The sequence below is a fragment of the Chaetodon trifascialis genome, chromosome 22 (assembly GCF_039877785.1).
Source record: "Chaetodon trifascialis isolate fChaTrf1 chromosome 22, fChaTrf1.hap1, whole genome shotgun sequence".
Taxonomy (NCBI): Eukaryota; Metazoa; Chordata; class Actinopteri; order Chaetodontiformes; family Chaetodontidae; genus Chaetodon; species Chaetodon trifascialis.
In genome coordinates, this window is record NC_092077.1 from 1326659 (window position 1) to 1436561 (window position 109903).

The window sequence follows — 109903 nt, forward strand, 5'->3', positions numbered from 1 at the left end:
TCTCCAAAATGTTCGTGCAAGCATCAAAGTTGGCGTACCGGTGCGCACATTCTCACGCTAAGTTTCTTTTTATAAATCGCAACCTTTGCGTAGGAAGTTGCGTACGCAACTTTCAAGCCCCATTTTGTGCGTAAGCAAGTTTTATAAATGAGGCCCCAGGACAACAACAGACAACAGAACTCAAAACTAGAGAAGCAGTCAAGAATGATAAGGAGAGAGCAATTGACTGTGGCTACCATATGCAAAAGCATTCCCTTTTTGGAGATTGTATTGCTTTTTCCTCTCCATTGCACCTGTTGTCACTTTCACTGTTACGATCTTAAAGATCGAATGAGTTTTTAATTGGATCCCCTGGGCAGATCACAAAAGCACAAACACAAAGAGCCGTTTACAAAATACAACGGTTTATTAACCACAATGCCAGGTACAAAACTACGGAAAAGAAAGCCAGGAAAAACAAACGGAAAATCAGCCAAGAACAAAAATTCAACTACTCCGCAGAGCTGCCACGCTGCTTAAATGCAGGGGGGAAATCAAGCGGATGAGCAGCAGGTGCGCCGTCAGCCCTCTGCTCAGTCCGATCACCCCTCCCCTGCGGAAACACAGACACAATGAAAAACAAACAAACGACAACAGAAAAAGGTACAACAGAACGTAACACCAACCAAAGTATAACATTCATTTGCACCAAAGCAGGTGTAATTGAGCTGCAATCAGTTGTGCTTCCTAAATGGACAGATTGATATCCCTGAAGTTTAACTGACTTGGTGTTATACTGGGATAATTAAGTGTTCCCTTAATTATTAATTCCCTTAATTCTTGTAGATTTTTCTGGAGTTTTAAACCCAAACTTTGGTCTTCCTGTGGATAGATTTGGTTCAGTTGTCATTTTGGAATGGAATGAGGTGAAAAGCAGGGGGAAATTGGACTCATGACCTCAGTATTTCTCCAAATCCTGGCTGTCTTCTTGCCTCAGTGATCAGTAGCCACCCTGCAATTAATGAGATTAATGTAACTCCATTCATTATTGTAAGCGTGGCCTTTTAATTCATAAAATCCAACTCCCATCTCTACTGTTCTGCTGTAGTGAGCAAGGTGTAAACATATTAATATTCCCACCAAGGGAAATATTGCAAATATTGCTGCTCATATTGACAGTGAACCTACAGCCAATCTACATTTTACAATAACAGCCTGCAGCTGCAACATAAGTAATTTGGAAAAACTGAAAGTGCTTATGGTAGCTGTTTTCATTCAGCAATATTTACAGTATGGTACGACTATCAATAAAAGGAGCAGAATTGATCGGCGACTCCATTTATTCGCTCTCCAAACCGCCTCCGTTTCATCAAATTGGCGTGACCTATCGCTGCTGGCGTCATGAAAGAGCGCGGAGTACAGACGCTACCCTGTCACAGAGTACATAAATACAACGAGAAGGATCATTGCCAGAAATTAACCCGGACGCTTCAACTCGCTGATCCTCTTGACTGGACAACAGGCTGACGGAATCTCTGACACCATGAAAGTAAGTACAATGCAGGAAAAGTTTTACGGCTTAGTTTCACATTTTCTAGAGACTGTATCCTGGGGGAGACGGGGAAACAGTGATTGTAGCCACGTTTTTCCACATAGAGCGCTCGAGATGTTATTGCGTGCACACGAGATAGAATTCGTTCCCACGTTTTATTTCATTCCTGCGCACGTTCATTCCGTTCAACGCATAGGTTGGCTATCAACACGCACAAGCGGTTCGCCTTATTCCAAGTATTCGCCATGCGTTAAGACGCACACAACTCATTCAGCAACACCGTTAACTATCCCCTAAATAAAAAGGAACCATATACCAACCGTTTTTAAAATCAGACATAACATAATAATCTTCAACAAAATGAAGACACCTTGAACACACAGGTTATCAATACAGCCTGCCCACCGTGCGCAAGGAGGCATACCTAACAGTGCACCGACTCAAGTTCGATGTTTCGAGCAACCTGGCAGACAAACATATATTTTATCACCCTTCTGCCCCGAGGGCATATTAGTGCCAGTTAAAGAACAATACGAATGTTACAGTAAAGATCCAAGGTTACATGATTAACTTAGAACGTAACAGAGCAAACCCAGAAACAAAGGCTAAGAGCCATTGAATGTCTTAGAGAAGTTTTGATAAAATATTTAGCTGTTAATATATAAATCTTCTTTCTTTCTTTCTTTCTTTCTTTCTTTCTTTCTTTCTTTCTTTCTTTCTTTCTTTCTTTCTTTCTAACAAGGGATTAGCTAACGGTGTTGTTGAATGGGTTTTGTGCGTCTTTACGCACGGCGAGTATACTTGAATCAAGTTCCTAGTAGCCTATGCGAACAACGTTGTATTGGCACTTTTCTCTTGCGCACGAATTATCCAATCTTTGGAAACTCTCTTGCGCGCACAAATAGCATTTCGAGTGCGTGATGTAGTGAAACGTGGTCGTGATTTATTTTTTTCTCTCTATGCAGACTCCGGGGCTAGATAAAATTGCAACGAAAAATTGTTTCACTAAACTTAACTTTTGTATAAAAAGAAATACGATATCGAAAAAACAAAACAAAGCTAAACAGTTCTATCCATAATATGCTACTTTCCACTTAACTTGCAAAGTTACTCCACGAATCTAAGGCTTAGTGAAATGATTTCTAATGAGCATACCCCAAAAAGGTCAATTAAGACGTTTGGTACCATTCACCATTATCTCCACAGGCTGTGAGGACCATCACATTAACTTACGTACTCACCCTTTCACTACTGGTATCGTTTATCTCACAGACCTGGAGTGCACCGAAGGTAAAGCTGTTTTATATTCCTATCTCAAACGATTGACTGAACTATTTTCATTGCATAACTGAGGAAAAAGAGCTATAATTCTGAAACGACTGATTGTTAGCAAAGAAAGTGCAGGATTGCTAAGCAGAACCATATAATATAAGCAGTTTCTTTGTTTCTTCATTGAAGGGCTCTTTCCAACGGAGAAACTGGACCCCGCAGGCTATGCTGTACCTCAAGGGAACTCGTATGTAGGCTTATTTACCCTCTGATCCCATGCCTGTATTTAGTCACAAAATGTCCCTATGGAAAAAACAGGCATAGCCATCCTGGAATAACTCTTTTATTATGAAAAGAATGAAGTCGGTTTGAAAAATATATTGGGTGGTTTCACAGTGTCATGGATAAATTACATATTGTGTGTATAATTACTCATATTATTTACTTCGTAATGTAATATCCATTTATTAAAGAATTGAGCAGTTTTGGTCTTCATGTGGCTCTTACTTCAAAGAGACAATCTGTTATACAAATTGTATTGATATAAAAACATAAATCCTTTCATATCTGTTTATTGACATGCATTCTAAATAAACATACAAACAAACAAACAAACAAAAAACCCTGAGCAGTGATGCAAGTTTTTCTTTTTTTTTTTCCTAGAGGGGCGCAGGTTCATCTCAGAAGACCGAAAAGAAGGCGATGTCTATGACACATTACACTTAGGTACAACTCATTTTACAAATAAAATTGTTTGTGTAGTTCAAAACACACTTAGTTAAGTTTCTTTATTTTATGGGAATATTTAATAAAAAAAAGTTTCCCTCAAAGCTCCCCAAAACAGTCATGGAGGTGGAATCACCTTTGCCTTATGAGGCAAACAGATAATTTGTGTTTGGTGTGTTTTCCCTCTCAGAGACCCGTAGTCAAAACACAGAGAAGCTGAGTGTGGATCAGGCAGCCACCGTCCTCCTCAACTTCCTGCAGCAAGCTAGAGAGGGAGGTGAGAACAGCATCTGTATCAGCTGGCATGTGACAGCTAGATCAGATATGCAGGTCAGGGCTGAAGTTTGGTTGGAGTGGGGGCAAGGCAGTGAAGTGAATACAGTACTAGCAAATAAAACACAATGATCAGAGGAGGCAGCAGTGCTTGTTTCATTCCTCAGTAGTTCAGTCTCAACAACTTCCACCAATCAGAAGGTTAAGGCAGCTTGTATGTAGCATGTGAGGTGAAACCTGCATGCTCATGGCAACGTAATGTCTTTGCCAGTTTAATGGTTATAGATACAAAAAAAGAAAGCTTTTAAGTGGAGTGGAAATTGCACAGGATTCCATACCCCACTTAGACATCACATTTAAGGATCTTTTCATAGTCTTTTATTGATGAAATTCAAGCCAACCTGCATGTTGTGGTAAAAATAATAATATGATGAAGTTGAAAGTTCAAGTCAAAAAGGGACTCAAGTGCTACACTATATCAACACAAATTCCTGTACTTATTCTTATTTCTACAGGCCAAAGAGATTGAGAGATAGCTGCTGAAAAATCTCTGAAAACCATCTCTTAATTTCACTTTCAAAGCAACACATTTCTCTTGTAATCCACAAACTTGTTAGGACTCAAGGCATTCTTACAAAAAGATTGTGTCTTTTACTCTGTCTGTGACTCAAGACTTATATTTTAATTCCATAATTTAATATTCTTTTTCTCTCATGTAGCTGATGAAAACCCAGATGAGGTGTATTTACAGGAGCTGCCGATGTGGAAGAGAGAATATTTCTGGTAGTCTTTCATGCATTTGTAAATCTGCCAGACAACGTCATCTTTGTTTTTGAATGTAAATTGTTCAGTCCTGTGTGAGGGAGAAGAGTAGCTGTTTTGTAAATATGAACTCTCTGTTGATGTTTAAAATGTGATGTTTTAATAAAAGAAGATAGAAATCATAGCACATCTTGTCTGAGAATGTCTGAGTTTTTTTTAACTTCCATAAGGCAGACAAGATCAGTTAGGCTGCTAGCATTGTTGGATTGCATCACAACATATACCTGTGTGTCATATGGAGCCTTGGGAAACACCATAATTAAACTGAGTTTCAGAACAAGAGTCTGGATTGTGTGTTGGGCCACTGGTACCAATCTACCCAGTAAGTGATGTCTGTCAGGTGAGGTTCCAATACCCACATCAGCAACAGCCTGCCCTGCTGTCGCTGTGCGTTAAGTGATACAGAAGTATCTGCTACTGTACCACTTTACTGTACAGAAGCTTCTTTACTGAGGCTGTGAGGCTCCTTAATTCATCCTCCACTCTCCACCATAAATACAATCTTGTTGGTTTTGTGAATAGCATTTTGTTGGGAAACCCTGTATTGTAGAATGATAAATAAATGAACGTTGAACCTTGATCTCCCTCATTAGTTTTTTTCTGGTAATCAGATGGTGGTTATTGTGTCCACACCCATCCGAAGCACTGGGGGACTGGATAAACGTGTACAGTCTGCAAGTACTCATGGCAAATTCCAGTTTCCTGACTCTCCTTGTTGCTTCTTAATCCTCATCATGGTCCTTCACAAATGTGTTGTCGGGGGTGGAAAGGAAAAGGGCAGTTGGAGATGGAGTATTGAGAATTGCCAGGAATAGTGGAAACCCTATGTGTTTTGGAGACAAAGGAGCCCCATTTTTCTGACCGCTTAACATTTTATAGGACCAATGCTCTTGTGGCTGAATGGGAGCAAATACCTGCAGCCAGGTACCAACATCTGATGGAAAGGCTGCAACCAGAAGAATGGAGTCTGTTGTAACTGCACATTAATGAACGTGTTTTTTTTTTTTTTAATCGTGGAATATTCAGTGGTCCATAAACTTTTAGCCATGCAATGTATTTTGTCCAGCATTTCTCTAACATAATATCCTTCTGGCAACAGAAATTGAATCTCAAAAATTAATTTTTGATAGGACTTCTGTGTCTTATGAAAACCTATAAATTTGATTTTGGGGAACTGACATGTTTTAATTTTGGCTGAAAAATAGCGTCATTATGGTTAACAGCCTTACTATAAGCATAAAGTTTACAGGTTTAGCTAAACACTCCAATTTGTAAGGCATTTCATCTAACTGTAGCCATATGTTAAAAATGCACCACACAGAGTAATAGCAAATACAGAGGTTGTTGCATGTCAAATTAATTCTTTTGACCTTTGATGAAAATCAATAGGAAGAACCTCTAGAGACTTCAAGCCATTATTGTCTCGTCTTCAGCAAAACCTCAAAATTCATCTGAGAGTGTTTTTTCTCACAAGATTCACAAGTTTCCATACTCACGTGAACATAAAATTCGCTGACTTCTCAAACTAAATATAAACAGTAGCTCTAATCCAGGAACCCAGACTTGGGGTGACTATGACACAGCACAAAGGGTTTGAACTTGTAAAATTATTTTTTTATTTCACTGGCATTAAGGCAGAGCAGATTAGTAATCCTGCTAGAAATACTGAATTGCATTAGAACATACTATATAACTGACAAAATTCTGTTGCCCAAAGAAGCATGTACATTGAAAACAATAAGAATGGACATCGAAGACCCCACAATTAAACTGAGCTTCTGACCAGGAGCCTGGGATTTGTGGTGGACCGGGATCAGGAGTAGGATATAACATTCAGAACTTTTGGAAATTTTGTCTCAAAGCATGGTGACATTATTTTAGCAGGAATGTGATCTCCTTCACCAGTGTATTTCTGGGAAAATGATTACTCGTTACAGATTGAACAGAAACACTGCATGCCTATAACTGTAAATCTGTGTACAGTCTGCAGGTACTTATGGTAAAATTCAGATTCCTGACTCTCCTGGTTGCTTCTTTTTGCCCTCTGGCACAGCACCCAGCACAAAGGGAGACTTGATGTTCAGCCGGTCCCTCTCAGCCTCCTCGTCTTCATCATAGGGCTCGTCATCATCATCGTCCTCCACATCACTGTGGTGGGGGGTGGAGTGGAGGGAGGCAGAAGGAGATGGGGGCACCGAGTAGGGCCGGGGGTAACGGAAACCCTCTGTCTGTGGAGACAAAAGATTTCAGTTTCAGTTCTCTGAAAACCTCCTGGCAAAGACTTCAGATTTGCCGCAAATAGATTGTCCATCACAATCAGCAACATCAGTGATCTCAGACTTACCCTCCCCTTGTAACAGGGTTTGTCTTTCTTCTCATCTTCCATTTTTACCTCCTTTTCTCTTTTATTTACTCCTCCCTGTGTTCCTCCTTTCTTTCCCACAACTTTCCCTTTCCCTCTTTCTTTCCTCTTTAAATTTCCCCTTTTCCTTCTTCCCTTCCTTCCCTTTCTTTCCATTTTCCTCTTTCTTGTTCCTTTTTTGCTTAACCTGCTTTCTCTCCCTCCTTCACTTTTTCTTTTTTCATTTCCCCATTTATTTTCAACTAGATTAGTTTAACTCTCCCATACATTAACAATGAACTAAAAATTAATTTGTATCAATCCATACAATTATATATGGAATATAGTCAGTCACAGCCCTTGAATCAAATAAGGAAGAACAAAAGGAGAAAGGTGGAGTCTTATTTTATGTAAAATGGCAGGGATCGGCATCAGCACACTCCGCAATTACGTCGTGTCATTCATCCAAATGCTAGGCTGTCAATTACAGTTTGACAAATGGGTAACATCCAACAGTATCCACTGTATGTCAGTCAGTACATGAGGGGTATTCTCATGTACACGCATGTGCAGTTACAGGAAGACTTTGTTCAAGGTTCTCAGTCAGCATTTCACTGGGAGCAAACTAAAGATGATTTTCAGTTTGCAGCACAATTGAATAATTGTACTTAACGCAATGGCATGTAAAGTTGTTGCTTTCTATTTCCAGTAAAAACTCTGTTGTACACAAGAAGAATTAGCCTGGGAGATATTATAGTAGAGGGCAGCACGGTGGCACAGCAGGTAGTGTGCGTGCCTCACAGCAAGAAGGTTGCCGGTTCGATCACCAGGCGGGGCCTTTCTGTGTGAAGTTTGCATGTTCTTCCTGTGCCTGCGTGGGTTCTCTCCAGGCACTCCGGCTTCCTCCCACATACCAAAAACATGCTCATTAGATTAATTGGTGACTCTAAAATTGCCCCTAGGTGTGAGTGTGAATGGTTGTCTGTGTATATGTTGCCCTGCGATCGGCTGGCGGTCCAGGGTGTACCCCGCCTCTCGCCCGTTGAGAGCTGGGATAGGCTCCAGCCCCCACGCAACCCTGAAAGGGATAGGCGGTATAGAAAATGGATGGATGGATGGATGGATGGATGGATGGATGGATGGATGGATGGATGGATGGATGGTGTTGTGATGTTTGCACGCAGTTTTACAACGTTTTCGGTGGCCTTTCTGTTACTTTTTACACTCTTTGTAATGGAGGGCCATACAGTTGAGAGTGGGGGCATTGTCTACACATGCGAGCAGCTGATTGCATTGTGCAAACCCACACTGCAGAACAGAGAGAGGATTGTAGTCCCAGATGCAGGGGCGGGGCTTGCCAGGCAGTTGCTTGGAGCCACCGGCCACTAGGGGGCCCCCTAGGGCTCCCAAAATATACTCCACAGCAACGACAACAATGGGCAATTTGCAATGACATGACACTGCAGTAGCAAACCCCCCTTGTGGGGCTCCGCCCCATCTGCCTTCAGTCTGCACCTGACCCTGTACTGCATGACAAGTGAAATTTAAGTGAAATTTAAATGTGATTTGTCCAGTGCTGTGCCGAAACATGATTTTGTCCCACTGCCCCCCGGGTCAAGGTCCCCCACATTTCACCCTGAATGTAGAAGGAATGAAGAGGAGTTATCCCTCTTGAGCCGAAAAAAAGAAGCAGAGAAAAGAAAAGGAGGAAAAAAGAAAGAGAGACTGTGGTAAGTGCATTATTGCCTACTGACTTAATTGTCTACTGACTTAATTGTCACAGACTCCATAGGGGCTAACACAGTTAGCTAAGCTAATAATTAAGCCATGATGAATGCAATGAAAACAGGGTAGCACGGTGGCACAAGTGGTAACACTGTCGCCTCACAGCTAGAAGGTCCCCGGTTCGAATCCCGCTGTGGGCGCTGGTGGCGTGTGCTCGAGGACAGTGCCTGCTGCTCGAGGAAAAAGGGGGCTTGGAGTTTGCATGTTCACCTTAAATAACCCCCACTAAAAACATGGCAAGAAGATGACAGCCTGACCACCAAGGTGGGTCCCTGGGCGCGGGCACCGGCATTGGTTGGCCCACTGCTCCTGATCTGCCGCGTAGCATGTGTGCGTGTGATCTGCCCCTGTAGCATGTGTGTGTGCAGTGATCAATAAAGTAAATCTTAATCTTAAACAGGACACAACAACATTAGCAGGCTAGCTAGCAGCAGCCGCTAGCCTGATGCTAGTAAATCCTGCTAGATTTGCTCCACTCACCACCAGCAAACAACAACAAAACTTCTATTGAGTGTCGAGATAGACCAGCAGACTAAGAGTCAAAAAATAATTATAATAATAATAGCCTAATAATAATAATAAATTGCACCTTGATTGCACCTTGACCTTGCTATGCATGATGATGGATATGTTTGTACTCCGAGGAGAACATTTAAACTTAAAACATGTTGAATTTCAATGTGAAATCATTTTGAACTGACTGAATAAATGTTATCCGCCGCGAGAAAACCAGCAACAAGTCCGCCGGCGCAAGTTGAGTAAACAAGGAAAAATCTTTTTTTTTTTTTTTTCTTAATTAGTGATTTTCGTTTATTTGCAGAATATGTAAGTTGAAATCATGAAGAAGCCACTCCATGTTTCAAATAACAGTATTGGGGGCCTTAAAACTGTAAACTTTGTATTTGAATTTGGGTTGTTTTAGCGGAAACTCACGGTCCTAGTTGGGGGTGTGGCAATTCAACAGTAAATTAGCATACTAGCTTTCTTTGGCTATTCACTCGCTTCTGTTCTTTTTTCGGCCAATCATCTGCACATTAAAAGGGAAACACATGACTACTTATGCAGCTTCTGGTTATGCCCATGCTGGTAATGTGGTGTCTACATGTTTGTCTTCATTGGTGTGTTCGAGCGGTTTTATGTTTTCATCGCACTTGTCTGTCCCAATGCGCACATACAGCCGTGGGACTCTTTTTGACATGGGCAACACAGCAATCTGCAAATTAAACCCAGCACACGCCAGCAGCCCGTTTCGACACTGACCCTCTGTTAATGTCCTGTACATATAGCAGCATTGACAATAAAGTTGACTTGACTTTAGAATCCCTCGACCTCACAGTGGAGGAACTGGAGTGTACGATATCAATGTGCTGATCAGCCACAGGAGCTCATTCAGTAGCAGACTGATCCATCCCACTGCACCACAGAGTGACAGAATTTATTTAATTTTATTTAATATTAGAAATAAGTATCTACATTTGCTCCTTCTAACTCTTAAGTGTATTACCTTTCATGTTTTTCATTCTTATTCAGGGGCTTTTTGTAACAAAAGAATTTCCATTTCCAATAGTTAGGGGGTTGGACTCATGTAAATGAGATGCAATGAGCAGCACTGTTACCTGGCTCCACTGTTAGGTGAGAATCTTTCAGGCTGGATTTCTCAAGTCACTAGTTTGAGAAGTGCCTACATTCAGATGGTCACATCTTCCTCAAATATTTTCAGATTTCCATGTGTTATACATCATTGGAAAGCTTAGATACTACACTTTCAGAATCTATGAACAACTCAAAATGCCCCCCGGGAGACTTCCTGCTGGTTTTCTCGTGGCTGGTCACGTACGTCATAAAATATTTCTTTCCTATCTCTCGTCAGGATCATTACTAACATTTTTAAAACCAGCAAAGCTGGGGAAGGATAACATGCCCACTCCCAACACTGGTGATGAACTGTAAGTTCAGTATTCCACTTCAATTGATAATATGTGCTATGCCCTCTAAATATTCTTTATGACAGTAGCATAAAGTAGTAGTTGTAGAGAGTGCTGTGTACATTACTTATATACTCAGGTTTGTATTATTTATATCTTAAGTTCTACTAATTTGCAGTGCACTTTTGGAATAAAGGAAAGTTCATATTTTCTATATTTTTGTTGGTGTCAGATTATTTACAACAAGAATTATTGGCCTGGGCTTTCAGGGACCTCTGTTGGTTCCTGGACCTCACTTTGAGAACCACCAATCTATTTTTTCAGTATTCATGTCAAATGTCCCGGAAATTGTGCATTTATGTGTGCAAAAACCAAATTTTTGTGGCGTGCACGGGTGGGGTGGGGGGCCCAGGGATTTCTGTTTCATGTTACCTTTAAGGAATGTTTCTGTAGCCCGGACATTGAGCTGCTAGCTGTGGGGATGCAGCCTTATTATTTGCTTAGGGACTGCGTCTGCCATCGTGATTACTGTTGACATCCCTCCGAAGGCAGACAGGGAAGCAGCACGTGACGTTATCCACTCCACCGTAGCAGAGCTACAGACGCAGCAACCAAATGCGTTTCCAGTTAATTACTGGAGACTTTAACCAGACAAAACTCTGCCAACTTTCAGCCAGTTTATCAACTGTCCCACCAGAGACAACGCCACACTAGACTTACTGTATGCCAATGCAAAGGATGCATACAGTGCCACTGCCCTTCCCCCCAGGCAGAGCTGATCACAGCCTGGTGTTGTTAACACCTGAGTACGTCCCCATTGTCCAGAGGCAGCCAGTGAGGAGGTGGACTCAGGAGGCTAATGAGTCACTGCAGAGCTGCTTTGAGACAGCAGACTGGAATGTGTTGTGTGAGCCACATGGGGAGGACATCAAACTCAAACTCAACTTGATTCATATAGCACTTTAAAAACAACCACAGCTGGGACAAAGTGCTGTACATAAATAGACAAAACAATATAAAAAGAATAAAATAGATAAAACAGGGATAACCACTAAAATAATTGTTTCATTGTTTTTTAAAACAATTAAAAACAACACAACAATAAATAAAACCATTTAGAGATTTAAAAACAAACAAAAGAATCTTAAAATGGACCCTAAAGTGCACAGGCAGCCAGTGGAGGGAGGCCAGGGTGGGAGTTATGTGCTCCCTCTTACACACTCTAGTTAACAGGCAAGCGGCTGCGTTTTGCACCAGCTGGAGGCGTGCGAAGGAGGACTGGCTGACTCCAAAATAAAGTGCATTACAGTAATCCAGCCAACATTTGATAAAGGCATGGATTACTGTTTCAAACTGCTGTTGTGCAAGAAAAGGCCTCACCTTTGCCAGCTGCCTAATCTGGAACAAGCTGGACTTCACTAGAGCACTACTTTGCTGATGCAATTTAAAATCACTTTCCATCTTAACACCCAAGTTTGAGACTGTTGGCTTTACATAGCCTGCCAAAGGGCCCAAGTCAACAGGAGGGGGGTCACAAGGGCCACTGGGGCCAAACACCATCATTTCTGTTTTGTTCTCATTGAAATTAAAAAAGTTCAAGGCCATTCAGGCTTTAATGTCTTCAAGACATGACAGAAGTGGTGTGAGGGAGAAGGCATTTTTCTTTTTCATTTTTTCTTTTTCAGCGGCACATATATATATGACTGACTGTCATCAGCATAACAATGGAAAGAGATGCCATGCTTTCTCAGGATGGAGCCCAGAGGCAGTAAATACAGAGAGAAAAGCAGAGGCCCTAAAATCGACCCCTTAGGAACCCCATACAGTAGTAGTAGAGCTGGACTCCGACTTTCCAAGGCTAACACTCATACTCCTGTCGGCCAGATAAGATTTGAACCACTCTAGTGTAGTACCACAGATGCCCACTAGGTGACATAACCAAGCCACTAGTGTGTTGTGGTCTACAGTATCAAAAGCTGCAATTAAGTCCAACAGAACCAGAAATACATGGTCCGCACAGTCATTAGCCAGGAGGATATCGTTAAAAACTCTTAATAAAGCTGACTCGGTGCTATGCAGAGTTTTAAAGCCAGACTGAAAGACTTCCAGGACACCATGCTCATCCAGGAAAGACTTCAACTGAGCATGAACAACTTTCTCCAAGATTTTAGAAATAAAAGGCAACTTGGACATGGGCCTTAAGTTGGCCAACACGCTACAACCAAGGCCAGGTTTCTTAAGTAGGGGCTGCATCACTGCATGTCTAAAACTTAGGGGAACAACACCAGAAGACAGACTGCTGTTAATGATAGCTAAAACTGACTGCCCTATACTAGGGAAAACCTCTTTAAAAAGATGAGGAGAGACAGCATCACAGGGAGAACCTGATGGCTTAATATGGCCAAACAGATGTTCTAAAAACGACAGAGACACGGGCTCAAACTTATCAAGAGCTATAGAAAATGGGACAGGGTCAGTGGGATCCGATGCAGGAGCTGAGATGAGAGCCCTAACAGTAGCAACCTTATGAATAAAAAAGTGCAGGAAACTATTGCACATTTCAGAAGATGCCTCCAAGCTGACAGGCTATGGGGCATTAAGAACAGTGTCAATGGTTTTAAATAACACACGCGGGTTGTGATGATTGGACTCAACGATGATCAATAGCCTGACAGAGTGTATCACAGAGTACATCAGATTCTGTGAACAGACCATAATGCCAACTTGGACTGTACGCCGCTTTCCCAACAACAAGCCCTGGATCACCAGTGAACTGAAAAGTCTGCTGAACAAGAAGAAACAAGATTTCAGGTAAGGGGACAAAAAAGAAGAGTGTTCGACATGAGCTGAGGAAGAAGCTGAGGCAGAGCAGAGAAAAGGATGTGTGGACAGAAACGATGGAGAACACAGGCTCAAGGCAAGAGACAGACCAGCAGCTAGCAGCCTTGAGGAGCTAAACCACTTTTTCAACAGGTTTAGCTCAAAGCCAGGAGTGGCCCTTCAGTCCCCCGTCCCTTCACACCGCCCCACTTTCCACAATGGCCTCCACAACCCCCCTCTGCCCAAGCTCTCTCCCTCCAGCCCTCAACCCTCCCTGGTGATCTCTCCCTTGGACTTAACTCCCACATCCCCCGCCATCCCCCACAGCACCCCCTGCACGAGCACCATCCCCTGCCTGACAGTGGGCCAGGTAAGACGACAGGTGGATATGCTCCACTGGGCAAGGCTGCTGGCCCTGATGGCATTAGAGTCCTGAGGACCTGTGCCAGCCAGCTGTCTGTGATCCCGGGTCACCCCTTTAACCTAAGCCTGAGCCTGCAGAGAGTCCCAGTACTGTGGAAGACATCCTGCGTGGTTCCTGCTCCAAAGAAGAAATCTCCATCTGGCCCCAACGACTACAGACCCATTACATCACTCATGATGAAGGTGCTGGAGAGGCTGGTCCTGGCCCACCTCCGATCACAGGTGAAATCATCACTGGACCCTCTACAGTTCACCTACCAACCCCATCTGGGTATGGACGACGCCATCATACACCTGCTGCATTGTGCTCACTTCCACCTGGATTGTAAAGGCAGCACTGTGAGGATCACTTTCTTTGATTTCTCCAGTGCATTTAATACCATCCAGCCGCTGCTCCTGGGTGAGAAGCTGCAAGTGATGGAAGTCGATGTGCCCACAATCTCCTTGGATTACTGACTACCTGACAGACAGACCAGCAGCTTGTCCGACTGGGCAACGTTCTGTCTGAGACTGTGGAAAGTAATACAGGAGCACAGGAGACTGTTCTGTCTCCTTTTCTCTTCGCCTTGTACACCTCAGACTTTCAGTACAACTCTTCATTGTGCCACCTACAAAAGTTTTTGGATGACTCAGCGGTGGTGGGGTGTATGACGGATGGACGAGAGGAGGAATACAGAGCAGTGGTGGAAGATTTGTGGATTGGTCTGGTAGAAATCACCTGCTGCTTAACATGGCCAAGACCAAGGAGATGGTTATTGATTTTAGAAGGAACAGGACGACCACACAACCACTGTGTATTCTGGGGGAGAATGTCGAAGTGGATGAGGATCACAAATACCTTGGAGTACACCTTGACAACAGACTGAACTGGAAAACTAACATCAACGCTGTGTATAACAAGGGGATGAGCAGACTCTATTTCCTGAGGAGGCTCAGATCATTCAACGTGCGCAGCAAGATGTTGGAGATCTTCTACCAGTCTGTTGTTGCCAGTGCACTCTTTGCTGCAGTGTGACACCAACAGACTGAACAAACTGATCAGGAAGGCCGGCTCCATTATTGGCTGCAAACTAGACACTTTTGAGGAGGTGGTGGAGAGGAGGACACTGGACAGACTGTTATCCATCATGGATAACCCTGAACATCCTCTTCACCACCTTGTGAACAGACAGTGGAGCTCATTCTCCAATAGACTTTCAGCTCCACTGTCACAAGGACCGCTTCAGGAAATCATTCCTGCCACGAGCCATCACACTGTACAACAGTAACTTAAACAGTTAATCCACCAACCTCACAGACTCTTGTGTTTTACATATTACTTTTACATATTATCTGTACTACTGCTATATTGCACATATGGGCCATGGTTTACACTTATATCTCATCTGAAACCGCACGTTTGCTGTTTTTTGCTGTAAATACTGTTTATATACTTAGTTATATTGTATTTTTATTACATCATTATAATATTATATAATATGTATTATACATTATAATACATATAACTATATATTTCGTTTTACTTAGTTATATATATATTTTTAATTTCTATTCCTGTGTATATTTTTTGTTACTTTTTCTAAATAATTGCATATACATCCTGTGTTTGCTTGTATGTTTAATTGCTACTGCAACAAAATAATTTCCCAAATCGGGATCAATAAGGAAGCAGTCTAAGTCTGAGTCTAAGTCATAAAATCACACTACCCAGGATTTACAAAAGCAAATTGTTCTGGCTACAGTTCATTTAATACCAACAAACAAAACCTTGTTTCTGAGAAATTCTGTTTTAGTGACTACAGAGTTATTCAAGTTTTTAAGGCCGTATTTGATCTATTTTAACACAGAGAAAGTCAGCAGCAATCATGATTTTTCTAACCTTTACCAAAGTGCTTTTGTTGCCTAATCTGTTATGATTTGGCTCTGATGTTTTCTCTAGGTGGTGTTTTTCTTTCCTCCCTCTCTGTCAGCAGGCTGAGCGCGCGAGAGAGGTGGGTCTGATCCCCTCAGGTGCAAGCTTCATTAGACACACCTGCGCCTCATTGGCTAATCAACCGGCTTCTTAAGCCAGCTCCAATTTGACTCCTGTGCCAGACTATTCTCTATGCTCTTGCCATACTAGTCTTGCTCCTGTCGTGATCACCTGTCTCTCTCTCCGCATGTCTCCAGTGTTCTTTGTTTGCTGTGTGGTTCCCTAGTGAGTTTTCTCCGAGACATTTTGAGTTGTTATAGTTTTGTATCGATCTCCAGTGAGTTTGCTCCTGGACACTTTGAGTTATTTTTGCCTCCTGAGTGAGTTATCGCCCTTGTGGTGTTTTTGTGTTTTTGCCTTTGTTTTGCTACTTTTCCCGCAGTTGTGTTTTTGGTTTCTTTTACTTTGAAGGAGTTCTCCCCATGAAGGTGATTTTGGGTTCATCAATAAACGTTTATTGTTTAATGACTCTGCAGCTGGGCCCAGGCTCTTCCTGTCCACACATAACATAAACCTAATCACAGTCTGGAGACAAACCCTGGATTCTGGTGTCAGAGTCCTGCACTCCCTGCGACTACAGTACGGTACATTAAATGTAATGTTTCATTCACTCAAATGTTGGATTTGTCAGCAAAATGTAATTATGAATGTAAATTAGTTGTATATAATCATAATTTCCAGGAGACAGGGTTGTACTGCCAGACAAAAGCCAAACTTTATAAAGAATTCAAGACTGATCCTCATCATATTTATGTCAATGAGTAATAGTTTTTCTCCAAACAGAATGGTACCTCAATCAAGGAATGTTCACATATTAGTAAAATAGCAAAGACTGATTAAACTGGTTTAGATCCTGTCAGACCTCATTTAGACTCCTAAGCCTCCTGGACCACAGTTACAAGATTGTTTTTAGCAAAAAGACTTAATCCATTCTGCCTAAATGAATTAATCTGGGCCAGTCAGGCTTCATGAAAAGGGAGATATTTTGGTGACACTATAAGGAGACCTTTGAATGTAATAAATTATTTGGATAACTGTTGGAAATCTTCTCTGCTTCTATATTCAGATGAGGAGAATGGTTGGAATTTTTTTTCTCCATTCTCCATAGACTTAATGTGGCCTCTAGTTTAACTGAATGGATCAAATCAATTTCTGAAAGTCTTAAAGCAGCAGTTATTACTAATGGTGCTTCCTCTGACTTCTTTAACCAGAGTTACTATTTAGTACAATAAAGCAGTTTGGAGGTTATTGAGGATATTTGATGACTTTTAATAAATACAATGCTTCCCTCTTACATATGACACAAACAGAAAAACCTCATTTCGATAATCTGTTAAAGAAAACTATACCCCTCTCATAGATAAGGTCAAACTGGATATGTATAAATGGGCAACCATTATCTCTGTTAGGGAGAATAACTGTTCTATGCATGAATATTCTGCTAGGATTTAATTTTCTTTTCAAATGTTACCATGTTTTATCTGCATTATTTTTTTTAAAACATCTGAACAAGCATATCTCAAAATGTATTTAGTGTGATTAAAAGAACAAAAATTTGTTTTTTGACTCTCATGAAACCAGATTAATTGATTATGAGATTGATTAATACAATGAGGATCTACTCAGTCCCTCCTTCCCACCCCGCTCCTCATGCCTGACTCATTGATAATTATTTGGGATGGGAAGGATATGGCCCAGAGGAGCAGTCTCTGGTACTATGTCATATCGCTCTGTGTATCATAGTGATACTACATTCAGCCAACTCTCCTACTGTAGTATAATTTTTCTATTAGATATGTGAAGAATCAAGTATAACACTGTAGCTAATGGTAAATAGTAGTAGTAGCTCTGTGGAGCCTGATATGATAGTAGAAATTAATTGCTGTTTGCTTGAGAGAAGGAGGAGCGCATAAAAGGTCAGGATGACAGTGCAAAGATAAGAAGAGAGGTTGCTGTGCAGATATGGTGATGTGCAACAGTGATACTGTGCAGCTAAAAATATGAGGGCAGGGCACCTGTACCATGAATCTTCGGGGTTTTCCATGGCCTTGCAGGTGTCCCGACAGCTGTCTTTCGCCGGTTCTGACCAGTCTCAGACCAGGATGATTGTGACCTAATATAACCCTGCGTGTCCTTACATAACCTTACTGTATTTAATCCATGTTTAATATTTGTTATAATCATGAAAGAACTAAAGGATCTTATAATCATAACTATGATTTACTGTGCTTTAATGAATAATGGTTTGGGATGATTTCATATACTTTGCTATATTTTAAATGCATTCTCTATGTGACATGTCCTTATGCTTACATGCAATCATGATAATAAGCTGTAATTTGATGTTATTTTTAAAAAACAGAGCCCATGAATAGTTAAAACTAATGGTGTAAAATTAGAGGAATAGAGAGGAGAAAAGAGGAGGTAGCAGCCAAAAAGTACCTAATGGTGTAAAAATAGAAGAGCCTAGAAAAAAGAAAAAGATGCCCCAAGGGCGGGGAATACCTTCAGCAGAACTGTATAAAAGGTAGAGCACTGACCATTGTAGGTCAGAGACTTCTTCAGATTTACACCCTGTGTGTTTCTGGATATCTCTCCCTTTGTTGTCGCGGCAATAAAGTGTTTGCATCTCGGACCCTGACTCCTGCAGATCCTTTCTGAACACTTCTCTCAGACAGCTGAATTTGACTATTTCTGGCCTGTTGTGGACCGTCCATTTGACCTTCGAATTCCACGACACTACTTATCTGCATTTTCCTGTTGCTGTCTTTGAACCTTCCCAATCCGATTTTTGCCTGTGCTTCAGGTCCATTGTTTCTTGCCTTCCTGATTGCCTGCCACACCCTGATCCACATTAGTCACCAGTGTTCTTTCTGAACATTCCAGTCACTGCCTGCACTGCTCTGCTTTTTGCCTCTGATTCACAATACACAATCCAGTCAGCCCTGCTCCATCACTCCTGGTTTCCACCACTAACTAATCGTACAATAAACTGTTCTTGGTTGAACTTTTATATGGTCTCCGAGTCTGAGATGTAATTTTTTTCTTAGTAATTACCTAAAACTTTATAGAATGACCTGGCCAAATAGACCCCGTAGGCAACAAACATGCAACACACCATTTCCAAACAAGGAATCCTCCTTGGACACAATGAGCAATTCCCCCACACACACTCTGACACTACTCAAGTCATGTGAACTCCATCCATCCATCCATTTTCTATACCGCTTATCCCTTTCGGGGTTGCGGGGGGGCTGGAGCCTATCCCAGCTGTCAACAGGTGAGAGGCATGGTACACCCTGGACCGGTCGCCAGTCAATCGCAGGGCAACACACACGACAAACAACCATTCACACTCACACTCACATGTAGGGGCAATTTTAGAGTCACCAATTAACCTAATGAGCATGTTTTTGGTCTATGGGAGGAAGCCGGAGAGCCCGGAGAGAACCCACGCAGGTACGGGAAGAACATGCAAACTTCACACAGAAAGGCCCCGTCCGGGTATCAAACCAGCAACCTTCTTGCTGTGAGGCACGCGCACTACCTGCTGTGCCACCCTGCTGCCGTCATGTGAACTCAAATATTACAATTAATGGACCAACTCTCTTAACATCTCTTGTCTCTCCCTCAGCCACTTCAGTGCTGAGGTTTGGATTATCTGAAATAATTTGTCATTTGTAGTTAGTTTATGTCTGTTTTGTAGTAGCTTTGCGTCTCTTTGCAGTTGTCATCTGTCACTTTGTAGCCATTTTGCATCTCTCTGTGGTTGTTTTGTGCCTCTTTATAGCCATTTTGAATGTCTTTGTGGGGGTTTTGTGGTCATCTTGTGTCACTTTTCACAAATGAAAATCTGCTCAAAGATTGGAGGCCAACCCCTCGAGAAACACTATGAATCAGCCTACCACAATGACATATTAAGCCTGGCCAACAACGTTGTCTGTGACCCCAACCATATCCTGAACAGTGAGTACAACTTCCATCCATCCATCCATTTTCTATACCGCCTATCCCTTTCGGGGTTGTGGGGGAGCTGGAGCCTATCCCAGCTTCAACGGGCGAGAGGCGGGGTACACCCTGAACCGGTTGCCTGCCGATTGCAGGGCATGAGTACAACTTGTTACCATTTTGTACACCAGTCACTCATTCAACTCTCTTATTTCCTTGTACATTATTCCAGTGTTCCTCACCTTCAGAGGGGCCATGAGGTCCAACTTGAACTTGTCTGGGAAAGCTCTGCTAAGTGCAAGATGGCGTGCATGTATGTAGAACTGCAAATCAGAAGTCAGGAATGTACATCAAAAACCAAACAACATTTAATTGAACACCTTGGTTTTTCTCCTTGGTTTTGCTATTTTCAGTTTCAGAAATTGCCTTGCTATCTAGATACAGCTGAGTTTCAAACCTAACGTGTATCTCAGTTATGGTTTTAAATGAGAATTTCCTTCCAACTGTATTCATGCATGCATGCAAAAAAATGTTTTGACTATTATGATTCCTGTCATGTGAACTGTCTGTGCAGGCATGAATACTGTATTCTGTCTGACAAAGATCATGCTGCATTCTCTCTCATGTCAAACAGCTTTTTGGTGATGGTGCAACAGACCCGTCCAAGGTATCTCCAGTCCAGCAGATCAGACAGCCTCTCAGTCCTGTTCCGTTGGATGATGCGCTGGCGCCGAGACTGCTGGCAGAAACTAAACATGAACTGGGTCAGCTGGGTACAGGACTCCTCAGCTGACTTAAACCGCCGGTCCACGATGTAAATACCTGATGGTGACAGTGAGGGACAAAAGGTGGCGTGGAGGAGAGTAGAGACGGAGAAACATAGACAGTACCCGACGATCAATGTCAGCATGTGGACGTTCATATAATTCCTCAAAATGAAAGGACTGTTGTAGCTTTGACATGAGACAGCAATAGCATTGATGATATGACTGTTCCTCTTTGTGTGTGTGTGTGTGTGTGTGTGTGTGTGTGTGTGTGTGTGTGTGTGTGTGTGTATGTGTGTGTGTGTGTGTGTGTGTGTGTGTGTGTGTGTGTCCACACCATAGGCAGCAGGGTCTGAGACATGCTCCTCCATGAAGCAGCCGAAACCTGACAAGTTGGTGGTCACACTGGGAATGCCCATTACAGTACATTCACCTGAGGAAGTAGAGCACAGCTCAGAAAAGGTACAGTATGTTTTTTTATCATGTCTATTGTCATGTCGGGGTACAAAATTCACCATCTGAGAGCCATTTTGAAGGTCCTCAGCTCTTCTGGCCACTAATGGCTGGTAAGAACTGATTGCATTTTTACATAACTTTATTGCACTGATCTGTGGAGAGAGCTACTCAGTTGTTAGAATACCAGCAGAAGCTGACATAAACTAAGGTATAAGGTATAAGGAATAATGAAGTATCAGTTTACTTAATTTGCCTTAGTGTAAAGGGTGCTTTTAATAAAAAGAACAGTTAAGTCTGGGTGAGATTTCACATGCTGCCTTAGTGCAGAGGGTTTCCTGTTGAAGCCAGTTTCATCTTAGACAGATTGCCTTATTACAAAGGGTGCTTGAAATGTTGAAGTCTAAGTCCACTTACACTGGCTGCTTTTTTTGCAAGGGTGCACTGAGTAAACAGGTCTCTGCAGAAAGTACAAGTCTCACATAAGTAATGCGGCACAGTTTGCATTGTAAGCCTGGACTGGCTTGCAGACTTGATTGTTTCACAGAGGTTGTGTCACAAAGTGTACTTTGGGTATACAGGATGTTGCAGTCTATTTCAGCTTACATAGGCTACCATCTTGCAAAGGTGCGAGGGATATCCCAGGTTTCTCTTCAGCACTGTAGCCAGGCTGACAGAGAGCCATAATTCTGTTGAACCATGTATTCCTTTAGCTCTGAACAGTAATGACTTCATGAGCTTCTTTAATGATAAAATTCTAACCATTAGACAGAATTCATTGGCTCCTGCCGTCAACAGGTACTGTTTTGTCTTCAAACACAGAAACCGTAGTAACTGTTACTCAGCCTGTGGCAGTTTTAGACTGTTTTACACCTGTCAACCTTCACCAACTAATTTCAATAATTTCATCATCAAAATCATCAACCTGTATTTTAGACCCCATCCCAACTAAGCTATTAAAGAAGTATTACCTTTAGTTGACTCTTCAGTATTAGACATGGTCTTTATCAACAAGCTACGTACCACAGTCCTTTCAAGTAGCTGTGATAAAACCTCTACTTAAAAAGCCTACTCTTGATCCAGGGGTTTTAGCCAACTATAGACGAATATCCAACCTTCCCTTTCCTCAAAAACTCTTGAGAAAGCAGTTGCTAATCAGCTGTACAACTTTCTACACAAAACTAGTTTATTTGAGGATTTCCAGTCAGGATTTAGAGTGCATCATAGCACAGAGACAGCACTGGTTAAAGTTACAAATGACCTTCTGATTGCATCTGATAAAGGATTTGTCTCTGTACTAGTCTTATTGGATCTTAGTGCTGCATTTGACACCATTGACCATGGCATCCTATTGCAGACACTGGAACACTTCATTGGCATTAAGGGAAGTGCACTAAGCTGGTTTAAATCCTACTTGTCAGCTCGCTCTCAGTTTGTACACGTTAATGACGACTCCTCTGTGCTCGCTAAAGTCAGCTATGGAGTTCTGCAGGGTTCTGTGCTTGGACCAATTCTAGTCACCTTATATATGCCTCCTTTAGGTAAGATTATCAGGAAGCACTCAATAAATTTTCATTGTTATGCAGATGATACCCAGCTGTATTTATCAATGAAGCCAGAAGAAACCAGTCAGTTAACTTGACTACAAGCATGTCTTCAGGACATAAAGACCTGGATGACCTGCAATTTTCTGATGCTAAACTCGGACAAAACTGAAGTTATAGTAGTAGTAGTAGTAAAGAATCTGGGAGTTATCTGATCAGGACATATCCTTTCACTCCCATGTAAAACAAATTTCAAGGACTGCCTTTTTTCACCTATGTAATATTGCAAAAATCAGGCATATTTTGTCTCAAAATGATGCAGAAAAACTAGTCCATGCATTCGTAACTTCTAGGCTGGATTATTGCAATTCCTTACTATCAGGCTGCCCAAATTCATTGCTGAATATTCTCCAGTTGCTCCAGAACGCTGCAGCACGTGTTCTGACAAAAACCAGGAAGAGAGATCATATTTCGCCAATATTAGCCACTTTGCACTGGCTCCCTGTAAAGTTTAGAATAGAATTTACAGTTCTCCTCCTTACTTACAAAGCCATAAATGGTCAGGCACCTTCTTATCTTAAAGAGCTCATAGTACCTTATTACACCATTCGAACACTGCGTTCCCAGAATGCAGGTCTATTTATGGTTCCTAAAGTCTCCAAAAGCAGAACAGGAGCCAGAGCATTTAGCTATCAAGCTCTTCTCCTGTGGAACCATCTTCCAGTCTTTGTCTGGGAGGCAGACACTGTCTCTACATTTAAGAGTAGGCTTAAAACTTTCCTTTTTGATGACACTTATAATTAGGGCTGGCTCAGGCTGGTCCTGGACCAGCCCCTAGTTATGCTGCTATAGGATTAGACTGTCGGGGGACCTCCAAAGATACACCAAGCTCCTCTGTCCTTCTCTCCCTCTCCATCTGCATGGTTTCATGTACTAACACAGCGTGTTACTAACTTAGCTCCTTCCCCGGAGTCTCTGTGCTTTGTCATCTTGCAAGTTCCGATGGACAGTGGCTGAATCTGGATTGTGGATTACAGCTACGTCTCCTGCCATGGCCCTGACTGACATCCACTGCAACTGCCACTACTGTTATTACATCCACTGTCACTGTTACTGCAACTGCATGTCTGTCTGTCTCTCTCTCTCTCTGACTGCATTTCTGTCTGTCTGTCTCTCTGTGTCTGTCTGTCTGTCTGTCTGTCTGTCTGTCTGTCTGTCTGTCTGTCTGTCTGTCTGTCTGTGTCTGTCTCACTCTCTCTCTCTTGCTCTCCCTCTTTGACCCAACCGGTCGAGGCAGATGGCCGCCCACTCAGAGCCTGGTTCTGCCTGACGTTTCTGCCCATTAAAAGGAAGTTTTTCCTTGCCGCTGTCGCCAAGTGCTTGCTCATGAGGGAATTGTTGGGTCTCTGTAGATATGAGAGCTCTGCCTGTACCAGCTCTATATGGAAAATGTCCTGAGACAACTTTTGTTGTGATTTGGCGCTATACAAATACAATTGAATTGAATTGCATATACAGAATGTACAATGTAAGCCTATGTCAGCATAGAATTTCTTATGGCAGTGTTGAAGAACTAATCCATCACTTCATGTATTTAATGGGGAAGCAGTTGTGTGCATAGATGCACGCACACTTGCATATTTTGGGTTACAATATCATGGTAAAAAGTTACCAGGTGTGTATCCCCATGGTTCATAGTAGGAGGGGAACACTCCAAGGTTACAGCCACGAACAAAATCCTCATAGTCCATTGGCAGCAGAGGACTGGTGGATGACAGGAACTCAGGATGAAAGATAACCTTAGAGGGCAGACAGAGAGACATGTTCAGAGTGAAACTGAGTAGAAAAATTAGGTTGTAGATATATATCAAAATATTATTAACTATTAATGCGTCTCCCCTGGGAATTGTTTGCTATTTATTATTTGTACAGATTAGACTCATCATTAGCTGCAGTATACAATCAATAAATAATCTTATGATTTTAAATTTTCTGTTGTTATTCAGGGTTCCCAGAGGATGAATCTTAATGTTTTGGTGGTCCCTTTACCTTTCAGCTATTACCGTTCTATCAGTCCTATGCCTCTTGTCCACATGAAATAACAAATGATAAAAATAGACATATTCCCCCAAAATTTACCAAAAACATCCATGCTCCCAAGAGAACGCTTTTTCTGGATTTCTATAAAATGTGTTGTAGATATTTGTTGTCAGCAGAGCATGAACCCTCAACTGTTGTGACATTCTGACCTTTCCATTATCACCTCTCTTAAGCATTTTTATTTTGAGATACATTTCAACTGTATCTCAAAATGTAGTTGGCAGATTGCATTACTACCTGCTGAATGGTAAACAAATCCATAACCCATTATATAGGCTTTCTTATTTTCCATACTTTGAAGTAATGAATACCTGTCCTCTGACATGAAAGAATTCCCGGAATTAAGTGTGGCTGCAGTGCCTGCAGCAACATTTAGTTTGTTTAAATGTAGTAATCTTACTGTACAAACAATTAAAAACACTTTCATTACTTTGATACATGTTGAGTTTAATATTTAATTTTGCACTCAGTGACAATCTAATTAATTCTGCCAAGAGACCTATCAACAACAACAACAACAAAATATTACTCGTAATAAAGTTATAGTAAATAACAGTAAAATGTGTTTGCTAAAGATTTGATTCCCTGCTACACATTCTAGCCATGCTGGAGGCAGCACTGGTTCCTCAGTCAGTTGGTCAGTCCAACACTTTGGTCTAGACTAAAATATCTCAACAGCTCTTGGATGGATAACCATGAAATTTTGAACAGACATTCAGTCTTACTGACTTTGGAGAGCTCTTGATTCTTCCACACGAGAGGTTGACATTAATTCTCTCTGCAAAGTAATCTTTTTCACATGAAGTCCTTCTGGTTTGACCAAAATATTGTCAAACATTGTGCATCATCATCACCAAGCAACTCATTACAAAGAAATGTCAACAAACTGACTCCAGAGGAGAACACAATGATCATAAACACTAAGGGAAGCATAAAGCATATGTTGTCTACCTTGACACGATCATTCCTGGAGTTGAAGAGGCCAATGCGTCTGATGTTGGAAAGGATGGGATCTGTTGAGTCATCCAGCATGTTGTGAGTGGTCACTGGAGGGAGGCTGTGTCTCTGCATATCATTTTTGGTTAAAAGAGGACAAAGGTCAGTTGGGTCTCCGTTTTGTGTGTTTGTGAGGTGGAATTTTCAAACCTTCTCCACACTGTTAGCTAGATTAGACTTATATCATTATAATGTCACTTTGAAAGGATGAGCGCAAGTGGTAACATGGTCACCCCAGAGCTAGAAGGTCCCGGTTCGAATCCCGCTGTGGGCACCTGTGTCCTCTACCATGCTTTTGGTGCCTGCTGCTCAAGGAAAAAGGGGACCTTTCTGTGTGGAGTTTGCATGTTCTCCCCGTGTTCACCCAGGGTATTCTCCTTAAAAAAAAAAAACCACTAAAAACATGTAAGAAGATCACCACCTGACCACTGGTGACAAGAAGGAACTCAGTCCCCGGGCGCCGCCGTTGGCTGACAGCCTCGTCTGTCGCGGAGGAAGGACTGACCAGGATGGGTTAAATGTGGAGGAAGCAATTTCACCGAAGCATGGCATGTGCATGTAATGTTGTTGTGTGCACCGAATAGCATATGCATGTTGTGTTGTGTGGGTGATTAATAAAGGAATCTTAATCTTAATCTTAAATTAATATCCTGTTTTTTTAGTCACTGGCTACGATTCTAAGTGCTTCCAAAGGCATCACAGGATCATACCTCCACCCAGCATCATGCGAGTGGTTAGCATCACATGAGTTAGGGTGTAGCTGGTGAAATGCCTTCTAGAAACACAAAGAAGTCCAGTTGCCTTTAGAATTACCATGACCTGGATGAATGAGAATCTGATAGAATTTGATATTGCTTTGCAGTAAATCAATTTCTCCTCAGGGATAACAATGTTAACCAGTTTATCAGTCAATAAAGTAGGTTAGGCTCATTGCAGCAAGTAAGACTGAAACATGCTTAAGTTTAGCGTGAACACCACTGGACAGAGAATTGGTGTATGTATTAATACAGTCTGGCTTGTCCTCAATGCTGATATGTGGGTCTCTGTGGAGTGTCAGCTGAATTTCCATAAATGTAAATGTTTACAAGACTACATACACATACTGTAACTCACACACATACAAACACACATACCGAAAGCAGTAGAGTGACGACGAGATTCCGTGGTCCACAACTTGTAACCTTTCAGACTGTGATTATGAGAAGTATTGATCATTGCAGGCATTATGAGTTAATGATATGTGGTTTCTGTCTCCCACCAGATCATGACACAAAACAGAAGCAGTCATGCTTTATTTTATAGTTTCCTGTTCTTCTTTTCTTGAAGGGAACTGTGTTAGGAATGTTCCTGAGAGGGACTAAACTTGCAAATAATAATAACATCAATCAGTAAGTAAATTACAAATTAGTACCTATCATTACCCAGGCACCCTTCTGGTCAATTTACCACAGGTTTAATAAATTTGCAAAAAGAAAAAGACAATTCAGATGGTTGGCTCAGACATGTCCCAGTAAGAGCAATACATCTGATGGCAGAGGGTGTGCAAGAAATCACCCTAATTTTACAATGAACTGTCCAAGAACAACGTTATAGTTTCTCAAACCACTAAAGTAACATGCCACAGACGGCATGCCATGTATATTCACACACACACACACACACACACACACACACACACACACACACACACACACACACACACACACACACACACACACACAGAGTGTACACAACAACAGCTACTGTAAGTAAATAGTGAAAGATATGCTGAAAAACTTTAGACTTGAGACATTGACCACACAATCTAATATGTAAAAATGATATAAGAAAAATAATTTATGTTTTGACAAAATCAAACTTCACGTATGGGAAAATAAGGAAAACCAGATATATTTCTAGGATGTAATTTCATGAGAACATCTGCAACGCAGCTGTACGGGTATTTCGAAACAACCCTGAAACAGTAAAGACAATGAAAACAGATTGTGGTACACTGGAATGGAAATATCATATTTTTTAGTAGAAAGTAGCCGCCATGTAAGCTGTTCAGTGAGGTCTTTGGATTATCCAGAATATCCAGGACACTGTTTAAGGAAATTAAAACATAAGGAAATTATGCTATAGATTTTTTCAGTATCTATCAATGCTGTTAACACCACAACTTAATTGAAATGCAGTTTGGGTGAACTGACCCTTTAACAGCAGAAATTTGAATGACTACAACCTGAAGTGTGACAATCTTAGCAGTTGTTTAAGGTATTAAGTCTTGATATGTGTTCCTTTTTCAAAAAGAAAACGGCAAGAGTGATTACTAGACTGGGCATCCAACTCTTTGAAATTAACAAGCCTGCAACTAAAAAGTGGGGGCAGATGGAAAATGTGAAGGGCTGAACATGAAAACTGACAAAGAGAGAAATAATCACAAGGGCACTTCAACCAATCACCATTCAGGATGGGTTTCCAGTCCATCACTCTCCACACACTTGCAGTCAATACCACTCTCATTCCATTTCCAATCACTGAAATACTGACACTGGCATAAATTCATTTAATTGAGAAAAAGCTTTTTGTGAGCGCTTGTAACACTGTGCTGTAACATACATCAGCTCAATACAGCAATACAGCAATATTGACCGATGGTCTGGGGTAGAGAAAAGTAATTAACCCACACTCAGCTTTTTTACAGCTCTGATGGTCATTCACGCTTTTCACTCAAGGGAAACCCCCTCATGCCATAATGTAATTCATATCCAGTAGGGACCATTGCCCACATTGATCATTCCAGGGGAAATGCCTTATCCATTCATAAAAACAGAGCTAAGGATGAGAGTGTGCTGGTGGAGATTTGTCTTTTACAGCGTTTGCTTTTTATCTCACTGTTGGCTATTTTGGCTACTGTATAATGATGGAGCAGGTTAAAACCTTACAGCCACAGGAAACCTGATGTAGAATTGTTTATTATTTTATATTGTGCAAAGCCATCTAAAGTCTCACAAAACATCGATTTAATCAGGTTCTGCTTAATTGTTAGAACGTAGTTCAAATGAAAACTGCTTATACCCCAGTGAAAAAAAATACACTAATATATAATGGATATTAGTATACTGAGCATACTAAATTGTCCTTGCATCTAGACTATTAAATAATGTACTTTAATTGTGCTAAAACAACAAATTGTGCTAAAACAACATTAGTTGTGAACAACTACTTTTGTTAGGTTTTAAAGTTGTACAAAAGTCCAACTTAAGTTGTATTAAGTATACGTGACAGTGCTAACAATTAATATACTGGAAATATAGTATTATATATACTAATTTATATTATTCATTTCGAAATACAACTGAAATACATTTGTTAAGGCCATATTTTCTATTGTGTTATTTTCTGTGTGTGTTATCGGTGATAGGTGATGCACTAATCACGCTTAGGTGTGTTCATAGCTGGCAAAGGCATATATAAGATATAAGAGCACGATCACCGTCTGCGTATGGGTCTGTCAATAAATATACTTTAAGTATGGCTGTATACACATTTGGACAGTGAATTATTCACTTTACAGGTGACAAATTGAGAAGCGTCAATCAAGGCAAGTACTGGTATATCAGCCCCTCAGTAGCATGTAGGTTTCTTGTTTTGTCAGTCAAGTCACTGCATTAAGTCAAAAAAACTTCACTTCGAGTTAAGATGTTGGAAGCAGGAATCGAGGCTATCTACCGATTGCAGATTTGGCCTGGGATTTCTGTGCTTATGACTCCCTGACGACCAACTTGCCCAACAATGGCATCAGATTTGGCAATGTTGACGTTTGAGGACAGGTCCAACTACAGCATCTGATTCAGCAACAGTGGAGCCTGACCAGATCGGTCCGACTACGGCACCCTACAGTTTTCTGATGAGGTATGGGTAGCGCTACTAGCTTTAACAGCCATTGGTAATTGCGTGCACGCAACGTTGCAAGTGTAATAAGATAAGATAAGATAAGATAAGATAAGATAAGATAAGATAAGATAAGATAAGATAAGATATACCTTTATTAGTCCCACAGTGGGGACATTTCAGTATTACAGCAGCAAAAGTGGATAGCAAACATAGAGGGCATCAGTAAAAGGACATTAAATATTAAATATCAACCAAACAATATAAACAGTATAAACAAGGAGTAATGAACAAACAATACTGATATTGCACATTGATATGGTTGATATGATTGCACATTGATATGAATATGAACCATCAGTACTGACATTTCACATTGAATGATAGTACTCCTGACTGGAGTATTGATAGTGAATAGTTTCCTATATTACACATAGGAATTGATATATTGCACCTTAAGTTAATGTGTATTATAGTGCAGTCATATTGAAAGTCTTGTGAGTGTGTGGTCTACTGGGAGCACTGCTGGTTGTAGAGTCTGACTGCTGCAGGAAGGAAGGACCTGCGATAGCGTTCCTTCACACACTTTGGGTGAAGCAGTCTCTTGCTGAAGGAGCTCTCCTGTGCTGTTAAAGTGTCCTGCAGGGGGTGGGAGTCATTTTCAATCATGAATGACAGCTTAGCCATCATCCTCCTCTCTCCTACCACCTCCACTGAGTCAATGGGGCATCCCAGGACAGAGCTGGCCTTCTTGATCAATTTGTCAAGTCTCTTCCTGTCAGCTGTCGCAATGCTGCTCCCCCAGCAGACCACTCCATAAAAGATGGCTGATGCCACCACAGTGTCATAAAAGGTCTTCAGGAGTGCCCCCTGCACTCCAAATGACCTCAGTCTCCTGAGCAGATAAAGTCTGCTCTGGCCTTTCTTGTAAAGTGCAGTTGTGTTGTGAGTCCAGTCCAGTTTATTGTTCAGGTGAACACCCAGGTACTTATAAGATGTCACCATCTCAACGTCTGTTCCCTGGATGTTCACCGGTGTCAGGGGGAAGAGTGGTCGTCTGCGGAAATCCACCACCAGTTTTCCCTGCGTTGATCTGGAGGCAGTTCCACTGGCACCAGTCCACGAAGTCCTGCATCAGTTCTCTGTACTCTCTGTCATCCCCATCTGTGATGAGGCCAACGATTGCAGAGTCGTCAAAGAACTTCCCTGTGCCCCTGTGCTGCAGACGACCATGTCGGACACACAGTCCCGGGTCCTCACGTACTGTGGACAGTTGGTGAGATAGTCCAGAATCCAGTGTGTGAGGTGATGGTTCACCCCGGTGTGCTTCAGCTTGTCCCTCAGAAGTGCAGGCTGAATGGTATTGAAAGCACTGGAGAAATCAAAAAACATGATTCTCACATTACTCCCAGGTTTCTCCAGGTGAGAGAGAGCTCGGTGTTGGAGGAAGATGACGGCGTCATCCACCCCAATTCCAGGCTGGTAGGCAAACTGAAGTGGATCTAGTGATGGGCTCACCAAGGGGCGGAGATGAACAAGGACCAGCCGCTCTAGGGTCTTCATTAGGTGGGATGTTAGTGCCACCGGCCTGTAGCTGCTGAGGTCCTTGGGGTGCGGAGTCTTAGGCACCGGTACCACGCAGGATGTTTTCCATAGCTGTGGCACTCTCCCCAGCTTCAGGCTCAGATTGAACATGCGTTCAACAATCCCACACAGCTGATCTGCGCAGGACTTGAGGAGCCTGGAGCTGATGCCATCTGGGCCTGCAGCCTTCCTTGCCTTGATCCTCTGGAGTTGGTTTCTCACCTGGGTTGCTCTGAGGGGCAGGTTGGTGCAGGGGGGCTGTGTGCTGGAGGGTGTGGGTAGGGGGTTGAGTTGATGGTATGAGCAGTGGGGGGTGGCTGTGAGCTGAATGTTGCAGAGGGGGAAAGGGGGGGCTGCAGCATGGAGGACTGGACTGGGGGAGGGGCAGATGACTGATCAAATCTGTTGAAGAAAAGTTCAAGTCATTCTCCCACTTTTGATCCCCTGCAGCTTGGGAGTCAGGTTCCTTGTGGCCAGAGATGGTTTTTAGGCCTCTTCAGACTCCACTGACATTTTTCTCCTGCAGCTGAACCTCCATCTTCTTTCTGTAGGTGTTTTTCCCCTCACAGATCTTCCTTCTCAGCTTCTTCTGCACAGCCTTCAGCTCATCCTTATTTCCTGACTTAAAGGCCCTCTTCTTCTCCTTAAGGAGAGCCTTTATGTCAGGGTTAATCCACGGTTTGTTGTTGGAAAATCACCGTACAGTCCTGGTGGGCACGGTGTTTTCCACACAGAAGTTAATATAATCCGTAATGCAGTGTGTGAGACCCTCAATGTCCTCCCCATGAGAATCACAGAATTCCTCCCACACAGTTGTCTCGAAACAGTCCCTCAGAGCCTCGTCAGCCTCATCGGACCATCTCTTCATTGTGCAGGACACAGCTGGTTGCCTGTGCACAAGAGGTTTGTACACAGGCAGGAGATGAACCAGGTTGTGGTCGGATCTTCCCAGGGGAGGGAGGGATGATGAAGTGTATGCCTCCTTGGTGTTGGCATAACACAAGACCAGTATCTTATTGTCTCTAGTGCAACATGTAACATACTGGGTGAAGGTGGGCAGAGTGGAGGATGGAGAGGCATGATTAAAGTCCCCAGAGATAAGAAAGAGGGCCTGGGGGTGCTCTGTCTGCAGCCTGCTTGTGACAGAGTGGAAAACATCACAGGCTGCCTCAGCATTAGCAGAGGGGGGAATATACGCAGCTATCGCAATAACATGCAAGAATTCTCGCGGCAGGTAATATGGCCTCATGCTAACGGCTAACAGTTCAATGTCCTTGCAGCAGAGTTGTATTTAATAGTAATGTGTCCAGAGTTACACCATCCGTCATTCACAAACACTGCCAGCCCTCCTCCTTTCCTCTTACTGCTCTCTCTCGTCCTGTCCGCCCGCAGCAGCTTAAAGCCGTCCAGCTTCGCGTCCGTGTCTGGAATCAGCAGAGTCAGCCACGTTTCAGAGAACATCATGAGGCTGCACTCCCTATGTCCCTCTGGTGCCAGGTCAGCGCCGCTAATTCGTCCAACTTATTGGGAAGAGATCTCACATTCCCCATGATAATGGACGGGAGTACGGGTCTGTATCTCCTTCTTCTGGCGCGACGATCGGCTCCAGCATGGCTCCCCTGTCTCCTCCTCTTCAGCTCGCGGAGAACGTCGGGTCTCTCGTGGGGCAGCACTGCGGTGTTACAGAGCATCAACAGCTGATCCCTACTGTAAACAACAGGACCCTGGCTGCGTACGGGGTCCCCAGACACACTCATAAACAATGAAAAAAGCAAGAGAAAGACCAGAGCATAGTGCTCCAATCAATTGCGAACACGCACGTGATAATATATTAAAAAATAATAAAAGAAGACAAAACTAAAACGGAAAAAAGCTCACAGTGAGCGGGAGCTGCTGTAACAGGCTGCCATTTGTGTGGCGCCGGAAGTTTCAGTCCCAGTGCATTGGTCGCTCAGGGCTTCATTATTGATGTGAAACTATGGTTGACAAATGTGAATGACAATGACGGTAATGGTGACACTATATCAAATGTTGCCAGTAAATTCACTACCAGAAAGAGTACATATGGTGCTGAAAATGGTAAAACAATATCCTCTGCACATATTAGAGCAGAAACAGAGAAAGCCGCACTTCTGGCTCATGCTGCAACTTTACACGAAAGGCATGCTCTGGAAGCACAGGAGGAACAGCTGGGAAGAAAAAGGGAGCAGCTTGAGTTGGATGCCAAACTAGCTGCATCCACTGCTAAATTAGCTGTTCTACAAGCTGCTTCAGATTGTGGAAGGGATTCACAGGCAGCATCTAAAAGGATGAATTCTTGTCTGGAAAAGAACATTGGGCAAAAAACAACTTCAAACATGCTCAATCTAACAGCAAAGTCATATGGTCCCATAAGGAGGAGCGTGATGCCACAAAGCAGTAGCTTTGGGGACCCATTGACAAAAGGAGATACATTCTAAAGGAGAAAGGCAATAATTCACCATTGGACCAAGGCATGACACACAGGTCAACACAAAGGACTATTGGCACAAAACTGAAATGCATGAAGCTACACAACAGCAAGCTCCCTCTACTGTATACCAGCCAACAATGTGCAGCCACTAGAGGGTGAATAACTGCACATGTACCTTCTACCAATGCAGGGAGACATATGCACCATAATGCACCAACAGAACTAAAATAACAGCCGCCCTTGTTTAACAACAATGCTTGATGTCTTCAACAAACACAGATTTTGAGTATTTGACAGAGATCCTCTTCAGTGTAGAAACTGCACTAAAGCATTTGAGCATGGTATGGAATCAAAGGCCAACAAGGCAGACTGCTTATACAGTGAGGTCAATAAGTATTTGATCACCCTGTGATTTTGTTCTCCCACTTAGGAATCATGAAGGGGTCTAAAATTTTCATCATACAGTAGGTGCATTTCCACTGTGAGAGAAAAATCCAGAAATCACATTGTATGATTTTTTTTTTAAACAATTTATTTGTATATTACTGTGTCAAATAAGTATTTGATCACTTGAGTCAAACAATTATAATATTTGGTACAGAAACCTTTGTTAACAATTACAGAGGTCAAACGGTTCCTGTAGTTCTTGACCAGGTTTGCACACACTGCAGCAGGGATTTTGGCCCACTCCTCCATACAGATCTTCTCTAGATCTGTCAGGTTTAGGGGCTGTTGCTGAGCAACACAGAGTTTCAGCTCCCTCCAAAGATTTTCTATTGGATTTAGGTCTGGAGACTGGCTAGGCCACTCCAGAACCTTGATATGCTTCTTACGGAGCCAAACTTCAGACTGGCCTCGACACGGGCTGACTTCAGCAAGGGAACCTTCCATGCGCTGCATGATTTTAAACCATGACATCTTAGTGTATTACTGATAGTAGCCTTGGAAACGGTGGTCCCAGCTCTCTTCAGGTCACTGACCAGCTCCTCCCGTGTAGTCCTGGGCTGATTCTTTACTTTCCTTAGCATCATTGATACCCCACGAGGTGAGATCTTGTGTGGGGCCCCAGTCCGAGGGACACTGACAGTCATCATTAGCTTCTTCCATTTTCTGACAATTGCTCCAACAGTTGTTCTTTTCTCACCAAGCTGCTTGGCAGTTGCCCCGTAGCCCTTTCCAGTTTTGTGAAGGTCTACAATTTTGTCTCTTGTGTCTTTTGACAGCTCTTTGGTTTTGCCCATGTTGGTAGTTAGACTTTTGACTGACTGTGGGGTGCACAGGTGCCTTATGAAAGCTAAAAACCTCAAACAGCTGCTACTAAATTAGAATCATGAGCAGAGTGGAGTTGGACTATTTAAAAGCAGCATAGTAGGTCTTTGCGGGTCAGAAGAGCGTCTACATGAACATTTTGGAAATGCATACAGGATTGCTGCATTTTATATAAAGAAGGCACTGGTTTGGCCTGCAGTAAAGTCAGAGGATGTGAAGGCACTACAAGCATATTCTCTATTTCTGCGCAGCTGTTGCAAGAGATAGACACGCCTACAGTACAAACATGAGAATGATCATGACAAAGTTACCATTCAAGCTCAGAGAGAAAATGGAGAACAAAATCACATAAGGTACTGGAGAGATATAATCGCAGAGCTCTGTTCAAAGATCTGGTTACTGTATATTCATCTAGTGTCAAGTAAGATCATTTCTGACTTTCCACTTTTTGGGCATATCCAGGACATGCCAGTTGGTCTAGCTGGACTAAAATGTCATGATTCGTTTTGGTGTTTGTTCCCAGTCTAACTCTATTTTCCTTCCCTCCTGTCTGTCAGCAGGTGGTGCGTGAGAGAGTGAGAGAGGGGGGGGGGTCGATCTCCTCAGGAGCGAGTCACACCTGGTACACCTGCACCTCATCAGTTAATCAACCGGCTTCTTAAGCCAGCTATTCTACTTGCTCTTGCCATGCTAGTCTAGCTCCTGACGGTTTTTGATTTCTTGTCTCTCGCTCTCTCCACGTGTCTCCAGTGTTTTCTCAGTGTTTTTGCCCTTGTGGTATTTTTTGTGTTGTGATTTATTTTGCTACTTATCCCGCTGTGGTGTTTTTTGGTTCATTTTTCTTTGTGAAGAAGTTTTTCCCTGCAAAGGTGATTTTCTGTTTTTTCAATAAACTTTTGTGTTTTGACTCTGCAACTGGGCGCTGGTTCTTCCAGCTGTTCGTAACATAAAGACTGTTAATAAGTATAAGTCTCAGCCCAAGTTTAGCAGAGTTAAAGGTAACTGCTTTGTTACAACTGACACATTCGTCGAGTCTTACAAGGAATCCTGAAGTTCATGTTCTATTTCAAAAGGACATGATTCCATTTTGGAGAAACAAAGACGTGTGTGTGCTGCATTGGAATCACTCTTTCGAAGAGTGTCCACAGCTGAAAGGAAAGAAGCATAGGGATAAAATTCCTTTTCCAAAGGAGAAGGGGGTTTGTTGGTGTGGTGCTCGACTGTGGTGCTGAATTTAAAGGAACCTCACTGAATAGCCAACTATTACAAGGCCCTAACCTGACTAGTTCACTGCTCAGAGTCCTTACAGGATTCAGACAGGAAACAGTAGCATTCATGAGAGACATCAAAGCTATGTTCTATGTGTGTTTGGGGTTGTTTCTTCCCCAAGTTGTGCTAGCTATGCACTCAGGAAAAACTGTGGAAGACCATTGTACACACTTCCCAGCAGTTGAGAGACAGTTACAGTGGTGTGTGGAGACAGACTCATTTAAATTCAATATGGTGTTAAAAGAGCAACCTCATATCAGGCGAGGGATGTTGTCCATAATCACTTCAGTTTATGATCCCTTGGTTTTTCTTGCACCAGTCACACTGCCTGCCAAAGTCATGTTGCAAGAGCTTTGTAGAAGAAGGTGTGACTAGGATGACAATATACCCGAAGACATTAGGCACCTATGGGCAAGACAGTTGGAGGAATTGGAAAGGATGGCGTCATTTAAGATCAAGAAATGCATTATATCCAAGGACTTTGGACAGTCCACACGTGCACAACTGCATCACTTTTCTGATGCTAGTGAAAATGAATTTGGCAGAGTTTCCTACATCAGAATGCAAAACAACAGGAACGGTATCCACGTCTTGTTCATGTTAGGTAAAGCAAGAGTCACCCCTCTGAAGCAGATAACCATACCACATCTGGAACTGACAGCTGCTGTTCTTGCAGTCCATGTGGATCAGATGTTGAGATCAGAGTTGCAGCTGCCGCTGGGTCAGTCGACATTCTGGACAGCTAGAACGTCTGTGCTTAAGTACATAAAAAATTAGGATAAGCTCTTTCATACATTTGTAGTGAATAGGGTATCAAACATTAGAGTGACAACTTATGTTCCTCAATGGTGCTATATCAACACCAAGGACAACCCTGCTCACGATGCATCCAGGGGTATGAAAGTTGAAGTTCTGGCTGGTGGTAGAAGGATTAAGGGTCCAAAGTTTCTCTCTGAGCCGGAGGAGGACTGGCCTGTATATACAATGGACGTCACCATTTTGTGTGATGATCTAGAAGTCAAGAAAGATTTCACTGTGAATACAATCATCAAAGACTCTCACAGTTGCTTGGTTCCTTAGGTTGAGGAGGACTCTTTTAGAGTTGAAGCAAAAGAGGAAGGAGTTGCCGGCTTTTGATGTCCATAGAAAGGAGGTTCATCCAGCCGAATACAGTTGGAGATGGAAAAGGTCAAAGGGGCATTAGGAGGTCAAACCTTGTCACAAGATGATTTCTTGGAAGTTTAAGTTTCCATCATTTGCTACAGCCAGCAACAAAGATTCAAGGCAGAAATGACTGCACTGTCAGCTGGAAAATCTGTAGCAAGAGACAGTGTCATCTGGAAGAACAGTGACATCTCCATGCTCATATTAAAAGTCAATCACCAACAGCTGGGTCACAGCGGAAGAAATAACACACTGTCCAAGCTGCTCAAGAAGTTTTGGATCTCAAACGCAAATTCAGCTGTGAGAAGGATTATATCACAGTGCTGCTTCTGCAGGAGCTACAGTGGAAGGGTAGGTGAACAACAGATGGCGGACCTGCCAAAGGAACGGCTTCTTCAAAAATGGCAAGGTGACGCTGTGTTAGATGGCAGCCTGTTGCAGTAGCTCCATCGTTTTTGTTTGTTTTTGTTCATTTAGTGTGTTTTTCTCAGTTTCTTTAAATTTCCATTTCTTAACTGCTATTATGGTAACTGTGTTGCGATGTTTGCATGCAGTTTTACAACTTTTTGATGGCCTTTTTGTTATTTTTTACACTCTTTGTAAAAAGATTTTTTGACTTTTCAATCAACTTTATTTTAAAACATTGTAGATTAATTTAATTACATATTAATTGTAGTAATTAATCCACATACACACAAGACTAAAATCCACCATCTCTCTAAAAATGCAGCACCAAAGACCCATCCTCCCCAAGACAGCCCACCCCTGCACAAATAAATCCAAACAACCTGTCAGTCAGTAAAAAGCATGTTCTATCCTGAGGCGTGCCACTACCAAACCCCTCAGACACAGCACTGGGTTGGTCCACCCCTCTCCCAACAGTTTATTCTTCCTACTTTTCCAAATTGCTAATTTAGCACTTGCAAATAAAAAATTCATTAAAACCATTACCCTTTTCTTTCTAGGAGTATACCGGGGTCCAAAAACAAAGAGAGGAAAAGAAAATCCCTCTCCCAACCCAGTCCTGCAGCAATCTAAAAAGGCCACTTAATCTGGGACAAGATAACACTAGATGCTCTAAAGACTCAGTGCACGAGCAGAAAGGACACCCCTCCCCCTCCACTGGATGTCAGCCATCCATTTCTCAACAGGGGGTTTATACAGGACCCGTCAGCTGCCATTAGGAGAAAAGTCCGCACCAAAAACCTCCGTCCACCTCGACTCGCCGACTCCTGTGAGCGAACAGAGATTTAGCACCTTCACACAGCTGCAGTACAGCTGTTTCCCTCTGCAGCAGGTAAAAGCTCCCAGCACCAGAGTCTTTAGGGATAAAAGCATGCCGCTCTCCTGTCTCCACTCCCAACCGCTGGACTCACTGTCAGGACAGGGAACTCGTACTCACACCCCTCAGTCCACTGGTCAGCAAGATGTCTGTCTTAAGTGAAGGCCCGCAGAGGTGCTGACAGGGACTGCCACACGTCATTCACCAGGTTCTGCAGGACTCTGATGGAGCGAACAGCCATCACTTCAGCCAGCCTCTCTATTGGCTCCTGGTAAGATGTCCCAGCTTCACCACTCCTGCCTCAATAAAAGCATTTCTCAAAGTGACAGAGGAAAAACTAGTCTCAGGCAAGAAAGCGTTGTTGAACAGTGGCTCCTCAAACAGCCACATCCCAGGCCCGGGGTCAGATGGTCGGGTGAAGGTCAGAGTCTTCCAGGTATCCAAAACTGTGCTGTAAAATGGTGTGAGACCAGTCCAGTTGGTAACCTTGGACTTCATCATGAACAGTTGTAAATCATAGCCGAGCTGCCCTGCTCTCCAGAGCAACAGCCGGGCCACAGTCAACCAGCGAGGAGAGCCGTAGAGCAGCCGCTGAGCTGCCTGAAGTCTAAACGCAGCAGTCCTGGAGGTGATGTCTATTAGGCCCTGGCCCCCCTCTGTCACCGGGAGGTATAGGACCGATGCTTGCACCCAATGGTGACCCGACCAAAAAAAGTCCACAAGGAGCCGCTGCAGCTGCTTCAGAAGGTGGTGGAGGTGTTAGTACTTGTAGCCTGTGCCATAGAGACGAGGCAACCAGGTTATTGATGACCAGTACTTTTCCCCTATAGGACAGCTGGGGCAGCAACCACTTCCACTTATTAAGCCTGGCTTGCACCTTTCCCAGCACACCCTCCCAGTTTTTGGCCTCCATTTCCTCATTCCCCAAATAAACTCCCAAGACTTTTAAGCCTTTCTTTGCCCACCTAAGATTAGGAAGACTGGGTATGCACCCCCCACTCCACTGGCCTACCAAACATGCCTCACTCTTTTCCCAGTTAATTTTTGCTGAGGCAGTCTTTCTATACATTACCAGACTGCCCTCCAGCTCCTGTATATCATCCTGACCCTGGACAAAGACATTCAGGTCATCAGCATAAGCTGATACAATTATGGGGGTACTTTTAACCCTCTCTGGCAGACTCAGACCCCTCAACCAGTTCCTAAGTCTAGCAAGAAGAGGCTCAATAGCCACACTGTAGAGCAGACCTGAAATAGGGCAACCCTGCCTGATCCCTCTTCTAACTGGCACCAAACTGCTCAGCCCCCCTCCCACCTTTACAACAAAGCATGCATCATTGTATAACAACTTCACCCAGGACAAAAATTGCTCCCCAACACCAAAAGCCTGCAGTGTTTTAAATAAGAGGTCATGATCCACACGATCAAATGCTTTCTCCTGATCTATGGAGAGAACACCAACATTCAAGTTGTACAGTTTACACACATCAAAAATGTCTCTCATTAAAAACAAATTGTCCAACATGGATCTATCTGGGACACAGCAAGACTGATCTGTACCAATAAGTAGGTGAATAAAAACCTTCAGTCTATTAGCCAACACCTTTGAGAGGATTTTGTAGTCTGTACATAGAAGAGCTACCGGTCTCCAGTTCTTTAACAAGGTTAAATCTCCCTTCTTAGGTAACAGTGAAATCACAGCACGCCTACAGGAAGCTGGAAGAGTCCCTCTCTCAAAAGACTCTTTAAGCACATCCAGAAGGTCATGTCCCAGAAAGCTCCAAAAGTGTTTAGAAAAGTCGGCTGGTAGCCCATCCTTGCCTGGCGTCTTGCCTGAGGCCATCTGCGTCACCGCAGAGGTCAACTCCTCCAGAGAGACATCCGAGCTCATTATGTCTTGATCTGCTGGACTCAGCTGAGGAAGATCCTGCAGAAGCTCAGCAGTAGCATCCATATCACAACCTTCCGCCCTGAACAGGTCTGTGTAGAAGGACATTGCATGCCTCCTCATCCCTACAGGGTCAGAGGTCAAACTCCCATCAGGCAGATGGAGACACGCCATCTGTTTTTTCTGGCCCACAGACTTGTCCAGATTGAAAAAGAAGGAGGTCGGAGCATCTATGTCTCTCATTGCAGTGAAACGGGCTCGGACCAGAGCCCCTTTCGCCTTCTCGTTAAGGAAACTGTTCAGCTGCTGCCTTTTCTGCAGACACACTTTCTAACTCCTTTATTTCTGCCTCCAACTGCTCCATAGCTCTCCTAACGCTTTCAGTGGAGTAGGACGTATATTGTTGACAGAAAACTCTAATTTGTCCCTTTCCAACCTCCCACCACTGACTAAGGGTGGGAAAAGACCCTTTCTTAGATCTCCAGTTAGTCCAGAATAGTTTAAAATTTTCACAAAACACATGATCTTGTAAAAGTTTAACATTAAAATGCCAATAAGATTTATTCTTTCTAGTAGGAGACAGAAACAAATCTAAAACGACCAAATGATGGTCTGTAAAACCTACTGGATGAATCTGACAGTTAGTCGCCCCGGTGGTGAAGGGGGCAGACATGTACAATCTGTCCAACCTGGCTGCACTAACCTTACCATCAAACACCCCCCCCCCCCCCCCCACCCCCCACCCCCACCCCCCAGTATGACCCACTCCCCCTGATCACTGCTTTCTAACTTGCCTTTTAATTTTTTAAAACATGCTAACCGCTCAGGGCCTATTTCTGCCTTCACCATCAGAACTCTACCTGCCACAATTTCTGTGCTGGATATTATATTTACATTTAAAGACAGAGAGAACAGAACAGCAACTCCAGCACTAAGGCTAGTACCGTGGCTGAGAGCAAAAACACCCCCCCCACACCACACCCTCCAATCTGTCTCATTCAAGCTATCAGTGTGAGTTTCCTGCAAAAAGATAACATCTAGTTTTTTTGTCTAATAACCTCTGACACTAGGGCTCTTTTTTGCTGACTTCTACCCCCATTTATGTTTAAAGAAGCAACTCTCAAATCCTGCATATATGAAAGAGAGAGGCAGAGGAACAGAGCAGACACACAGTAGTGAGGAAACACCCAGTGTTGTAGAGACATGTTAGATTTATTTAAATTTCATTTTCTTCGCCCTTTTAGTGCCTCTCAGACCGTTCCTCAATGCAGTGACATGTTTTCTTAGACGATAATGTCTCTTCTCATCCAGTAGGTCTGTACCTACAACCTTCTGCAGAGTGCTCACCGTGTGAATAAACTTATTGTAAGGTAGGCTTATCAATGTTTTTGTCTACTGCCTTACATGTTACTGAATTAAGCTATCGGAGGGCTGTGGGTGAAGCAAGAGCACGGGGACAACTCCTTCGGTGTAACTCGATCCACTTTAATGTCCGCCCAAGCATAGGACAATTAAACACTGACAACCCAAAAGTGGCATCTGACATTTTAACTATCACTCCGCCAATCTCAAAGTGCACGTATTATATAGTTCCAGATAAAACTTAAACATTGGAATACAATATTCATAAATGGAGTTACAATTAATTAAATTTATGGGAACTCAAAATAATGAACAATTCGAAACAAGGCACTCTGCTGAACATGTCCTCACAAAAATAAATCTCATCTTACATTATTAACATCAGGGAAATAATCACTAATCTCCACTGACCTTCCAAAAGAGTCATCCAGATAATCGTTAACCTCCTTCAAAGAATATAAATCTGCATTCTGAGACACACTGTCTGCTATAGAAACACAGTCAGATTCATCACCACCGTCTGTTTCCATCCCTATGAGCTGGATGTTATCCAGAGCGGCCTGATGCCCAGCTATATCAGCCTCCACCTGCCCTACCATCTCCACCTGCCCAGCTACACCTCCCTATTCAACTACACCTCCCTCCACCTGCCCAGCTACACCTCCCTGTTCAACTACACCTCCCTCCACCTGCCCAGCTACACCTAGGTGTACTGTAGGTAAATCAGGTAACCAGGTAAATCCAGAAACATGAACACTTGTCTCCGCAGAGACTGGACATGTCAGTCTCTGCTCAGTTCAGTTTATCATCCTTACAGCCCAGACCAACAGTGCGGAAACCACTCGCAAACTTGCAGAAACCACTCGCAAACTTACCGAAACGCCGCAGCTCCCGCTTTAGCACGTCATTCGGAATGAATGGAGGAACGCCGGACACTGTGACGTGGTAGACGGCACAGCCAGCGGCGAAACTTGGAAAAAACCTCCATCCAAAATTAATCCACTCTCAGTAAGTTTAACCACACAATCCTGATCTTTAAAAAAGACTACCACCATCCTGTTCATCCTGGAAGCATAGGAGATGTTTCCGTGGCCCACCTGCTCTCCCACAGCCAGCAGCACATGCTCCACTGTGGAGTTGGGAGGAACTACAAGCCTAACGCCGTGTCTGATAGACAAAGACAGCGTCGCCGAGGACGCCATCCTCGCCCCGAGACACCGTGAAAACCACCACTGCTAAAAACAGTACTATAGTGTATAATACATAGAAAGTGAATGTACAAATAAACACAGAGTAAAGGACAGTACCCCAAAAAGTTTGAAAATAACCTCTTCACCCTTCTCTCCTCACCAACACACCTCCACCAAGAAGAAGAAGACAACCATTATTAGTCACATTAACACACAACATGCAGAGTTAGGGAGGGAAACTGGACACACCATGCTTCTTGTGAAATTCTTCTCTGCATTTGACCCATCCTTGGTCCTCCCTCCCGTCTTTCCCTCCAGGGACCCAGTTTCTTTTGTCACCATTGGTCAGGTGGTGATCTTCTTGCATGTTTTTAGAGGGGTTTTTTTTGAAGAGGAAACCCCAGGTGAACACGGGGAGAACATGCAAACTCCACACAGAAAGGTGGGATTGCGCTGTTTGTGAATGAGAAGTGGCGTAATCCCGGACATTTTACCATTAAGGAATGTTTTTGTAGCCCGGACATTGAGCTGCTAGCTGTGGAGATGTTGCCTTATTATTTGCCTCACTGTTATCACTGGAGGCTTTAACTATAATACTTTGGACAAATCTCTGCCAACTTTCAACCAGTTTATCAACTGTCCCACCAGAGACAACGCCACACTAGACTTACTACTTCGTTCTGTACAACTCAATCCTGAGGGCTAACCGCTAGCTAACCTTAGCCTGTATATCAGATGATTTGTCATGTCCGTAAACACAGACTGTATACCGTCAGTACTTTGCAGACTTATTATAGCATCTAACGCTAGGCTAATGTTGTCCTTGCATGATGCATGCATGCCAAATATATCTGTTCAGGAGGAAACACTGCACCGTTTCTTGTAACAAAGCATCTTAATAGCCCACCGATACACGTAGGCCGAAAGGTAAGTTTCTGCAGTAATTTGTGTGGAGCAGTGTTACGCAGGAACAGAGAAATTATCAGACTGATGCATGTGCGTTAATACAGTATTAAAAAAATCTTAGATTAGGGTAATGTGCTATGTGGAAATGTAGGATAGCCTGCTATCAATAGTTTACGGATTTAGTGGGACATGAACGGGAGACTCGAGGCTCGTAAATGACCGGACATCATTGGAACGCATTATTTAAAAAACATGTATGTCCAATGTCACTCACAACAACGCACGTAAATCCAATTAAAATACTAAACGGGTTGCTAATCACCGTGTAACTATAGGTTTTCATTTCGAGTCCTAAGTGTGTCTAATTACTGTGTTTTGGGTTTAATTTGTAAGTTAATTGACGAGTAAAACACTTTTTTCATGTTCCTGAAAAAAACGAGTTTTGGAGATACGTGCTTTTTATCGGACAGTGACGATATGCTAATGCTAAGGATGCATACAGTGCCACTGCCCTTCCCCTCCTAGGCAGAGCTGATCACAGCCTGGTGTTGTTGACACCTCAGTATGTCCCTGTTGTTCAGAGGCAACTTGTGTCCACGAGAACAGTGAAGAGGTGGACTCAGGAGACTAATGAGTCACTGCAGGACTGCTTTTAGACAACAGGCTGGAATGTGTTGTGTGAGCCACATGGGGAGGACATCAACAGCCTGACAGAGTGTATCACAGAGTACATCAGACAGATCAGATCAGACAGATCAAACAGACCATACTGCCAACCTGGACTGTACGCTGCTTTCCCAACTACAAGCCCTGGATCACCAGTGAACTGAAAAGTCTGCTGAACAAGAGGCAACAAGCTTTCAGGTCAGGGAACAAAAATTAACTAAGAAGTGTTCGACATGAGCTGAGGGAGAAGCTGAGGCAGAGCAGAAACAAGGATGTGTGGACAGGAATGAAGGAGATCACTGGGCTCAAGGCAAAAGACAGACCAGCAGCCGGCAGCCTTGAGGAGGCCAAGGAGCTAAACCACTTTTTCAACAGGTTTAGCTCACAGCCAGGAGTGGCCTTACATTCATCCCGACCCCTTCACACCTCTCTACTAACGGCACCCAAAACCCATCATACACCTGCTGCATTGTGCTCACTTCCACCTGGATTGTAAAGGCAGCACTGTGAGGATCACTTTCTTTGATTTCTCCAGTGCTTTTAGTACCATCCAGCCGCTGCCCCTGGGTGAGAAGCTGCGAGTGATGGGAGTCGATGTGCCCACAATCTCCTGGATTATTGACTACCTGACAGACAGACCGCAGTTTGTCCGACTGGGCAACGTTCTGTCTGAGACCATGGAAAGTAATACAGGATCAGCACAGGGAACTGTCCTGTCTCCTTTTCTTTTCACCTTGTACACCTCAGACTTTCAGTACAACTCTTCATCATGCCAACTACAGACATTTTCAGCGGTGGTGGGGTGTGTAAAGGATGGACGAGAGGAGAAATACAGAGCAGTGGTGGAAGATTTTGTTGAATGGTCTGGTAGAAATCACCTGCTGCTTAATGTGGCCAAGACCAAGGAGATGGTTATTAATTTCAGAAGGAACAGGACGACCACACAACCACTGTGTATTCTGGGGGAGAATGTCGCAGTGGTGGAGGATTACAAATACCTCGGAGTGCACCTCAACAACAGACTGAACTGGAAAAGTGACATCAACGCTGTTTACAAGAAGGGGATGAGCAGACTCAATTTCCTGAGGAGGCTCAGATCATTGAACATGTGCAGCAAGATGTTGGAGATCTTCTACCAGTCTGTTGTTGCCAGTGCACTCTTCTTTGCTGCAGTGTGCTGGGTTAGCAGCAACGGAGCCGGTGACACCAACAGACTGAACAAACTGATCAGGAAGGTCGGCTCCATTATTGGCTGCAAACTCGACACTTTCGAGGAGGTGGTGGACAAGAGGACTCTAGACAGACTGTTATCCATCATAGAAAACCCTGAACATCCTCTTCACCACAGAGAGTGGAGCTCCTTCTCTAATAGACTGCTCCAGCTCCGCTGTCAGAAGGACCACTTCAGGAAATCATTCCTGCCATGAGCCATCACAATGTACAATAGCAACTTAAACAGTTAATCCACCAACCTCACAAACACCAATATTTTACATATTATCTATCCTACTGTAATATTGTACATTCGGTCTACGGTTTACATTTATTTTTTCATCTGGAACACAATTTTTTAACAATTCTTGCACACATTCTGTGTTTGTCTGTTTAATTGCTACCGCAATGAAATAATTTCCCAAGTTGGGATCAGTAAAGGGGCTGCACGGTGGCGCAGAAGGTTGCCGGTTCGATCCCTGGGTCAGACGGGGCCTTTCTGTGTGAAGTTTGCATGTTCTTCCTGTGCATGCGTGGGTTCTCTCCGGGTCCTCCGGCTTCCTCCCACAGACCAAAAACATGCTCATTAGGTTAATTGATGACTCTAAATTGTCCGCAGGTGTGAGTGTGAATGTTTGTTTGTCCTTACATGTGGCCCTGCAATCGGCTGGCGACCGGCTCAGGGTGTACCCCGCCTCTGGCCCATTGTAGCTGGGATAGGCTCCAGCCCCCCGCAACCCCGAAAGGGATAGGCGGTATAGATAATGGATGGATAGGATCAGTAAAGAAGCAGTCTAAAGTCTACCTGATCTCCCTCCCTTCACAGACGTTGGAGTCGACTACTTTGGGCCAGTTGAGATGAAGAGAGGTCGAAGCATTTGTGAACGGTATGGCGTAATCTTTACCTGCCTCTCTAGTAGAGCTGTCCATTTGGAAGTAGCACAATCCTTGGACACCGATGCATGCTATGAAAGACAAACCAGTCTTACCACCTGGACTATTCAGAAAACAAGATCTGTATGTGAAAAGGAGATGGAGACAGGTCCAGTATATTGCAGACCTTTTTTGGAAAAGGTGGGTACAGGGTACCTTCCTTTGCTCCAAGAACGGCAAAAGTGGAATCAAAGTAGAAGAAGTTTTGCAACTGGAGACATTGCCGTTGTGGTTGACTCTGCTCCTTGTGGCTCGCGGCTGCTTGGCAAAGTTTTGGAAACCTTCTCAGACAAGAAAGGCTTTGTGCATACTGTGCGTCTCCGGAAAAAGACAAACATATAAGAAAGACCTGTGACTAAGCTTTGTCTTTTGCAGGAGGCTACAGTCTCCGGTTTGTCACAATACAAGTGTATATGGCATAATTTGGCTCATTTTGTTTGAATTTGCTTGTAATTGTTATGACTGCCACCATTAACAATTAGGGTTTGGTGTGTTAGAACCATATTTTCTATTGTGTTCTTTATCTGTGTGTTATCAGTGGTATTTACCCCTATTGCCCAGTAGGTGGTATGTGGTGTATGAGAATGGTGAAATTGGTGATGGACTAATCACAGGTATGTTCGTAGCAGGCAGAGGCAGACGGTTTATTTATCTGTGAAGCGTCGTCATCATAATAATGTTTGTTTTCATGCAAGTTATTACGGATGTAAATGCAGTATCGCCGTCTGTGAACGGGTCTTTGATCTGTAAATAAATATACTTTAAGTATGGCTGTACACACATTTCGACAGGGAATTATTCACTTTATATGCGACAAAAGGAGATGCATCAATCAAGGTGTAGCAGAACCGGCCTTTAACTGACCCCTTCTTTCCCTCCTTTTCTGGTGATACTCAAGGGAAATGGAGGTGTAAACCCGCCAACTGATTGAATTGTAGACCATCTGGTTTACCTATAATGCAATCTGATTTCGAAGAGAGAAAAGATGTCTGGACAAGAGACATCTCCTCCATGTTTTCTTTTCAGGGAAGCCAGGGACACAGACACCTCAACATCAAAGGTGGCCTTCTCCTCACCTTCTCCTCACTATGTTTCTCATGGCAATGCTAATTCTCTCCTGATAGCCCCAAGAGTGATCAAGACAATAAAACTGTCTGGAGAGACAAACGCCAGGCCCCAGAGGAACATCCACAAACATCAGCAAATGCTGATGGGTCGTAAACCGGACATCCATTGAGGCAACTTGTGTATGCTTGTGTGATTTTCCTCAACACTCCAAGATAACCAGACTTTTATGTTAAACTTAACTTTTCATGTTTTCAACTTGCAGGACTCGGGGTACGCATAATATTGATGTTTTTCCCGTATCTCTGACCCGAAGTATGACCAAGTTGTGATTTTAACGGTTTTATAAAAAGTTGTATGAATTGTCACCACAAAACTATACTGCCATCCAGAGTTTCCTAACCGTCAGATTGAATATGCTTGACTTTGTACATTTTTCAATAAGTAACCGTAATCGTGATAATCATTCTTGACAAATATAATCTGCCTCTCTTTATTATTACCTTTATTTTTGTATTAGTTATTCATTGAGTTATTATACCTGTTGGGATAAAACTGTACCATGATTATCATTTAATGTTTTCACCCAACCATAGAAAGTGTCTAATGCATGCTGTGAACAGTGTTGAAATGCCATTGAAAATTGGTCATTGAAATTATATGTGATTGACCATAGTGAGAAGCAGATGAGCCCCTCGTATGATTCTTTGATTAGTTCAGCTCCATGAGGCAAGATTACACCGCGCGTCACAAAGAGTCTCACGTGATTCGATGGCCTGCCTTTCGACACGCCCCGGAGCGACCTTTAAAAACTGCGTGTAGTGCGCGTTTCACTTAGTAGAGTTTTAGTTTTTGTTTTTTTGATCCGTCTAAGTTTTTGTTAGTTAGTTAGTTTTTTTTTTTTTGTTTTTTTTCACGTCTAGTTACCCTCAGCTGAGTTCTTTTCTTTACCTTTGTCTTAAGTTTTGCACAGTCGTTTTGCTCCTTAAGTTTTCGTCTTCGAGCTACTCCAAGCCATTCCGGGTAGCGTAAATAATCTTCAGAAGACGTATTCTTATAATTTGCCGTAAACTTCAAAGTTAACTTCCTCTTTAGCCCAACGTTTTGTTTTGTTTTCATTAGTAAATTTAGGCAAGTAATACTAATTTTGTAGCCTTCTTCGACCGGCCATCGAAGAGACTCTTAATTTGTACTATCAGTCTAAAATAATCCGTCACGGACTCAACCAAACCCTGCGGCCAGCTGTTGATCCTTGGTCCGGTTCACAACCATCCGGAACAGTCCATCATCTGTAACCGACCGCCGAACCAGTTCCAGAGACGCCCCGTTCCGCACCAGTTTGTCATCTTGGAGGTCTGGGCCTTCCACTAGACCACCGAGCAGATCGAGCCGCGGACGAACATCTGGAACGTCTTCGAGCCAGTTCGGAGCAGAGCACAACGGGACGCCAGCAACCAAGTAGGCACGCTAAGCGGGTTTGAATAAGAGTTGGTCCGTGAGGTTAAGATTAGGTCAATTCGTCCAAATTCTCTCCATTAATCGTTCTTTCCCTTAACTCTGCGTTCGCGTCCCCATTATTCCTTTTAGACTGCCTCTCACTATCGCCAATTTATTTACCCTTGTGTTGCCATAAGTTTCTTGTGTGTTCTGTCATATCACCTCCCATCTTCTGTCTTATTATTCATGGTACATTACCCATTATCCACAATTCTGCTTAATAAATGATATTTTGATTTAAGTCCTGGTTAGACGGTGTCCTTTTGAGCTGAATATATACGATCCCTGTATCCAGAGTTTACGCTTCAGATTATCAGACTGGTTTACTGTTAGTTCATTCGTTAGTATTTATCAGCGTTACAGCAGTTAATCTCTGCAGTCCTTCTTAGTTGAGGAAGGTGGTGCCCCGACATTTTATCAACGAATGCAACATCAAATTAAGGTAGTACTCACTACAAAGGCAAGTACTGGTATGTCAGCCCCTCAGTAGCCTGTAGGTTTCTTGTTTTGTCAGTGAAGTTACTACAACATTTATAATGTAATGTAAGTTGTATTTTGAGTGTACATAAAATCTAATATTAATTCATTCTACATCTACTTACTTACTTACTTACATACTAATGTATTTTTCATACTTCTTGAGCATTTTCAATACACTTTAGGTGAACTTTAAAACACAAACAGGATGTACTTTACATATATGTCCTCAGATATATTATGCATTAAATGCACATTAATGCCTTTATGTCCTTGAAATATTTGGCACCTCTTATTATCTGATCCATGGAAAATGTTGGTCATTTCCTATTTTACCTGTCACTGACGGCATGATACTGCATGGATGTTTGATCGTAAGATAATAATAAAACAGGCTTTAAAAATGTGACACTTACTAGCATTGACAGCATAAAATTACTATACTTTTGATCTGCATAAGTTAATTTTAAGTGCACTGTTACGCAAACGCTTCAAAGTCTTTGGCAGCAATTATGTTAAAAGTGCACTTTAAATATTGAATTACATTTTACTAAAATAAATAAACATTTATCAAAAGCATGCTATATATAAATTTTAAATCGAACATAATAAAAATGTAATTCTGTGTATTTCAAAATAGCATAAAATTAATATATTTTTAATCTGTTTAATCTATTTTAAGTGCACTATTATGCTATTAGTGTTTTAACACTCTTGCTGAAAATACATTAAAAAAATATTTTGCTGCAATTATCTTAAAAGTACCCTTTAAAAATGTAACTTAAATTTTGCTGAAAATATATTGTACTGTAGTACATTTATTGCTCAATCTTACATGTGTACTTAAGTAAGTACACATGTACTAGAAACATACTTTGCAGTATTTAAATATAGTTGAAGTACATTTAAGTAGATTCTACTTGGGTAGTGAGCTGTGTTATCCTGAGTAACTCCAGAGTTAGTAATGCTTTGATCATCACATTAAGTTTGTAAATTAAGTTCAATTCACAACACAGTGGTTTCTCTGGGATGAATGAGGAGGCTGTGTTTTAACTAATATATGAACAGTCAAACTGTTCACACACATCATAAAAAGAACACAATTGTTTGTATCATTTCTTTTTATATTTTGTTTTGTTTCTCTGTGTTTGGCCACTCCTTGAAATTCTTGCTGTATTTTGTGATTCTATGCACATGTGAAGCACCCTGTGACACTGGTTTTGAAAGGCACAGTAGAAATAAAGTTTACTTGTTCAAAAAATAGGGAACTTCCATTATACTCAGTGATTGAGAGATGGACACTTTGAAGCATGTATCATCTCTGGCCACAACATAATGAGTGATGTCACAATAGGCTGATTAGTTAACATCACTTATCCAGGTGTGGCCAGAAGTGAGACATGTGAAAATGTCCATGCAGAGGGTAGGGAAATATAATAGTGATAAACCACAGACAGGAAATAACAATTTTTCCATGGATATTGATCTGAGCTGACTAGGGAATACTATTCAAAAGTTAAGGATGGATTGCCAACCAGTCAAAACAGCAACAGTCCTGAGGCCCAAGTGTTCTAGGGGCCTGAAAAGCCCCAGTTTGCTCACTAATTTGGCAGTGCTAATTGGTTTGGGAATAGGTTCATAAAAGCAAAAGCATTGTTTGTGGTTATTTACCTAATTTTGTGGCCCTGTCTTGTAGAGTTGCCCTGTGTAAACATATACTTTTAATGCTATTATTATCTCAGTTGATATTGTGCTTACATGGTACATATTTGGAAACTAATCTGACACACAGGATACGTTGGCCAGGTAACACTTAAGCTTTATCCCCAACAGTGACAATTTTTGTAAGTGCTACTGTCATTGAGTAATAGAAGTTTGAACACGCTGAAGTAGGTTTTTAATTTCCCCCTGAACATTTTTTTTTTTTTCCAAAAAGATGCTTGCAGATGAATATATTTGGGCGTTTTAGCTGGAAAACACACATGGGACCATAGAATGAAGCCTTACCCGACCCTGAAAACAATACAAAGTTTACTAGTAGCATAGGCATTCTCCAAAAAACGCAATTTATTGTATTCATCTTGCTAAAAATTTCAGATTCAGGTAATCAGTCCTTAGGCCATCTACATTTATACTTTGGGTATATATACTCAAATTTAGGCTTACAGCAATATATATTTATGTTGAGGCCATTTACTATATTTATCAGTCAACACTGGGTAATATTCCTATTTACAATGAATTACTTGATTATACTCTACTCACTGAAGCAACATGTACTTGTTTCTGGAATTTCAGGGGCTATGCCAGTCATCTGCACAATTGGTTGCAATTGGCTCGATCTTAACACAAAAGAATAGGCCGAGGCCTTTCCATTCAACATGGTCTCTTGTTGGGTATTGTCAGTTGTAGAGATGAAATGGGAGATTTTAAATGGTCAAGTGCGGTGTCAACCAAAATGTCAAGGTGTAGCTGTCATCTTGTCATCTTGCCTACACATATAAGGGAGAAAATGTGGGAGATTAGCACAGCTAATTTGAAATGATAAAACAACTTTCCGTTGTGCAGCCAAACTGTTCTTTTTGGCTTTATCGATTGATGAGATGTCATCGGTGAGTTGCCTCAATTTTATAACTGGTTGTTTGTTATTGCCGTTGATTGTACCTGCTGTTGTGATTATATCTTGAAATGGTTTGCATTAATGGAATCAATCTTAACTTTCCAGGGACAATATAGTATAAACTTAAATGTAACAGATGTGTAGATATACAGGGAGAGTACTTAACACTCTGACAACCCACGGACAGGTCATGGAGTGTTGAAGGGAGGAAAAAATACATTAGATGGAAGAAAACAACAATTTCAAATGACACAAGTAGTTGTTCACTGTAAAAAGAAGAATGAGAGAAAGGCTGTTAAACCTGAGTGGCATAGATAGCTCTCTTCATAATGGTGAAGTCATCTTGGTCCAGGATGGAGTTCAAGTCAGGGATCTGCCCTCTAAGGGCAGAGCAAACAATAAAACACACTACATAAAATATGGGTCGTCTCCATTCATCACAGAGAATTAGTGCTATTGTACACTACAAATTGTAAAGTGTAAAATCATTAAGGCTCTGGGTTCAGTACAGTGTCCATGTAACGTACTTACTTTAACAGTGCATCATACAGCTTTTTGCCAAACTTCTCCTTCACAGTGTGAGCTGTATCCCTGTGAAATTAAAATGGAATGGCTTTGGTAAACAAAACCCAAATTAATGTGCTGAACATTTCACAACAATGACATTAAAATGGAGACCTGAGGCAACCATATTGAACTTTCTATTGGGATGACATCAGTGGCATAGAGCTTGACAGACCATGCAGTAAGTCCAGGTCCTGTTCATGGGTCCTGAGGTTCAACAAACTGGCCACTGCTCTGCCACTGCTATGCAAAAACTTAGGTAAGCTTTAGGCTTTAGGCAAAAACTGCTTGGTTAAGTTTGGGGAAAGATCATGAACATGGTTAAACCAATGTTTACTGGAAACGTAAAGTGAATAGCAAACCCCAGTGTCACTCACACACTTTGTGAATCCAACAACCCAACCTCTTCCTTAAGATGTTTTGCTGTGCTATAACACCACCACACCACTTTTGCATTTGTTTCTTAGAAACAATATAATATTGTTTTTCAGATGATGACAGTCTTCCTAGTTGACCTGCTCAGAGACCAGTAGCTCAGAATGTGCAACACTTATGAATGCTAACCACCATAAAACTCAAAGAAAAAAGATGACAGCAAGTGTAATTGGTCATCAATGCACATTTCTCCTCGATGCATGTTTCTTGTAAACACGTTTCACCTAATCAAGTAACCTACAAGAGTTGCCCAAAAAAGAAAAACCAGACATTAAGCAGCAACTTTGGCATACTGCCACCTAAGAAACAAACAAACAAAACCGAAGCAGAAGAAAACACCTTTCAAAGACAAGTGGCTCCAAGATGTGCTGTGGCTTGAAAATAACCTTGAGCAAACCAAAATGTGATGTGATGTGACATATGTTGTTCACATCCACATCTAGCAGACAAAACTGCGATTTATACAGGCTGAAAGAATTACCCCAACATTAAGAGTAAGAAGTGCACACATGTGGCGATGGTAGGCTAACAAACAAGGTAGTCAAGCTGTCCACTTGCTAAATGACAAAACAAGTTGAATGAACAATGTCAATATGTTTCTCCTAGCATTTCATAAAGATAAACATACACATCCTGTGTCTTATTATGCTGAGGATTTTGTTTTATTGAAGCAGCTAGGAGTGAATTCAGAGGTACATACTGATGTGAAGGGGGAATGGAGATAATGCAGAGCATTGCCCATTAGGGCAATAATGGGCAATAACTATTAGTGTGAGGATATGCTAGCTCTGTCCGCTCCTAGGGCTCTATTTTCGATTCCGCCGCTGGCGCAGCGTGGGATGCACACCCCGCACAGTGGTACTTTCATGCAGCGCAGGCAGGCGCACAGCGCACTTGATATTTTGGTAAAGCGAGGCGCGCAGAGGTGCGCCAGGATGGGTGTTGTGGTGCAGTAGGGGGGGGTGTCGGCATAGTCAGCCGGCTGATTTAGATTTTCGTTCCATTTCGGTCCACGCCAGCGGTGTGAAAGTGCGCTGAAAGCTCGCCACCACAGACTTGGTCAACTCTGTGCGTCAGCAGCACACCGCTGGGCAAGTGGATTTTCGTAAACAAACATGTATGCCAATTTCCCCAGGTCGGCACATGACTCTTTCATCCTGACAAATTCTAGCATCCCTACAGTCTTTCAGTCTATCACACCTTCAACAAGATGGCAGCATGGTTTTAATGGTGTTTTCAGCAGTGCTCGTTCAGTCATCAAAGGCACATTTGGGGTTCTCAAAATGCATTTTAGATGTCTGGACTGGACAGGTGGTTCATTAATATACAACCCTCAGAGTGTCGGTGCATTCTTCGTGGCATGTTGCGTTTTACACAACATGGCTGTACGATGTGGATGTCACTATGAACTCATGGAGGACACATTAAGGGACTTAAGATGGAGAGAGGCTGAACTGCATGTGCTGTGTCAACTGGGAGAGCAGCAGAGCGCACGGGAGGGGAGTATTTGCGGTTACATCAGTTCAAAAAACTTCTGACGATCAACATGAAACAGACAGACAGTATTGAAATAAATTTTGCGAGGCCGTAGATACCACCACTAGGAGCCTGGACCTCCTGGACCAGAACGTCAGTCTGCTCCTGGGGGAGTTTGGGCGCCAGTTTCCGGTGTTTTTAAAGGTGAGGCAAGGAGCTGGTGTCCCTCCTTCCGAGTTGCACCGCTGGGTGGCACTGAGATGAGAAGGGGGGAGGAGCGGCGCAGTGCATGAAAATACCAAAGTCTGCGCCACCACGTCCCATCAGCGAAGCAGACCTGACTTTGCGCTGCGCCTGTGCCGGGCCAGCAGCAGAATCGAAAATAGAGCCCCTAGTGTTTTGTGTTTCCCTTTTTCCCTAGTGTTATGTGTCTGTCTGTCTGTTCCCCAGTCTGTCTGAGTTGATTATGATTATAGCGGTAGTTGTAAAACAAATCAGGGCATACCAGAGCTGTTTGCGTACCGCCTGCCCCTTCAGTGACTCAACATTGAAGTTGTTAGTTTTAGCTGGCATGATGAAGAAAACTACCACTGTCACATCATTTCTGTGGACCTGTGGATAAAGAGTGCAAGGAAATAGAAAAACAAAGGGGAACAAGATGAATGTGTGATTTGGAAAGCATGCTGAAGAATTTATTCAGTTTGTTGTAAAATGTTGTAATTTTTCTGAACATGTATTGTTTGCAAATTTTGCACATTTAATTCAGACGGCATTGTGTTACTGACAGTAGAAGACTAAAGGACCTCACCCGCAGGAGGTAATTGAGTCTAGACAGTGATTCAAGGAAAATATCAGCTCCCTTGTTGGAAAACTCATAGCGTCCAGCAATGAAGAAGAAGAGTGTCTTTTCCAGGTTGAAGTCCAGGTGACTGCCAGAAGGATAAGAATTATAATCAGGTGTAAAGGAAACAACCCTCCTGGGTTACCGCTACATGAGATGGATCAGAGCTATATTCAAAAACTCTACCCACCCATAGAAGTGTCCTCTGACAAATTCCTGGATGCGGACCTTGCTGGTGGAGTGAAGGTTCTGAAACTCATGCATGGCAGAGAACTTCTTCACATTCAGACCATTCGGGGTCACCACATCTGTACCGTCAAGACAACAATTAGAGTGCCTTAATGGAGTCAGATCACTGATAAGTTTGTTGTTATAGTGGTGCTGGAGGACAGGCAAGGGGGTCAGCAAAAATCTTTGGCTTCATCCTCTCAGGACCATAAATATTGATACTACCTGTCGAGTTAATCTGGCCGGTAGTTTTGTGGATGACCAAATGACATCAGCATCTTTAAAATAAAACACATGAACTCTGTGGAGCATCAGGCTGTAACAGTGAAAAACTTCCCCACCTGGCTTCCTGTGGAGCATATGCTTAGCCTCCACAGCAGTGATCTGGGAGACTGTGGTGAAGACATGAGCACAGTGGACCGCTGCTCTCTCCAAGCAGTAACGATGATAGATCTGTCTCTCGCCCGCCTCCTTGTCAATATCGAACTACAACACACACATACACACATAAACACATGGGGCAGGTCAATACAGTGTGAGGGGCAATCATTTTAAAGATTCCAATTTTTAACCTTCTTGGCTAAATGTAAAATTTGTTCAAGAAACCTATTCAACCATTGAAAGTAAACAGATAAAATGTAACTACAGATTTTACATACCGTGCCTTACTGGATGAATGGGATGGGATGGGATGGGAGGATGGGATCACATTAAACACACATTCCAATAATTATTCTTACAGCTTTTTGAGTGTCATCATTGTAAAGTATTAGTTTAAAGTCTTATTACTCTGATGTTTCACAACATTAGTAATATTGTTCAATATTTGTAAGCAGATTAGTGTAATCAGTCATATGTAAGGACAAACCTGCCTCTAAGTGCTATTAATGTTGTTGTGTAGTGATGCAGAAGAGTTTCTCTTTAACTATACGTAAGCTGTGTCCCAACTCCATACTACATACTAATGGATGAAATGCGGCCTTGATTTGACAGGATTCTGTGTCATTCTGTGCCGGTTCCTCCTCTTAAAATTATGTATACTTACGTACAGAGGAGTGTAACTGACCCTTATATCTTTGAAAATACAGCTGTACTAAAGCAGGTTAAATAGAACTGTCTCTGTGCCAACATGGTTTGATATGTTGGGTGGGACATGTTACACATGTATTCACACATGTACTTTTCAATGTGAAAAATGATTGTCAGCCATCAAAGGTAAGAGGAAAATAATATCATTCTATTCTTACAGTGCTGCTGAGTTGTCAACAATGTCTACTTGATCCTACATGTCTATGGAGAAATGTTAATAATATTCTATTAATATTCCAGTAGTTTTACCCTGCTATCTGCACATAATCCACATAATCCACACCACATAATCTTTTCGGAACAGTTAGACATTGAATTAATTTTGGTCAATAACCAAGTTATTGACTTAATTACAATAGAATTTGCTACATTAAAACCCTTTGATAGTCTAGTTTGAAGCTTAATCAGGGCTATAGAGACCTAAAATGGGGGATACAAGATGTTTCTCTTGTTTCTTGAGAAACATCCTCCTTAAAACAAATCAAGTTTTACTGTAGTTTATTTAAGTTTCTGATCATGTGCAGATGAAATTGTTTTGAGAAAGTCTGATCTATAAAATCTAAAGTCTGTCTACACTTTGTGTTGATGCTCACTGCAGTTCAGTCTTTATTGTGGGAAACTTGCAGCATGCCAAAGACAGACACAACAAAGACTCATTCTGTACATCAGTGAAACAGAGTTTTCTCCGGTATTGTATGTGTTTGTTTTGAAGAAGAAGAAGACAAAGATAATAGTCTAACATAATTTAACATACTTTTTTTAATCTCCCTGTAGCTCATCCACAATTAAGTTTAATGAAACAGCACACTCAAAAAGTATTATTTGGATTTAGAGTGCCACTGATTCTATACGTCATTTGTCACTTTTCTATTGTGAACATACTACTTAGTCAAAACCTGCTTAGTATGTAATATGGAAAGTTCCATTAGCTTGCCTTTTTTTTTTTTTAATTATTGATCATGTTCATTTCTAGGACTGAAAACAGCTCATGTTTTCTCTATCCTGGCTGCATAGTGTGTCACAATCAACAAACCTTAAAATGCATATTGATATGATTCCATTGATAGAACAGATGAAGTTCCTCCTGGCTGTCTGATGGTTACAAACAACTTGTCTAACAATGATCCAGTCAGCCAGTGAGTGGCCTTTAGCTCCATGCTGACCTTTAAGATGTGAGCAGCATAGAGCCAATTACAAAAATTACACTGACCCCACCACACACAACTCAACATCACTAATGATGCTCTAAGTGGCTGTAAAAGGCTGCGCTTTTTGGCTTGAACCTTTGAATGTGAAAATGAATTTGACGGAACAGATATGTGTATGTGCGTGATGATGATTTATTTTTGATGGTTAAGGGGCAAGGGAATGCATCATGTCAGTGAGTGTCCTAACAAGTATAAAAGTACAAATCTGTGTGTATGCATACATGTTTGTGTATATATAAGAAAACTGTTTTGGTTTTATTTATATATAGTAAATTAATCATGTGGGGATTTGGTAGAGTTAGACGAGTTCTAACCTCTTGGAACTATGAAACCTACTGCTTTAACTATTGTAACTGGACTGAAGGCATCAGTATGTCACTATTCTGTCCATGCTTCCCTGGTTAAGAAGCTCCTTGACATCTGCTCCTTGGCCCAGCAGGCCAGATTGTAATCAAACTATTACTTCAATTTACTTAATCTATCATTGTTTTACACAAGAAGTTTGGATCATAGATGCTACTTCCACTCCATCTAATGTTTTCCTTGTCCGTGATTTTTAAAATGATTGTTTTATCATGGTGGTTCCAAGAGTTAGAACAGAACTTGGGGAAAAAAGCTTTTAAATATGCTGTTCCCTCCTCTTGGAATAACCTGCAGACTGATCTGAAATAATCAGACCTGATCTCTCTGAGGGAATTCAAGGCCATAATGAGGGATTGAGAGGAAAACTCCCTTGAGCAATGTAACTGTTTTTGAACTCTTCTGCTTCTATTTTATTTACCCCCTCTCATTGCTGTTACTATTATTATTTGATTATCATTATTGACCTGTACCCTTGTGTTTAACAGTTGTTTTATGTCTGTTCATATTGTTATATTGTATTTGTGTTTTTTGTGATAATGTTGTTGGGCTGTCTTCTTGGCCAGGTCACTCTTGGAAAAGAGATTTTAATCTCAATGATCTCTCTCTCTCTCTCTCTCTCTCTCTCTCTCTCTCTCTCTCTCTCTCTCTCTCTCTCTCTCTCTCTCTCTCTCTCTCTCTATATATATATATATATATATATATATATATATATATATATATCATCTTGAAAACTTAAAACACAAACTCCAAATTGAAAAAATGTCCTCAGAAACACAGGCTAGCTTAGGCTTGTCCTGGACCAGCCCCTAGTTATGCTGCTATAGCAACATAGACTGTCGGGGGACCCCCAAAGATACACCAAGTTCCCCTGTCCTTCTCTCCCTCTCCATCTGCACGTTTTCATGTCCTACCACGGCATGTTACTAACTTAGCTCCTTCCCTGGAGTCTCTGTGCTTTGTCGTCTCACAGGTTCCCATGGACAGTGGCTGAATCTGGATTGTGGATTACAGCTGTGTCTCCTGCCATGGCCCTGCCTGGCATCCACTACAACTGCTACTACTGTTATTATATCCACCATCATTGTTACTGTGATTGCATATCTGTCTGTCTCTCTCTGTCTGTCTCTCTCCCTCTCTCTGACTGCATTTCTGTCTGTCTCTTTCTGTCTGTCTCACTCTCACTCTCTCACCCTACCAGTCAAGGCAGATGGCCGCCCACCCAGAGCCTGGTTCTACCTGAGGTTTCTGCGTGTTAAAAGAAAGTTTTTCGCCAAGTCATTGCTCATGAGGGAATTGTTGGGTCTCTGTAGATATAAGAGCTCGGCCTGTACCAGCCCTATATGGAAAGTGTCCTGAGACAACTTTTGTTGTGATTTGGCGCTATACAAATAAAACTGAATTGAATTGAATACGCACATATGACAGTTTCATTGTTTGTCCAAACCCAGAAATTTACTCATGTGCTGGAAATGTTTCACCTGTTGATGCTCATCAGTTAGTTTGTGGTAATTCAACTAAACAGGAAGCATTTAGGATTACGCAATATGTAAGCACAATGCCTACTGAAAAGACAGAATTTGACTCAATATGTTATCCCTTTACAACATTTGGCCTCCAGATAAGAAAATAATACCTACTTTGTATCCCCATTTAATTTCAGTCTAGTTTTCTTCAATATTTGCATGTGTCTATGTACTGCATGGCCAACACTCCTGACCTCTCACCTTGTCCAGGTTGTTGTAAAAGTCAGCATTCCCAGCGCAGAGGTATCGTCCCAACAGGGTGGCATGTGTAGTGAAGAGTGTTGCCATGGGAATCTTGCGGAAGCGAGAGAGAATAAGCCCTTGGCCAGCCTGCCACTCATGAAAATGACCAATGACATTCTGTTTGTCTCCCAGCTCATCTGTTAACTGGAAAAAAGAGCTAAAGTTGAAAAATAGCAGTGCTTATATGAGATCAGATTGTAACTTAACCTGTGATATTGAAATTTAGAGACTGATGAAAAGTGTGCTGAACAGCAGGCTGAACACCAGCTGACCTCTTTGAAGAACCAGGCAATCAGGGAGCCCAGGATGAGTGAGTCATTGGCCTCTCTGTCATGGTAGGGCAGGCCAATGTTGCAGGTCTGCCACAGGTCCCCCTTCCAGCGGTCTAGATTCCAGGCTGCAGAGCCAATGTCAAACAGGATCACATAGGGGCTGCCCTCGATCAGCCAGCGGCCAAAATGAACCTGCAGCATAATTAGCAGCAAAGGAAGCCCAATAAAAGATGTGTTTTATAAGGGTTTCAAAATCAAATTTCAGTGCCTGGATACACTGAAAATATACTGTGATCAGAGTGTATATGGTGTCTTGCTCATACACAGCTGGTGACATGCATTCACTTTTCTGGCCAGTTCAAGTGGAGGAAAAAAATTAAGTTTGTCAGCATCTTTACTTAAGTAGAGGAAGAATTGCCTATACAGTATGATAGTTCTTTGGTAAAACTCTATATTCTACACTTAAAAATCTGCTGAAGTAAAAGAACATTATCACATAAAGTAACTGTTTCTTCGACATTTCTTATTCCATGTTCCATGATGTAAAACATCTTATTTTCTCAACATTTGAAATCTATTGTGCGTAATCGTACACACAGTCCCTTGCTGAGTCTGACATATGTGTGTACCTTTGAGAACTTCATGATTTTAAGGAGATTTCACCCTCAGGGTATCTTCATGTGGTCAGGCAGGGTTGATTATTTATGTTCCCTCGAAAAATTTGTTTTGACATATGCCTAATCCTGTATACAAACCATGGACCATGAACCATGGTGAGTGTAGTGAGTGAAAAAAAAGGTTTCTAAAGTCAAAATAGTCTGAAGAACCTCAAGGTTGTACTGAAGCACAATACATGAGTAAAATCCCTTCAGTAAACCAGTTTTTTAATGCCATTGTTATGACTCAAGTGGTAATTCAAGTTATTTTCATTTTAGCAGAACAATCAGCTGCCCATAGCACATAAAAATGGTCTACAGAATGTTGGTCAGGTGGCATGTTAGAATACTGTTCTCCTAGATCATCAGGGTCTCTGGTATATGACTGCCGTCTAGTGGCCAGAGATACGCAGCTGGAGCAACACTGCATCAGACTGCACCTCAATGAAAGTGGTAAATATTCACAGCAAAATGCCCAGTACACAGTACTCTCGGGATGGCAGAATGAAAGACACAGACACTCTCCCACCTGGCAGCCATTGTGTATGAGTGTGTCCATGGCCTTCCTGATGGCAGGGTTTGGTGGCTCGCAGCCCTCCACCTGGGTCTTGAAGTTGTGTTCAAAGTAGGGTCCCATCATGTAATAGTTCTCCCCCCATTCATCCACTGTGATCTTGGCTTTGGTCTGAATCACTGTGTAGATTCCTCCAACTGCAGGTTCACACACAGTGAAAGGAAAAAACACCTCTGAAATTACCTTTGTTTAAATTTTATTATCATCTATAAAGATGTTGTATCATGGATTTCTGTGAATTTCCCTTGGGGATGAATAAAGTATCTATCTATCTATCTATCTATCTATCTATCTATCTATCTATCTATCTATCTATCTATCTATCTATCTATCTATCTATCTATCTATCTATCTATCTATCTATCTATCTATCTATCTAATAAAGGTGAAAGGTCAGATGACAAGCTAAACTTTAAACACACACACACACACACACACACACACACACACACACACACACACACACACACACACACACACACACACACACACACACACACACACACACATAAATGTTATGTTGTCATCACTTGTGGGGACATTGCATAGACTTACATTAATTTCCTGGAGACTTACCCTAATCATAATCACTACTTGCCTAACCTAAACCTAACCTTACCCTAACCTTAACCCCAGTCTTTACCCTAAAATTGAATGATTTACTTGTCACATTCCCTGATCCAGTTCGAGGCATAAATAAAAACACGTGGAAATGTTTTTCCAAGTCTCCCTCTTGGCAACAAAAAGGCAAATATTTCTGACAGACTATCAACAGTCACTGAGCCCATAATGACGTCTAGACAGTATCACAGAGCAGGCATTAGAGCTGAGGCAGAGAAAACAGCAGAATGACTGATAACCTCTGAACTCTTTGACAACATGACCATGTATTGCATAGAAACTTGTTGACTTGTATTAAGCTTTCTGATTTCTGTAGAAGTGATTGCACATGTAGTATTGGACATGCAGAATTCACAGGTGTAAGCATTGCTGTCAAGTCAACATTAAAGTTAGTGGGGAAGAGAGACAAATTACTGTGCTACATTAACACAACTAATTATTCCTTTGTAATGTAAAAATCTGAGAGGCTGAAATGGAAGCCACTGAACTGACAAACATCTCAAGACAAAACATGGATGTATACATGTATATATGTGTATATATGTATATGTGTGTGTGTGTGTGTGTGTGTGTGTGTGTGTGTGTGTGTGTGTGTGTGTGTGTGTGTGTGTGTGTATATACCTATACACTACCAAAAATGCATGAAGCATGGAAGTAAAAAAAAGCAGGCCCCTTAAATCAAATGAGGTATTCGTGACCATTGTCGGTCAGCAGTAATTGTGTCAACAATATAGACAAATAATGTGCAGTTATTCCTGTTGTAAAAGGTGACACACTGAAAACTCTTGTCCAGAAATTATTCATCCAGTTTGTTCACTGTCAGATAACTTTGATTTCCTTTTCCTTTTCAGGAGGCTCAAACAGCCAAAGCAAGTGTTCCAGTTTCACCGCTTATCTGCAGTTTAATGTTTAGCTCTTCAGACGGATTTCAGTATTTGCTCTTTAAGGGGCAAAGAGGCACAGTTTTACACAAATAATACCAATACTGCCAACCAGTCAGATTTTTAAGGTGCATTAGTGGATTTATATCACTGATTGTTTTTAATAAAATGTTCTTTCCTGAATTATTTTTATTGTTCTTATTTAATCAAATTAGAGAGTCAAGTCAAGCACTTTCCTGCCAAAGGCAAATCACGTTTTCACTTCAGTATGACTGATTTTGATCTTAAATGAAGACTATTGTCAAATACTTGAAATGATCTGTCTCTTCATTAAATGTAATAAATGCAATTTATGCAAATAAAATATTTTCAATTATATAATTTTGCAATAATTTGAAAGGTCCACTGTAGTTGAACTCATGCTTACTACATGGATACATCAGTTCAAACATCATCACACTTATAATGAAGATCTTACCTTTATTGGTGACCTCCCAAGCCACCTCAAAGAGCAGCAAGTCCTCCACAGGCAGCTTTTCCTCCTCCCAGGCCGGTAGTAGCCCACTCAGAGATGTCATAGACAGGGAACGTGACAATGGCATCTTAAAACGTCTGGAGGTCCAACAGACACCACCTGGAATCTAGAACTGTGGCAGTCTGAAGAAGAATCCTTCAAACAGGCCCACAGGTGGAGGTCCTGGGCTCAGCAGGGTACAGTCCTCCAGGAAATGACAGGACAAGATAAAAGGGACTGATGGGGACAAAGAGCTTCCACCCCGCCTACTGAGACTGACCTCCAGTGAGCAGGAGGTAATGTTTGCTTTCTGTACACACACACACACACACACACACACACACACACACACACACACACACACACACACACACATACACACACACACAGAGTTTTTCATCACTTTTGGGGACATGACATAGACTTACATTAATATCCTGGAGACTTAACCTCACCGTAATGACTACTTGCCTAATACTTACCTGTGACTGTGTAAACAGATTTATGTCTCCACAATGCTGGTGATACGTTGTCACACACACACATCTGGGTGAAAGGTTTGGTGGACTTGTTTGTAATGAACTGAAAGTGATTAATTCAATTTAATTCAATTCAATATTCCTTTATTCGTCCCTCGAGGGGAAATTCCAAATTTCCCAGCAGCATCAATACGTGAATAGAATATTCAAAAAGACAACAAGAGCATGCAATTAACACAGTATATAGAAAGGGGCATAATAGAAAGAGAAAGAGAAACAACATCCTCCTGAGAAAATGTTGACAATGATTATGAAATGGGAAGCACCAGCAGTGATAGATATTTTCAAAGGATGTCACTACCCAGTCATGAATTTAAGCATTATTACTGTGCTGTTGGCCACTTTGTTTTTGTGCTTTTTAGAAAATTACTATTTTTGCCTTCATTACATTTTTTGTTTGTTGTATGTTTGACTTATTTGAGCCGGTGTGAGCCTAAAAGATTTATTTCATTTTATGGTCTATCTCACAGTAGATAGACAAGAGACAGAGAGCCTGGAAGACTGAGTTCAGCAGAGTAAGAGCTCTGGGGAAGATGCTGTTCCTGTGCCTGCTGGTGTGGGAACAGAGGCTCCTGAACCTCCTACCCAGATGGGAGGGGGGCAAACAGCCCATGGTTGGAGTGGGAGCTGTCACGGCTGATGCTGTGTGCCCTTCTTAGACCGCTTGCGCTGGAGGTCCTCGATGGCAGTTGGTGGGCACTGGTCATGTACTGGGCTTTCACCACCCATTGCAGGGCCTTCGACTTGGAGGCTGTACAGCTCACTGAGATGCAGTTGGTCAGGATGCTCTAAATGGTGCAGTGGAAGAAGTCAACTAGGATTTGGGGAGTCAGGTTAACTTTCTTTAGTCTCCCCAGGAAGTAGAGGCGCTGTTGAGCCTCGATGTGAATGGGGGTGTGACTGCAGCTTTTGGTTTTCCTGTAGTCCACGATGAGCCTCTTGGTCATCTTAGTGTTGAGGGTGTTGACCAGTTTGGAGGGCTGGGATGACTGAAATAATAATAATAGTAATAATAATAATGATAGATAGATAGATAGATAGATAGATAGATAGATAGATAGATAGATAGATAGATAGATAGATAGATAGATAGATAGATAGATACTGCATATTACAATAATAACACGAATATGACTATTAATAATAATAATAATAAGAGTTGCAGTCAGCATCAAGCAGGACCATGGCGGTACGCACAACCATGATCCACAATCATTGTTCAGCAACAATCTCTGGGAGACAGCAAGACAAGAAAGCACAAGGACACAAGGACTGGAAGATGTTTAAACACAAGAGGAGATGGATAGCTGAAGGCTTTGACTCCCACTCTGCTTTTGGAGACTTTAGGAACCACAAGCAAAGCCTGCAGTCTGGGAATGCAGTGTTTTAGTAGGGTAATAATTTACTATGGGCTCTTTAAGATATCATGGGTCTATAGTATCAGTCCAAGCAAAGAACACTGTAGAACTCTGTGAATAACTTTGATGTGCATGGAGGAATCATCATTAACATGTACAAACTGGAATCAATCTAATGAGTAGGACTTAAACAGATTACTACAGTTCCTTTATTGGCAATTAAGTGTTCCAGTGTCTGTAACAGGATGTGTTAGTCAGTGGTGTTGAATGTAGCCCTAAGCTCTAACAAGACAAGTACAGAGTCAAGTCCTTTGTCTGAGGCAATTAGAAGGTCATTTGTAACTTTCACCAGTGTTGTAGGACACTGTTAAAACATTTTATGACTCTGTGGTGGTATCTGCAGAGGTCTGCTGGGACTGTGATCACTGACAACTTAGCAAGAAGGTGATGTGTTAGGTGGCAGCCTGTGTAGTCTATTTCTTAACTGCATTTTTGGTAACTGTGTTGCGATGTTCGTGCCCAGTTTTACAACTTTTTTGGTGGCCTTTCTGTTACTTTTTACACTTTTTGTAACGGGGCCATACAGACGGGAGTGGGGGCATTATTTACACATGTGAGCAGCTGATCCCGTTGTGTAAACCCACGCTGCTGCCCGGAGAGAGAATTGTAGTCCCGGACGAGCTGAAGAGGCGACATCAGGCTGCAGAGCTGGAGCCAAACACAGGGCAAAGGCACACAGATACAGATCATCCGTTCCGGAGGTCATCACGGGGAACATGAGATCCTTAGCAAATAAGAGCTCATCACACTGGTCAGGACTCAAGGGTCTTCCGGCAGGATACAGAGCAGCCGCCGTACCACACAGTGATGCAGCTGGAACAATGCTAGAACAAATGCGTTTGTAGTCATTGCTGGAGACTTAAACCGTAATACTTTACACAAATCTCTGCCAACTTTCAACTAGTTTATCAACTGTCCCACCAGAGACAATGCCACACTGGACCTACTGTATGCTAATGCAAAGGATTCATACAGTGCCACCCTAACCCTAACCCTCAGCCTGCTGCCCCAGCACACAACAGCATAGAGAATAGCACTAGCCACCAACAGACTCATAGAAAATCCTGAGCATAGTCCGGCAGATGTTGAAGGACCTCAGTCCTTCAACATCCTCAGTCCTCAGTCCTTCAACATTACAGAATGTAATGTATGTCTGTTTATTGTTCGGGGTTTGGTCAAACCATCCATCCATCCATCCATCCATCCATCCATCCATTTATTTTCTCCCGCTTCATCCGGGGCCAGGTTACCGGGGGAGCAGTCTGAGCAGGGACACCCAGACATCCCTCTCCCCGAACACTTCCCCCTGCTCTTCCGGGGGGATCCCGAGGCATTCCCAGGCCAGCCGAGTGACATAGTCACTCCAGCGTGTCCTGGGTCTTCCCCGGGGCCTCCTCCCGGTGGGACATGCCTGGAACACCTCCCTAGGGAGGCGTCCAGGGGGCATCCCATAAAGATGCCCGAGCCACCTCAGCTGACTCCTGCGGAGGAGCAGCGACTCCACTCTGAGCTCCTCCCGGGTGACAGAGCTCCTCACCCTATCTCTAAGGGAGCACCCTGCCACCCTGCGGAGGAAACTCATTTCAGCCGCTTGTATCCGGGACATCGTTCTTTCGGTCATGACCCGAAGTTCATGACCATAGGTGAGGGTAGGAACGTAGATTGACCGGTAAATCGAGAGCTTCACCTTTCGGCTCAGCTCCGTCTTCACTACGACAGACCGGTATTACTGTAGCCGCTGCACCGATCCGCCTGTCAATCTCACGCTCCATCCTTCCCTCACTCGTGAACAAGATCCCAAGATACTTAAACTTCTCCACTTGAGGCAGGAACTCTCCTCCAACCTGAAGAGAGCAAGCCACCATTTTCCAGTCAAGAACCATGGCCTCGGACTTGGAGGTGATGACTCTCATCCCAGCTGCTTCACACTCAGCTGCGAACCGTCCCAGTGCATGCTGAAGGTCCTGGCTCGAGGGAGCCAACAAGACAACATCACCCGCGAAAAGCCAAAAAAGAGACAAAATTTGCCGGCTCCCGGACCGAACCCCCTCCACTGAAGAGCTTGCATAAATTGACCTCCAAGTCCCCAGTCTCTGCTTCCTCTACAGAAGACATGACAGTGGGATTGAGGAGATCCTTGAAATATTCCTTCCACCACCCGACAATATCCCCAGTTGAGGTCAACAGCTCCCCATCTCCACTGTAAACAGTGTTGACAGAAAGCTGTTTCCCCTTCCTGAGGCGCTGAACAGTTTGCCAGAATTTTCTTGAGGCCGACCAGTAGTCCTCCTTCATAGCCTCCCCAAACTCCTCCCAGACCCGAGTTTTTGCTTCTACAACCACCCGAGCTGCTGCATGCTTGGCCTGCCGGTACCCATCAGCTGCCTCAGGAGTCCCATGAGCCAACCAACCGCCGACTTTACGGCCACAGCTACGGATGGCTGCATCAACAATGGAAGTGGAGAACATGGTCCATTCGGACTCAATGTCTCCAACCTCCCTCCGAATCTGGTCGAAGCTCTCCTGGAGTTGAAAACCTCCCTGACAGCGGGTTCTGCCAGACGTTCCCAACAGAACCTCACGGTACGTTTGGGTCTGCCAAGTCTGTCCCACTTCCTCCCCTGCCAGCGAATCCAATTCACCACCAGGTGGAGATCAGTTGACAGCTCAGCTCCTCTCTTTGCTCGAATGTCCAAGACATACCTCCGAAGGTCAGATGATACGACTACAGTGTTCATTATGGGCAAACTGCGACCAGCACAGAAATCCAATAACAGAACACCGCTCGGGTTAAGATTGGGGAGGCCGTTCCTCCCAATCACACCCCTCCAAGTATCACTGTCGCTACCCACGTGAGCATTGAAGTCCCCCAGCAGAACAATGGAGTCCCCGGTTGGAGCACTTTCCAGTACCCCTCCTAGGGACTCCAAGAAGGCCAGGTACTCTGCACTGCTGTTCGGCCCATAGGCCTATCCCCGACCCGAAGGCGCAGGGAAACGACCCTCTCGCTCAGCGTGGAGAACTCCAACACATGGCGGCTGAGCTGGGGGGCTATAAGCAAGCCCACACCAGCTCACCGCCTCTCACCGCGGGCAACTCCAGAGCAGAAGAGAGTCCAGCCTCTCTCAAGGAGTTGGGTTCCAGAGTCCAGACTGTGCGTGGAGGTGAGCCCAACTATCTCTAGCCGGTACCGCTCAACCTCCCGCACTAGCTCAGGCTCTTCCCCCCCCCCAGCAAGGTGACATTCCCTGTCCCCATAGCCAGAGTCGTTGTCCAGGGTTTGGGTCGTCGGGGCCCCCGCCCACGACTGCCATCCATATCACATAGCACCGGCCCCTTCTGATCCTTCCTGCGGGTGGTGAGCCTACGGGAAGGTGGGCCCACGTTGCTCCCTCGGGCTGTGCCCGGCTGGGTCCCGTGGGCAAAGACCTGGCCACCAGGTGCTCGCCTGCCAGCCCAAACCCCAGGCCTGGCTCCAGGGTGGGGCCCCGGTGATGCCAATCCGGGCGACGTACGCTTCCTTGATTTATTTTCTTTCATAAGGGGCTTTTGAACCGCTCTTAGTCTGACCCGTCACCTCAAACCTGTTTGCCTTGGGAGACCCTACCAGGGGCATTAAGCCCCAGACAACATAGCCTCTAGGATAATTCGGGTGCTCAAACTCCTCCACCACGATAAGGTGGCGGTTCAAGGAGGTGTTTGGTCAAACCCAACAAGATAAATGTGAACTTTTGTCTGAAAACTGCTCATTCTGGTGGAGATCCTGCAAGCTCTGTCATTCTGAGACCAACGCTGCATGACTAAACATGTAACCTCAATAAATTCTTTGGCTGCGAACTGAAGATTGCTCCGGACTGTTCTTGGGCTTCCAACAAAAGAATCGGGGCTAACATATCTCTCATGATGAAGGTGCTGGAGAGGCTGGTCCTGGCCCACCTCTGACCGCAAGTCAAATCATCACTGGAGCCTCTACATTTCGCCTACCAACCCCATCTGGGTGTGGACAACACCATCATACACCTACTGCAGTGCGCTCACTCCCACCTGGACTGTAGCGGCAGCACGGTGAGGATCACTTTCTTTGAATTCTCCAGTGCATTTAATACCATCCACCCGCTGCTTCTGGGTTAGAAGCTGAGAGTGATGGGAGTCGAAGCGCCCACTATCTCCTGGATTATCGACTACCTGGCAGACAGACCGCAGTTTGTCCAACAGGGCAATGTTCGGTCTGAGACCGTGGAAAGCAGTACAGGAGCACCACAGGGGACTGTTCTGTCTTTTTTCTCTTCACCTTGTACACCTCAGACTTTCAGTACAAGTCTTTATTGTGCCACCTACAGAAGTTTTCAGAGGACTCAGCGGAGGTGGGGTGTATAAAGGATGGACGACAGGAGAAATAAAGAGCAGTGGTGGAAGATTTTGTTGAATGGTCTTGGAGATCTTCTACCAGTCTGTTGTTGCCAGTGCACTCTTTGCTGCAGTGTGCTGGGGGAGCAGCATCGGAGCCGGTGACACCAACAGACTGAACAAACCGATCAGGAAGGTTGGCTCCGTTATTGGCTGCAAACTAGACACTTTCGAGGAGGTGGTGGACAAGAGGACTCTAGACAGACTGTTATCCATCATAGATAACCCTGAACATCCTCTTCACCACCTCGTGGACAGACAGTGGGGCTCCTTCTCCAATAGACTGCTCCAGCTCCGCTCTCACAAGGACTGCTTCAGGAAATCATTCCTGCCATGAGCCATCACACTGTACAATAAGCAATTTAAACAATTAATCCACCAACCTCACAAACCCCAGTATTTTACTTATTATCTGCACTACTGCAATATTGCACATACTGTCATGGTCTTGGGGTTTTCGTTATGTCTGGTTATTAATATCTGTTCTTTTTCCATTCCACAGCTGATTTCGGTGTGGAGAGGCGGAGCCGCCAGCACGGGGGCGAGGCACACGAGTCGCACCTGCAGCGCATCGGCAATCAGCCGGCTTTCATATGCTCCAAGCACTCTCGGTTCTGTGCCAGACTATTCTCTAGTCCAGCCATGATTCCCTTGTGTCTCTTGCTCTCGTGCCCATCTCTTGCCTATTGCTATTTATCTACGTGCATTGATTACTGTGTGTTTTCCTCCGCTAGTTTTGCAGAGCGTGAGTTTTTCGTTACAAGCATTCATAAGACTTGTTTCTCCCTTTTGGAGTTTTTTGGTTTATTTGACTACTTTTAGGGCTGCACGGTGGCGCAGCAGGTAGTGCGCGTGCCTCACAGCAAGGAGGTTGCCGGTTCGATCCACGGGTCAGGCGGGGCCTTTCTGTGTGAAGTTTGCATGTTCTTCCCGTGCATGCGTGGGTTCTCTCCGGGTACTCCGGCTTCCTCCCACAGACCAAAAACATGCTCATTAGGTTAATTGATGACTCTAAATTGTCTGTAGGTGTGAGTGTGAGTGTGAATGTTTGTTTGTCCTTGCATGTGGCCCTGCAATCGGCTGGCGACCGGTTCAGGGTGTACCCCGCCTCTCGCCCATTGTAGCTGGGATAGGCTCTAGCCCCCCGCAACCCCGAAAGGGATAGGCGGTATAGATAATGGATGGATGGATGGATGACTACTTTTAGTTCAATACTGTTTGTGAGGGTTTTTCCGCCAGTTTTGTGTAGGGCGAGTTTTCGTTTCTAGCATAAGTAAGTCTAGTCACTCCCTTTTGGAGCTCTTTAAGTTTTGTGTTGTACTTTGGATTTTTCCCGTTCCCGGAGATTTTTAGTTGTACTTTGTTTCCAAATAAAATTCTGCATTGTGACTCTGCCATTTGGGATTCTGGCCTTGTTTTCTCGTACACAACAGAATAGTCTGGCCAACATGAACCCCGCAGAGTCAGAATCACTAAAACAAGCTCTCTCGAGCCAGGCAGCCATGGTCCACCAGCACGAGTCGTCTCTGCTCCAGGTGATGGAGCACCTGCAACAGCTCTCGACGAGTGTGACTCAGATGGGAGCTCAGCTGGCGGCCATGCAGGAGCATCTCAACCCTTCGGGCGGCGCTTCATCCCTCCAGCAGCCATCCAACTAGCCCCTCGACCAGACCGCCAGCTCCAACCCGCAGCCCAGAGAGCCATTCATCCCCATTCCGGCCAGGTATTCTGGAGACTTAGGGACATGCGCACAATTCCTGCACCAGTGTGCATTAGTTTTTCTCAGCAGCCACATACCTATGCCACTTCTCAGGCTAAAATTTCGTTTGTAATGAGTTTACTTATGGGGCAGGCTGCAGCATGGTCACTGGCCATTTCGGCTCAGCAATCCGAACTGATCACAAACTATCAGGCTTTCACCGAAGAGATGAAACGCGTGTTTGATCACCCCATTAGAGGGAGACAAGCCGTGGGTCATTTATTAGACTTACAACAAGGAGATTTGTCAGTTTCCCAGTATGCTTTAAATTTTCGTATTTTAGCGGCAGAAAGCGGGTGGGGGGATGCTGAGCTTCAGGCCATTTTTCACAGAGGACTTAAGGGGGAAATTAAAGATGAGTTAGCGATTCGAACTGAGTGTAACTCTTTAAATCATCTAATTGATCTGGCCACCAAGCTTGACAATCGGTTGAGGGAAAGAGCTAGGGAAAGACACGAGGCTCAGCGAAGATGACAGCCCCCTGCAGCCCAGCCGCACACCCGAGACTACGCTTCCATTGAGCCCGGCTCCAATCATCACCCTCCTGGGACACCGCTGCTATTAGCTGATGAACCCATGCAACTAGGTCGCACCCGACTGACACACGCAGAACGCCAGCGCCGCATGAGGGAGAAGTGCTGTCTCTACTGTGGCCAGGAGGGTCACGTCATCAACCGCTGCTCTGAGCTCCCAAAAGACCGGGCTTGCCAGTGAAAAGGGGGTCGCTGGTGAGCCGTATTTCGTCATCCTCCACTTCCCGAATACACATTCAAGGTACCATACACACGCAGTATCACACTCTCCCGGTTGAGGTTCTCGTGGACTCGGGAGCTGATGATAACTTTGTTGACAGAGACTTTGTAAAAGTACATAATCTTCCCTTGTATGAACTCAGCCAGCCTAAGGAGGTTGTCGCAGTTGACGGCAAACTCCTGGAAATAGTAACGCACCGAACTGAACCGGTAAAATTGATCTTGTCGAGCAATCATCACGAGTACCAGGAGCTGTTTGTCATTAACTCACCCATGAACTCTGTAATTTTGGGCATCCCCTGGCTTAAGCAGCACAACCCTCACGTGGACTGGACATCGGGCACCATCTGCAAGTGGAGTTTGTTCTGCCACGCTCATTGCCTTCAGTCAGCCCTGCCGAACCGGAGCACCAGTAGTTTGCCACAGCCAGAGGTAATTGACTTATCTAACGTTCCAGCTGATTACCATGATTTAAAAGATGTTTTCAGCAAAACCTCTGCCAGTATGCTACCTCCCCACAGACCATATGACTGCGCCATAGACCTGCTTCCCGGATCGTCCCTCCCCACTCAACGGTCATATAATCTCTCTAAGCCGGAAAAAGAGGCTATGGATAAATATATAACCGAGTCGGTGGCGGCGGGGCTGATTCGGCCCTCATCTTCACCAGTAGGAGCCAGTTTTTTCTTCGTGGAAAAGAAAGATAAAACGCGCCCCTGTATAGACTACTCCAGACTGAATGACATTACAGTAAAAAACAAGTACCCCCTCCCTTTAATTGACTCTGCTTTCGGCCCGCTGCACACCGCTTGTATCTTTACCACATTGGACCTCCGGAACGCATACCACCTCGTAAGGATTAGGGAGGGGGACGAGTGGAAAACAGCCTTTAACACACACTTCGGACATTACGAGTATCTTGTCATGCCTTTTGGACTTACCAACGCCCCTGCTGTCTTTCAATGTCTGGTTAATGACGTACTCAGAGACTTACTAAATCGTGTGGTTTTTGTCTACCTGGATGACATATTGATTTTCTCGAGCTCTCTCGATGACCACATTATCCATGTACGTGATGTTTTGCAAAGGTTGCTTGAGAACAAGTTGTTTGTGAAGGCTGAGAAATGTCATTTTCATGCTCCATCTGTCAGTTTTTTAGGCTATGTGATAGAGAAGGGGCAACTCTGGGCAGATCCCGCCAAAGTGGAGGCGGTGAAGGGCTGGCCGATTCCATCCACCCGAAAACAACTTCAGCGCTTTCTGGGATTTGCTAATTTTTACAGACACTTTATTAGGGGATACAGCCACATAGCCGCCCCTCTCACACAACTCACCTCTCACAAACATGTTTTCACCTGGTCACCTGCTGCTGATCATGCGTTTGGTTAACTAAAAGATCTGTTCAGTAATGCACCCATTCTTGTCTATCCAGATCCCGAGAGGCAGTTTGTGGTCGAGGTTGATGCCTCGGACTCCGGGGTCGGGGCCGTACTCTCCCAGTTCCAGCCTGCGGACAACAAGCTTCATCCCTGTGCCTTTTTCTCACACCGCCTTTCCCCAGCTGAATGAAATTATGACGTGGGGAACCAGGAGTTACTGGCAGTGGTGCTGGCACTGCAGGAGTGGCATCACTGGTTGGAGGGGGCGGCTCAGCCGTTCGTCGTTTGGGCGGGCCACAAAAACCTGGCTTACCTGCGTTCAGCACAACATCTCAACTCCCGTCAAGCCCGGTGGGCGTTGTTCCTCGGACGGTTCAACTTCTCTCTGACGTACCGCCCGGGTTCAAGAAACATCAAGCCAGACGCCCTATCGAGACAGTTCTCTGTGGAAGAGGAGGAGTCCCCCAGTGAGACCATCCTTCCTGCTACCTGCGTGGTGGGGGCGGTCAGGTGGCAGGTGGAGAAGGAAGTGCAGGGCCCTGCAGGGACATCCCGTGCTGAGCGGATGTCCTCCCGGTCGTCTCTTCGTTCCTCCTACGGTGAGATCGGCTGTGCTGACCTGGGGACACACCTCCAAAATTGCTTGTCACCCCGGGGTCCACCGCACCCTGGCGGTAATTCAGCAGCATTTTTGGTGGCCTTCGATGGGAGCGGACGTCCAAGCTTACGTTGCCGCCTGCTCTGTCTCTGCCCGCGGTAAAGCCTCCTATCATCCTCCAGCGGGTCTTCTCTAGCCCTTGCCGATTCCTCCGTGGTCTCATATAGCAGTGGATTTCGTGACGGGGCTTCCTCCCTCTGAAGGAAACGACACCATATTGACTGTAGTAGATCGGTTCTCCAAGGCGGTTCACTTTATTCCTCTCCCCAAACTGCCTTCTGCCCTGGAGACCGCAAACTTGCTGGTGACTCATGTGTTTAAGTTGCATGGCATCCCTCAGGACATCATCTCTGACCGAGGGCCACAATTCATATCGCAAGTGTGGAAAGCCTTCTGCAAAGCATTGGGAGCCACCGCCAGCCTCTCGTCCGGGTACCACCCACAGACCAATGGCCAGACAGAGCAGGCCAACCAGGATTTGCCCGGTGGAGAAAGTGATAAACCCTAGTGCCGTCCGCCTCCGCCTGCCTCCCTCCCTCCGTGTCCACCCAGTGTTCCACGTCTCCCTCCTGAAACCGGTAACGGAAAGCCCTCCGCCGCCTCCTCCCCCGCATCTCATTGATGGTCATCCGGCTTATACGGTTACTCGGATCCTGGACGTCCGCAGGCGTGGACGGGGATTCCAATATCTCGTGGACTGGGAAGGGTACGGGCCCGAGGAGCGCTCCTGGATTTCGCGCTCCCTCATCCTTGATTCACAGCTGCTGCGTGAGTTTTATAGGGATAACCCAGGTAAACCAGGTAAAATGCCAGGAGGCGTTTTTTTTGGGGGGGGGGGGGTACTGTCATGGTCTCGGGGTTTTCGGTCTTTCAGTCTGGTTATTAATATCTGTTCTTTTTCCGTTTCATCACAGCTGATTTCAGTGCGGAGCCGCCGGCACTTGTTTCTCCCTTTTGGAATTTTTTGGTTTATTTGACTACTTTTAGTTCAATACTGTTTGTGAGGGTTTTTCCGCCAGTTTTGTGTAGGGCGAGTTTTCGTTTCTAGCATAAGTAAGTCTAGTCACTCCCTTTTGGAGCTCTTTAGGTTTTGTGTTGTACTTTGGATTTTTCCCGTTCCCGGAGATTTTTAGTTGTACTTTGTTTCTAAATAAAATTCTGCATTGTGACTCTGCCATTTGGGGTTCTGGCCTTGTTTTCTCGTACACAACACATACTCCTTATTGTTTACATTTATTTATCTTCTGAAACTACACCCATTTTTTGATGTATATATCTGTTTATTTCTTAGTTATATTGTATTTTTATTATATTAATATAATGTGTATTATACTTTATAATACACAATATTTAACTATATATCTTGTTGAGTTAAATTCACTGCTGTTATTCCTGCCTACCTGTCTTCCTGTCCTGACTTGCTCTGTATGCAATGTGTCCTGAGACATTTGTATATTTTTAAGCATTAGACATCAGTATGGAGGCAGCTGATGTAGTGGATAATGCAGGTGATGGTGGACTCAGCCCTCTGCTGCTTGAGAATGTGCTGCTGGAAGTTGTAGATATTGCTGTTTGGGATACATTTCACTCCTAAAATGAAGGCAGAAGAATAATCAGCCCTGCTCCCCCAGATCTTTCTCCAGGTGTCCTTGTCCCTGGCTCCAAAGTCAACAGTATTGTCATCCTCTGATATCACTGGTGGTGCAGGCTTCCTGGAGGATAGGTAGTCCCACAGGTCCTCAATTTCTTGGAAGCTCCTTCATAGTCCAGAGATGACAACAGGTTGTTTTTGCTGTGTCCCTGAAGGTTGACAGTCCTGTCTCTCTTTCATCTAAGAGCCATTTGAATAATTTCACCTTGTACTTCACAAACTGCAGGACATACTGCACCCTAAACTCCACTCAGTCTGATACATCCTCTCGCCCTCTGAGTCCACAGTGACCACAGACCACTCAACACCAAATCAGCTTCACCGATTTTTGTAAATATAGGATTATACTGAATTTGATGCCAGTAACACATTTCAAACAAGTTGGGACAGGGGCAACAAAAGTCTGGGAAAGTTTTGGAATGCTCTAAAATGCTCTGTTTGGAACATTCCACAGGTCATCAGGTTCATTGGTAACAGTTGATAGTATCATGACTGGGTATGAAAGGGGCATCCTGGAAAATTGTTCATAAGCATGAAGGAGAGAGTTCACCACTTTGTGGGTGTTGTATATGTAGGCTAGAAAACAGACTTATGTTGTGGTATTTACTTATTCAAAATGTGCACTCTTAGCCCAAATACAACTGTATCTGAATGTGCATTTCATGAAGAAAATATATGTGAGAGCTGAAAGCTGTTTGCTGGTCATATGAAATGTTACACACTTGTGCAGTGTGGCTGGATGTGCAACATTTCCAGATTTTGTTGCAATCTGAGGTAGCATTGAACAGTTATGATCCATTAAATATATCAGGCCACAGATTCAAATGTTTGGTGACCAATTACAGGCAGTTAGTGATACTCAAAAACAAAAACAGACATGGACATGTATTACACAATTTGGTGTGATACCAGGTTTGATGTCATCATCCCTGGTTCAAGTCTGGTCATCCCCCATCCTTCTCCTCTCATGCCCTGCATTTTGCCCTAAAAAAGGCAGAATGTTTACAAGCTCTCTTTTTCTTTTTTACTAAAAGCTTGACCAATAGCGATGATGCTCATTTCATTGGTGAGTGCACCTATCTATCACATCGTATTCAAATGTCAAATACAGCTCAATTTCAGCCACATAGAGTCTGCAAACACACATCAATAAAATGTGCAGCAGCACCACAGTAATCGCTGAGGGTAAAGCCATGAATGCTGTGGTGCTTATTTTGCTGTATGGGCCTTCTTCCCTGCATGGAAACACATTACTCTATTAAACACATGGATGTCTTAGTTGGATAAAAGTAAGATTAAACAAGATGACCAAACTGGACACCGCAACTACGCGTCCTGGTGTTTGTAGTGCTGTGCGTCACTTATTTGATTTTAAAATGTTCATCACATCACCATTTTTTAACATGCAGTGACATCTTACATTGTAGGCTTATCGGAGCAAACTGAGCTGTCAACATTTCCCAGAAGAGCACATGAATGATGCATTTCAGAGCTTCCAGTAGCGGACAGCTCCGCAATTTACAGCGCAGAGACGCTGGCAGCTGTGATTGGCTGTGAGCTGCAGGAGCAAGAGGTCACCTGGTGGAAATATAAAACAGTCCTGATCGGAAAGAAGACATATCTACTGAGTTGGTGAACAGTCACTCTTAAATCTACACTGTTTGGACACACTGAGAGGGGATTTGTCTCTTCTGTACGAACATGAGACTCGTGGCTCTGGTTGTGGTGTGCGTGCTGATTGTTGGTCAGGATGGAGAGAGTGTGGGAGCAGCTCTGCCGGGATTTGACTCTGCGCAGAGGACACTTGCAACAGGTGGGAAACCTGACAGGTAGAGGGCAACTAAGTATAGCTTAAAGTCACTCAGGTAGGCATACTTCAATAACATTTTGAAATACTTGCACCTGCTTTTTTATACTATTTTCTGCAGTTGTAGTACAGTGAAGTATGATACTTTGTGCACTACCATATTTAGTTGACAGCTATAGTTACTTTGCCGAGTACAATTTGACACACAACATATAATCAACGTATGAAATGTGATGTATTATGTATATTATAGATTACACTATTATACAGAAGTTGCTCTGGTGCACCTGCCTCAAAAAATTTTGACCACACACCAAAGTCAATGTTTTACAATGAACACATTTTCTTTAATTGAAGAGCTTGACTACTGTAGCTTTTTATTTCCAAAGAATTCTGTTTTAACTCCTGCTCCACAAAACAGTAACAACATTTGGGAGTTGGGAAAAATGTAAAACCATATTTATTCATTCTCTCTTCTCTCTGCTGTTCTCTTCAGGATCAGTCCTCTCTGCACTCAAGAGAACTGCAGGAGAATTTCTGGCAGAGGATCCCAACCCGTGCTTCTCTGTGAGAGAGAATGAAGACCAGCGGCAGCTCCTGTGCAACGACCGCAGGAGTAAATTCAACTTCAACCCATTTGGCCTCCGCTTTGGGAAACGCTACAACGGCTACATTTACAGGAGAGCCGTTAAAAGAGCCAGGACAAATAAGTTTTTACCCCTGTCACTCATATCGCGAGAACAGGTGCCTACCTGAAATAGATGTGCCTTCCTGTGAGGACTTGTGTCCGATTGTCAGCATGTGACAAGTCTTTCCATGTGTTAAAAATTGACATTTTACTTGAGATGAAATTATGTTTCTGTGAATAAAACTTTTGTACCAACCTTTACTGTGACATGATTTTAAGATCGAGGCCTAGATCGATATATTTTTTTGTTTGTTTTGCTCTTAGTCAGCTCAGTAGGTAAGAAGTGCAAATGAAATAGTCCAGTGGACCTTTATGATGAACGGAAATGGAAAAGGTGAAACTAAAAAAGCTAAATTTGAATTTTCTGCAAACATATGGCACTGCATTGTCTTTTGTAATTGCACTGCAGGCAACGTACAGAATTCCATTGGCAGTACAAACGATACAAAAAATGAGTAATTCGAAAACGAAAATAGAAAACTAATAATTAAAAATTACAGATAAAGACTTGATGTCACATTTAATATCAACTCTGGCTCCACACCAAAACGTGTACATTTGTCATTAATATCAGGGAATTTTGAAATGGTCAGGGTTACATAAAATCTTTAAGCAGATTCTCTTCCATCATTTAAAACACACAATTTTAAAGGAGACAACCATTATTTAATTACTGTTCGCTAATTTGTGGATTCCCAGAAGATTTTCCTCTAGGTAAAGTTTTTTTTCTTTAAATGTGTTTGTACCTTTTGTAATCATAATTCCACTGACTCTTAATCAGGGTTCTGATAATGTCAGCATTTCATTAATCTGTTGTATTTGCAGGAATGGCCTTAGTTACAGAAACAAATTTGTGTTAATCTGTATTTTACAGGACAGGATTATGGTTGAAAAAAATATATATATTTATAGAAATGAGCATTCTTGTCAAAGATGCCAGCAGTAGCAGAAGTGATGATCCTTTCGATCCATTTTTTTAAATCATATATGCTTTTATAGGTGAAAGTAATATTACTGCTGTTGTAAACATAACAATTTCAAAGACCATAAAGCTTTCATGTGCAGTTTAGATACTGAACCACCTAGTCAGTTAAGTACAGTATGTGGTATACATTCCAAAGATTCCAAATATTTTCATAACCATTTAAGCCTATAGATGCAATTCCAGTTAATAAATCTAAAATGTTCAATCATCTTCCTGTCTCTAACCTGACTGCTTCTTTCTTAATGTGGTGGTGTTGTCTATTTTTCTGTACAAAAATAAATGAACAAATGGATAATTTCCTCACAGGTTGCATCATTAACAAAAGGTGACACTATTTGAGTAAACTGAAAAAAAGAAGACACATACACACACTGCATTTCAAGAGGTTAAAATTTATTACATTACATATTCCTGATTCCAACAGAGTTTACAAGACAAAGTCAGACAGTCACAACAGTTACTTAACAAAAAAAAATCGAGCTGGAGGGTTTCAATCTTCCCTGCTGCTCCATCTCCCTTTGCTAATACTGAGGAAACAGGAGGGAAAGAAAAATCAATCTTCACAGTCACAATGTCACAATTAAATTTTTGACCTAAGTGTGCAGTCATCTGTCTGCTATAGAGTACCACTGCAAGATGAAGGCGGGAGGAAAACAGTCTCTTTTAGGATTTTAAGGGTCCTTCTCTAGACATTTAAGGTCTTTCAGTGATTCCCTGCACAGAACTAAGTGAGCAACTCAGTACAGTAAGCATTGGAGGAGGACAGTGACATTTCTGGCTTTTTGAGGGTTGTATTTGATCCGGGTCCAAACACAAGAATCCATTAAGAGTGTAGTAACACAGGTCACCTCCTAACACAAACACAGTAACACAACAACTTTATCCTACAAACTGCTGGGGAGCAATTGTGCTTGTTTTTTTTAAAGAAGCATACCAGTGTTTTTGAAACTTAAAGGTGTCAGGTGACTGTGTGGAAGTAGAATTTGAAACAATGCAGCTCTGATATAAAATCAATTAAATCAGGTCCCTACATGTAAAGCTGAAATTCTCACTGGTAAAATAAAAAAAAAAAACCCTGGTATTGTCCTTCAAAATAAGAGTGAAACAGGCTAAGAGAAAGGGTAGTTAGAAAAGGAGTGTGCGTGTCGACAGACTTCTATGTACCATGGCTACGTATTTTGTGTGTGGGTGTGCTCAGATGTCCTTCAGGTCCTTTTGAATGCCCCACAGCGTGTCAGCACTCTTCTTCAGCTGGGCAACCTCAGCGTCCGTCAGGGTCATATTGACCACACTGCTCACGCCAGTGCTATTCAGTATGCAGGGCAGAGACAGGAAGACCTCCTCACCAATACCGTACATGTCCTGCAGAAATACACACACATACACACAAAGTTAGGTGAGGCAGAGGAGAGTGAATGCATGTGATTATTTGATAGAAAGTCCGAATAATAACCACATGACCAAATAGCTACTTTAGGCTTTGGATTGTGTGCAAGGCTAGATTACCAACCAGGCATAGCAGGTAACTGCTCCAGGGTCCTGAAGCCCCTATAGTCATTGTTTGTCAGTTGGTTTGCTGTAATTAAATTCACTGCAGATGTGTTTGAGCACCAATAAAGCACAATATCAGCTGTAATGATAAGGAAATTGAGGCATTATTGTGTGTTTTTTGAAGGGGAATTGTGTCATCTAATTTAAATTTGAGTAAAAAATAACAATTAAACTTCAATCATGGACTCAAACTGCTAAATCAATTACTACAAACAGGAGGAAGGAGGAAGGAAGGAAGGAAGTCCACTAAATATTTCAACTGTGGCCAACAGCGATGACACTGAAGTGGATTAACCCATCCATGATTGTGTGCATACATTCACGCACATGCGTTTTTATTAGTGCTGTCAAAAATATTGCGTTATTAAGGCGTTAACGCAAATCAATTTTAATGGCGTCATTTTTTTTTATCGCGTTATTAACGTTCTTTGTGACCTAGTGAACTTGTAGTTTTTTATAAGCTGTGGCCATTGCTAGTAACGTTATAAAAACTACAGGATTCGATTGTAAACCGGAAACAAAACAATAGGCATGCCCCACACATGTTTTGGTCTCGCCTGCTCGCTAGCTGTGAAAGTGTAGGCGGATGTCAAACGCGAAACGCCAAAATGGATGCGAGCAAGATTCTGAATAGAAAGTTTACTTTCAAAAAGTTGCCAGATGGGTCGACTGACAAGACCAAAGTTTGGACGGAGGCATATGGATACCGCAACTAAAAACAAGCTTACTGCAGCCATAGCCAAGTAATGTTCATTCTTTCTGGAGAGAAATAAGAGGCTGGGTTGATAAGCCTCTGGTGAATAAACAGAAGAGCATTATAGTCTGACTGCTTGTATGTCCAAAGGAAACTTAAAAAAGGAAAGTTTAAGCCATGGTTTAACTGCACTATAGGCTGAGTCCTAGTTTACAATGATGTGCACTTTGTAACTTTACCTTGTATCACCCTGTTTTGATCCCTTAGAAAAGGTTGTTGAAGGGGCTTTTTTGTAACCAAGCATTTATTTTTTTGTCATCTGTTTACTGACAGTGTTAAATTGTGTGAGATTTGATTCATTCAAATGTGAATGACTGCTCAAAATGAGAATGGTAGTGTGAAATATAACACTACACGTTGTTTTCAATAAAAAACATTTGCACAAAGCAAGCCTATCCACTTTTCCATGTTGATAACAGTATTAAAATGATAATTAATGGGACATTTAGAATAGATAAAAATGTGCAATTAATTTGCGATTAATCGCGAGTTAGCTATGACATTCATGCGATTAATCGCGATTAAATATTTTAATCGATTGACAGCACTAGTTTTTATGCATCAGTGTATTTCCTGTGTGTGCTTGTCGGACCTTAACCATGGTAGAGACTGGATGGACACGGCTCATGTTCTTGATGATGCTCTCAGTCAGGTCTGCCACGCTCAGACCAATGGCCCAGTTGGTATAGCCTTTCAGCTTGATGACCTCGTAGGCACTGAGACACAGAGGAGCAGCCTGTTAACATCTGAAATGTAAAATGTTGCTCTACAAAAAGCATCGCAAGTACCGTAAAAGTTCATATAAAGTCTGTGATTGTTATAGTCTGTGTTCTGTTTATTTTTCTTTTCTTCGGTTGATTGTAATTGTACTCTCTCTCTCCCTGTCTGTAGTGAGGCAGATTTTGTGTTCTTGGTTTTTTTCCTCCATAAATAAACCATTTGTTTAATGGCTCCCTTTGTCTCCTGCTGATTATCTGCTCCTTGGGTTCTGCAATAGTTTACTTATTCAACAAAATCTTAACAGTGATCTTACAATGGCCCTGTAAAAATCTGACCCCAATAGACATGAGGGCAATTTCACAGTGATTTCACATTGACACAAATAGAATTTTTCCATTTTTATACATATCATACAGTATGTGAATCTCAAAATACATAATTATCTCAAAATACATAATTAATTCTATTGTAAGAAATTACATCATATTAGCAATAACTACTTCACCTTGTGTATTTTCAAGTAATGATGTCATAAGAATATTTACCATGAGTATGTCTTAGAGTAACAAAATGCCATAGCCACTTGAGTGCCACAAACTGCTGAATGGCCTTCAGTGTACAATGAATGACAGAAATTAGTAGACGTCTTTGATGCACAGCCATCAAAACCCAATAGTCTGAGCTCTGACAGGCAGTTAGTGAGTGAAGCGTGCATTAATACTGCCAGGGTTACAATCCCACTGGGGCCACTTGAACTAAAACTGTAATCACTCATGGCTCAGATAACAGAAGCACTCACAGCTCTCCCACTGAAAGACAATTTTAAGTAATGACAGAGAATCAATGTTCATGTACATGATAGCGGTTATCATCTAAATCAAATCAACTTTATTTATAAAGCATTTTTCATACATAAAATTGTAGCAAAAAGTGCTTCACAGAAAAACACTCGCGCGCACACACACACACACACACACACACACACACACACACACACACACACACACACTCATACACACACACACACACACACACTCATACACTCATACACACACACACACACACACACACACACACACACACACACACACACACACACACACACACACTTGGTTTTTGACATGGCCTGGTACTGAGGATCCTGGTGAGGAAAATCGCATAAAGGGGCTATCCACACCAAGACGCACCACTGTCCACAGACATATGGAGCACCGCCATGGTGTGGAGGGCCCCCATTAGGAGACATTGGAGCTACTAAGAGAATAAAATGCAGTCTAACAGTAATGTCTAAAAGTAATAAGAGCTGAGATAATTCAAAGAAATAAAATGTGCAAAGACTTAAAATAAGTGAATTAAATAGATGGAAATCAATTAAAACCAAATAACTAGATAAATGAACAAATAAAATCAATTAAACGCCAGACTAAAAAGGTATGTCTGGAGCCTCCTCTTAAAAATATCAACAGTCTCTGCGGCCCTGAGGCTCTCTGGCAGGCTGTTCCACCGATAAGGGCCGTAATGACTGAATGCAGCCTCACCATGGGTTTTTGTCTTAATTCATGGAATGGTTAAAAGGCCAGTACCAGAGGACCTCAGGGTCCACGAGGGCTGATATGATAAAAGTAGGTCAGATAAATAAGATGGCCCAAGACCGTTAAGACATTTAAAAACCAATAAAAGAATCTTATAATCGATCCTGAAGTGGACGGGGAGCCAATGCAGTGATTCTAAAACTGGTGTAATATGCTCCCGCCCTCTGGTCCTCGTCAGCACGCGAGCGGCTGAGTTCTGTAATAATTGTAGGCTATTTATGTTCTTTTTAGGAAGACCAGAGAGCGGGGCATTACAATAATCTAAACAACTCGAGATAAAAGCATGCATTAGCACCTCCATACTATATTCTTAAGATGGTAAAAACCTATCTTCATAACATTCTTTATGTGGGGAATAAAAGTGAGCTCAGAGTCAAAAATAACACCCGGGTTCTTTACACATTGTGAGGGTTTAAAATCTTGTAGTTTTGGTAAAAGTTTCTCTCTCTGGTCTTCAGGACCAATGACTAAAACCTCTGATTTATCCTGGTTGAGCTGGAGGAAATTATCTGCCATCCATGACTTTACATCTAAAATGCAGTTAAGAAGGGCATCAAGTGGCCTTGTGTCATCAGGAGACACGCCAATGTACAGCTGCGTATCATCAGCGTAACTGTGGAAACTGATGCCATGTCTCCTGATGGCATCCCGAAAGGGAAGCATGTAAAGATTAAAAAGAAGTGGGCCTAAAATTGTCCCTTGGGGGACCCCATGTTTAATTTCATGTGTTCTGGACGAACATATATCCATACTGACAAAGAAAGATTGATCTGTGAGATAGAAGCGGAACCAGTTAAAAACAGTACCAGAGAGGCCAACCAGGTGCTTTAGTCTGTTTAATAAAATGTGATGGTCTACTGTATCAAAGGCAGCGCTAAGATCCAGTAAGACCAATACTGTCAGTTTTTGGTTATCTAAATTGCACCTGGTGTCATTTAAAATCTTAAAAAGTGCTGTCTCAGTACTGTGGTTCATCCTAACACCAGATTGAAATTTCTCAAAAATATTGTTTCTCATTAAAAAATAATCTATTTGGTTAAAAACTAACTAACTAAAATTTTACTTAGAAATGGTAAGTTGGATACAGGTCTGTAGTTGTTAAAAATGTTGTAGTCTAGATTGCTCTTCTTCAGAAGGGGCTTCACCACTGCCGTTTTATAGGCAGTGGGGAAGACACCCGTCTGAAGAGAGCAAGTGACTATGTTTAAAATCTGTTCCTCAAAGAATTCATAAAATGTCCTTAAAAGTGATATGGGAATTGGGTCTAAGAGGCAGGTTGTTGGGTTTACTTGGGAGAAAGCTCGACCGAGGGCCCTTGCATCAACCAGGTTAAAACTCTCCAGTGTTTCCTCGGGTAAAAGCAGTGATCCAGGTGTATTGAGAACAGCATTCTGATGGGATAAAAGACTGGATCTGATGGCTTCAGGGCATTCAATCGTTTGCAACTGGACTTTGTCAGTTTGTCTTGGAAGACGTTTCGCCTCTCATCCAAGCAGGCTTCATCAGTTCATGCGCACCAGACTAGATAGGACAGCTCTAGTCTAATGAAATGGTGTTAGGTTCAAGTATTTATCCTCTGAGTGAGGCCAACCCCCGAAACCAAGGATGGTATCACTCTATTGTGAGGCAAACGATCCCCCACTAAGGCGGGGTAGGGTGCAACCCTTGGGTGTCAACGACAGTCGTCTGCCTCGTTAGTGTCCCATTCTTGTCATTGGAAGGCTCCTTGAGCCATGTGTGAATGGCTTTGTTGTTTATTTTCAGAGGCTAAATTTTTGAATCTCTTTGGAAGAGATGAAAGGACAGCATTGTTTGTGGGAGATAGGTGGTGTCTCAGACCTCCCCCTCTGTTCAGAGACGGTTAACAGAGCAGCTCATCAACTCATCCACTCCACCATAAATAATCTTTTTTTTTTTTCAAAGACATTTTCTATTCATCCATTTATGTTTTTTTTTGTTTTGGGAGAAGAAAAAGGACATGCAATGACATACAATATGACAACAGTGATAAATAAATGAAACTTGCACCTTGAATTCATAACTACTAAAAACTGAGAACGTCTGCTGATGAGGACAGTAAGAAATCTTGACTTATGCTCCCAGAGGACACAAGAGAGACAGACAAACATCTGAGTTCTGTTCTAACAGTAAGAAATACAAACTCATAATGCAAATGACCAAAATTCATTATCCACAAATCATAGTCCACAAAATAGACTCACAAGAGCTGAGGGGGAGTGCAGTCAGGTCACAATTCTCTATGGGTTTCTCATGAAAAGTGATCACATTACATCTACTTATGTGACCCATTGTTTATATAAAAATATTGATAAGTGCAACTTTAAATTAAATTTTAATTTTAATGAAAGTGCTGTAGTAGATACTCATTTATTTTAGAATGTGGATAGTAAACCCAGCAACACCTTTCACCTTTTTAGAATAACCACTCAATGAAACCCTCAAAGACAGATGTTGTTGGGTCACAGATGCTAGTGCAAAAGATATGACACCTAAATGTTTGTGCGGTGGAAGTGAAAAAGACACAGATAATAGAGATTTAGATAAGAGTATTTCTTAAGCTTTCTGAAGCTCAAACCTTAATCTGGTCATACTTTATCTCTATAAACCTCTAACACATCCAGTCACACAAACCACACCTGTCCACCACCGCCTTGTGTGTGGCCTTCCACTGTTCCTTATCAGCGTCAGTGCCAATCTCAGGATTCAGCTTCTGTAGGTTGACTCCTGCCACGTTAGCGCCACTCCACACTGGCACTGAAATGAAAACATACATAAACACATACAGTTAATACTACACTATGTATGATTTTCAAGTAAACTCAACCAACAGAGAAAAACTACCCTCAGAATGCCCTGCAGACTATATGTGACAAATATTCGTATGATTGTTAACTGAGTCTGGTCTGGTGTACCCACCACTGGTGTCTCCGTGTTCTCCCAACACCCAGCCGTTAAAAGAGCTGGCGTGGATGCCAAGGCGTTCAGCCATCAGGTAGCGGAAGCGGGCCGAGTCCAGATTGGTGCCACTGCCGATGACGCGGTGCTTGGGCAGACCGCTCAGTTTCCAGGTCACATAGGTCAACACGTCCACTGCAGAGGGAGCGTTACAAGCAGGGGTTATTGATATGTCGTATACACAAACATACACATGCAAACAAACCAAACGATGGTCATGTGTGTATTAATGTATTCACCAGGGTTGGAGACCACAATGAGTGTGCAGTTGGGACTGTATTTGACGATCTGGGGGATGATGGACTTGAAGACATTGACATTCCTCTGCACCAGGTTGAGGCGGCTCTCTCCCTCCTGCTGACGAACACCAGCTGTCACCACAACCAGACGAGAGTTGGCTGTCACTGCATAGTCTGGAGGAAGAGAGAAGGTTAAACAAAATCTGTTCAGTGATGTCTGGACAGATTTTTCTCATTTTTGTGTTCAGTGCAGCAATATGTGAGCAGGAGGTCCTGACCTTTGTCAGCAATGATCTTGGAGGTCTTGAGGAAAAGGCTACCATGCTGCAGGTCCATCATCTCTCCCTTCAAACGATCCTCCATCACATCGACCAGAGCCAGCTCATCACACAGGTCCTATCCAGAAGTGGAACAGAAAGACAAGAAGAGAGAGTGGTTGTCAAGGAAGGTAAGTTCATTTCACCTTCAATCTGCTTTTCAGGGTTTTACTTTGCAATTTCCAATTTCCAGTGTCATTTCCTATTTGTCTGTATGGTTTAAATATTTTAATCTTCCTTTTTATGTTAATGCTGTATTAACTTTTTTATATTGAAATTTTAATGTTAAATATGACAAACGGAATTCCAATTCTATCGCTGCAGTCTCATATGGTCATTCCTGAGCATCTACAGTTTGTGACTGGGAAATATTAACACAGTATTCTTGAAACAAATCACTATAGAGCAAAACAAAAATCCACTTTGAAAACTCACAAAAAGACACATGTCATTTTTATGTAAAAAAAATTCACTCCTTGCCAAATATGAACATACACACTATGCTTATTAAATAATGAACTTCACGTGTTATCAAATATGGGCGATTGTTTTGATTCAATCCTGCCACAACTGTGTAAGCATGTGTGCTATCTCTCCCACCCATTTTCACAATCATTCTCTTCTACTAATTGTCTTACTTGCCAGCAGCCTCTCTCTACCTTAGCTAAGGCTATGAGGACACTTTCCCATGTGCCAAAGACAGAGTTGCCTCTCTGTGTTTCTCACAAAAAGCCATCCTCCAAAAAACTTTTATGCACAGAAGGTCAGAATCATATAGTTCATTCATATAAGAAGAAGAAGAATCGGAGGGTCACACTATTTTTAATGCACATGCACACACACGACATGCAATTGGTGAAACTTGTCCTCCGCATTTAACCCATCCTGGTCGTCCTTCTTCCGCCACGACAGACCAGGAGCAGTGGGCTGTCATCCAACCAACACCCGGGGACCCAGTTCCGGTTCGTCACCATTGGTCAGGTGGTGGTCATGTTTTTAATGGGGTTTTTTTTAAGGAGGAAACCCCAGGTGAACACGGGGAGAAAATGCAAACTCCACACAGAAAGGCCCCTTTCCTCGAGCAGCAGGCACCAGAGGCATGGTAGAGGACATGCCCCCCCAGCCCCCCCCCCCCTTCTAGCTGTGAGGCGACAGCCACCATGCCACCCGTATAGTTTTTCAGATATAGCATCTGCTGAGTCCATGACTGGCCAGTTCATACTGTCACAATTGTGCAAACAGGGAAACAGAACATGGGGAATAGGATCCAAATGCAGAGAGACAGCTGGTGATGCAGGCGCCAGAGGCAGACCTGATGCAGCAAAAAAACGCTTTCGGATGTTGAAGTCAATGGCCAATGGCCATATTGGCTCACTAACATTAGAGCCTACATTAAGTACCCTAACCCAAACCATATTTTTTTTTTTAAACCTAACCCACTAGGGGTTCTTTGAAGATTTGGAAATATATGTGTGACTGTTGGATATTTGTAAGAGACATACACTGACACATATATGACACAATATTATATAATTTACACATGACACATGGCTATGTATCAGATATATGGATGGGCTCTTCTCTACTTCTCTCTTGTAAGAAAGCCGATGCTGAACATGTTGTTGTGTCTTACCCGCAGCAGGATGCTGATGGCACAGGCCATGCCCACCTGGCCCACCCCAACCACTGTCACCTTGCTCCTGGGAGGTTCAGCAGGGCTGCTGGCCAGAGGGCTGATCAGTTTCTGCAGCACTGAGGACATTGTCGCAGCTGCAGGGGAACACAGAGAGGACATATCCTGGTGAGCAGGTCCCACAGCACAGCAGTTTAAACCAGACACAAGAACAGGCAGTCTGCAGATGCTTCAACAGCACTGGATCAAAATGGATTACTGTATCAACACACATACTCTGCAGCACTAGAGGGCGACATATATATGTCCACTAACATGAACACAAGCATAGAAAATGTGAATGAATAGTACAGTTGCAACTAATTCTGATTGTTACCATCCATGAATCTGGGGAACAATTTTACAACAGAAAAATGGTTATAAAATTGTCAATAAAATGTAAAAAAGAAAGAAATGTCCATGCTAGTTCTCAGAGTTGAAGATGACATTATAAAATGTCTTGGTCTGCCTGACCAACAGTCCAAAACCCAAAAAGATTCAGTTAAACAGACAAAGGCAGCAAATGTTCTATCTACACACTGTCATTTGATTGGAGGGATGATCAACAAATGATTTTGACGACACTGATATTAAGGTAATTTTAACAAATTTTCTTTCAAAATAAGATGTTATGAAAATAATTTATAGAATCTGCACCTTACTGTGCATTAAGGGATATTTCTGGTGCAGTGGCATGTCCACCTGCTGAGCTCTGTTAATCAGCATGAGTAACAAGTGAATTTGAAATCCATAATTACAAACCAGCTTGATATCTGATTTCCATGGATCTGGTATTGTGCATCTCTGCTCTCCATATGCCTGCTCACCAAAATTTTGCTCTTCATTCCATAAGACTAATTAACATAATGGATATGATTTGGGTTGTGAAATTAAAGATAAGACGATGTTAAATCGAACATGATGTCATATTGTCAAAGTGAGCATGGATACATGGACTTTTACATAGCTTGCAGATAGTCTGTGTAATACCTTTGTATCTGGGTAAAATCCATAATATCCCCAAATACAAGATGTTATGTTTCTTTTTGACACCAACCCGCAAGCTCTCTTTTGAATCTATGCAGCTGTCTGCACCAGCTCACATCTCAGCTGCGTCTCATGACCTGAAGCATTTATTTTTTCGACAATTAGGGCACAAACATGAGGTTAACGCCCAATAAAAAGGCACCAAATAAATATAAACAGCATGCTGCTGTCTGGACAGACACAATGACAGCCCACAGATCACATGCCCAGTGATATGTGAGGAATTTGTTAAGCTTACTTGTTTATGTTTAAAAATACACATTTTACTTTTTGTGAGTGTTTATAATGCATCTGTTCAGAACATGGTAGCTTATGTTGTTATTTTGAGCTGGTTTACACTTTTAACCATTACAGTGTTTCCCCTAGAATTTTTTTCAGGCCCAGTGGCACCCATCGAAAAAACCCTAAACAGACGAGATGCGTGGGATGGTGTATTGGCGCAGTTGGATTAAGTCAGGTGGCACAGCAAACAGTCTGCAATTCTGCAATTATTATATTTGCATTTGCAAATTTTTGTTCACCCAGACTGTATTAAAGATTACAAGGAGAGGGTGACTTAATAAGGTGCATAATTGCATACAAATGGAACATGCTTGATTACACATTGGCACTTCAACCACACAGTGTGCATTGTTCTGTGCTGCACTTAATTTTTCTCGGTTTAGAGATCAACTTCACCAAGGCATTGTGGTAGGGGAATTTCCTACACATAATTGAGATTCTGTCAGTTATAAATAATTTAAACATTTAACAAACATTAAACATAGAAGTTTTTTATTCGTTTTATTATAACAGAGATACATTCATTTGACAATGTTATTTTCATCATTATTGCTTACCAAAAAAAAGAAGCTCAATCAGAACAAAAATATAAGCTAAACAACAAATTGGAAACTTATCATGGGGAGTGTGGTACAACCAAGGGCTCCCAGATAGCAAATATTTTGGCTGTATTATGGCATACATGTGGCATTTTTGGCTTTCTTTTGGCATTAGGAAAACCCTTTGGCTTATATGTGGTATGATTAGCGTTATCCATAATAGATAAAAAAGGTGCCAGCAATATATGGCTGAGTATGTCCGGTTAACCAAAAGACTGGGCAAGAGCGGGATTATAAGTACAGGGATGGTATGGCATGTTTATGGCAAGCCAGAATATTGGGCAAAGAGTGGGAACAGTTGATTCCATATATGGATGTGTTTTGGCATATTTCTGGACAGCCAAAACACTGCACAAAGAGCGGGAATTTCTACACGGAGGAGAACGACACTTCATTTTAAAAGCTGATCGATCAACACTGGGGTATGTACTGTATATTAAAGTATTATAAATTAGTAAAGGTTAATTGTAAAATGAGATTTCTGTCATTGCCTCATTGAAATACCAGGTAAAATCGAAGTTTTCCATAAGGTTAGTATTGTTATATTAGCCTAACTGTAACTGTAATGGTAGGCTAACTGTTTGGTGGCTAATAATCGAGCTAACTGGTAGCAAACTTGATTAACACTAACACAGAGAGAACTTAACAGAAAAGAACAGTAAAGTAGAATTTATAGTTTCCTAAGCTTTGGACAGATAGCTAGCTAGCTAGCACTACTCATTAATTTCTCCGTCTCCGATGCGATTTTCTCGCCCACTGCATGCATCTCCGCTCCGTCCCCGGAGTCCAGAGCAGGTGGAGATCCGAGATCACAAGATCACATGCGCAGTACGTGACAGGGCCATGTTTAAAGTCAGACTGAAATGTAAACAACAGATGACGTTGCCTTTCTGAACTCGATTTACTGCTCAACATTACCTGTGAAGCTGTGCGCCGCGGACCCTCCCGTGTTCTGTCAGACGTGACGTGTCAGATCAGATGGAGTAAGATGGCTGTCAAAAAGATGTGTCCATATTTTAATGTTCGTATTTGTAGAGTTACCAATTTGTATGTCATAAAAGTTGTTTTACACAAAATTCTGCTGTCACATATGAGTCTGTGAAATTGGGTTCGGTTTACGATTGTTTTTATATGAGTCTAAAAGCTGTGAGTGCAAAGTCTTATGAATACAACTCATTTTTCTACGACTACGAAGTCTTCACTGTGAATACGAATTCAAGTTTACGGGTACGAGTGGAAAAGTGCTGAAATGACGTCACTGCCGCAGGGGAAAGTAATCGATCCGCGATTCCTCCAACTGCGCATGCGCATGCCCCAGACGCAAACATGCAGGGTAAGTCAATTACTTTCCCCTGCGACTTGACTGTGACTTCAATGAGTTGAATTCATAAGACTTTGCACTCACAGCTTTTAGACTCATACTCATATAAAAACAATCGTAATCCAATCGTAAATCCATTTCCCAGATACGCATGTGACAGCAGAATTTTGTGTAAAACAACTTTTATGACATACAAATTGGTAACTTTACAAATACGAACATTAAAATATGGACACATCTTTTTGACAGCCCTGCTAGAAAAAACAGCATAGATCAGCAAAGCTAGCCACCAGCAAAACCGGCATATGTTGTGTTTTTTGAGCTTTGGAGTAATTGTGATGGTTAACTTGTTATGGGGGAGAATGGAGGCTCTCTGCCTTCCACTTGCGTGTCACTTATTGCATCTCTTAGCTGAAAAACAACTTTGCAAGATCAGGGCCGCCGCCCTGGTGTCCCATTTCTCGTCTCTGTGCACCGCAGATCAAACATGCCCCCTAAACATGTAATCTCTTGTTTGCAACATTTAACTACACAAATGTACACGTTGTACCATTGTATATGATATATAACATTTGTTGTAAACAAATGCACATGGCCAGGACGAGGGTTAGCAAAACAGCGGAAAAGCACCCGGACTTGCATAGTTCCTCTTTAATGAAGCATTCCAAGGTTATAGTAGATTAAGTAAGTCTGTTTGTTTGTCTTTGTTTATATGCTATCACTTTTAGATGCTGTGCGAAGCCAGAACCCAGCCAGGACCCAGCCAGGAGCACATTGAACATAAATGTTCCAGATATGTTCTATAACATGTTTACAGTTATATTGTTTTTTTTCTGTCTATGTCTGTCTGTCTGTCTGTCTGGCTGTTTGTCTGTCTGTGTCTCTGTCTGTCTGTCTCTGTCTGTCTGACTATGTCTCTGTCCGTCTGTCTGTCTGTCTGTCGATGTCTCTGTCTGTCTGTCTGTCTGTCTGTCTGTCTATGTCTCTGTCCGTCTGTCTGTCTGTGTCTCTGTCTGTCTGTCAGTCTATGTCTCTGTCTGTCTGTCTGTCTGTGTCTCTGTCTGTCAGTCTATGTCTGTCTGTCTGTCTGTCTGTCTGTCTGTCTGTCTGTCTGTCTGTCTGTCTGTCTGTCTGGCTGTTTGTCTGGCTGTGTCTCTGTCTGTCTGTCTCTGTCTGTCTGACTATGTCTCTGTCCGTCTGTCTGTCTGTCTATGTCTCTGTCTGTCTGTGTCTCTGTCTGTCTGTCTCTGTCTGTCTGACTATGTCTCTGTCTGTCTGTCTGTCTGTCTGTCTGTCTGTCTGTCTGTCTGTCTGTCTGTCTATGTCTCTGTCTGTCTGTCTGTCTGTCTGTCTGTCTGTCTGTCTGTCTGTGTCTCTGTCTGTCTGTCTGTCTGTCTGTCTGTCTGTCTGTCTGTCAGACTGCATTACTTGCCATGCAATTAATAAAATAAAATGAAATGATTTAAATCTTCCTATTTGTTTTTCAAATACAGCAGTAAATAGTTATTACACATACACATACAGGGGCTTTAATGTAGGAACAGTCATGCATTATGGCCTGTCAGTTTGGGCTACTTTTTGGCTGAGTTGTGGGGATTTGTGGTTCTTCTGGGACAATCGTGGCTATATTTTGGAAATCCACAATTAGTTTTGGGTGAATTTTGGTCCCCTTTTGGCCTCCTTTTGGCCTTTCTTTGGGTCAGTTTGGCTACGTATTGGCTGGGTTGTGGGAACCTGGGGGTTCTTCTGTGACAGTTATGGCTATATTTTGGAAATCCACAATTAGTTTAGGATGAAGTTTGGCTTTCCTGTGGTGTGATTTTGGCTTGCCTAATTTGGGCCATGTAGGGCCCAGACATCTGCCCATAATCTTGCCGAAATGACAAGCCAGATTTGGGCCAAACTGAAGCCAAAAGGTTTTTGCTATCTGGGCTGTATTTATGGTTATTAAGTCATTCAGGATCCCAGCCAGATGTTCTGTCTTTAGCAGTTTTTTTTTGTTTTGTTTTTGTTTTTAACTGGGTTACCAGTCGGACCGTTTTCTGAAAACGCTGGTTATTTGTCGGCATGTAAACAGGGTTAAACGGCATTTTAGAACGCACAACATGTGACTGAATACTTAACGTCATGTGAGCGACCTATGTTTACACTCGTGCCCATAGATTTGCCATATGTTATGATGCGCTTGACGGCGTGTTTATCCGGGTTCATGTAAACAACAACATTTTTGAAAACGATGTTTTGTGCACGATGTTATTTTTGAAAACGGAGGGGCAAAAATATCCGTTTTCCAAAATACCCTACTACATGTAAACGTAGGGTAAGTTGTCTGTTGCCTGCGATTTTTTTTTCTTTTCTTCAGCGGCGCCATAGTTGGCTAGCTACAAACCTTAAACATCCCATAAAATATGCTCTCAGCAGCGGTATTCGCATCGTTACTAGGCAACGAAGCAGGTTGACTTCCGTTGCGCTGCGCAGAGGCGCTCCTAAACGTAAATGATTATTGATGTATGAATGAATGGATAGGTGGCATATTTTTGGCATATTGGTTTTTTTGTTGTTGTTGTTTTGTTTTGTTTTGTTTTGTTTTTGTTTTTGTTTTTTTGTTTTTTTTTTTGGGGGGGGGGGTCTTCTTGGCCTGGTGGCCCGCCAGGCCTGTACAATGGTAGGGGAAACACTGCATTAGTGAGGTTAAATTCCACGACACAAAGTTGTCCATGCAAGCGTTATTCTGGTGTGCTAACTCTACCTCACTTTCTATTTTGTTCTAACATTATATTATATCCCCTTGATTGTGGAATCTAACAATTATGCTAAATTATCACCGTCAGCTCAAATAATCATGATGAATTGAGGCAAGCCTGGTTGCAGATACACACAGGCAGAAGTGCAGGTGAAAGAAGCTTATTTGGTGTAGGTGCTGGGTGAGCACTTGCCAATGTTTGGATTCATTATCTATTGTTTAATATATGATGATAAGACAGTCCAGCAGCTGACTCCAGCAGCTCATCCCACTTGATGTACCATCAGTAACAATAATGACAGACCAAGCACCGTATATGCAAATACAGAACAGTCACTCCGTTTGTTTGTTTAAGATTAACTTACCCGATGTAATTAGTTTCTAAGTATAGATTTTTTTCTTCCTGCATGTAAACCTGCTGCTGCGGTATAATTTGGAAATAAATAAACAATGACTTAAGTAAAAAAAGGAAACACAAAACACTACACAATATTAAGTAAATTTCTGGTAGGCTTCAGATAAAATCATCTGACAGTTGTAAAAGTGGAAGTAACTGAATTAGGACTGTTTATACATGCTTATACAGGAGAGATGACCAATATAAATTTAGCTTTAATCTCACATAAATGTATAAAAGAGAGATAAACATCATTTTCAAGATCTTACTGATGTCTGCTCCCAGACCCCAGTTGTGGCCAATGACTTGAATCTGTTGCATTCTGTTGAAGAACAAAGAAGTCTTTGGATTCAAGTTTTTAGTTGTTACACCTGTTCCCATATTTGCTTGTGTAAATCATTAAGACTTAGCAGATTTATAGTGTTCAATCAATATGAATTTAACATCAGTGATATTGTATGTGTGATGATATGAATTTACTGAGACTTATGCTGCTCCTTTGAAGTATTATATGGTTGTTTTGTATAGCAAGAGATGTATGTCCCTGGAATTTACTTTTACAGGGAAATTTTTAAAAAATGTTTGGAAGCATTTCTTGTTCAGGCTTGGATGTTGCCCTGTATGCAACATTAATGTTCTTTAGTCTTCAGTCACATGTCTGTTCAAGTGATGAACTGCTTTCTTGTGTTTTTAAAGATGGTAACAGATGTTTTATACTCACGGTACAATTTTGTGCTCTGTACTACAAAACTTTCAACTTCTAGCACCAGTGCTATGTGCAAAAAAGTCTAATGTACAGGTCTGTGATTGTATAACAAAGGCTATCCTGGAAGAAAGTTTGCCACAGTTGAGCACTACATTTATGATATAATAATCCAGCCTTGATCTCCACAAACAAAGCTGTTTCCCTACAACTTTTCAGGCAGCACTTACCACCAAGCTATACATCAATCCAGTCAAGATCCCTTAAGTACCCATTTTTAAATTCTTAAAGTTACCATAACGGTTTCTATTATAAAACCTCAAATGAACAGAGAAACAGCTGATGTCTGGACACTTTGAAGTTGCACTAATTCATTAAATTTTCTGGCGAGCTGACTGCACAAGCTACCAGCTATGACAGGGGCATGGAAGCCTTGTCCATGAGGTCAGGAGAGATTCCTATACTCAATTACATTTATCTTCTTTTACCTTTACTTGTGACATGTACAGGTTCAGTTTTAAGAGCTCACTGTAGCTGTAAAACATTTTGGATGTTTTAAACCCAATCAACTTATGTTAATTATAGTTCAAGATAACAATAAAAAAAGGGTTGCAAATTAACATTTTTTGCAATTTTGCAGTTTTTGAGCAGTCAACATCTCTAACACTGACTGCAGCTAGAGAAATAGAGAAATAACATTTTTCTTAGACTGTTGAAATTTTTACAGGTACTGAGGCTGAAAAAATGTGACGAGCATTTTTTTTTTTAAATCTAATTCACTGCAAAATATCAAAATAGTTAAAAATGTTGCTCTTCATGCTGATACAAGTTCAGTTCTATGTTTAATAATGAGAAAAAACTCTGGAGGGACTGATTCATGACAGTCGCCTTCAAAGGAAAATTTCACCTCTCTATGCCACAGTAAATTTGATGGCTTCATTCAATTATTGCAAAAGTACATGTACTGTGGAGTGGGTTATGGGGTTTCACCATGTCCTGAATGTAGGATTGGCCTGAACCATTCACAACACAGTGATTAAGCGCCGGTGTCTTTAATCAGATTCAAGTAGCTAGTCCGAGTGTCCAACAGGACCGGCTTAAAAAAATGAAAACAAAAACTCCAAAAACAATTTCCCATTTTCTTCCTTTCAGCCCATTTTTCTGTCATTCACTGTTTAGTGGTATATGTCCATTATGCATGATAGTCAGGACCAGGGTTGCAGTGGCACACTGGTATCATGATATACTGTGGTATGAAAATACTAGTAGCTGTCAGAAATATTGCATTATTAACGCGTTAACGCAAAAAAAAAAAGTCCACTGCTGGTAACGTAAGAAAAACTACAGGATCCCGTTGTGCATTGGAAACAAAACAATAGGCTCGACCCACGCACGTGTTTGGTCTTGTCTGCTCGCTAGCTGTACAAGAGTAGGCTACCGGTTTGTGTGGATGTCAAGCGCGAAATGCCCAATTGGATGGGAACAAGATTCTGAATGGAAAGTTTAGTTTCAAAAAGTTGCCAGATGGTTCGACTGACAAGACACAAGTTATCTGTGTGTATTGTCGGTGTGAACTGAGTTACCACTGTAGCACATCCAGTCTGAAATACCACTCGATGGCCAAACACACAGCTAATGCGAATTCTCCGCCGCCTCCTTATCAAAACCAAGCGACAATGGATAACTTTCGACAGAAGCATATGGATGCTATTGTGTTCAAAGGAAACTTAAAAAAGCAAAGTTTAAGCCATGGTTTAACGGCACTATAGCCTGAGTCCTAGTTTACAATGATGTGCACTTTGTAACTTTATTTTGGATCACCCTGTTTTGATCTCTTAGAAAGAGTTGTTAAAGGGACTTTTTTGTAACCATTTATTTTTTTGTCATCTGTTTATTGACAGTGTTAAATTGTGTGAGATTTGATTCATTCAAATGTGAATGACTGCTCAAAGTGAGAATGTAAGTGTGAAATATAACACTACATGTTGTTGTTTTTAATAAAAAAAACATTTGCACAAAGCAAGCCTATGCACTTTTCCATGTTGATAACAGTATTAAACTGATAATTCACGGTACATTTAGAATAGATAAAAATGTGCAATTAATTTGCGATTAATCTCGAGTTAACTATGACATTCATGAGATTAATCTCGATTAAATATTTTAATTGATTCACAGCACTTGAAAATACATTTGCTTATCCACACAGTGGAATTCTACTGTATTAGTGTTGTAAAAAAAAAATAAAAATGAATAAAAATCTATATTTCAAGTTTATATCAACTTTCATATCTATTAGAATGTAAAATTATGTGAAATTATAATAAGCATTTGTTTATCCAAAAAAAACCTTTCTGGTTTCATTCCTTGAAGGTTTCATTGTAAATGATAATACTACTAATAATAATACCATAAACCATAATATCGTGCTACCATGATACTTTTTGAAAGAGTTATCATACCAGGAAAATCTCATAGGGTTGCAACCCTACTCAGAACAATAAATTGTATCATGATGGCCAAAAAAAATCTATAAAGTCACAAACTGTAAAATCAACAACATACAACCACATTTGTACAACAACAGTGTATTCCTACTTAACACCAGAAACTTTGATTTCTGCCTGTGTCTCCCCTCAAAGATTTCTAACAAAGTGTCACAAGTTCATTTTGTCCTTTAGTGTTAAACATTGTCCTGGACATTCTAGAGGTCAAATGCACCTACAATTATTGAAAGGAAACTCAGAGACCAAAAAAAGAAAATGGATGGATGGATGGATAATGAGGGGTTCCCAAAAAATGGGACACGCTGTAAGCTATAATTTATCATGATACAGCTGACTGTAGAGGGGAAAATGGTTCCCTCAGAGAGAGAGATATATTTTACAATAAAGAAATGGCATTAAACCACTTGTTTAGGACAGCCAGTCTCTCCCAGCAGAGATCCTTGAATGTCACAGGGCTTAAATTCGGTGAGCACTGGCCTTAATTATGTGTATGTAGAGAACAAAACCCTGTGAGCTTAGGGTGCCCTGTTACTTTAGCCTGCTGCCAACAAGGTAAGATATTCGCTCATATCAAGCTTAAATTGGCACTGGAAATAGGAGGTTGTTCGTCTCCATGAAGGGACACACCTAGGCTCTATAAACTGTGCTGTCCAGCTATTTGGCATTTCTGCAGGAGACAATAGAGCTGCTGAACAACACAATGCCCCATTTTCTCAACATGTTACATGTTGGCTCACCAGCCTTGATGCTTGTAGGACGAACTGCATGAGATCTATGAACACAGCCTGTTGGATAATGATTTTAGTAAAGTGATATTCTGGGTTTTGGTCCTCTCTTTTACTGGGATTTTAGTGGAATTGAGGTTATGTAACAGCCCAGGCCTGGGCCCTGCCACCCTGCTTGAATTTGGCCGTGTTGAGACACAGTGAGTGCCCAGTTATAACGAGATGAGCCTTCAAATTTAAAAGGAAATATAACTATAGCACTTCTACCGCTTCATAAGAGAGTCCACGAACTCCCAGAGAGGAAGAGTTTAAGTTCACTGCGAGTGCAATAGACACAACAAATACACAACGCAGCCTCAAAGTCAAGTGCACAGCGGCAAATCCATTAAAATATACAGATGCGTCGAAGTTAAGGAGATGAAATGTAACATCATAACCAGACAAACTGTGACTGTGGCTGAAATATCCAAATTTCACAAGGAATCTCAAAAGAATTCACGATCAAAACTGACATCATAGGTTTTAACATTGTCAGAAACAGTGAAAACATTTTCAGTTTAACTTCTTCTAAATTGAAAATGGTCTCCAGCAGCGGGCATCTCAACTCTGAGCATCCATTGCTAATACGCTCAGCACGCATTACTGTGCGCCAGCCGACAAAGAAAAACGCAAATATATTTCTACATATACATAAAACATTTCCGCAGAATACTTACATGTTTCGTATCTAATTCTAGTGGTCTGGTCCGGTGGAGGAGACGGTGCGGCGTGTAGCGGCTGGCAGAGAGATGGAAAGTCGGCTGGTGTGGAGCTGATCAGTGAGAAGGAGGATGAGGGGGAGGAGGTGGATGGGTGACCAACATGACCAAGCTGGGTTCACATGTGAGAAACAGTGCAAAGCCGTGCTGTCTGTGAGGCACACCTGTCTGCTGGAGATTACATGGAAAACAGACATTCATTTTTCCTCTCTGTCCCTAAGACACCTTTGTTAGTTTACACTCCTCCATGGATGATAGATCAAACATGAACAAAGTAGCTACAATAGCTTCACTCCCTGATCACAATTCATGTTATCTTCCTGATACATTCTCTTTCATTTATAATGCAAAACATATTCACAATCCTGAATGCACTATATCCTCATTCAGCTAAGAGAAACTCTAGGCAGCTCTTAATAAATGTGGTAGAGTTGATGTCCAAATGATCTAATATTCTGCTGGGTTCCTGGAGTTCCTTCTAGCTTTCCCAGCAGAGTTATAAATACTGAAATACCTTTATTTCAAAATATCTTTTATATTTTTCGACATTTGTGTATTTTTGTCTGATACTAATGACCAACAGTGGAAGAATTACTTTGGGTGTTTCAGTATTTCAGAGGAGAATATTCTTGTCTTTATTCAGGTATTGTCACTTTACTATATATTGACTATGTTTAACTTTTTTCTTTGGATCTTTGGATTAAGAAGGCTCAACAGAGGCTCAAGGACTGTGACCATGCACATTTGCACATGTCAACAACATCCTCCTCCTCAGCCACTTCTTCACACAAAACATGAGAAGTTTCAGAAAGCAGCAAGTGGACAAAAGTATCATTTATGTGTTTGTCAGTCTAGGATAAAGTTTGGCAGTGGGGCCAGCTCAGCCAGAGGGAACAATTTCATTGCTAGATAACCAAAGTAACCTTACACAATTGGACCCAGAGTGTGAAGTTAGGCCATATGAATTACTGGTGATTAAGTGGAGCAGAAAATGCCAATTCAGTTTCCTCCATGGTCCAAAAAGGATCAAGTATTTGCATATTATCTTTTCACATATTAATTTCCTTCTTCAGATTCCCACAACAGCCTGGTCGTAGCATCTGTCACCTCAGCCAAACATTTCTGAAGGCGCGTTTATTTTGACCCATTTTGAGTTTACTGCTTATCATTATCTCTGTCAGTTACTGGGGCGTGAAAACCATTTTTTGGATAGAAAGGACAAAAACTGATGTGCATGGTGAGATTAACCTGCCAGGGGGCCCCAAGGCAGAAATCAAGTCCTCCTTCCTCTCACTGTCTATGCAGTGTGCACAGTGTTGCTATTGCTGGTATACCACCTGGCCCCAGACTTGCTGCTGCTGCTGCTGCTGCTGCTGCTGCTGCTTAATTAAACACACTAACTTTTAATATCCTTGACATCACCACTATAATGTCTTAATGGAGATTAAGAGAGCCCTCATCATGTGAGTTATCCTCAGTTATTTCTGTTAAAGGGCATATTTCCTTAACCTTAAGTTTTATTTACCTCATCAGAGTTGGGTTTAGATGAGTTTTTGCACAACACAACATCCATCAGTCACTTCTTGGCTCTATGCCTATCAACCAGGTCTGTCTCACGTGATTTATGGGTTCAGCAGTCATTGGGTCACAGAGAAAAAGTGGAAGTATGTGAACAGAGACACAATATTGAACTCCTCCACTTCCTTCCACTATCCCTGCCTCACACCAACACTAAATTATTTTCTTTAATCATTAGCTGCACTCACCTTCATTTATTCACAAATGATCCTCTTGTGCAAACTGCTGTTTTATATGTTGGAAGCAAATATTAAATGTTTAACTTTCACACATTAGAAGCAACTTATTGGACAATTATTAAATTTTATAATGTGACCCATTGCACTTTGCTCCAACAGTGTAAACAACAAGCATTGGTGGTGTACACATTCATGTGAACACGCTGTTCTCTGAAGCGCCCCTGCTGATGCTGCACATGTAACACATGATGATGATGATGATGATGATGATGATGGCATGGTGATACAAGCTGGTACCCAATAGGATGCTGCAGTCGTGCCTCTTTCATCATCCAATGGGATGCTCCCTTGAAGGTGCCCACTCAGCCATTATGTGTGTGTGTATGTGTGTGTGTGTGTGTGTGTGTGTGTGTGTGTGAGTGTGTGTGTGTGTGTGTGTGTGTGTGTGTGGAGAGAGGCCATTGCGTGTGAAGAATGAGGAGAGTGGTGGAGGCATTAGATTGGCCAGTGAAAGAAGGTGGAGCTAACAGGGTATTACATAACACAAAGCCCCCCCCCCCCCCCCCCCCCCCCCCATGCAGCCTCACTCTCTTTGTTTTCCTCCCTCTGTCTTTATCTCTGGCATACAAACCTCAAACGTTTCACACATTTCTCACAATATTTAGTCTCCATGTCTTCTTCAGTGGCGAGCAAACAAACTGCTCTATTCTTGAGGCTGCTCGGTACAGAAATTAGATCCCCCCCTCCCCCCTTTTCTGAAAGATTCTCACAGTCATTTAAAAGAAAGGAATAGACCAACATGGAAATGGGAAGCAGGAAGATAGGAATATTATTTTGGAGAAGAAAGATAGAGAGATCACACAAAAAAGAATAGTAAAAGAAATGAATACCCAAATAAATACACAAAAATAGAAATAGATTTATATTCAATATGTACAGAGCTGTAGGTATGTACAGTTGTGCTGGGTTATCTTTGACACTGTTTAGTTGTCATGTGACCTATGAATTTCAGCTGGTTGATTGCTCGCTGTGGTGAAGCAAACTGTGGACTGTTGGGTCATCTGCAAATATAAATGAGAGTTTTAGTATGTGGTTTAGCAGTCATGGGCATGAAGTGACAACAGCTTTTTGCTCAGACAGCAGCTTGGCAGGATCCCTGTGTGTTATTTTTTCACATTCAAGTATGAAAAGGTTTTCAGAAAATATAAAATTGAATTAAAACAAAATAGAAAATAGAAGTCAAAGGCTTGTTATTTTGTCAGAATTTTGTTGGTGTGGGTGGAAAGGCCACTGAAGCAATATTTAGGCAATTACTGGACATCAAAGTCTCCACTAGAAATAAGTACAATCATTACTCCAAAAAAGTTTGGATGTTGTGTCAATTGTGTCAACTCAATTGAAGATAGTACAAAGACAATATCTTTAATTTCCTTACTCATCCATTTCTTTGACTCTTGTATATATATATACCCTACTCACAAAAAGTTAGGGATATACAGCTTTTGGGTGAAATTTCAGGATGAACCTAAAATGCACTATAACTAGGGCTGTCAGTTTAACACGTTAATTAGATTAATTAATTACGCTGCAAATTAACGCGCTATAAAGTGGCAAGTCAATGCGCAAGCATTTTAAATTTGGCCCTTTGAGTGACCCGTAGGCTGCAGTGGCAGGGCGCATCCTACCTGCGCCACTAGTCAAAAGCAGGGTGACAACAGATATGGATGCGACACCGGAGAGCGAGGCAAGCCTACTTGGACCTTTGAACGGCAAGTTTTTTTATAAAAAGAACAAAGACGGGACTATTAACAAGAACGCAGTGATTTGTACCTTGTGTAAAAAAGAATTTTCCTATCACCGTAGCAGCTCCAGCCTCAATTATCATTTAAACGCTAAACATGTAGTTGCTGCTAGTGCCGCTAGTGCTACCGTGAGCTCACTCCGCCAACCCACACTTGCTGAGTTAGGAAAACGAATGAGCAAAGCCATGACAGAAAAACTGACAAACTCAATCGCAAAGTGGGTTGCTGCTGATTGCAGGCCGATTTCAATCGTGGAAGACGAGGGCCTAAAAGAGGCGTTTCAGATAGTGTCATCTGACTCTGATTTCCAGCTACCATCGAGAACTACAGTGATGAAAAGAATTCACCAACAGAGATACAGAGAGACTGGAAGAGTGACAGAAAGGCATAAAAGTGGATGTGTTTTGGCCACATCCCACACTGATGACCGCTTCATTGTGAAGACTAACCCTAACCCCCAAAACCGTTAACATCAGTGTGGTCTGCATGCTAGATGATCTGCAAGGGTACCTGACCACACCACCAGGCATAGGCATCATCGTCTTACATGGGCCAGGGAGCATTTACGCTGGACCAGGGACCAGTGGGCCTCAGTGCTGTTCTCTGATGAAAGTCGCTTCCTGTTGAGCAGAAATGATGGTCGCCAGTATTGTTGGAGATGTCAAGGAGAGCACTATGCATCAGCCACTGTTGTCACCTGACGAGCCTTTGGTGGTGGTGTTACAGTGGGTAGATGTGTCTAGTCAATACAGAACTGCCCTGCAATTTGTGAATGGTACAGTGACAAGCCTATACTACCTGAATAACATCGTTAATACAGTCATTGTGTCCCTGCATGGAAAACACAGGCCTAATTTCATCTTCATGGATGACAATGCTCCAGCTCATTGAAGTCCCATCATTAGGGAATGGCTGCTGGACACTGGAGTACCTCAAATGGAGTGGCTGCACTTTCTCCAAACCTGAATCCCATAGAAAACCTATGGGATCAGCTGAGTCGCTGTGTAGAGGCTCGTAACTCTGTACCCCAGAACCTCAATGACCTGAGGGACCTGAGAGTGGGATGCCAGTGCCTCAGCAGACAACAAGTCAACTTGTGAACAGCATAAGATGTCGTTGTCAAGCTGTAATTGATGCCCAAGGGCACATGACAAGCTATTGAGACACTGACATTTTTTGTTGTGGTATACCGACCACTGTTGTTGGCTTTTTTTTTTTCAATAAATTGTTTGAGATGAGGAAATCACCATTGCATGCTCCTACTTAAATGCCCTACTTTCATGATATGATATGACTGTGGCATGAACTTTTTGCATTTTTCATATATTTCACCCATAAGCCAAATATCCCTAACTTTTTGTGAGTAGTGTATATCTTGTTTATTCTGAATTGCCAGCTACATAATTCAAACTGGTTGGGACAGGGGCAACAAAAGACTGGTAATGTTGTGGAATGCTTAATAGCACCTGTAGCCTGTTCCACTAGCTATATGCAAGTTTTCTCTAAAGTTAGGGTACAGAGTTTGCAGTAAATGATACACTGAAACTAGTTTGACACCAACGCTGTGCTGGTATTTGGTTGCACCAGAGGGACATAAGGTTCATCTTAACTACTCTGATGTAAAATCCAAACTATCCAAAGCATTGCTGCAGAACATGACGTTTTTACATCCCGTGGCCAATCAGTGGAAAGCACTATTCTGAATGGAGTGTTCATTACCGTGTTGTCTCTCGTGCCCAATAGCTAACAGCTAAAAATAGCTAATGTTGTTCACCAAACAATGACAAACTGGTACCTAAACTAGGACAAAGCATAATGATTCGGTGCACAAGCAGATGTTTTATCATGATCATGGTCATCTCCAGATGACTCCATCAGACAATCTCAGTGATGTGTATGATCAAAACCAAACCAAGGGAGAAGTATGATACAAGCAATGTCTAAACTAAAGCAAAGTCCAAAATCACAGAATCTCAGGGGGAAAACTCATTCTGACAGGGACACTTGACACAAAAGGTACCAAGACAAACTGGCAAGGACTGAAGGGAACACACAGACTTAAATAAACTGGGGAGGGAAAACTAATGAGGCACAAGTGAAAACAAATGAGGGACAAGTGACACAAATCAAACAATCACAAGGGCAAGAAAACACAGGAAGTAAAGCAAAAGATGACACATGATGACCAATTTTATTTGTTATAGTATACCGCTCTCCTGGTCCTTACTCCAAATTTATAGCTGAGTTCTCGGAGTTTCTATTAGGTTTAGTCCTTAAAGCAGATAAAGTAATTATTGTAGGTGACTTTAATGTACATGTCGACGTTGATAATGACAGCCTTAGCACTGCGTTTATCTCAGTATTGGACTCAGTTGGCTTCCATCAGAACCAAACTCACTGTTTTAACCACACCCTCGACCTTGTTCTGACATATGGCATTGAAATCGAAGACTTAATAGTCTCCTCACAGAATCCTCTTTTATCGGACCATCATTTAATAACTTTTGAATTCATATTACCAGACTACCAGCCAGTAGGCAAAAATTCTTATACCAGACTCCTGTCTGATAGAGCTGTAGCTAAATTTAAGGATATGATCCCATCAGTATTTAATTCAATGCCATGTCTCAATACAACAGAGGATTCTTATGCTAACCTTAGTCCCTCCCAGATTGACTACCTGGTTGATAGTGCTACAGGTTCATTGCGTATGACACTTGACTTCACGGAAAATAGAAAGGAAATGGCATTCTACCAATTTGGAAGAATTTTGGCTCGCCTGGCAAGACAGTCTTAAAATATATAGGAAAGCCCTTCGCAGTGCCAGGGCAGCCTATTACTCTGCACTAGTAGAGGAAAATAAGAACAATCCCAGGTTTCTCTTCAGCACTGTAGCCAGGCTGACAGAGAGCCATAATTCTGTTGAACCATGTATTCCTTTAGCTCTCAACAGTAATGACTTCATGAGCTTCTTTAATGATAAAATTCTAGCTATTAGAGACAGAATCTATCGGAGAGAGATAGACAGAAATGCAGTCAGAGAGAGAGAGAGAGAGAGAGAGAGACAGAGAGAGAGAGAGAGAGACAGACAGACAGACAGACAGACAGACTCCACAATCCAGATTCAGCCACTGTCCATGGGAACCTGCAAGACGACAAAGCACAGAGACTCTGGGGAAGGAGCTAAGTTAGTAACACGCCGTGGTAGGACATGAAAGCGTGCAGATGGAGAGGAACAGAAAGACAGAGGAGCTCGGTGTACCTTTGGAGGTCCCCTGACAGTCTAATCCTATAGCAGCATAACTAGGGGCTGGTCCAGGACAAGCCTGAGCCAGCCCTAACTATAAGCTTTATCAAAAAGGAAAGTTTTAAGCCTACTCTTAAATGTAGAGACAGTGTCTGCCTCCCGGACAAAGACTGGAAGATGGTTCCACAGGAGAGGAGTTTGATAGCTAACTGCTCTGACTCCTGTTCTGCTTTTTGAGACTTTAGGAACCATAAGTAGACCTGCATTCTGGGAACGCAGTGTTCGAGTGGGGTAATAAGGTACTATGAGCTCTAAGATAAGAAGGTGCCTGGCCATTTATGGCTTTGTAAGTAAGGAGGAGAATTTTAAATTCTATTCTAAACTTTACAGGGAGCCAGTGCAGAGTGGCGAGGATTGGAGAAATATGATCTCTCTTCCTGGTTTTTGTCAGAACACGTGCTGCAGTGTTCTGGAGCAACTGGAGAATATTCAGCAACGAATTTGGGCAGAAGGGGGACCGGAGGGTGTGTTCCAACTATCGGGGGATCACACTCCTCAGCCTCCCTGGTAAAGTCTATTCCAGGGTACTGGAGAGGAGAATCCGGCCGATAGTCGAACCCCGGATTCAAGAGGAACAATGCGGTTTTCGTCCTGGCCGTGGAACACTGGACCAGCTCTATACCCTCCACAGGGTGCTTGAGGGTTCATGGGAGTTTGCCCAACCAGTCCACATGTGCTTCGTGGACTTGGAGAAGGCATTCGACCGTGTCCCTCGCGTCATTCTGTGGGAGGTGCTCCAGGAGTATGGGGTTGGAGGCCCTCTGTTGAGGGCTGTACAGTCCCTGTACAACCGGAGCAGGAGCTTGGTCCGCATTGCCGGCAGTAAGTCGGACCTGTTCCCGGTGCATGTTGGACTCCGGCAGGGCTGCCCTTTGTCACCGGTTCTGTTCATCATTTTTATGGACAGGATTTCTAGGCGCAGCCAGGGGCCGGAGGGGGTTCGGTTCGGGGGCCGGCAGATTTCGTCTCTGCTTTTCGCGGATGATGTTGTCTTGTTGGCTTCCTCGAGCCAGGACCTTCAGCATGCGCTGGGGCGGTTCGCAGCCGAGTGTGAAGCAGCTGGGATGAGAGTTAGCACCTCCAAGTCCGAGGCCATGGTTCTCGACCGGAAAAAGGTGGCTTGCTCCCTTCAGGTTGGGGGAGAGTTCCTGCCTCAAGTGGAGGAGTTTAAGTATCTTGGGATCCTGTTCACGAGTGAGGGAAGGATGGAACGTGAGATTGACAGGCGGATCGGTGCAGCGGCTGCAGTAATGCGGTCGCTGTATCGGTCTTACCGGTCAATCTACGTTCCTACCCTCACCTATGGTCATGAACTTTGGGTCATGACCGAAAGAACGAGGTCCCGGATACAAGCGGCTGAAATGAGTTTCCTCCGCAGGGTGGCGGGGCGCTCCCTTAGAGATAGGGTGAGGAGCTCTGTCACCCGGGAGGAGCTCAGAGTAGAGTCGCTGCTCCTCCGCATCGAGAGGAGTCAGCTGAGGTGGCTCGGGCATGTCTATCGGATGCCCCCTGGACGCCTCCCTAGGGAGGTGTTCCAGGCATGTCCCACCGGGAGGAGGCCCCGGGGAAGACCCAGGACACGCTGGGGTGACTACGTCACTCGGCTGGCCTGGGAACGCCTCGGGATCCCCCCGGAAGAGTTGGAGGAAGTGTCCGGGGAGAGGGAAGTCTGGGCGTCCCTGCTCAGACTGCTCCCCCCGCAACCCGGCCCCGGATAAGCGGAAGATAATGGATGGATGGATGGATGAATTTGGGCAGCCTGATAGTAAAGAATTGCAATAATCCAGCCTGGAAGTTACGAATGCATGGACTAGTTTTTCTGCATCATTTTGAGACAAAATATGCCTGATTTTTGCAATATTATATAGGTGAAAAAAGGCAGTCCTTGAAATTTGTTTTACATGGGAGTGAAAGGACATGTCCTGGTCAAAGATAACTCCCAGATTCTTTACAGTGGTGCTGGAGGCCAGTGCAATAACTGACCACTTCCTTTCTATTTTCCGTGAAGTTTGCTTTCATTTGCGGGTTTGAGGAGTATACCATGGAGCTAACCTCCTCTGTTTAATTATCTTCTATTTAGGGGAGCAATAGAGTCAAGTGTCATACGCAACGATCCTGTAGCACTATCAACCAGGTAGTCAGTCTGGGAGGGACTAAGGTTAGCATAAGAATCCTCTGTTGTATTGAGACATGGCATTG

General features: G+C 42.6%; 4 protein-coding genes across 4 annotated transcripts; 2 read left to right on the plus strand and 2 right to left on the minus strand.

The window, feature by feature from the left end:
• Nucleotides 1–1473: 1473 nt before the first annotated feature.
• spx (spexin hormone) lies at nucleotides 1474–4731 on the plus strand. Its single transcript, XM_070992575.1, has 6 exons — nucleotides 1474–1528; nucleotides 2738–2821; nucleotides 2990–3047; nucleotides 3464–3526; nucleotides 3717–3803; nucleotides 4519–4731. Exons 1-6 carry the CDS (start codon nucleotides 1523–1525, stop codon nucleotides 4584–4586), a joined length of 366 nt encoding a protein of 121 aa, XP_070848676.1. The 5' UTR covers nucleotides 1474–1522; the 3' UTR covers nucleotides 4587–4731.
• A 1896-nt stretch (nucleotides 4732–6627) lies between these two features.
• On the minus strand, nucleotides 6628–63995 carry gys2 (glycogen synthase 2). The gene is made up of 16 exons (XM_070992596.1): nucleotides 63857–63995; nucleotides 61832–62013; nucleotides 60647–60838; nucleotides 60333–60518; nucleotides 56290–56434; nucleotides 55911–56028; nucleotides 55688–55808; nucleotides 55385–55491; nucleotides 52936–52995; nucleotides 52706–52784; nucleotides 25648–25761; nucleotides 24269–24395; nucleotides 20937–21032; nucleotides 20494–20657; nucleotides 20078–20158; nucleotides 6628–6849 (listed from the first exon to the last, which is right to left on the minus strand). Exons 1-16 carry the CDS (start codon nucleotides 63978–63980, stop codon nucleotides 6628–6630), a joined length of 2118 nt encoding a protein of 705 aa, XP_070848697.1. The 5' UTR covers nucleotides 63981–63995.
• A 14103-nt stretch (nucleotides 63996–78098) lies between these two features.
• On the plus strand, nucleotides 78099–79908 carry kiss2 (kisspeptin 2). Its single transcript, XM_070992235.1, has 2 exons — nucleotides 78099–78268; nucleotides 78759–79908. The coding sequence occupies exons 1-2, from the start codon at nucleotides 78157–78159 to the stop codon at nucleotides 79016–79018; spliced, it is 372 nt and encodes a 123-aa protein (XP_070848336.1). The 5' UTR covers nucleotides 78099–78156; the 3' UTR covers nucleotides 79019–79908.
• Nucleotides 79909–80307: 399 nt separating this feature from the next.
• ldhba (lactate dehydrogenase Ba) lies at nucleotides 80308–101163 on the minus strand. Its single transcript, XM_070991886.1, has 8 exons — nucleotides 100797–101163; nucleotides 89718–89854; nucleotides 88046–88163; nucleotides 87768–87941; nucleotides 87490–87663; nucleotides 87210–87327; nucleotides 82833–82956; nucleotides 80308–81297 (listed from the first exon to the last, which is right to left on the minus strand). The coding sequence occupies exons 2-8, from the start codon at nucleotides 89844–89846 to the stop codon at nucleotides 81130–81132; spliced, it is 1005 nt and encodes a 334-aa protein (XP_070847987.1). The 5' UTR covers nucleotides 89847–89854; nucleotides 100797–101163; the 3' UTR covers nucleotides 80308–81129.
• Between the last annotated feature and the right edge of the window lie 8740 nt (nucleotides 101164–109903).

What these genes read in the sequence shown, in the direction of transcription:
- kiss2 (XM_070992235.1), top strand. Translation starts at nt 78,157, where the DNA reads ATGAGACTCGTGGCTCTGGTTGTGGTGTGCGTGCTGATTGTTGGTCAG. An exon ending in GCAGAGGACACTTGCAACAG is followed by an intron (nt 78,269 to 78,758) that starts GTGGGAAACCTG and finishes TGTTCTCTTCAG; the next exon opens with GATCAGTCCTCTCTGCACTC.
- gys2 (XM_070992596.1), bottom strand. Translation starts at nt 63,980, where the DNA reads ATGCCATTGTCACGTTCCCTGTCTATGACATCTCTGAGTGGGCTACTA. An exon ending in TTTACAACAACCTGGACAAG is followed by an intron (nt 56,435 to 60,332) that starts GTGAGAGGTCAG and finishes TGTGTGTTGTAG; the next exon opens with TTCGATATTGACAAGGAGGC. An exon ending in TATGCTCCACAGGAAGCCAG is followed by an intron (nt 56,029 to 56,289) that starts GTGGGGAAGTTT and finishes TTGACGGTACAG; the next exon opens with ATGTGGTGACCCCGAATGGT.
- spx (XM_070992575.1), top strand. An exon ending in AGACCTGGAGTGCACCGAAG is followed by an intron (nt 2,822 to 2,989) that starts GTAAAGCTGTTT and finishes TCTTCATTGAAG; the next exon opens with GGCTCTTTCCAACGGAGAAA. An exon ending in GCTGTACCTCAAGGGAACTC is followed by an intron (nt 3,048 to 3,463) that starts GTATGTAGGCTT and finishes TTTTTTTCCTAG; the next exon opens with AGGGGCGCAGGTTCATCTCA.
- ldhba (XM_070991886.1), bottom strand. Translation starts at nt 89,846, where the DNA reads ATGTCCTCAGTGCTGCAGAAACTGATCAGCCCTCTGGCCAGCAGCCCT. An exon ending in CACAAGGCGGTGGTGGACAG is followed by an intron (nt 82,957 to 87,209) that starts GTGTGGTTTGTG and finishes TCTGTGTCTCAG; the next exon opens with TGCCTACGAGGTCATCAAGC. An exon ending in CAGTCTCTACCATGGTTAAG is followed by an intron (nt 81,298 to 82,832) that starts GTCCGACAAGCA and finishes GTATTTCTGCAG; the next exon opens with GACATGTACGGTATTGGTGA.